This window comes from Mustelus asterias, chromosome 4 (assembly GCF_964213995.1).
Source record: "Mustelus asterias chromosome 4, sMusAst1.hap1.1, whole genome shotgun sequence".
Lineage (NCBI taxonomy): Eukaryota > Metazoa > Chordata > Chondrichthyes > Carcharhiniformes > Triakidae > Mustelus > Mustelus asterias.
In genome coordinates, this window is record NC_135804.1 from 49484806 (window position 1) to 49628984 (window position 144179).

Consider the following 144179-nt stretch of genomic DNA (forward strand, 5'->3'; position numbering starts at 1 on the left):
ACTGTTGAACATGCAACTTATTCCACAAGTGAGGAACACTGAAGCATTCAATCTTAACTGAGTTTCATAGGTCTTATGTTTTTGGCAAAATTCCTTGATCATCTGAACTATTTGCTGTTTAATTTTGACATCCAGGTGCCTTATACATTTCAATTTAATTGTAAGTTTGTGTCTAAATTATAGAAGTTGGTGTGTTACAAGGTAGAAATATATTGAAGGCGTCAATGTATTGACTGAAACATTTTTCTAACTCACTGCCACCATGAGTGGTGACATTGCTCAGTGAATCAGAAGGTACACTGTTTTATAAAGGATGTTGCTCCATATGTGACTCAACATTAGGGCAACTGATTTAAGGTGACTGAATAAATTCATTTGTATCTTTATTTAAAAGTTTTTTTGTGCTTTGGGATTGAATTCCATGATCCTCCATTATTTTCAGTAGCTTGTGAATGAGGTGCAGTATTCATTATGTATTTACTATTTTATACCTTAACTGTTTTTAAGCAGAGCATACACAGCAAAGTGTATCAGTTGGGGGTAGGTACTAGATGTTCAGCAGTATTGGGTACAGGAGAGTGGGATTAGGCAGAACTGTTGAGAGGTGGAGGGAAGGAAGGTGTGATCTAGTGTTTTGGTCATGCATTCAATTGTTTTTGGGGTTTGGCAGAAGTGGAGTGAAGATCCTGCCCTCTGGCACTAATATAGAGGGGAATCTGCAGATGGACAGAACAGTGGAGTGGAGTCTGGAGTTTGCCTGATCGGACTCCTTCAATCCCTACAGAGGGGCAGATATGGAACTGACAGTTAAGGGTGAATGGGTGATATCAACAGGCATTGGCATATTTTCTAAAGTTAAAATTCAATTGGCTTTACTTGAAATTTAATTTGAAATAGTTAAAATCAAAGATACCAAAAACAAATTTTAATTCACCTGTTAAAGCTAAAATACAAGAAAAATTGAATCTGACAAACTAAGCATGATTATAATGTGCATTAGTGTTTGCCTAAGTTTTTGATACAATGTTGTAAAACAGTACACAAATAAATAACATGCCCCTCAGAGATGTTATCTTCATTGATTCTTTCAATCCTGACTCTATACTGTTAAGGGGAACACAAGATCTTTATAGGCCTGTGGTTGTTACACTGTCTTTACTGATTTATTACATCATGCAGAACATTGTTGTGAACAGGGGTCTCAGAAATGAGATATTTTCTATAAAGCACCAAATGACAACTTGATAACCATTCTGGCCTATTGTCGTCTTCATTTAATGGAGTATACTGCACAAAAGTAAGCCATTCAGTCCAACTAGTCTATGCTGGTGTTTAATGATCCCTCTGAATTTTCTTTGTGTGCAATTTGTTTATTTCAATGTGCCATGCCTTTGAATATTTTTTGCAGAATCCTGCACGTGCATTATCTGAATGGGGACAGCTTGTGAGAGGTCTTCTTTGTACCTTCACATCTGCTGCATGATGCCCACATGCACAACAAGGGGCGGCACGGTAGCACAGTGGTTAGCACTGCTGCTTCACAGCTCCAGGGTCCTGGGTTCGATTCCCGGCTCGGGTCACTGTGTGTGTGGAGTTTGCACATTCTCCTCGTGTCTGCGTGGGTTTCCTACGGGTGCTCCGGTTTCCTCCCACAGTCCAAAGATGTGCGGGTTAGGTTGATTGGCCAGGTTAAAAATTGCCCCTTAGAGTCCTGAGATGCGTAGGTTAGAGGGATTAGCGGGTAAATATGTGGGTGTAGGGCCTGGGTGGGATTGTGGTCGGTGCAGACTCGATGGGCCGAATGGCCTTCTTCTGCACTGTAGGGTTTCTATGAAATTTCTTCTATGAAATTTCTTCTAATTCAGGGGAACCATTTGGTGGTTATACACTGCGTGTTTCCTCCCATTCTGCCTATTTGCTTTTGACTTTCTATCTTGTTTTTATATACTCATATCAATTTTAAAGATCTCTTTTATAAAGAAAATGGCTTCACATTATACATTTCAACAGTGATTGTGCTTAATTGGCTACAAAGTGCTTTTGAGATGTCGTTTGATTATGAAAGATGCCATATGAATGCGCATCATTTTTCATGTTTAAATTTTCCCAATAGCTGTAATCGCATTCTATTATCATGCTTGCAAATCTTTTTTTGCATTTTCTTTAGTACTTTGATGTCCTTTTTTTTCTGATGAGTAGACCAGAACTGCTCCAGTACACAAGTGTGTCCTAACCAGGGTCCCATACATAACTTTGTGGAACTCTAAGTAAATCCCAGTGCCTTATTAGCATTTTAATTGCATTTCTGACCTATGATATTTTTAGCGATTTTTGTTTCACTTGTGTTCCTAGATACAGTGGGTGTTTAAGAAAACTGGTGTCAAGAGGGACTTGTATGAGATGGTGATATCAAGGAAGTTTGCATAATTTGGACATGTGATGTGAACAGGAGGGGCAGTATTTGGCAATATAGGTATTGCGAGACCAAACACCTGGGAACTGTCCGCACGGAAGACCCATGATGGCATGGATGGATAATATCAGAACATGTACTGGCCTCTCGATGGGACAAGTATGATGAATCCCAAGAAAAAGAAAAATACTTGAGTTTAAATTGGTCATCAGAGACTGAAAACCCTAGTTCCCAGGAAGTCTTGGGGATTTTGCCCTTGCACTAGCTGTAGAATGACTGAACATGCACAGTTTGTTTTTCATTCTTGGAGCTTCTGTGCGTATGCCAGCTGAAGAATGACTGCACATGTGTACTACGTTGATTTTCACATCTTCAGGCTGGGAAACAGCATTGCACATGTGTGCAGTTCATTTATTTTAATGGTTCAGATTGGAAACCGGGTCTGTGCTGAAAGAAAAAGAGGAAAAGAGAAACAGTGTTAAACTAGAGGTCAGATGACCTGAAGAAGAACACCATTTGAGAAATGTTCCAAGGAGCAGGACACAGGAGGGGGAATCAGAGAGAAGGTCCCAAAATGGAAGTGGGACAGAAAGAGATCCCAGAAGGAAGTCCAAGGGACAAGACAGGAATCTGAAACGGGTCCTGTTAAGTACAGTTAAAAGTAAGAAGCAGAGCAATTGGCGCCAAGTTAAAGAGAGATGGTTGTGGAGAGCAGACTTGAGAATCTGGGCTTGTTTGGGGTCATAGTAATCTGGGATCATAACACAAGCAGTGAGGGCAGCAAAGAATAGAAATCAGTGGAGGAAGATTGTTCATAGTGTGGCCAACTCTCAATGAGGAGAATGAAAGACAAGGCAAGTATCCCTAGATATCTTTGTTCTTCAATCCCATCAGTTTCTTTAGGTAATATTTCTAATTTTTTCCTAACAAGATGTATCACCTCACATTTAGTTACAGAATGGTGAACTTCATTTGCCATTTAGCTGCACATTCAGCAAGTTTCCTTGCCTTTTTGTATCGCTACAGCTTCAAAGGCTGCAATTGTGAATAATGTTGTGGGTGGCAGTCTCAGCTCCCTGGCACACATCATTGTTGCGCACGTTGAACTGCAAGATACCTGAAAGAAAATGGATGAAGCGGTCTGTCAAGAGGGCTGTCTCCTTGATGGAGGTTCACTTTCAGTCCTTGGAAATCCTGCTACATGGTATGTCAGACATCCTGGTCAATTTAAGGATATAGGCCGAGAAGGAGTGTCCATGTGCTCGATTTCCCAAGGGAAACTGAGGATAAATTCCCAGCTGAATTTAAGAACTCGCTGCCATGCTTTCATAATATCGATTTGAAAGTTGGGCATTTCAGGTTCGAAGAGGCATACTGTATCTGGTCTTCAAGATCTGGGGTCGGTTATATATCCCAATCTGGTCTTGCGTTGGTGTGCAAGAGATTGAGAGTTTTTCTCTGAGGGCCATGAGCCTCTGAAACTCTCTTCCTCAAAAGGCAGTGGAAGCAGAGTCTTTGAATATTTTTAAGGCTGAGTTAGATTCTTGATTAACAAGGGGGTAAAAAGTTATTGGGGCTAGGCAGGAATGTGGGGTTAAAGTTACAATCAGATCAGTCATGATCTTACTGAATGTCAGAGCAGTCTTGAGGGGCTCAGTGGCCTATTCTTGCTCCTGGTTCTTTTGTTCACATGTAATAAGATGGATGACCTGCTAGCAAAAGGAGAATTAAATGAGCATTTTATGATAGTCATTACAGCAACATGTTTGCACAATATCCATTCTGGGCCTCAAATACTCGAGGGTATTTGACATTTCGGAATGAGTGAAAGGAAGGAAAAGGAGGTGGGGTAGCTCTGTTAATGAAGGATGAGGTCAGTTCAGTAGTGAGAAATAACCTTGGATTGAAGATCAAAATATGGAAACAGTTTGGTTGGAGATAAGAAATAACAAAATAAATAAGTTAGTGGTCAGAGTAGTGTTTAGGTCCACTGATAGCTACATTGTAGTCATGATGTGGAGATGCTGGCGTTGGACTGGGGTAAACACAGTAAGAGTTTTAACAACACCAGGTTAAAGTCCAACAGGTTTATTTGGTAGCAGATGCCATTAACTTTCGGAGCCCTGCTCCTTCGTCAGGTGGAGTGGATATCTGCTCCCAAACAAGGCACACAGACACAGAATCAATTTACAGAATACTGATTAGAATGCGAATCTTTACAGCTAATCAAGTCTTAAAGATACAGACAATGTGAGTGGAGGGAGCATTAGGCACAGGTTAAAGAAATGTGTATCGTCTCCAGAGGCGTTCTCCAAGGCGGCCTTCACGACAGACGACAGCGCAGAGTCGCTGAGCAGAAACTGATAGCCAAGTTCCGCACACATGAGGACGGCCTAAACCGGGATCTTGGGTTCATGTCACACTGTTGGTAACCCCCACAGCTTGCCTCCTGGACTTGCAGAATCTCACTGGCTGTCCTGTCTGGAGACAATACACATTTCTTTAACCTGTGCCTAATGCTCCCTCCACTCACATTGTCTGTATCTTTAAGACTTGATTAGCTGTAAAGATTCGCATTCTAATCAGTATTCTGTAAATTGATTTTGTGTCTCTGTGTGCCTTGTTTGGGAGCAGGTATCCACTCCATCTGACGAAGGAGCAGGGCTCCGAAAGCTAATGGCATTTGCTACCAAATAAACCTGTTGGACTTTAACCTGGTGTTGTTAAAACTCTTACTGTAGCTACATTGTAGGACAGAGTATAAATCAAGAAATTGTGGAGGCTTGTAAGAATGGTACTGCAATAACTGGGGGAGATTTTAATCTTATAGATTAGATGAATCAAATTGACAAAGGTAATGTGGAGGATGAGTTCATTGTGTATTTGGGACAGTTTCTTCGAACAACGTGTTCTGTAATCAACTGGGGAACAGGTTTTTTAGATCTGGCAATTGTATTGAGTCAGGGTTAATAAATGACCTTATAGTGAAGGATCCTCTTGGTAAGAGTGATCACAATATGATAGAATTTCACATTCAATTTGAGGGTGAGAAGTTTGGGTCTGAAGCTAATGTCTTACCCTTGTAATTGCATTTATATAAGTTTATGAAGACAGAGTTGTGGTTAAAAGGCAAAGTAGTAGAGAAACTGGCAGAGATTTGAAGAGAAATTGCGTAGTTCTCAACAAAAATATATGCCAATGAGAAAAACCCTACGAGAAGGATGAACCAACCATGGCTAAAAAAGTTAAGGATGGTATCAAGTTGAAAGCAAGGATGTACAGTGCTGCAATAAATAGGTGTAAGCCAGAAGATTGGTGAAATTTTAGAAATCAGCAAAGATGATTGGAAAAACAATACGAGTAAAATTGGAGTAAGAGAAATCTAGCAAGAAATATAAAATCAGATCATAAAAGCTTTACAAATATATAAAAAGGAAGAGTAGTGACAGTGAGCATTCCCTTCAAAGGTGAAATTGGGAATCAGTGGGAAACCAGGAAGTGGCAGCAACACTGAACAACGATTTTGTATCTGTGGTCAGAGTAAAAGACACAAAATAGTACAAAAGGAGGGATGAACTTAAAAAACATGATCACTGGAGTAAAAGTAACAGAAAAACTGGGACTAAAGGCTGACATGTTGACTAGACCACATGGCTTCCATCCTAGGGTCTTAACGGAAGTGGCTGCAAAGATAATGGCTACATTGGTTGTGATCTTCCAACATTTAGTGAGGTGCCACATAAAAGGTTACTGCTCAAGATAAGAGCTCATGGTATTGGGGTGATATATTAACATAGATAGAGGGTTGGCTGACTATCAGGAAACCGAGTCAGGATAAATGGGTCATTTTAGGGTCAGCAAACTGCAACTGGTATGGTGCCACAGGGATCAGTGCTGGGGTCTCAACTAGTTACAACCTATATTAATGACTTAAATGAAGGGACTGACTACTGTAGCCAAATTTTCTGATACAAAGATAGGTAGGAAAGCAAGTTGTGAGGAAAATACAAAGAGTCTGCAAAGGATATAGATATGTTAAGCGAGCGGGCAAACATTTGACAGATTGAGTTTAAATGTGGGATTGCCCACTTTGGCAGGAAGAATAGAAAAGCAGAGTTTAATTAAATAGAGAATGCAGCAGGACAAAGGGATTTGGGTGTTCTTGTACATAAAGTTAGCATGCAGATACAGCAAGCAATTCAGAAGGCAAATGGAATGTTGACCTATATTGTAAGGGGTTTGAGTATAAAAGTAGGGAAGGGAAGTCTTGCTACAACCATAGAGGACGTTGATGAGATTGCACCTGGAGTACTGTGTACAATTTTGGTCTGGGTACTCGAGGGGCATTAGATTTGCATTGGAAGCAGTTCAGAGAAGGTTCACTTGTTTGATTCCTGGGATGAAGAAGTTTGCTTATGAGGAAAGGTTGTGCAGGTTAAGACTATACTCATGGGAGTTTAGAAAAATGAGAGGTGATCTTATTGAAACATTTCAGATTCTGAATGGGCTTAACAGGATACAGACTCAGGCTATCTCGTGATGGAATCTAGAACTAGATCTATCTGAATCCAGCCACTAATATTTGCAGTTTTGTGTTTTTGCATTTTATCTTTTGCATTGCTCTTGACCTTAAACCTATATTGAATATTAAGTTATTTTGTATTGAATCTTACTTTTTGGGGTGGCACAGTGGTTAGCACTGCTGTCTCACAGTGCCAAGGACCCAGGTTCAATTCTCAGCTTGAGTCACTGTGCAAATTCTCCCCGTGTCTGCATGAGTTTCTTCTGGGTGTTCCAGTTTGCTCCTACAGACTGAAGGACGTGCTGGTTAGGTGCATTGGCCATGCTAAATTCTCCTCAGTGTGCCCGAACAGGTGGTGGAGTGTGGCGACTAGGGGATTTTCACAGTAACGTCATTGCAGTGTAAGTAAGCCTACTTGTGACTAATAAATAAATTTTAACTTTTAACTTTGCAGACATTGATCTAAACTAGGTGTGATTGTGCTTTGATTAATTAATCATTTATAATTGTGAGTGACATGTTTTCCTAAGACTTCTATATTGGCCAACTGGAGCTTGGTCTACACCTCAGTTTTCTCTTTCTAAGCTAGACTAAAATAAAAATGTTTTATTTATTTTTTACGAGAAGTCCTTTTTCTTATTGCATTTGATGACCCTTCGACTTCAAGCCAGGATGATGAACAGCCTAAAACGTGGAGTAGTCAACTCTGGTGTGGAATCAGCGATGAAGTTTGACTGATGTACATACTAACCGACTGATGGCTATGTAAACATAGGATATGTAAACAACTTGAAGGTGGCAATATCTACGAAAGTCTGCAGTGCTTGTGAGGAGAATTTTTTGAGACCTGTTTTGAGAATGTCTGAACAAGGCCTCAAAAGACTGGAATGGAGTTAGCAATTTGACTTAAAGGAACATTGTTTCAGGATCCGTTGCTGCAGCCAGAGTGGAATAGTCAACCGCTGGAGACTGGTGGGGGTGGAGGGGGAAGAATCAGAAACGGTGTGAATGACCGCAGTGCCCTGTCCTGTAAGATTATTCAGAGACTAGGTGATGTATGAACCAAATGGGGATTTTACCTAATAAGGTTCCTGTTGTAGAACAGACTAATTTGGGATCATCCATTTTGGGGAGCTTTCATGAACAGACCAATTTAGGATTAATGTTTGTAACATAGTACAAATCTGTAATATAGTATGTATAGTCAGTACATAGAGTTGCCTTTCTTCCTTTTATATATAGTGTTTTTTCCTTTCAATAAAGTTATTTATCTTTTACTACTTTTACATTATCAATTATAATTGTTATATCATTTATTATTTTAATCGCCATTATTCAGTATTCAATAAAATTGTTTTAACACATTGGCATTGTTACTCATTCCTGTTACGCCCAGAGTATGGCTCCAAACCTAATGGAGACTGCACATGGGACTCTCCTTACAATAACTTGGTGGCACAGTTTAAAAATAAGGGAGTCTTCTATTTAAGATTGGGATGAGGAATTTCTTCTTTGAGGGTTTATAGTCTTAGGAATTATTTTCCAGAGAGCAGTGGAGAGGCCATTGAATATATTTGAGATTGAATTGGATGTTGACAAATGGGTCAAGGGTTATAAAGTTCAGGTTGGAAAGTGGAGTTAGGCCACAATCAGATCTGTCAACATGGAACTCCTTATAAAATCCCTACAATGCAGAAGGAAGCCATTTGGCCTATGAATCTGTACTGACTCTGTCAGAGTATATTACCCAGGCCCTCTTCCCCACCCTATCCCCACACATTCACCACGGTTAATCCATCTAACCTACACATCTTGGGACACTAAGGGACAATTTTTACCATGGTCAATCCACCTAACCTGCACATCTTTGAACTGTGGGAGGAAACTGGAGCTCCTGGAGGAAACCCACGTGGAAGAAGGTACAAACTTCACACATGTAGTACCAAAGGCTGGATTCGAACCTGATGCTGTAAGGCAGCAGTGCTAGCCACTGTGCCACCATGCCGTCTTCTATGAATGGGCAGGGGAAAAAAATAAGGGTTTTGATCAGTCATGGTCTTATTGAACGGTGTAGCAGGTGTTGATGGGCCAAATAGCTCAGTCTAACTCCTATTTCTAATGATTTTGTGCTTCTACTGTCTTTGCTGTGTCTGGAGGGCCTTCTGCACCAAGGCTCCAGTGTTGCTTGAATCATCCTCTCTGCCACGTTGTACCTCCTCTTTCTCAGGTAGAACTCACGCTTGGAATGACTTCCAGCACTGCTGAGTCTAAAGGGTGTAAGCAGGCTTAGGTTTTTGTTTTAATAGGATTTAGTTTGCCTGCTTAACTTACCATTTTCCGAGGCTGTATTTTGCAACCAGCTGACAAGGCCAAGCTGCCATTTTCTACCAACTCGTTGCCAAGCTATGCAATATTTTACTACACTAACCACGAATATTTCAAAGTTTCAACTGACCAGCAGCAGATTGTTGGAAAAATAACTAATTAATCAAATAGTTAATAATAGTTGGATTATATCAATTTCTGTATTTTTCTAATATTCCTATGTTAAAATTGAAGTCTGAGACTTAAAGATGCAGGAACAGCATGTTGTGAGAAAGGAACCTACTCTATCCAGTAGAGATCCCTATCAAAACAAACTGTCCTTGACTAGTCTAATACTGGACCCAATGAATAAGGCATTTGCGCAGTATTAAGATTAGGTCTTGAAAATTATTGTCTTATGTTTAAGGAAATGTTCGCAGACAGACCAATTGAATGAAATTGACACTATTGACTAGTTGCTGTTTATGAGAACTTGGGTTGCGGTGGGCTGATGTCAGAATTTCGGAGAAAATTGGTTCTCAAGAGCCATCTTGTTTCTGTACAGCAAGTAAAGAGACTATTATATTTTCTTGGGCAGAATTCCTGTCAACATGAAGACGGATAGCATGGCACTGGGCCCAAGGAGAGACACAGTAAGAGTTTTAACAACACCAGGTTAAAGACGTGTTAAAGAGTTTTAACAACACCAGCTTTAACCTGGTGTTGTTAAAACTCTTACTGTGTTTATCCCAGTCCAACGCCGGCATCTCCCAAGGAGACGCAAATCTTTGTCTCGTCACTGGACACAGGTGAGGTCCCAGAGGATTGGAGGATAGCCAATGTGGTCCCGTTATTTCAGAAGGGTAGGAAGGATAACCCGGGTAATTATAGGCCGGTGAGCTTGACGTCCGTGGTGGGGAAGTTGTTGGAGAAGATTCTTAGAGATAGGATGTATGCGCATTTAGAAAGGAATAAACTCATTAACGATAGTCAGCATGGTTTTGTGAGAGGGAGGTCATGCCTCACTAACCTGGTGGTGTTTTTTGAAGAAGTGACCAAAATGGTTGACGAAGGAAGGGCCGTGGATGTTGTCTATATGGACTTTAGTAAAGCGTTTGACAAAGTCCCTCATGGTAGGCTAGTGAAAAAGGTTGGATCTCATGGGATAAAGGGGGAGGTGGCTAGATGGGTGGAGAACTGGCTTGGGCATAGAAGACAGAGGGTGGTAGTGGAAGGGTCTTTTTCCGGCTGGAGGCCTGTGACTAGTGGTGTACCGCAGGGCTCTGTATTGGGACCTCTGCTGTTTGTGATTTATATAAATGATCTGGAAGAAGGAGTAACTGGGGTGATCAGTAAGTTTGCGGACGACACAAAACTGGCAGGACTTGCAGATAGTGAGGAACATTGTCAGAGGCTACAGAAGGATATAGATAGGCTGGAAATTTGGGCAAGGAAATGGCAGATGGAGTTCAATCCTGATAAATGCGAAGTGATGCATTTTGGTGGGAAGAATGTAGGGAGGAGCTACACGATAAATGGAAGAACCATAAAGGGTGTAGAGACGCAGAGGGACCTGGGTGTGCAAGTCCACAGATCTTTGAAGGTGACGTCACAGGTGGAGAAGGTGGTGAAGAAGGCATATGGCATGCTTGCCTTTATAGGATGGGGCATAGAGTATAAGAGTTGGGGTCTGATGTTGCAGATGTATAGAACGTTGGTTCGGCCGCATTTGGAATACTGCGTCCAGTTCTGGTCGCCACACTACCAGAAGGACGTGGAGGCTTTGGAGAGAGTACAGAGGAGGTTTACCAGGATGTTGCCTGGTATGGAGGGGCTTGGTTATGAGGAGAGATTGGGGAAACTGGGGTTGTTCTCCTTGGAAAGACGGAGGATGAGGGGAGACTTAATAGAGGTGTATAAAATTATGAAAGGCATAGATAGGGTGAACGGTGGGAAGCTTTTCCCCGGGTCGGTGGTGACGTTCACGAGGGGTCATAGGTTCAAGGTGAAGGGGGGGAGGTTTAACACAGATATCAGAAGGACATATTTTACACAGAGGGTCATGGGGGCCTGGAATGTGTTGCCGGGCAAGGTGGTGGAGGCGGACACACTGGGAACGTTTAAGACTTATCTAGACAGCTATATGAACGGAGTGGGAATGGAGGGATACAAAAGGGTGGTCTAGTTTGGACCAGGGAGCGGCGCGGGCTAATTGTTCCTTGTTTCTCGTTTCAAGGCTTCATTCTATGATCATCTTGCTGGTGCCAGTACAGAGCGAGACTGCGGATAGTTGGGAACCTGTCTCGGGGGCAGGGAATTCATATGGTGTTCGTGGAAGTGGAAATGACTAGGGTTGGGAAGCATTTTCCGATCAGGGCCAGTGTGATCTCCTGGACTCGTTTCGATCGCCTCAGGGGGTCGGAGAGGAATTTCCCAGATTTTTTTTCCCCATATTGGCCCTGGGGTTTTCACTCTGGGTTTTCGCCTCTCCCTGGAGATAACATGGTCTGGAATGGGGGGGTGGGGGTGAGTTAATAGGTTGTGATGAACAAAGCATTGTAGCTGTGAGGGACTGCTCGGTGGATAGGATATTGGTATGTAGATAGGCTGGAAAATTGGGTGGGGATCCTGGATTCAGGATTCAATCCTGGACCGGGGAGCGGCGCGGGCTTGGAGGGCCGAAGGGCCTGTTCCTGTGCTGTATTGTTCTTTGTTCTTTGTTGAGAGAGACAGAATTCCTGTCAGCATGAATCCCGGATAGTGCAGTTTCCTTCCACGATGGGCAGAGTTCCTGTCGATGAGAAGGATTGAGATCATATAATCCCCACAGTGCAGAAGGAGGCCATTCGGCCCATCGAGCCCACACCTACAACTATCCTACCCAGACCCCATCTCCATAACCCCATATATTTACCCTGCTAATCTCCCTGACACTAAGGGGCAATTTAGCATAGCCAATCAACCTAACCCGCACATATTTGGACTGAGAGGGGAAACCGGAGCACCCAGAGGAAACCTACACAGACACGGGGAGAACATGCAGACTTTGCACAGGCAGTCACCTGAGGCCGGAATCGAACCTGGTTCTCTGGCGCTGTGAGGCAGCAGTGCTAACCACTCGCCACTTGAAGTTCTGAAGTCTGCAGGTGTATTATTTATCAGTGTATTTTTTTGTTTTTTTCTTTTGGTTAATTACTAAGTGCATTGTTTTATTTTCCCTTCATTCAATAAACTTTGCTATTATTTGCTAATTCAGTATCTGAGTCTTTGGTGGTTATATCTCTCTCAAACTAAAACAGTTTAAAGGGTTAATTCCAGTAATTAGGCCATGAACAGCTCAATTAAATAACATCTAAATTTATCACATACCCTTTTTAAACTGACAAAGTGCAGGCTGATTTTAAGCAGTGCTGGCCAGCTGGAACTTGTGCTAGCTTCTCTCAGTTTTGTGCCTTTGTTCAGGTGTGCAATTACTCAATAGTTTATTTCATGCTTGTTGCACATTGCAGAAATGTAATTGCTCAGGCAGCACAACATTTGCATATTGCCTCATGGGTTGCAGTTAATCACGTACCAGGATCTTTGCATATATTTTGGGAGGCTATATAATTTTGCCCCCAATATATTTTAACTATATTCGTGCTCATCAAACAACTTCAGGTACCTTAAACACAACCATTCAACCTTATATACACTGATTCATCTTAAAATATTGATTGCAATGAGTAGATTTAACTCAAAAGTGCCAAATTTTAAGCAACAATTTCAAGTCACATGCACAAATCGCAATCAGTTTCTTCTTTATCCAATTCTTTATTTTTCATTTCAGTCCAACTTCATAACAGTAAACCTCTTCAAATCTGCAACTAAATATAGTTGCAATGCCATTTTTTTATTTCTTCAACCAAGGCTTTGATACATTTTATTTATGCAATTAATGAAAATGGACATCGTTGGCAAGGCGAGAATTTATTGCCCATCCATCATTGTCCTTGAGAAGGAAGTGGCAAACTGCTTTCTTGAATAGATCTTCAAATGGCGTGTATTTCAGTGGACAGTCAAAATCCACCTTTCTGTGGATCTGGAATTACATGTAGGGCAGATTTGATGAGGACAGCATAATTCCTTTCTTACAGGACATTAGTGTACATATGGATTTTTAAAATAATCAAATAGTTTCATGGTCATCGTTACTGATGATAGCTTTTTAATTCCAGAATTGTTAAAATTACCTGAATTTAAATTCCCCTTCTGCCATGATGGGATTTTAACACAAATCTTCGGATTATTAACCAAGGCATCCGATTACTAATCCTGTAACATAACTATGCTACTGTGGTCCCGTACGATGCAAAATCACTTTGCAATAGATAGATAGAGAAATAAACAATATCACCCTATTTCCACTCTGAGCAGACACACACCCTTTATCAATCCTCTCTCATCAAATTGTTAAGGAGAGCTGAAGAACTTTATAGGCTTCTAATCACACACTCTGTCCTTGTTGACTCATTATAGCATGATACGTGTTATTGTGAACAAGACCCACACAAATGAGATACTTCCACAACAAAATAGTTGCCAACTTGTTTACTATACTGACTTATTGTCCTATTTCCTATCTCAACGCTGTCTATCTGTTTCCTAATGGGACAACCACGAGTAGTCAACATACATAAATCGCACATCCTGCACTTTTAGTAGAAGCTCACCAATATAGGCGCTGAATTGTACCCTCAGTGAACTACTTCCACAATATTTCTCACTATAATCCACAAACCATTTAAGTGCTATGAACTAGAGATAGTTTTAAGTAAGTTGTATGTGTATTTGTGGGTGTTAGGAATAAGCTATAGCTTTAAGTTTAATTTATCTTTCTGTATTTATGTGTTAACAAAGGGGGACCTGGGTGGGGCGGGGGGAAGGGGTGTTGTGAACCTGCATTTTTAATGATGTTTTGAAACTCTTAAAGTAGAAAGAAACTTTACTGTTGTTTACCAAAAGGGAGTCAAAGAGAGAGAACGCCATAGAGATACTGACTTATTGTCCTATTTCCTATCTCAACGCAGAAAGAAACACCATTCCACAGAAATAGGTAAAGCAGGCAGGATGGGAACTGCAGAGAGCAAACTTTCCAGAAGGACAGAAGAAAGGGTGTCCCAGGAATACCTTCTGGTCAAAGCAAAAGAATAAGAATCTGGAAAAGATCCTATTTAGTGGAGTTAAGAGTGGGGAGCAGAGGAAAAGGCTCCAAGTTAAAAGACCAAGCTGCAGAAAGCAGATATGGAAAAAAGTGGGCTTGCGAGCAGACAAACGATTCGAGGAAATAACAAAAGATTTGTGACTCCTTATTATAGGCCTGTGAAGAATTGGTATTCTGTTGGTATGGCTGAGTGTCTGAGAGTGTGCATTGAAGGTGAAACTTGATCCAGGGGAAGAGGAACGTTGGAAGGGGAAATTAAAACCCTGGAGGTGGATCCTTGTTGAAGACATCAGAGAGGAAGTGCTTTGGTAAAGATTCCAAAGCGAGTACTTTGAGAGTGAAGCTTGGAAATCCAACTTAAAAGACAGAGCTTCTGAGAGTCCAATTGGCTCACAGTGTGACAAATGTTTTGGGGAGGAGTTGAGAGATCCATAGCTTCTGCTTTGGGTGACATCTTTCACTTGGTTTCAAAATGTGATGTGTCCGACTGCAGGTCAGTTTACATGGACTGTACTTACAGTGAACATTAGAGTATAAGATAGATTGTGTAACTTGTGTTATCTCTACAAAGCTGTATATATCTGGAAAGGTATAGTTGGGATGAGGGATTATTTAATCGTTAATTGTTTCTTCCATCTATCTATCTATTCATGAAGGCTGCTTTTATTTAATTTAATAAATGTTTATTCTTTTGTTCAAAGTTCATCAGCAGACTCCTGTGACTTTGTTCAGTAGCTGCCTTCCACATTTCTAAACAAAAAGCAAGGTTCCACCCTGGGATCTGACTCTTCCAGTAGTAACATTAGCTGGATAAAAGCCTTTTAGCTTTGACAAAGGGTCATCTGGACTCAACGTCAGCTCTTTGCTCTCCTTACAGATGCTGCCAGACCTGCTGAGATTTTCCAGCATTTTCTCTTTTGGTAACATTAGCTGGGATCATGACACAAAATGGTAAAAACCATAATTATTTGGAACTAAGCCAAATCCTAATCCTATATACACAACTCTGGTACTATCAGTATGTGTTATTGATAGTCCTACTTAGTCCACATGTTTCATCCTTACACGTTTTTAAAAAAAATGAATCTACCTGCAAAAGCTTTTATTCATCATCCTTTAGCTTCTCTTAAATTTGAAAAACTGCCAAGAAAACAAGTGCTGCAAGCTGGGAAGAAAAATGAGCAACTGGCCTTATTAAATGTGACAGCTGAATCTTGGGTAATGGTGTACATTGACTGCACTTGCTGAAACTGTAGGATCTGTCTTCAGCTAATTATATCCTGCTGCTAGTGGTGGCACTGCAGTTCTTTCACTGCAGAGACAAGGATATAATTACAACAGAAAGTTTGTTTTTATAAATATAGACAGAAGAATTTATAATGGGGAAAAAGTTAACAGGAAATGTGTGCATATCTAAAAATGTATATATTTTACCAGATATTGGTAATGAGGGGCCGTTCAAGATTAATTGTTCTCTTATGTACCTGGTGGTTTATCACTGGCAGCTTCCTAGCCTTTTTCCTCACTTTTGATTCCAATCTTGATTTTTCATTTGTTACTATTTTACTTCAACCAATTCACAAAGTGTCTACTTGTCACACTTTTGATGACTTGGGGGCAGCACGGTGGCACAGTGGTTAGCACTGCTGCCTCACAGTGCTAGGGACCCGGGTTCGATTCCCAGCTGAGGTCACCCTCTGTGTGGAGTTTGCATATTCTCCCCGTGTCTGCGTGGGTTTCCTCTGGGTGCTCCAGTTTCCTCCCACAGTCTGAAAGATGTGCGGGTTAGGTGCATTGGCCATGCTAAATTGTCCCTTAGTGTCAGGGTAGGGTAAATGCATGAGGTTGTGGGCATAAGGCCTGAGTGGGATTGTGGTCGGTGCAGACTCGATGGGCCAAATGGCCTCATTCTGCACTGTAGGATTCTATGATTCTGTGTGTACAGAGTCTTGATCTAACTGTCTGGCGGCTTCTGGGACTGTGAGCATACTCCACCTACATGTGAAAGAATGAGGACAATTTTCAAAAATTCAATTAAGTGTGAATTAAAACAGAAGAATTCACACCAGAAATTGTTTGGCTGCCCTCACTTTAGAGGCTGTGCATAAGGGGAAACGGTTTAGAAGAATTGTCCCCCACCCCAATTATTTTTTTAAAAACAATAAAGGAACTTTCTGACATTAAGCTGGAAATTATTGGAAAGGTGAAGTTGGATTTAAATAACAGAAACTTCCCAAGGTGCGATGGAAATCCCGCCTCTGCATTGAAAAGCGGTGTCAATGCTGTGACCAGGAACTAGCTTTCAGTCAGTAAACTGCTTTTAAAAATAGGGATTTGGGGTTCAACTGTTCCAGGTTTGGGGTCTGGGAGAAGGATTAGAGGTGGAGGAGTGGAAGAAATGGGAAGCTGAATTTCACTAGGAGTCCCGCCGGTGGGACAGAATACCATCCACCATCATCTCAAGATTGTTTCTTGTGTCATACGCCAGTCAGAAATGGAGGATTAAACATTGTAGCAGGAGCCCCTTGGACTCGGGTGCCAGAAGTGGTAACCTCTTGAGAATATCATGTTGAAGATCTATGCCCCATGTAATGCCACAGTGGAGGATAAGAAAACATGGCGTGTCATATATCAGCTATTTCTTCATTAAGTCTATTTTAGTTTTGTTACTAACTTGTTCTTGTCTTGGAAGATTCCTACTGTTCAAACCTCATTATTGTTCAATTCAATTATATTAATTTGGGAGATGGAATGTGCCTCAGATTTATGTGTAACATTGAACTGCATTTACAAACAAATCATCTATCCTTCTCCGAGTGCTTGGAATTTTTTGCAGTGGCCCCTAAACCAAACGATTGTAGAGTCATAAAGTCATTATGGCACAGAAGAAGGCCATTGGGCCCATTGAGTCCATGCTGGTTCTCCACAGAGGAATCCAGTGCCAATCCACTGCTCTAGTCTTATAGCCCGGCAAGTATCCATCTTTCTGAAACCATTTATCATTCCCACTTCAATGACCTTCAGAGTGAGTTCCTATCTCCCCTCACTAGATGGCAGCCCGAGAATACTGCTTCTATTTCCTCAAGATAACTTTAAAACTTCTCATGTATGTTTCTGGTAACAATTAGAGTTCCAACATTGTTATCTTGGATCAAGAACAAGAGATTATGAGAAAAAATGTCGGGATAAACAAAACCAAAACACCTTGAGGATGGTTTCCACACAATTGGCAAAGCAGAAACAAATAGAAATGGCTCAGACTCAATGTAACACTGGTCAAAAGTTTAGATCAATAATGCATAACAGGAACAATATAATTTTCCGATTAATAACGGAGCCTATTTCTGAAAACACTTAATTGATGGTACAATTATACTTGTTATTTAATAGTTGACAAATATATTCTGGGTCAAAATTGCAATAATCTATACATTATTCTGCATTAGAAGCAGTGTATACTGTTGCTGATTTGGACCAGAAAGGGCAGGAGGATGTGATACATGTTGCACATTTGAGTGTAGATAGCATTCATGCCTCACTTCCTGGTAGTTATTCACTCCTTTCTCCAAAACATGTGTGTTTTTGTGGCTTTCTTCATCTGAATTTGTGAATTCACTTCAACAGTGTTTATTAAAGTTTATTTTTTATTAGTGTCACAAGCAGGCTCGCATTAACACAATGACGTTAGTGTGAAAATCCCCTAGTCGCCACACTCTGGCACCTGTTCGGGTACACTGAGGGAGAATTTAGTATGGCCAATACACCTAACCAGCACGTCATTCGGACTCTGGGAGGAAACCGGAACACCTGGAGGAAACCCACACAGACACGGGAAGAACGTGCAGACTCCGCACAGACTGTGACCCAAGCCAGGAATTGAACCCAGGTTCCTGACACTGTGAGGCAGCTGTGCTAACCATTGTGCCACCATGCCACCCCAGCTCAGCTTTTTGAATCCTATGAATATCTCGAGCATTATTGCATTAATACTTGTTGGGGCACTACCTGTGTAAAGTGTTTAATGATAATATTTGTAGAGGGAGGGATCCAAAGTATTTATAATCATTCTACATTAGATACAATTCAATTAAAGCTAATGGACCATGTGAAAGGCACCTCAAAACATTCTGAAGTTTGATTGTTTTCTCACACCAGGTAAGAGATTTGGGTGGCTCACGGGAAGTGATTTGGGTGGACCAAATTTACAATGTCACAGAAATGGCCCACTTTGGTGCTGTGAAGCAACAGCATGTCCAATATGACACTCACCAATTTCTACAGATGCACCATAGAAAGCGTCCTTTCCGGATGTATCACAGCTTGATATAGCTCCTGCTCTGACCAAGACCGCAAGAAACTACAAAGGGTTGTGAAAGTAGCCTTGTCCATCACGCAAACCAGCCTCCCATCCATTGCTTACGCTTCCTGCTGCCTCGAAAAAGCAGCCAACATTATCAAGGACCCCATGCACCCCAAACATATTCTCTTCCACCTTCTTCTGTTGGGAAAAAGATGCAAAAGTCTGAGGACACGTACCAACTGACTCAAGAACAGCTTCTTCCCTGCTGTCATCAGATTTTGAATGGTCCTATCACATATTAAGCTGATCTTTCTCCTCATCCTATCGATAATTGTAAAACTATATTCTGCACCTTCTTGTTCTCTCCTATGAATGTGTATCTTAAGTATTATTGCATTAATACTTGTTGGGGCACTACCTGTATAAACAGTGTTTAATGATATTTGTAGAGCGGAGGCAGCATGGTGGCACCGTGGTTAGCACTGCTGCCTCACAGCACTAGAGACCCGGGTTCAATTTCTTGCTTGGGTCACTGTCTGTGTGGAGTTTGCACGTTCTCCCTGTGTCTGCATGGGTTTCCTCCAGGTGCTCCGGCTTCCTCCCACAGTCCAAAAGACATGCTGGTTAGCTGCATTGCCCATGCTAAATTCTCCCTCAGTGTTCCTGAACAAGTGCTGGAGTGCGGCGACTAGGGGTTTTCACAGTAACTTCATTGCAGTGTTAATGTAAGCCTACTTATGACTAATAAATAAACTTTACTTTTTACTCTATGAATGGTATGTTTTGTCTGTATAGCTCGCAAGAAACAATACTTTTTATGTACCCCAATATATGTGTCAATAATAAATCAATTGAATTCAATCAATCAAATGAGCTGGCCGTGGAGATTTCACCAGGAACCTCTGTATAAGAGAGGTTCCACGGGGGGCAGCCTGAAGATCTATCAAGACAGAAGGTCAGGCAAGGATAGTTAACGATTTCCTGCCAGTCTATCCAGCCTCTCCTTATAACTCAAACCATCAAGTCCCAGTAGCATCCTAGTAAATATTTTCTGCACTCTTTCTAGTTTAATAATATCCTTTCTATAATAGGGTGACCAAAACTGTACACAGTATCTGTGACCTTGGTGTTACAATACCTTGGCAATACCTCACCCATTTCCTCTGGCTCCACGCACAGATTCCCTCCTCTGTCCTTGAGTAGGCCAACCCTCTCCTTGGCTACCCGTTTGCTCTTTATATATGTATAAAAAGCCTTGGGATTTTCCTCAATCCTGCTGGCCAATGACTTTTTGTGACCTCTTTTAGCCCTCCTTATTCCTTACTTAAGTTTCCTTCTACTTTCTTTGTATTCCACACTTGTTTTGTGTGTTCCCAGCCACCTAGCCTTGACAAATGCTTCCTTTTTCTCTTTGACTAGACTCACAATATCTCTCATTATCCAAGGTTCCCAAAACTTACCATACTTATCATTCATTCTTACAGGGATGTGCTGGTCCTGAATCCCTATCAACTTACACTTGAAAGCCTCCCACATGCCAGATGTTGATTTGCCCTCAAACATCTGCCCCCAATCTACATTCTTCAGTTCCTGCCTAATATTGTTGTAATTAGCCTTCCCCCAATTTAGCACCTTCACCTGAGGACTATACTTATCTTTATCCATCAGTACCTTAAAGCTTACTGAATTGTAGTCACTGTTCCCGAACTGCTCCCCTACTGAAACATCGACCACCTGGCCGGGCTCATGCCCCAGTGCCAGATCCAGTATGGCCCCTTCCCGAGTTGGACTATCTACATACTGTTCCAATAAATCCTCCTGGATGTTCCTTACAAACTCTGCCCCATCCACGCCCCTAGAACTAAGTGAGTCCCAGTCAATATAGGGGAAGTTAAAATCTCCCATCACAACAACCCTGTTACTGTTACACCTTCCAAAATCTGCCTACATATCTGTTCCTCTATCTCCTGCTGGCTGTTGGGCGATCTATAGTAAACTCCCAACATTGTGACTACACCCTTCCTATTCCTGAGCTCTACCCATATTGCCTCACTGTATGAGCCCTCCGAAGTGTCCTCCCGCAGTACAGCTGTGATATTTTCCTTAACCAGTAGTGTAACTCCCCCACCCCTTTTACATCCTCCTCTATCCTGCCTGAAACATCTGTATCCTGGAATGTTAAGCTGCCAATCCTGTCCTTCCCTTAACCAAGTATCTGTAATAGCAACAACATCACAGTTCCAAGTACTAATCCAAGCTCTAAGTTCATCTGTCTTACCTGTTACCCTTCTCGCATTGAAACAAATGCATTTCAGTCCACCAGACCCTCTTTGATTAGCAACCACACCCTGCCTGCTCTTCCTTTGAATCTTACTCTACTCTCTGTTTCCCCTTCAGTTAATTCACCTTTGCTTTGGTTTCCACCCCCCTGCCAAACTAGTTTAAATCCTCCCGTGTGACACTAGCAAACCTCCCTGGATTATTGATCGAGTCAAATGCTATAGAATACACCAATAAAAATCATCCTGGGTTCCTGACTCTCAATTTAGGCACTGTTGGCTTTGCCAAATGTAGGCACATTGCTGTTGGCTGATTTGATAGTTTTACCCAATAGATTATCTGAATTATGATATTTTATAGATTATTGTCACAGTCTAAACCACAGTTTACAGCTTACTCCAGGCATTTAGTTTACTGCTGGTCCTAACTATAGTTAACTTAGCTTAATTGACAGAAAGCAATGGTCACTGGGCTGAAAATTGGCACATTCCTGTCATAACTCTAGTGGGAGAGCAATGGATTGGCAGCAAATTAGGCCACATTCAAATCTTGGTTTGGTATGGGCAGAAGCAGTGTTTCTGTCCGCCACAAACTAGGTCATCAGTATAGAGACAATGGGGATTCCAAAGCTGCAAATCCTTGTTTCCCTGGCCTCAACTCAACTCCACTATGTTTCCTGAAGTCGATTAAGTCATTTGGGCATTCTGTAGATTAAGCAAGAGAGAAGGTAGATGGAGGGGCCAGTGAAACCTTTCCTATATCATCTACAGTTTAATGCTGGGCCTGCATTGACCACCAAGACAGATACAAACACTCCATTTGGCAAATCCCTGGAAATCTCAGGGCTGTGTCACTGGAGCAGAGCCGTGGTACAAAGGTCTCGGATGCTCCATTGTCAGCTCTCACTTCCAACAATTTGCAGGACAAAGTATTTTCAAGCTGAAGCATGAAGGAAATTGTCTCAAAAATGGGGTATTGCTGTGAGATGCCTCTATCCGGCACATTCCGTGTTCAACATTTCCATTATTGAAGTGAATCAAGGTCAGATACAATGTGAAAAAGTGCTCTGTGCTGTCTCCCTCAAGCATACAGAAACTCATATATGGATTTTCAGAAGGCATTTATTTGACCAAGTACCTCATAAAGTACATGAAATGAAAATGACCAGGGTGCATATGAAATTGGCTAAGGGACAGAATGCAAAAAGTAATAATGAACATTTGTTTTTTTGACTGGAGGCATGAGTACAGTGATGTTCCCCAAGGAATCCCAACAGTATTGGGAGCACTGTTCTTTTTGATATATATTAATAACACAAACCTGGGTAAACAGGGCATAATTTCAAAGTTTGCAGATGAGAAGAAAACTTGGAAAGCTCTCTAGCTTTTCCTTTCAATGCCTCGTCTTTTCCATTCAGCTAGTTCTTCAGCTTAACAATATCCATGTTCATTTTCTCTTTCAATTGGGTGTGCTGCAAAAGTGCTGGAGAACTATTTTTCTGACTGTCAGATTGAAGCTGCAAATTTTCTATGTTTTGTTGCTTCTTTACACAATAATTTTTTATCTTTCCCTTTTCCCGTTGCAGTCTTTCACTTTGCAGTTTGACCTCTGCAGACTTCCTCATCTGTTTTTCCACACTTTTATCCTTTTCATGCATAATATTAACAAACTTGTTTCCATTTTTTCATTTATCATTGGAAAGCTAATGTTTTTTCCAAGTTTTCTTCCAAATGTCAACTGTTTTCTTCAGCTCTGTAGTCCCATTCTTGTACCTCTTTGCTTTGTCCTGGAATATTGCACATTGCCGAGTCTTCTCTGCCAACAGGTTTGTCAGTTCATTCAGAGTGATGTTCGTAATCTCTTCGTAATCTTGCAGGGACCAAACTTTGACTTGAGGGATCCTTGAATGTGTGAAGGTCCTTCAACAGGTTTTCTTTTTCTTTGCAAAGTTTCGCTGCTTCTAGAATTTTTGTGTATTTAGCTGAGTCTTCTTGACCTTTTTCTGCTGTTCTTCCATTCTGCTGTTCAAGACCATCTTCATTTCTTCATGCTGCTGAAGGGTTATGTATCCATTTTGCATTTGATCTTGAAGGATAATTAGGTTGTTCTTTCAACAGGTTGTTTTCTTGTTGACCTCTTGCCAAAACATATGATGCTTCAGTGCATTGCTTTGTTGCTACTGATAGTTTCAATGCAGCCTTTTCTGAAGTAATATTCATCATCTTTTTTAACTCCTCATGTTTTTCCAGGGCTATGTATTGATTCTTCAAGGAGTCTCAGGGCAGTGACTTCTTTTCGTACTTTTTCTGCCTGCTGTTGAGTTGAGTTCTTTCAACTTAGCTTTGATACGAACATTTTCCTGTGAAAAGCTTAATTTTCTTTTTGAAGGTTTTGATACTTTTGTGATACATCAGGTAACTTTCCTAAATTCACAGTCATCTGTTTGCTTTGCACTGTCACCTGCTATTGCAGTTTGGGTATTTGTCCACATTTTCAAAATATTCTTTGTTTAAGCTTTTCAACTGCTTCTCAGCCTCTTCTTTCCTCTGCACTAAATTTTTCAGCTCATGCACTTTGTTGCGCTGACATGATCCAAGACCATCTTATATTTTGCTTGGGTATTATCTCCCTCACCCAAGGGTCTTCTTGCTCTTTTGGTATTTTGATATGACTGTTCTATATCTTTTTGTTAAGGTCTGCGTAAGTTGGAGTTTAAAATACTTGTCAGAGGATTTTCATCCCTCACCAAATGTGGTTGATGATTCATCTGTACCTTATCTTATGATTACCTTGTCGGCAACTTCACCAGATAAGTACAAGAATGCATTAACTTGCATTTTCTCAGATTTCCGATTTAATCCTGATGTATTCCTGTAATCTAAAAAATTCCTTTTCCATGATGCGCGATTTGTGTCTGGCTTGGAACTTGCATGAGCTTAAATTGGTCTGATAGTTTTTATTTACTTTCCACGGCTGTTCTTCCTTTTTTTCAAGATGGCACTGTAGTAACTTTTTTTTGTCTTCTTCCCCTGCTTGCTGGGTTTCAGTGGGCTCCAGTTGCAATCTGAGTCGTATTTAAAACTTATCAGTTTTGGCCAGTGATTTGCTTCTTTGAGCTTGGGAAATCAATTTGAAGGTGTTTTTTGTTCTGCCTTCTGTTTTAATTTATGTTTTCATTCATTTGAGCTCAGCCAACACATGGTTTGGCACCAACTCTGGACCTGGCTGCACATGTTGAACAATCAGCATGCTCTGCCAGATTAGTGCCCTGATTACTTTTCAACATTTTAGTGCATTTTGCACACCCTTTTGTGATTTGGCTAGGTCCCTTGACTCAGCATTCATTCAGGTCTGCGATGGACCTCCACATGCTCTAGTGGAGTCCATTTTCAGTTGCAGAGTGGATATTTCTTCTCTCCTTCCACTTCTCTGCCTGCAATGGGGCTTTTTTAAACAATCTATAACCATGTCTTCAATTTAGGTGCACTTCTCTCAGGTCAGACTATTGTTTATCTTTTTTCATGGATTTTTGGGGTCCTTAACAAGCTGCCAGCATGTTGTAAGGTTGTTTGATGCCTCTTCTATTTATTATTAACACAGTTATATTCATATCTCCAAGGTATCACCCTAACAAAGTGCTCCCTTCTTGCCAACCTCTCTCAGATCTCTTTACACACAGTCTATCCATATCATGTGACTCATAATGTGGACGGTACTGTTCCCCAGTCCCACATTAACCCTCACTAACCCCAACATCCTTATACCACAGCAGAGTCAGCCCTGCATTGTTGAAGGTGCTGTCTTTCCAATGAGACATTAAAATGAGGCCACAAGCCCCCCTCAGATGAGAGATGTGAAAGATTCAATGACATTTTTCGAAGAAGAGCAGGGAAGAGATCTCTGGTGTTCCGGCCAATATTTGTCCTTGAGTGAACAGATTATCTGGTCATTATCATATTGCTGTGCTGTACAAAAATTAGCTGTTGGTTTTCCTAAATTACAACAGTGACTGCGATTCAAAACTATTCAGCTATCAAGCACTTTGTGATGTCCTCAGGTTGTGAAAAATGCATTAAAATGCAAGTTTCCTTCCTTTAAAAACAGAAGATTGGGAGGAGACAAGAGATTTTCAATTAAGGGTTTTGATAGAATAAGTAAGGACAAAGTGTTTCAGTCGAATGGTGTATCATTCTATGATTTCAAGCTGATTGTTTAGTGCCATTCTTTATATTTTTCTGGAAAATAACACCCTCCCAGTTCTTTTTTTCATGAAACTTAAACATTCATCGACACGTCAGCCAAGTGACCATGCAGTATGTGTGAGCCTCATGGACTGTGATTGTCACTAACATTGAAAAGGAAAGATTTCAAACAATTGTGAACAGAAATGATGATGAATCATCCCCCTTATGAACGAATACAATTGTCACCTTTGTCCTGTAAATGAAAAAGTTTAAAGTTTATTTATTAGTGTCACAAGTAGGATTACAATTAACTGCAATGAAGTTACTGTGAAAATCCCCTAGTCACCACACTCCAGCGCCTATTCGGGTACACTGAGGGAGAATTTAGCATGGCCAACGCACCTAACCAGCACATCTTTCAGAGTGTGGGAGGAAACTAGAGCACCCGGAGGAAACCCACATGGACACGGGGAGAACATGCAGGCTCCACACAGACAGTAACCCAAGCTTGGAATTGAACTCAGGTCCCCGGTGTTGTGAGGCAGTAGTGCTAACCATTGTACCACCCTGCTGCTCCCAAAGATTTCAAACAATAATGAACAGAAATGATGAATCCTCTCCCTTAAAATGTTTTTACAAACGAATACAATTGTCACCTTTGCCTTATAAATGAAAAATGGGCTCCCCATCATCTCCCCACATTGTGTCCTGGTTTATGATTTACTGATCAGCAGGGCTGGGCCGGTCATGTTGCACTGGGGTTTGGTGGTTGGGATGGGCGGGGGAGAGTTTATGGTTGCACCGGAAGGGACGGGATTGCCGGTGGCGCCGCCGGCAGTTTGGCGGGGAGGGCTGCGTGCGCACTCTCTGGTATTGGGCTGCCACCGCCATGGCGTCGCCGCCGAGTCCGGTTTCCAAGATGGACATTGAGAACGCGACGCAGCACCTGCGGGACATGCTGAAGCTGGACCGGGTCAGCGGTAAGGAGAGAGTCGGGGCCGCTTGGATTCAAGGCAGCGGACAGACACGCAGCGTGAGGCCCGGGGAGGGGTGGGTTTGTTGGCTGGGTGATCGATCCCGGGGTCGGGGTGGGGGTGGGGGGGGGGAAGAGACTCACTTTGTAACGGGGGGAGACCAGGCCTCGGCCACCAGACCCGCACCCCGCAATAGGCTGACCCTTGCCCGGGAATGAGTTACTCTGAAAGAGGAGAGTTCCCTCGGGGACAGCGGGCTTTCTCTCTCTGGAATCGGGGACCGGCTCCTTGTCCGTTTGTTGGCGGCGGGATGGCGGCGCCAACTGACCGACTCCAGTAAGGAAGTGTCTCTGCTGATGCCGGGTGTTGAGTGAATGTTTACCCAGCCGGACAATTCACTTTCAGTTTTGTTTCATCGCTCAGCAACGTTCATAACGGTGCATATGGCCAGAAATGTCCTAACTGTATAATGTAGATTTTTTTTTGGTATTAAGCTAAAACATGCATGCACTAGCAATCGACATGTTGGCAATCTTACAAGTTATTGGCTCAGTTTGTTACTCTGCTTGAATCCGATCGTAAACTGTATTTGTACCTGCAGTCTGAATCAGCACTATAAATTCTCACACCTGAATTCCCCTTCTCACCCTGTTATGTGGGCAAAAAATGTTGATTAGTATATACCAGCACACAATGTGATTGGAGGTTAACAGTGATCAAAATGCAGAATTATGTTGATACACCATTGTATATATTTTTCTTCTGCTCTGTATCATGGCTGTTCAGCAAGTTTAATTTTGAGCCTTGCTGAAAATGACTGTAACCACTAATGGTTTGCTTAATGTTTGCAAGCTTTCAATCTTATTTTATTGTTTCATTTACATGCTGTACTAATTACTCATATCAAAATGAACTTGCCATTATAAGTCAGCAGTAAATTTATATTGCCAGGCATGAAGTGCATGTCTTTTTTGGTAGGTCACAGTTTTTTGAAGTGAAGGAAACCTCAAGATTCCAAGCATGCTGAGCACTTGGTATGCTACCTATATAGGTAAGCATGTGGTTGTGGCCGAAACCTTTGCTTTCTGGAGGGTGAAGGATAAACTTGGAGTTCACAATTTGTTTTTTAAAAAATAGATCTTTCATACAAGCCAGTGTAATGCTGACTGGAGTGTCAAATATATGAGGATCTGTAACCCTCAAAAGCTGTGTCAGATTCTGCATTTGAGATTTGTCAAGAGGCTGCAGAGTTGATGCAATATCACTTCTCACTCTCCTGTTCTTTTTCTTGTTCATGGAATGTGGGTGTCACTGACTACGTCAGCATTTATTGCCCATCTCTAATTGTCCTTGAGAAGTAGGAAGCTTCCTGCATGAAGCAGTTGTATGTGTTTTTAAATTAGTTGCATGCGGTAGTATAGTTCCAGAATAAGTTTTAGTAAAATTGAGGCATGAGTTCCTAATCTGGTTAGTACCTGTCCCCTTAGTGGTAAGAGAGTAAGATGTGATAGGCTGTTGTTGTGACATGCACTGATGCAAAATAATAACATGGTTACTAGTGAGTGAAAATATTCTGCTTCAGTGGCTCATTCTGTTTAACCGTAAAATGGTGTCTCTGGTGTAGGAGACGCTGAATGTCAGATCCTGTGTCACTGTTTTATTTTTAAAAACTTTGTATCTCTGGTCCGACTGCTTCATCTTGGAGACATTCCCACTCCAGGGCTTGAGCACAAAAAAATTCAAAGCTGACACTCCAGTGCTGTTCTTTCTGAGGTACTTTCTTTCAGATGAAGCAGTAAAATGAGGCTTCCGTACGTGGTGTAGTGTCATAGATCCCAGAGTATGATTTGAAGAAGAGCCAGGGAGCTTCCCTGGTCAATATTTATCCCACAGTCAACATCACAGAAACAGATTACTTGGTCATGATCATATTTCTGTTGTGGGATTTGGCTGAGCATAGACTTGTTGCTGTATTTTCTACATTACAACAGTGTCCCCTTTCAAACGTACTTCATTGGCTGTAAAGAACTTTGAGATGTCTGGTTGTTGTGAAAAGCACCATATAAATGCAAATCTTACTTTTTGCTCTGTGGCTGAATCTTAACATTACTGATTTTGGGGCCTGTGGCTAGTCCTCTTGACAACCTTTGCTGCCAGCATTCATGACTAAAATCCTTTCAGGGCGGGATGATAACACTGTTTTTCCACCCAATATGCCAGAAGTCACTATTGCATTTGACTGTTTTACCAACTGTGAATTGCATATTTAGTTAATATATTTCTATACAGTTTGGAATTTATATTGTCTTCTGTATCACTAACTCATGAACTATTTGCTGGAGAGGTACATATAGCTATTGCAATATGTAATATTGAGTGAATTTTTGAAACTGTAATTGCATCCATATTCCGTTATATGCTGTAATTATAAACCATCTTGATTCAAATCAAAATTGCACTTTTTAAGCATTGCTGCTTTCTGTGCTTTGTGGTTTGCTAATCAAAAACTTGAGGTGCACTGAAAGTTCTGATCATTTAATGTAATTCTTTCCGATAGAGTCAACGATTGACAACCAAAAGAAATCCGCGTCTTACAATGGCGAACTGAATGGATTGCTGGTTCCAGATCCCATTGCAGCTGGAGATGGGCCCATTCTCAGAGAGTCAAACAGTGCAAATCTGGACAAGCTGAACCTACAGGAAAATCAGGAGATGTATGAACTGTTACTTTTTTATTTAGTGTCAAATGTGCAGTTTTCTTTTGGAAAAAGTATCTTAATGAATGTACTTTATTCCCTACTACTTCTGCCCCTCTCCAGAAAATAAAGCATAAATCCCCAACACGGGATGCACAAAAACCCTATTATTTGACTTTTGCTGGTGACTTTGCAGCTGTACAAGAGCATTTTGTGAGAATTTGGATTCTCTTTTTTTTTTGCTATTTATTACCCAGGAATGATACTGTTCTTGCTGAGATCTAAAAAGTTTATTTTTTATTAGTCACAAGTAAGACTTACATTAACGTTGCAATGAAATTACTGTGAAATTTCACTAGTCGCCACATTCCAGCATCTGTTTGGGTCAGTGCACCTAACCAGCACGTCTTTCAGACTGTGGAAGGAAACCGTAGCACCCGGAGGAAACCCACGCAAACACGGGGAGAATGTGCAAACTCCACACACACTGACCCAAACCGGGAATCGAACCCGAGTCCCTGGCGCTTGTGAGGCTGCAGTGCTAACCACTGTGCCACCCCAGATCTGATTTGTGGTCATTCTTGTGAAATGAGAAATTAAAATTTTGCCATTCTGTGAAGAATGTTTTTAATGTATCATTCAAGGCACTGCACCACAGGGCAGTATGCTAGTTCTGTTTTAAGGATAAAGGCCTGCACTGATAATTGTCTTTCTCCAGATACCTCTCGGGTGATGACAGTCCAAATTGTGTTATATCTGCCAAAGAAGTGGAAATTGTGGCAAGCAATGATTCGAGTATCAGTAATAAGGCCAGGGGTAGCAACAAGGTAAGATAGTAAACAGCACTAAATATTGAAGATGCTAAACACAGCCTTTGACTGTTATCAAATTTAATGCTGCAATATGCTTAAAATTTCTAATGAAATGTTGTACATTTGCACATCGGTGGTACATGGCATATAAAATGACCTTTTGGTGCCAAAAATCATGTTTAAGCTTAGATTCTACGTATGTCAACCCCTCTTTTCTGCTAAGGAATGCAATACCTGCATTAAGAATTGGCCTTAATTTTTCACCTCAGAAAGGCACCCATCTTATAAATTGGTGCATGGGATCAAGGAGGCGATATAAGCTGTGTTGCCAAGATGATGCTCAGGAGTTTAAGATGTGCCTACACAGACCATAAGACCTCAAGACCATATGACATAGGAGCAGAATTAGGCCACACATTGCAAATGACAAACAGTAAAGGGTGCTCCTGCTGAAAGAATGAAATATGAAGTTGCTTTCAAGCTAAAAGTTGCGAGGTTTGTTAACTCATCAGATGACTGTGCTACAGTGAGAGAATTAGGTATCAATGAAACACTGGTGTGCGAATGGAGGAAGAAAAAATAAGCCCTAAAAAGATGCTCAAGACCAAATGTGCCATGAGAACAGGGACCAGCCACTGGCCTGACCTTGAGAAGCATTTATTGGAATGGCTCCTGTAAAATTATCCAAATGGTTACATTGTCACTAGAAATGCAATTTGTATATATGGATTTAAAGTGGGCTAAATCAAACCCTGAGTCTAGCAAGGATTTCTTGAGCTGCCAACGGCATCGTTGCTTTGTGGGATGAAAACGTTTGGTGTTGCAGCAGCTGGCCAACATTGCTTACAACTGAAAGGCCTCAATGCCAAAATGACCAGTTTCCAGTGATTCACCATGAGACAGTGGCAAAAATAGGACTACCAATTATGTCACATCAGCAACATGGCTGAAACATCCATGAATTTGATATGCCCAGTTACTGAACTGTGGAGCAGAAAGATTTGGAAATATCTATGGTGGAAACTAGAAGACAAGGTGGCGTGGTGGCACAGTGGTTAGCACTGCTGCCTCACAGTGCCAGACCTCGGTTTGATTCTGGCCTTGGGTGACTATGTGGAGTTTGCAAGTTCTCCCTATGTCTGTGTGTGTTTCCTCCAGGTACTCCAGTTTCCCCCAACAGTTCAAAGAAATTCAGGTTAAGTGAATTGGCCATGCTAAATTTCTCCTTCGTGTCCAAAGATGTGTAGATTAGGCAGATTAGCCATGGTAAATGGTTACGGGGGTAGGGCAGGGTGGTGGACCTGGGTGGGATGCTCTTTTAGAGAGTTTTGCAGACTTCGTGGGCCGAATTACCGCCTTCTGTGTTGTAGGGATTCTATTCTGTGGGATAAGATTTTCAAGGACTTCCTTGGACATGCTCGTAATGGAGGAGGTACTTTGTGCACTGTGGTGAATAGAGGGACAGTCTTGGGATTGGTGCTGAAGCTGTATTACAGATTCTAAGGCCACATCAAGGTTTTCAAGGCTGTTGTGGACAAAACCAATTGTCCCCACACAACTACTGATCTTCCATACCCTCTGCTGTCACTCTGACGTTGCACCAAATTTCAAGCATTAAAATGGGGTTACAGTGAGGGGGAAGTTTGGGAAGCATTGGAATAGATGGATGGTTGACGGGGCAAAAATCTTCAAAGACTGGAAATATTTGTATTCCCCTGCTTGTGTTTTATGGTTTTTTCATCAAATCATGAAATGCTATTAATGTCAACTGTCATCAGCTCATTTAAAAAATGTACAATATCCAATTTGATGGATGAAGCGGAAGATAATTTGTTTTGGAATGATGATTCTGAAACTGAAAATGATCCAGAGTGGGACCCTCAGAATAATGCCATAGTCAAAGTGACTCGGAATGAAATTGATGAACCCCTTGTGCTGGATGCCAAAGATAATTAATCTGATGGTTTTTAAAACACTTCATTGTGATTAAAGGTATCCTTGTAGAATAAATACATCCAGTAAAATGTGTCACATTGATTTAATTTGAATTACCAGTGCTATATTTTTTATTTCACATTTAAAAATAGTGATTATCTACACCATCACTGGTGGTTCACCTTTTCGACTTGGCGCATGCATATTAATGAAACCCTGGTTTTGGAAGGATTTTTTTGATGCTTTATGTTGACTTATACACTGTGATTTATGGTAATCTGTGAGGGCATTATAATAGATAAAATGTTCTTCTTACAAATTGATGCTTGTAAATCAATACTGGTTTCAAACAATTTTAGCAGGCTTGTCTAATGTATCTTCAATGTAAAATCAATATTGTTTCATAGGATGCTTGCATGAACTCAGCGCTGTCTTGGTATAATGCAGCCTTTTTAGTACTCCTCATAGCCTGAAAGCTAAATAGTAACTGTGTTGATAAAACCAAATTGAAGTCAAACATTAAAATGCTCAACGTTTGATCTCAACTTGATTATGTCAATTGAAGCATTTGCAAAGATTAAAGAGTAGTGTTTTTCTTGTACTGAGTGCCAGTGTTGATTCTAGATCAACTGTGACCAGCTGTTGAATGTGGATTGTCCTGTTTATACTACAGCTCATTCTGGAGAGTCTACTGTTGGAAAATGTTTCATTTATTTATTTCAGTGAACTTGGAAGAGATCTTGATTGACTCTGAAGGGAGTTTGTTGTGGGAATAGATTGGTATCTCTTATTTATTCAAAACTCTTAATTTTTATTTGATGCAGGATGCTGTTTAATCAATTTCTTCATATTTGATCTGAATTTTAGGAAAAATGCTTGGGAAATAAAGTATGTACAAAAAGAACAGAAAGGCCGGCATGGTGGCATAATGGTTACCACTGCTGCCTTACAGCACCAGGGACCTGGTTCAGTTCCAGCCTCGGGTTACTGTCTGTATGGAGATTGCACGTTCTCACCGTGTCTGCGTGGGTTTCCTCCCGGTGCTCCGGTTTCCTCCCACACTCTAAAGATGTGCGGGTTAGGTTGATTGGCCATGCTAAGTTGATCCTTAGTGTCAGGGGGTGAATATGTGGACTTAAGGGGATAGGACCTGGGTGGGATTATTGTTGGTGCAGGCACAGTGGGCTTGAATGTCCTCCTTCTGCACTGTAGGGATTCTATGAATTCGGTCAAATGGTTCATACTGCAGTACCTCAAATTAGAACCTCATTTGCTATGATGAGATCAACTCATTCAGATCTGCAGTTTTTCACCTGAGTTTGTGCTGGAATGCGCAGTGCCTGTTAGATTAATGACCAAGATGATCCATCAGTATGAGATTTTGATGCGAGAAAGCAAGTCTAGAATTATTGGAAAGATGAGATTGAGCGCGATGAAGTTTGATAGGTTTTAATCATAACAGACAAACTAACCAATGTATTATATATTTCAGGTTAAAATACAACCTGTGGCAAAGTATGAATGGGAGCAGAAATACTACTATGGTAACCTCATAGCAGTGTCCAATCAGTATCTGGCATATGTCATCAGAGGTGAGAATGAATAATGTCTAGCAGATAGATGTGGCTTTTCCAAAAGAATCTTGCACAATTTCATGAACTGATCGGCTAGACTCACTAATTTAGTGGGAACATTTAGGATTTCAAAATGCAAATTTCCTTTGTTGGAACAAAAAGAATCCAACTAATACCCCATGAAGCTATAAATTAATTTGGCAGTAGTTTTTGATAATTAGTTACCGAATATTTGAGAGTAAGTAACGTTGAGACATTTTGAAAAATCCCAAGGAATCTACCAGTTTGTACACTGGAACCCGTGTATACCTTTAGTTACAGATGCATTTAAAGCAATTTGCTTTGTGTATTGACCAACTTTATGAAGTTCAATGACTTGTGCAGAGTGTTTATATCAGACTACAACTGTTAAAAACTTTGTTAATTCAGTGATGTTATATGGCTGAACAGCTTTGATTTATATGTTTACATGGAAACTAAATGTTTTTATTTTCCTTGGCACAGGGGCCAATGGCATCGGCATGGTACGTGTATTGAGTGTTGGAATGGCTGAACGGACTTTATTGAAAGGATTTACCGGGGGAGTTGCTGATTTGAGTTTTGCACACCTCAACTCAAATCAACTAGCCTGTGTTGATGAGGCAGGCAACCTGTTCGTCTGGCAACTTAATGAAGAAAATGGGAAAATACAGTATCCTTGTTCAGACAATGCATGTCCTGATTGAAATATTAATCTGCCATGTGTTGTTAAGTTAGTAAAGTATTAATGTTGCAAGCAGGTTTGTGGAGAGAGGTGTCAGCTGGGAAGTTTAGTTGCATACCGAATATGGGAGAAGTTATGAACTTTTGTCTAATTTGGGTGAAGTGAATTGGTAATTACTATTTGAGCATATAAGCCTGAGTATTAATTGTCATTAAAAGAGATGTGGTTTAATCAAGGACAGTCAGCATGCATTTGCTACGGGAAGGTTGTGTCTGACTAACTGAATTAAAGATTGCCCTCTAATTGATTTGAGGTAACAAGGTGGGCTTTACACATCTAAATTGCTAAGCCCACCTTTGATGTGGACTTTAGCAAGGTGTTTGAAAAGGTCTATCAAAAGTTCAGTTGAGAGACTAATGAGATCAAGTCAGAATAAGTTTTAAGTTCTCCGGTAAACTATAGCAATAAGCTCAAGCAATGATTTATAGCCTACCTGGGCTATATAGTTTGGGATGAGGAGCGCATAATGAATTCTATTCTTGCAACTTTGGTCTTCAAACTAGTCACTTCCCCCCCCTCCCTTCCTTCCTCACAGTGCTAGCAAGAAAAGTGGTAACTAGAAGGCATAGGTGATTTTAAAAATCTAGGTGACTCCAGGGAGCATATATTACAGTGACTTGTGATCTGGAGTGCACTGATGAAGTATTGGTGGAAGCAGATTCAATAATAACATTCGAAAGAGAATTGGATATTTATTTGGGAAGGAATAATTTGCAGGAATACCCACATTCTCCACTTTGGTCAGGTTGGCACAGTGCTTAGCATTGCTGTTTCACAGCGCCAGAAACTTGGGTTCACTTCTGGCCACTGTCTGTGGAGCTTGCACCTTCTTCCTGTGTCTGTGGGTTTCCTCGGGGTGCTCCCGTTTCATCCCATAGTCCAAAGATGTGCGGTTCAGGTTGATTGGCCATGCTAAGTTGCCCCTTAGTGTCAGGGAGATTAGGGTAAATACGTGCGGTTATGGGATAGGGCCTGGGTGGGATTAGCTTGATGGGCTGAATGGCCTCATTCTGCACTGTGGGGATTCTAGGAGAGTGTGATTAATTGGACAGCTCTACCAATGTGCAGGCCCAATAGAAAGAATGCCCTCTAATATCCTCTGTGTTGTATGCTTTTGCATTTGTGGATCACCTTTTGTGAAAACATGCTCCTGTTTAGACTGTAAGAGGTAATCGGCCAAAAAATTAACATCTCGCTAAACACTATTGTTAAAAAAAGCAGTTCCTATACTTAATGTTCAGGGAAAAAATCGTAGTGCACATCAAGAGACCTGAGGGAACACCTTTAAATACAAACAGGAGGGTCATCTGGTGCCCTTTTATTCCAGAGGAGAATGATGAAAATGATGAAGGAAATCAAACACTTGCTGTTTTACACGAAGATAGGGTAAGATGAATGGAAATCGGTAATATTAGGATTTTTACGATGGCTATTTTAAAAAAAAAGAAACTAGCTAATCTCTCTGCTGTTGCTCATGGGCAGTTTTGAATCTGGAGCACAAACCCTTGTTCTAATCAAAATGAGATTCGTTTATTAGCTACTTCCCCAGTCCTGGCTTTAGGATAACTTTAATAACTTGGATTATCTATTACCTGTATACTAAGGAAGCAAAGTTTTCCTGAAGTTTGAATAAAGATCTAAGGCTTTGGATGGTCATGATTTTCATTGTTTAACATCTCGCCAAGTGGTGCATTTATCCAATGAGCCATTGGGAGAACAAAATTAATCTAATTAGAGTTGATGAATGGGTGAATTTTCATTTCTTTGAGCTTTTGAATGTTTTATACTTGTCACTTTGTGCAGGCTGAAGTTTGGGATCTGGATATACTAAGAAACAGTAATAGTGTCTGGCCCATTGAAGCAACAGCTATGAAAGAAGGCTTCATCATTGTGAAAGGGCACACCGCAGTAAGTATAGTCTTTAATGAAAAAAAATAAATTCATTTAACTTGTCTGTTGCATGTTGAAAGTTTTGTCAAAATGATTTAGCATTTCTGTTAACTTTCTGACTACTAATCGTCTTTGTGACAGGCTTAGCAATGGCAAATCTTACAAAAGCAAGAAAAAGTTGGGACACATGAGTGGAGTACTTTTCATTATTTTTGTATTACTATTTTATTAAAGTTTAGATGCTTCGCTCCTGTGATGATTTTTCTAGACGTTTTGAGTAACGTAACTAGCATTTGTATAGCATCTTTAATGTTGTAATAAGTTTTAAGGCACTTACCAGCAGGAGTGTTATAAACTGTTAGAAGATATGAGGGCAGTGATTACAATCAAGGTTTACTTGAGGCAAGTGAGGTAGAGATGAGAGGTTGGTAAGGGAATATAGTAATGGTTTCATACAGGAGAAGGCCACTGGTCCATTCTAATTCTTTCTTTGGTGTATTTCCAATAACCCTGAATCCAATTTGTTGATCAGAACTTGTCTAGTTCCTCTTTATTGTCAGCTGTGGCTCAGTTGATCACATTCTCGCCTGAAAGTTGTGGGATCAATCCACTCCAAGCAAAATCTAATTAGATTCTCCAGTGCAGTACTGAGGGAGTGCTCCATTGATGGAGGTGTTGTCTATCAGGTGAGATGTCAAACCAACGCCCCATCTTCTCCCTTGGGTAGACGAGCAACAGCCCATGGCACTGCAAGGGGAGAGCAAGGGAATTTTCCGCCGTATTCTGACCAATATTCCTATTTTGTTTTGAAATGTGGTCGGTATTGCGTTGCTATTTGTGCGAGCTTGTGTTGTGTAAACTGGCTGCCATGTTTTCTACATGGTAACAGTGTCTACATTTCAAAAGCACTTCAATGGCTCAGTGCTTTTATTTCTTATCTGCTAGTCCCTCAAGTTCTGGGATCAAACATTCACCCTGTTTCTGTACCCTCTCCAGATGATTGAACAAAATTTTAGAAATGGGGAGAATAAAACAGCACACAGGAATCAAGATATGGTCTTATCAGGGCCAAATATATTACGGCGAGGGCTGTGTACTTCTAGCCTCTTATATTTTAGCCATCTAGATATAAAGGGTAGCATTTTGTTAAATTTTTTGCTTTTTCTGTACCTTTTAATGATCTTCGTGCCTGAACCTTTAAGTCTCCTTTGGACCTCTATTGATTTTGGGTTTCACATGTTTTGATCTATCCCTTTTAAATTCAAAGTAGATTACCTCACATTTGTCTACGCTGAAACTAATTTGTCACAGTTTTGTCCATTCACTTTATCCATCACTATCTCTTTGTAATTTTATGCTTCCGCCCACACTGTTGGCGATGTCTTTGTGTCATCAATGTTGTCTGTGATGTTCATAGTTTAAAACCTGTTAAAGCTTTTGGGTTCTACATGCAAATGGTTATAACCAGCATTTGAAGCAACATTTCTAAATAGTCTTTCTTTCTAGCGAATCAGTGAAGGTGCATTATCCCCAGATGGAACTGTTCTTGCAACTGCGAGTCATGATGGATATGTAAAATTCTGGCAGATCTACATAGAGGGGCAAGATCAACCAAGGTACTGATGTGTAATTTTCGCTAAATCTCGTTGATTGTTTGATTTAACAAATTCAGCAAATTTAAATTTGTTTTAAAAATGCAAACAAAGTTGTAAAGAAGTAAAGGCCAGAAATCACAAAAAGAAAAGTCCATCATTTAAACAGATGGATGCTGCAAATATTTAATTGCCTTAAAACCTTTGAGGTTTAATAGTGGTAAATAGCATTCTTTGACTTGTTTTTATGCTTCTTGGAGTGTGAATTGCCAGTCTAATTTTAGCACAAATGTCAGCATGGTTATAAAATGGAAAACACATTCACTTGAACCTATTGTATGAAATGATGCCTTAGCTACTGAGGAACATGACGGGCAGAGCAATATTCAGAGCAATCTGATATTAAAAATCAGTTTATATTCATTTTTGAGGAATGCTCAATTAATTTTATTTATTATGTCTTTTATCCTACTAATATTTTTAGTAATCTTGCTTTGGATCTGAGCACAGCATGGGTGCATTAAAGGAAAAATGTTTTCAACTGCATGAGTATTTATACAAAATAAATTGCATAGCTCAACCAACCCATAGTGTTTCTACAATTTGTAGTTCAATTTCGTGCATGGTAACATTCACATATTTTTACCTGAAGTTTTTCTTTCTGTAGGACTTGAAGGGACAAGTGACTAAACTGTTCAAATCAACAGTGACATTGTGGTGTGGTCCTGTGTCTTTAGAGCAGGTGGTAGTGTTAGTTTGAGTTTGGATCATAGATTACATTTTATTAAGCTTTTTCCAGTGATCATACTGCCTTATTATTGCGCATAGTTGAGTTGATCTCTTGATCTCTAATTTACCCAACTTTCCCAGTTGGAAGTGAAGTATTGGCATCAACTTTGTTCCTTGACAGTGAGATTGGTGTTTGCCTTTTGCAACATTTGGAGAGGGTACTGAATTCGGGTGATGGCAAAGCTTGCTGCGTTTTCAAATCATCTTGTATAAATATTGAATCAAATTTATGTAACCTGATTTTAACTTTGATCTTTTAATATTAGATTGGATTATTTTGGACTAGCTAAATTTTTGTTTTCTACTTTGTAACCTATGTGGGCTGCACCCTCCTTGCCCTTGCACGTTTGTTTTCTTATGCAGTTAGTATGGGAATTTGCTAGCTATTACAGGGATGTGGGCTTTGTTTCGGTTTTATGTCTACCATAAATATTTTTTTGAAATTCCTTAAATGGAAGCACTTGTTTTCCTCTTTCCAGTTGTTTTCACTGAAACCTTCTTTGCAGAGGACTGCCACTGAGGTTTCAGTGGACAACATTTTACAAGCATGAATTTCCAGAGGTGAAGGTGCATCTGCTTTCTTTAGTGAGCTCATTAGCCAGATGCCATAGTGAATTTTCATTCCTGAATGCTGATCAAGGGTTGGGATTCATTGTGTCTGTTGACTTGGGTTTTATACATACAAATGAGATACATAATTTAAATGGAAACCTGAGAATCTGTTCATCACTCTCCGCCTTCAGAATTATCCAGTTATTAAATTCATATGATTCGTGTTATGTCACATGTTTTTGAAGTGCATCTGTTTCATTTGTTTCCTATTCATTTGCTGTTTGGATCTTTTGTCAGGTGTCTTCATGAGTGGAAGCCTCATGATGGAAGACCATTATCATGCCTACTTTTTTGTGACAATCACAAAAAGCAGGATCCAGAGTAAGTTTGTATTGCAATTTTGTTACTATAAAAGTGTGCATTCCATTTGACAGACGAACAGCATTTTCTATACCACGTGCAACTGTATAGAAATGTGCTGAACGAATCTACAATTTCTTATTGAAATTTAGTCCGTAAAATAGGTAGCGCCAGGAACAATCAATATTTTAAACCCATTTGTTCTTGATGCGAAAAATGCTGAATTTTAAAGCAGTTGTTTTTGTTTTTATTGCTTATGCTCTCACCAGTCATTGAAATGGTGGAGCCGGCGTTAAAACCTGCCCTGACCTTCCCTTTTTTCTTTTTTTGCAGACTAGTAATGAAGCTTTATTTTTATGACTTAATAATGACTGTCTAAGTGACTATGGAAGAACTTAGAAACAGTACTGCAAAACTATTTTGGGATTTGTATTTTTATCTCTTCCCATTTCCCCTTTCTAGATCTCTGGAACTTGTGCCACTTTGGAACTATCCACTAGGAAGTGTCCCAAAGCAGGTTGGAGTGATTTTTCTCCTCTTTGCCCGCTCCCTTGCAATCCTCTACTGGAGACGTGCGTGGCTTTTGCTCAGCTCCCATCTATGACAACGTGGCTGAGATTGGGAGCTGCTTTGTGGGAAATCCAGGGTTTGAACCCACATCCTTTCATTGTGCTGGAGCTCCATTGAGCTGCCTCACTTGGCAATTTATTAAACTAATATTGAGCCAGGCTTTTTTTTAAAGGAGAAAATTATTGATTTCACCAAAAAAACTATGGAAATGGACCATTGGATAAAGTTCTACATTATAGCATTCACTTTATTAAATATTTGCAAGATTATTTACAAATATTGTATCATGGAGGAAAAATGGGCAAAATTTAAGCATTTTCGCGTGTCAAAAGACTAATTTTCTTTAGAAGCAAGTGCAAATTTGCCTTTAAAAGCTTTTGAGTATTTGCTTGAGATCAGACTGAAAGGACTTGTACTACTGCCCAACTAGCTTCATGTCTAAGTTGCTTGGATTTTTACCCATTGCATCAGTCTTCAGCAGCAAAATATTGCTATGCAATATAAACAAAATAACTGGCTGAGACCACTATCATTACAAGATGTGTTACTGACTGGACTAAATTAAGTGGGATTTAGCATAGGTTGCTGTTTTAAATCATGCTGCATATTAAATTCTGCCTTTTTGTGAAATTTGCTCCATTGAGTGCATTGTTGTATGGGAAGATTTTTAGTGCAACAAGCGTTACTGTTTTCATAATGGTATACCATTAAATAGGCTTTGAGGTCTGCAGTGCTTTGTATGATAAAGGTTGTTTACTCCCTAAAACTTCAAATGCTGTCCCAACTGCAGCGGTGCTCATGTAGTTTGGTGCCAAATCTGCTAATGGAAAGCCAATTCCCACTTCCGGTCACCATGATTCCAGAACTGCTGCAGAGTAATTCAAAATGTGCAGAATGGCAGTCAGGCCAGAGAACACCAAAATGCTGTGATGCAATAGTGAAATACCTGTACAGCACCTTTGAGAAAAGCCCGAAAAACCATGAGGGAAGTGTTTTCTGAAATGTTGCCTTGAGAATTTATTTGTTAATTTTGTGACCCTGCTTTCTTTGTGCAAACCAAACCTGTTATAATAGAGACAAAGTCTAGCTGAACTAAACCTAAGGAGAAAACCTATGTGAAATCAGCAGTTCAAGGTACATTGGGTTACATAAGAACATAAGAAATAGGAGCAGGAGTAGGCCATCTAGCCCCTCGAGCCTGCCCCGCCATTCAATAAGATCATGGCTGATCTGAAGTGGATCAGTTCCAATTACCCGCCTGATCCCTATAACCCCTAATTCCCTTACCGATCAGGAATCCATCTATCCGTGATTTAAACATATTCAACGAGGTAGCCTCCACCACTTCAGTGGGCAGAGAATTCCAGAGATTCACCACCCTCTGAGAGAAGTTCCTCCTCAACTCTGTCCTAAATTGACCCCCCTTTATTTTGAGGCTGTGCCCTCTAGTTCTATTTTCCTTTCGAAGTGGAAAGAATCTCTCCACCTCTACCCTATCCAGCCCCTTCATTATCTTATAGGTCTCTATAAGATCCCCCCTCAGCCTTCTAAATTCCAACGAGTACAAACCCAATCTGCTCAGTCTCTCCTCATAATCAACACCCCTCATCTCTGGTATCAACCTGGTGAACCTTCTCTGCACTCCCTCCGAGGCCAATATATCCTTCCGCAAATAAGTGGACCAATAATGCGGGGGCTGGATAGGGTGGAGGCGGAGAGATTCTTTCCACTTAGTAAGGAAGTTAAAACTAGAGGACACAGCCTCAAAATAAAGGGGGGTCGGTTTAAGACAGAGTTGAGGAGGAACTTCTTCTCCCAGAGGGTGGTGAATCTCTGGAATTCTCTGCCCACTGAGGTGGTGGAGGCTACCTCGCTGAATATGTTTAAAGCGCGGATGGATGGATTCCTGAGCGGTAAGGGAATTAAGGGTTATGGGGATCAGGCGGGTAAGTGGTACTGATCCACGTCAGATCAGCCATGATCTTATTGAATGGCGGGGCAGGCTCGAGGGGCTAGATGGCCTACTCCTGCTCCTATTTCTTATGTTCTTATGTTCTTAATACTGCACACAGTATTCCAGCTGCGGCCTCACCAATGCCCTGTACAGATGCAGCAAGACATCTCTGCTTTTATATTCTATCCCCCTTGCGATATAGGCCAACATCCCAATTGCCTTCTTGATCACCTGTTGCACCTGCAGACTGGGTTTTTGCGTCTCATGCACAAGGACCCCCAGGTCCCTCTGCACAGCAGCATGTTGTAATTTTTTTCCATTTAGATAATCCAATTTGCTATTATTTCTTCCAAAGTGAATAACCTCGCATTTGTTAACGTTATACTCCATCTGCCAGATCCTCACCCACTCACTCAGCCTGTCCAAATCTCTCTGCAGACCTTCTACGCCCTCCACACGATTCACTTTTCCACTTATCTTTGTGTTGTCTGCAAACTTTGTTACCCTACACTCAGTCCCCTCCTCCAGATCATCTATATCATAAATCTGGGAACCTCACCCGGGGTATACTTGGTAGTGTTCAACGAAGCAGGATTAATTAGTAATCCTACAGTAAAGGAACCTTTAGCTAGTAATGATCACAATATAATTGAATTTTTAGTTTGAGGAAAAAAGCAGGTCTAAGAGTCGTGTTTTAAACTTAAGTGAAGGTTTAAATAAAAGGGTACGGGGATTTTCCGAACAGGTGGAGTGTGGTGACTAGGGGATTTTCACAGCAAGTTCACTGCAGTGTAAATGTAAGCCTGCTTGTGACAGAAATAAATTAACTTTAAAACAGAACAAAGTGAACTGGGAAAATAGGTTATGGGGTAAATCAGTAGAATTGCAGTGGGAGAAGGAAGCATTTCACAACATTCAGCAAAAACCTTTTATGAATCTTTTCAATAACAGTGGATGAGTGGTGGGTTGGGACAGGTGAAAGCACAAATAGAAATAAGGTATTTTGATGATAGAAAGATATGAAATTTGTTGCTCAGCTCAGGGACAAGCAGAATATGGAATGTTTTCAACCTGGGCGAGCAGCTGAGGAGGAGAATGTGATAAAGGGTCAGAGTGTGGTATTCCTGGCAAGGACCAAATCTGACAGCTTCAGTCTTACCAATATTTTGATAGAGTAAGAGTTCTCACTCTCACTTTGTCACCAAATTATTTATCTAGCTATTTGGCAGAAGGTATGCTCGGTAAAAACATTTTGCAGCCAAAACCTGAAAATGCTACAGGATAATGGCAGTAGGTATAAAACAGTAAGAAGTCTCACAACACCAGGTTAAAGTCCAACAGGGTTGCATACATTATTTGACTTCTGGTGTTTTTACTTTGCTACTAAGGTAAGCAAGTTGTGCAATGTGAAGCATTAGCTTTCAAATAAAATGGAATGAGAAGAAAAAAAAACACTGGATTAAAACAATTTTTTAAAGGTGTCACATCACTAATACCTTGTTTCAACAAGTATTTCATTCACCATAAAGCACATTGGACTGTCTTGATATCTCGAAAGAGATCGTGACCGGTGATATATAACTGCAAGTTCATTTTTTTAAGTATTGACACATGCTGACTCTAGTTTTATCTTGCTAACTTTTTACCGTTTCTCTGTTCTGTAGTGTACCTTTCTGGCGTTTCTTGATCACTGGCGCGGATCAGAACAGGGAGCTGAAGATGTGGTGTACTGTGTCATGGACCTGTTTACAGATCATCAGGTGCAAAATCCCGTTTCTGAGCTTAAACTCTGTCCTGTTTTTAAGCTGCATTTATGCTAACTTCACCCCGTTGCTAAATTTGACAGATCAAGGTGTCAATATCTGGAGTGTCAATTTCATTTTAAGAAATGATTTTGTGATATTCCCCCCCGCCCCTCCTCGAATTTCTTTCACCATAATGAGTTTAACCCACTGGAGCTACCATTCACATCCACGGTGGGTGGCAGTGGTTAGCACTGCTGCCTCACAGTGCCAGGGACCCAGGTTCGATTCCAGCCCTGGTCACTGTCTGTGTGGAGTTTGCACATTCTCCCCATGTCTGTGTGGGTTTCCTCCGGGTGCTCCGGTTTCCTCCTACAGTCCAAAGATGTGCAGGTTAGGTTGATTGGCCATGCTAAAATTGACCCTAGTGTCAGGGGGATTAGCAAGGTAAATGTGTGGGGTTACAGGAATAGGGCCTGGGTGGGATTGTGGTCGGTACAGTCTCGATGGGCCGAACGGCTTCCTTCTGTACTGTAGGGATTCTATGATTCACAGTTTACAATGTTGCCTCACAGCTATAGAACTTGAATGCTGTACTTGGTACCCAGTGTTATTCAAATCTGGCAGATAGACTCTCAGGATTGTTTTCTTATTGCATCTTTTGTTCCTTCAGCTATAGGCTATCATTTCTAAGTTTAAGTCTTGTGCATGCTAATATCAAATAGTTCACTCTGGGTTTTCGCCTCTCCCTGGAGATCACATGGTCTGGAATGGGGGGGTGGGGGTGAGTTAATAGGTTGTAATGAACAAAGCATCGTAGCTGTGGGGGACAGCTCGGTGGATAGGATATTGGTATGTAGATAGGCTGGAAAATTGGGCGGGGATCCTGGATTCAGGATTCAATCCTGGACCGGGGAGCGGCGCGGGCTTGGAGGGCCGAAGGGCCTGTTCCTGTGCTGTATTGTTCTTTGTTCTTTAGCCATGGACAAATTGCAGGTTGAGGGGTGCAGGCAGCTGTTTCTCTGTTTATATTTCAGTTGTTTATATTACAGTGGATAATTCAAATGTCCTCCTTCTATGTGCAGCTCCAAACAGATTGTTGGAGAAACTTGCTTTGGCATTGGGTGCTAATTTGTGTATTCCTTTGTTTCAGGTTTGTCTTTTTCTGTTGCCTATTACAGGTTTCGGTGTTGTGAAATTTACCATATCTTTCTTGTATAAAATTTAGGCTTAAAGTACATTTCCTTCATTATTTTTCTCCCTTTCTCGAGTTGTGTGCAGTACCAGTATTTTCTTTGGTTATTTGGGGTCACATGCTCCAGTTTGATGATGGATTGGGATCATGTTTATCGCACCATAGTTATATCATTTTTAAAAAATATATTTCAGGTTTATGCCTGACTCTTTTAACACCAATGTACGCCCAAGTCTGAAAGCCAGCTTGGATCTATCTGCAGAATACCTAATCCTCAGCGATGTACAGAGAAAAGTAAGTTTCTTTAAATCTTTTGCATTTTATCTCTACAAACGTTCTCTTTCTGAGTGGTATGAATTTTAGTTAGTGATTCATACATAAGGTGAAGGGATCGGTCAAGTGACTAGACCTTCATTTATTCATGGTTAAATTCCATTGGGCAATGTTTAATTTCGTTCATGGGATGAGTGTCACTAGCAAGGCCAGCATTTATTGCCCATCCCTAATTGTTCTTCAAAAGGTGGTGGTGAGCCATCTTCTTGAACTGCTGCAGTAGGTACAACCACAATGTTGTTAGGAAGAGACTCCCAAGATTTGACCTAGTGATGGTGATATAAATCCAAGTCATGATATTGTGATTTGGAAGGGAATTTGTGGGTGGTGGTATTCCGATGAATTTACTGCCTTTTTGCTCCTTGGTGGTGGAGGTTGAGAGTCTGGAAGGTGATGTTGAAGGATGCGAGTTGCAATGCATCTTGTAGATGGTACTGTACCATTGGTATGGAGTGCCAGTGGTGGAGGAAGTGAATGTTTCAAAGTGTTCCCATGCTTCCACAACAATAAAAGCTGGTAGCATTCATGGAAATGTATATATACTGAGTAAAGGCCTTAACAAGTGATAGTAAAATGGCAATATATAGTGAGCAAACACACTTATAACTCGATGGCAAGCTATTTGGGCATGGTGTGTGATTTTCAAGCAAAATACTGCTTTGAGAAGTCATTCCTTTGCAACTGTTTTTAACAGGTTGGGTATTAAATTGCATTAATGGAATCTGAGATTTTAATCTCAATGTTGAGCAGTATGTCATTTTCAGTATTGTATTAATGAATTTAAAAGTTGGATTTGAGAAATTTGAGGCCATTTCTTCCTGAGGGTTGAGAATTTGTGCTTGTTTGCTTCAGCTACCAGTCCATCATTTGCCATGCATTTAGTTTTGACCAACTTATCTTTCCTTTCCCTCCTCAAACCCTGCTTCACTGCTTTGTGACATCCACCATTTGTTTACCGCTGCCCTGCTTGCCATACCAACTCTTCGCTCAGTGTTCACTAATGTAGTCCTCGACAGAATCTCTTCCCCTGGCTTTTATACCTGCTGTGAACAGAACTCCCACTCACCTGATGAAGGAGCAGCACTCCGAAAGCTAGTGGCTTCTGCTACCAAATAAACCTATTGGACTTTAACCTGGTGTTGTGAGACTTCTTACTGTTTTATACCTACTGCCATTATCCTGTAGCATTTTCAGGTTTTGGCTGCAAAATGTTTTTACCGAGCATACCTTCTGCCAAATAGCTAGATAAATAATTTGGTGACAAAGTGAGAGTGAGAACTCTTACTCTATCAAAATATTGGTAAGACTGAAGCTGTCAGATTTGGTCCTTGCCAGGAATACCACACTCTGACCCTTTATCACATTCTCCTCCTCAGCTGCTCGCCCAGGTTGAAAACATTCCATATTCTGCTTGTCCCTGAGCTGAGCAACAAATTTCATATCTTTCTATCATCAAAATACCTTATTTCTATTTGTGCTTTCACCTGTCCCAACCCACCACTCATCCACTGTTATTGAAAAGATTCATAAAAGGTTTTTGCTGAATGTTGTGAAATGCTTCCTTCTCCCACTGCAATTCTACTGATTTACCCCATAACCTATTTTCCCAGTTCACTTTGTTCTGTTTTAAAGTTAATTTATTTCTGTCACAAGCAGGCTTACATTTACACTGCAGTGAACCTGCTGTGAAAATCCCCTAGTCACCACACTCCACCTGTTCGGAAAATCCCCGTACCCTTTTATTTAAACCTTCACTTAAGTTTAAAACACGACTCTTAGACCTGCTTTTTTCCTCAAACTAAAAATTCAATTATATTGTGATCATTACTAGCTAAAGGTTCCTTTACTGTGGGATTACTAATTAATCCTGCTTCGTTGTACACTACCAAGTATACCCCGGGTGAGGTTCCCAGATTTATGATTCCGGATGGGGTACCCCAAATTGTTATGCTCCCAGGTCAGGAGGGATGAACTGGCTCTGCTTCTTTACTCAACCCCCTTGGTTGGTCACAATAAGGTTAATTTAAAAGTGGCTAATTTCCCTTGTGGATACCTACTCGCAGTCCAAATGTATTTGTTCTAAAAGGAGCCAATTTAACCAGGCTTTCTTGAGTTAAAGAAAGGGTGAATTTATTAATTACTAAAATGCAAGCAGAAAATAATAAGACGCAACATACACAGAGATTAGAAAGGAGAAGCGAGTCCAAAGCTGAAAAATACCCAGAGCAGTCTTTGGCTTGTCCATGAGGAGTAGATGGTGAATCTTTCCGACTGTTAAATTGGGTAATTCCAGTAGTGCTGACTTCGGCAGCTGGGTAGATTCTTGGTTCTGCAGGTTAGCTGGAAGGAGTCCTGCTTCCTTTTTGACTGTGCCTTTGCTGTCTTGACTTGCTTCCTGCAAATAGAAACTTTTTACCTGCAAGCAGCAGGGATGTCTAATCGATATTCTTTAGCTGTGATCCTCGCAGCACACACTAACACAGTGGAGCTGGAATAGCAGACTAGCACACAGAGACCAGAGTTATAGTTGGTTTTTAATCCCTTTTCTTGTGTATTCCTGGAAGGGGCAAAGCACAAACATGCAAGTGGAGAGGATCTCCAAAAATGTTAAAACTCTTACTGTGTTCACCCCAGTCCAACGCCGGCATCTCCACATCGCAATATAAACACACAGGAGATGGTTCCTGCTGAGATGGTAATCAGCTTCCATTATCTCCACAGGAGATTTCAGTTCAATTTATATTGCACCTCTTCCTTTGAAATATCTGTCTGAAAAAGGGTGTGAAATTCTGCTCTCTCTTTCTGGACTGAGTATAATCCACATAGGAATTCCAGCAAGTGGTTACTTTGCAGTCTCAGACAAATATTGCTTACATGTCCTTTTTTAAAAAACACGTCTTATTTAAAAGTTCAGTATGTCTGTGCATAATTCGGAGCAATGCTCTGTTGGCATGACACAAGTCTGCTCTCTGGTTGGCTTTAGAATGAACATACTGTTCCAAGAAATTGACCTGAATTTCCAGCTGATCTCATTCGTCCAATCTACATGTAGATTAAAATCACCCATGATAATTGCAGTGTTTTTCATAGAAACTCCTATTATTTCTTAATGTTCTGTCCAAAAGCAGAGAATCCCTGCAGTGCAGAAGGAGTAAGAAGTGTCACAACACCAGGTTAAAATTCAACAGGTTTATTTAGTAGCAAAAGCCGCTAGCTTTCAGAGCGCTGCTCCTTCGTCAGGTGAGTGGGAGTTCTGTTCACAAACAGGGCATACAGAGACACAAACTCAATTTACAAAATAATGGTTGGGATGTGAGTCTTTACAGGTAATCAAGTTTTAAAAGAAAAGAAGAGATTACCTGTAAAGAGTCGCATTCCAACCATTATTTTGTAAATTGAGTTTGTGACTTTATATGCCCTGTTTGTGAACAGAACTCCCACTCACCTGACGAAGGAGCAGCGCTCTGAAAGCTAGCGGCTTTTGCTACTAAATAAACCTGTTGGACTTTAACCTGGTGTTGTGAGACTTCTTACTGTGTTTACCCCAGTCCAATGCCGTCACCTCCACATCGGGCAGAAGGAGGCCATTCAGCCCATTGAGTCTGCACCGACTCTCCCACAGAGCATCTTACCCAGGCCCTATCCCCGGAATCCCATTTGTTTACTCCACTAATCCCCCTAACCTGCACATCTTGGGACACTAAGGGTCAATTTAGCATGGCCAATCCATCTAACCTGCATATCTTTGGACTGTGGGAGGAAGCCAGAGCACCCGGAGAAAATTCACGCCGGCATAAGAATGTGCAAACTTTACACAGCCACCCAAGGCTGGAATTGAACCCAGGTCTCTGGCACTGTGAGGTAGCTGTGCTAACCACTCTGCCACCGTGCCACAGGGAACAAATTTACTGTTAAGAAATCAATAAAACTATTCCCACAATTGACTTTTTCCCTATGCTTTTTCTTATCTCTACGCAAATTGATTCCATATTTTGATATTTAGAGCTAAGCTAATATCTCACTTTGGACTAATTTCATCCTTAATTAACAGAGCAATCTCACCACCCTCCGAGTTTCCTGTCCTCCTGTTGTGTCAGGTATGCTTGAATGTTCAGGTCCCAGCATTGATCACCTTCCAGCCACGTCGCTAACAGATAATGGGTCATGTTTATTTCTGTTTGAGCTGACAATTCATGTGTTTTGTGATGAATGCCATAGGCATTCCAATATAGTCTCCAGTTCTGTCTTTTTACTGTTTTTTCAAAAGCTGTTCATGCAATCTTAACTTTATATACTCTGTCATACTCTTGATTGTCATTACATTTATTGCTGCCTTGCCCTCTCTTCCTTTAATTTACCATCTCTTCCCTCATGTGATCCCTGACCCCACTATTTAGTTTAAAGCCCCTTTTACTACCCTAGTTATATTACTTGCTGGAACACTGGTCTCGGCTCAGTTCAGGTGAAGACCATCTCAATGGTACAGCCCCCACCTTCCCCAGTATTGGTGCCAGTGCCCAATGAATCAAAATCAATTTCTCCCACAGCAACATTTGAGTCATAAATTCAACTGCCTCATCTTATTTGCCCAACATCAATTTGCTTGTTGGTTTGAGGAATAATCTAAAGATTATGACATTTGGGGTTATGCTTTTTAATTTAGCCCCTAACTGCTCAGACTCTCTAAGCAGTGCCACTTTCCTGGTCCTCCCTTTGTTATAGGTACCAATGTGGACCAAGACCATTGGATTCTGTCCATCCTACTGCCAGCTCTGAGCAAATGTCCCAAACCCTGGCACTGGGCAGGCAACAGCCTCTAGACCCCCCACTCTCAGCTGTTCTATGCCCCTGACTATACTGTCCCCTACTACCACTATATATTCCTATAACTCCCCCTCACTTGAATGGCCTCCTGTATCAAGGTGAAATGGTCAGTTTGCTTATCCATTCACCTTGCAGTCCCTGCTCTTATCTATTCAAGCTGCAAGAACCTAATTGCAAGGGTTCAGGCTCCCCCACTTCTACCTTCTTGGTCTCCAAACCTGTCTCACTTGAAGCCACACCCTCCTGTTCCTGACCATAGGCTAAAGTAATCTAATTTGGTCTCACCGGTGTGACTGCCTTCAAGAACAAAATGTCCAGGTAACTTTTCCCCTCCCTGATGCATTGCAGTGTCTGTAGCTCTACCTCCAGTTCAGTTACTTTGAGCTGAAGTCCCTCAAGTTGCAGACACTAGATGTGGTTCCTGTTGTTCATACTGCCATCCATGAGCTCCCACATTCTGCAATTGCAACACACAACCTGCCCTGCATTTTTACTGTGGTTTAATTATTTTCTTAATTAAATTTCTAACCTAAAGCATCCTGCCTTTATGTACTTTTATTCTTTCAATTAATGTTCTACTTGCCCCAATTGAATTATGCTAATTTAGATACAATAAATAGGAAATACCCACCTACCCACTTCTGTGATGTCTCACCTCACTTTTTCTTGGCTGTGAAGCTACAGACTATACAATAGCTAGACCTCTCAGCTCCTCTGAATTCTCGCTCTCTCTTGCTGGTTTATAATCCCTACTCAATTCCTCTGAATTTTCATTCTACTTGGTTTATAGGCGCCACTCAGCTCCTATGAATTCTTGCTCTCTAGCTGGTTAATAGCCCCACTCAACCCTTAAATAAATATATAAATTGCTCAAGTCAGAATGGACCTCTGTTCTTAAAAGCAATTTATCTGTTGCAGGTGTTGTATGTGATGGAGCTACATCAGAACCAGGATGAAGGCAAGGCGCATTTTGTCTCCATATCTGAGTTTTTGCTTACCCACCCAGTGCTCAGCTTTGGCATCCAGGATGTCAGCAGATGTCGCCCAAGACACACAGAGGTTCTACCGGTTGAGGAAGAGAGTGACAGTTTAAATGCAGGTCAGAAACTAATTAAGAGTACACTTGAGGATACTCTGCGGGTACTGGTCATCTTTAAGAATAATTGCATATGTTGCAGTTTAATATTATAACATACAATAAAGGAAACTAGTGACCAGATACATACTGGGGTTTGGATACATTTCAGCGTGGAGTTTGAGATTTGTTGAGAGTTTGTCCTTTTTATTGCATCCCATTTTCAGCCGGCCAGCCTGATCCTCAGATGCTATCATGCTGCTCTTCAGTCAATTGTTGTGCATTTACCAATGTTTCTGTTGCCCTCTCCTGGGGAATATTTGTCACCTAGGAGTTGGTTGTGTTTCGGGATTTCATCACGGGAAGCAAAACAGAGTAAAGCTGCAACAAAACACTAACAATCCTTAGTTGTGAAGTCACTAAAATTTATGGTATGAGAAATTAACCTAGTTATACACATCAGAAATGTTATGAATCTTTATATTAAAATCTCATTCATTCCGAACATGTATATATATTCTCTGAAAAAGTTGATCTGTTCCTGCTGCTGTTAAACTGAATCACTGATTTAAAAAAAAATCAAATCTGAAATGTTACTAATTGTATTGGAATGTATTTTATCCCTGATAAATTACAGATCTCTTCACAAAACTGATCCAGCTTCTTTAACAGCAGTTAAGTTGCGTCTTAAGCCATTTCTATTTGCACTAATGGCCTCTTCCTGTACTGTAGGGTTTCTATGATCTTTCTATCTGCTTCTGTTTCTTGACAATTGCCGAAGCACAAATGGAAATGCATGGCTTCTATAAACCTGAGAATTCTTTAAAACCAGGTTTTAAAACTCAAGAAATTTTAGCAGGGGAATGGGACTGACTAGATTACTCTACAGAGAACTGGGAGACTCATGAAGCAGAGTGGCTCCTTCTGTGTCATAATGCCTCTATGACTCAGAATTCACAACTCTCAGTCCTCGTATGAGGGAAAATGAATTAAACGACTTGTTCTCGGGATTTGCTTCATTCAGATGATGCTCTGCCACTTGATCATGGAGGATGGAATACATTCAAAAAGTAAACAGGACCATATCCTTGATAAACAATAATGCAAAAGAAATACTGGAAATCTGAAATAAAAACAAAAAATGATGGGAATACTCAACCGGTCAGGCAGCATATGAGGAGAGAACTGGATTCAGTTCTGATGAAAAGTCACCTTGAACTGCAGTGTTAACTCTGTTTCTCCACCAATGATGCCTGACCTGCTGAGTATTTCTAGCATTTTTGTTTCTATTATCCTTGATAAGTAACACTCACTGACTCATTTATGTAGAATTAGAATATCAAAAGGAATGGGGAGCAAATAGGAGAGTGACATAGGACTAGTTGGTTCATGTAATGGTAAACTGATGGACTAAATGGATTGTCTTTGTGCTGTAATAGTTCCAATATTTTTGCGTCTATGCAATATTGCAAAGGTGTTCTTCCTGTGTGCATAATGTCTGACTCTTTATTTCTTTCGTGGCAGAAGGAACTCCTGGCCCTGTTGGATCTTCAGTGGTCCAGATCAAATTATACTGCGTACACACCAAGTAAGTGGCAAAGTTAATGTTTCTCTCAGTTTATTTGTAAATCTTTGAGCTGCAAATGGGTACTAAGTTGGAGCTATTTTGTTCTCTAGTATTTTAGGCAGATATTTAAGTCTACGAATAGATTATGGAGGATACTAATTAATCATACAGCTTGAAAAGGCTAAAAATGTGCCCTTTAAAGTAATGTGTAAAACGTGTTAAACTTGAAAGGGTTTGGATGTGGGTTTTGTTTGTTTCACTGTTTCATCTGCTGGAGCTGCGGCCTTGGATAGTTTTCTATTTGGAGTTTTACATGCGAGGGACACTCTTATTAGCTTTTTTCCAACGGACTTTGTGCGAAGTATATGAATACTCGTATAAAACTGGCCCTCCTTAGTTTTGGACTTGACTCAGTTCTGTATTGTTTCTGGTTTGGGATATAGCTGTCAGCAGGAATATAACAAAAACAACTCGCTTGAAATGCTGCAAAATGAATGTTTAGATCCCTAATGTCAGATAATTAGAAGTAATTTTTGAAAATGTTACTGTTGAAATGAAAAAAAACCATTAATTGCAGACATGACACTGTGTGGACAGATCATGCTCAGAAATAAGTAGTTTTATCTTCCTCCCTCACTTTTTAAGGAAGTATAAATTCAATATTTTTACCATATTAGGGACTTAACTTGAACAGCTATAGTGTTCTTTCTTGATTATTTTGCAGGTTTTTTCCCGTAGGTTTTTGTATTCTCCAACTTTGTTCTAACCGCATTGACTTGCATTGCCACGTGGCCCTCGAGCACTTCACTTGGCCATCCTCAATATTAATTAAAATACAATGGTAGACTAAAAGCACTTCTTAGAGTGATGAATATGTGAAATGATCTGCCTGGGGAGATCAGTGAGAGAAAAATTAAAAAGTTATTCAAAATGCAGTTAGATACTGAAAGATCAAGTATGGGACGGTTGTGCTTCATTGAGCGAAAAGCCTTTCTTGCCTGGGCTCTCACGAAAGACAGCTGTCAACAGGCTTCTTGTCGTTAAGGAGGGAAGGTGCTTTGCAAACTACCACTCACTCAATGCCTGTACTGTTGCACGTCATAGCAGAGATTGCTGCATTGTGATCAGACATGTGAACTCTGGCATACATTTCTGATCTAGCCAAGGACACTCCAATCTACCTAGCTACCCTAGTGCCAAGCTATCGAAGTCAGTTAATTCAGCATTGGTTGGGGTTGAGCTTGACGCTTGATCAGTATCTAAGTTAACTGAACTTTTGGTAGAACTTTCATATATGATCGAGGGAAACTGGCTTGATATTGAGGCTGATGGTGTAGGCTGGGAAGGATATTGCTCCTTATTGTCTAAACATATTTGAGTAATCCTCAGAAAAAGAACCCTGGGATATTGATTTTATTTAAAACATTTTATTGCCTTCTACTTTTGGCCCCTCTTTTACTTGAGACCGTAAGCACTGTTTGATAGTAAATTATTTGGCTATATGGTCACTGGTGAATCAGACTCCACAGTATTCACTTCCTGCAGAGATTTCTGGGTGGCTATCTAGCACTTCCCGTCCACTGCTATTGCAATGCATTTCAACTAACCTCAAAGCACAGCAATTAAACCTGGGACTTCCCTGGCTTGGTTTAAGTTACTCACTCAAAGTTAGACTGGCATGTTTCCATTTTGTAATTTCAGCTCTTCAGATGAGCATGAGCCCAAATTCCATTCTGCTCTGCTCCTGTGTGTCTTAACTCCCTTTTCCTTAAACTGCATATGTAACCAATTGTTAACTGTTGACATTGTTCCTGTTTCAATCACTGATTGTGGTAGCCCATTCCTTTTTTGAAGAAAAGTTTCTCCAGCTCTCTGAATGAAACCCCCTTGTATTTAATTTTCTATCTGTGCCATTGCACTCGAGGCCTCAATCACTAGAAACAGCCTGTTTCTTTATACTGTGGTCACATCCCTTAATAATTTCAAGCACCTCGATCAAAGTGAAACTTTAATCTTCTGATTAAAAATAACCAATTTTTCAAGTAAATATATGAATCATCATGGAGTGGGTTTTCCTATGTTTGAAGGACAATGAACTGTACTGGAATATAGTCACATCCATACAAACACACAAACAAGAAGTAGGCCATTCCGCCCTCGAGTTTGCTCTGCCATTTAATAATATAATTAGTAACCTCAAATCTGCATCCGGTAATCTATCACCCACACACTTACCAAGAATCTTGGCCTTTAGATGCCTTAATGCCTTAATAGATGCCCTAATGCCTTAAGAATATTCAAAGACTCTGCTTCTACCACCTTTCCAGGAAGAGTTCCAAAGACTCTCAACACTAAGTAAAACGCCTCATCTCTGTTGTAAATGGGTGATCCCTTATTTTTAAACATTGACCCTCTAGATTCTCTCACAAAAGGGAACATCCTTTCTGCTCTACCCTATTAAGACCCCTCAGAATTTTGTTGGTAATGTTGCCATAATCTCAGATGACCAAAGGCTGACTGGTGGTGATTTTAACTTGAGGATCACCAAACCTCTGGCAAGGGGTAAGGTTGAGAAGGCGGACCTTTATGAATAACCTCAGCTGATACGGGAATTGAACCCGTATTATTGATATCACACTGCATCACAAACCAGCTGTCCAGCCAACTGAGCTAACCAACTTCCAGGATCTTGTACATTTAAATCAGGTCACCTCTTACTCTTCTAAACTCCAGTGGCTAAAAGCATAGCCTGCCCAACCTTTCCTCATAGACAGCCCACCTATTCATGATATAAGTATGGTAAACCTTCTTTGAACTACTTCCAACGCATTTACACTCTTCCTTAAATAAGGTAACCAACGCTGTACACAACACTCCAGATGTGGCCTCACTGGTGCCCTGTACAACTGATGCATAACCACCTTACTTTTGTATTCAATTCCCTTTGCAAAAATGGTTACATTGTATTAGCTTTCCTAATTACTTGCTGTATCTGCATGCTCGCTTTTTATGATTCATGCACTAAGACAACCAGATAGATCCCTCTGCACCTCGAAGCTTTGCAATCTCTCACCATTTAGGTTTTATTTATTTTTCCTGCCAAAAATTAGACTCCACTTGCCAAATCTTTGCTCACTCACTTAACCTATATCTATATATTTTTATAGCCTCGTGTCCTCTTGACAACTTTCCTACCTATCTTTGTGTTATCAGCAAATTTGGCAACCACCCCTTCAATCCTTCATCCAAGTCATTTATATAAATTGTAAACATTTGAGATTCCAGCACTGATCCCTGTGGCACACCACTTGTTACATCTTGCCAACCTGAAAAAGACCTATTGTGCTTACTCAAATATGTTACCCCCATAACATGAGTTTTGATTTTACGCAATATCCTTTGATGTGGCACTTTATCAAATGCTTTCTGAAAATCTAAGTACAGTAATCTACCAGTTCCCCTTTAGCCACAGCACATGTTACCTCCTCAAAGAACTCTGTTAAGTTGGTTAAACATGATTTCCCTTTCACAAAACTTAGTTGACTCTGCCTGATTACCGTGACCGTATCAAAGTGCCCTGCTGTAACTTCTTTAATATTAGCATCTAACATTTTTTCCTATGAGACATTAAGCTAACTGACCTGCTTTCTGCCTCCCTTCCTTTTTGCACAGTCCTTTCATAGTGCAGCGATGAGCATCTTATTGGCTAGGTGCTACTTCAGAGTTGTCTTTTACCCACTTGACTAGAATAACTTGAATGTATTTTCTGAGATCACGTTCTATCGCAATGTTCAAACACCAGTTTGTCGATTTTCCACATTGCTTTCCTTTTAAATTCATAATTATTGATTGAGTCTGTAATTATAAATAATGGCTGATACTGCTTTCAGTTTCAACCTAAAGCAAATAGATCAGTCAGAGTCAACTCTTCGTGAGAATGAATTATATTTAATTAGTGATCACACTCCACTGTAATTCAACAGATCATGCATTCTCTTGAATGCTAGTTACTTACTAAAGCAAGAGTCCTTGCAATCAAATTTTAAGGTTCTACTTGCCATTAACATTTTTAAAATTTGAGATGTAATTTCTGGCTTAAACATCACTGTTGAACATACTACTCGCGTTTTATTTCTGTTACAAATTGCATTGAATGAAATAATCCCGCTGTGAGTAATGAGCTCAAGCGATTGGAGATGAGGTCTCATTTCCTTCTAACTGAAGGTGTATCTTCATTCTGTTTTACAAACATATAAATAGCAAGGTGTGCAGCAGATTCCTCATTCTAGTCATTTGGAAAATTTCATAACTAGATTTCAAAAACATGTATTTTGTCCTCCCTAATTTTGAATTGCTGGTACGGTTAAACTGAAACCTTTATTCTTCAAAACCAGTGTGAATGTCAACAATATTGCTTGTAATTGCCTTTGACAGATTCACTTGACATGATGGGGCAGGCTTGGATAGGCAGTCTTAAGGCATTCTGAAGAAATACAGTTACTTCCCTCCATCATCTCTGGACCATGCTGCCTCTCACATTGGATAAAACAGGATTATTATGCACCCTGACGATTAGCGTTGTTTTGACACTTGAAGCTGTTTAGAAATTTGCATTGCATTAAACTGGTGCATTTTTAATTTTTTGCAATAGTCTTAACAACTTGAATATTCATTATTTGGGCTACTTTGTGGTTTTTCCTTTCTCTGTACACTCGAGGTGTTAATCAGAATATTTCTCATTGCTACAGAGGAGTTGTTCATTTCGCTTTGATGAATTTTCACTCTGCTGTTGTATGGACTATGAAGTGTAGCTTCAAGCATTGGATTTTTTTTGCCAAAATTGCCAGCATCCTTAGGAGATATTAGATGTAGGTTGCGGGTTATAGATTGCTTCTGTTGGCTTCAGAGTATGTTCTGAACATTTTGCTTGTTTCAGAACACTTCAGGATGTGCAGATTTACTTCCAACCACATCAGAATACAGAAGAACCCGTGTTAATTTCGTCTGCTGCCTCCCATGAAGATTTCAGTAAGTTGTCACTTAACATTACATTAGGGTGCTATACAAAAACCTATTTTCTCCACTGTTTTTAGTTTATGCCATTATTTTGTCCTTTTACTTTTTTGCATATAATATGAAAGAATTTTCTTTTTATAACATGAAATCTCATTAATCTTTCAAATAAATCTGTTACTTGTTACTGCAAAATCAAGTAGATGTTAAAGTAACTAAGTTCAAGTCAAGACAGTTTCAGATATTAAAGTGGACTGTAAATATAATCTAACTGGTCACTATTGACTAAAGTGACTGTTACTTAGAATCTTAGAATCCCTACAGTACAGAAAACAGTTACATTAAAACAGTTGAATTAAAGTCTACAGAATTTATCGTATTCTCAATATCAGACCTGCTTATTTTTCGAATGCTTTTTTTTAGTTGTTGCAAAATCGCATGTCTGTTTAATGTAAAAAGTGATGCTCCTTATAACCTCTTTGATCAAATTTATGGTCACCAGTCCTATTATCTGTCAATTTTGTTTGATAAAGCTTCTGTGCTGCGCCAAGTGATTACGTACTATGTTAAAAGTGCCAAATATGTGAAAGTTGTTTTAATTATGCAATCAATTAAATTGATATTATGTGAGCAATAAGTTAAATTCTAAAGAATTTGTAAGATATTATACATGTTCCTCTTCTGATACAACATTATTTATATTTTGTAGACTTTCCAGCTCCATTTGTACATTGAACTAAAATTGTCAATTTTCATATTAACGATGTGTGCTAAAATATCAATTTGTTTTTGTTATCCTACAGTTCTCTGCTGCACAGTCTGATATATTTTATAGTGTTTTAAAAAAGTGGTCATAATGCTCAGATTTGGCATATGGGTGATATATTTTGCTTGGAGAAACTTGTATGTATAAAGTTTCACTGTCACCGTCCATGGCAAAATATGATTCTTTGGTCGAGACTCCAGCATTGAGTCAAATTCAAAACCAAATGGAATGATTAAAACTTGATGTTTGTTTTTCCTTTTGAAGCATTTGCAGATCATCTAACAGATGTGAGCATTGAGGGACCAACATCTGATAAGGGCTCTGGCAGAGGTTCGCAACATGATCTGCGGCGTATAGTGGATCTCCCAGTTCCTACAGACTTTCTTTCTGTCTCCAATGATGTGAAACCAAAGTTAATGACTCCAGATGCTTTCATGACTCCTAGTACTTCACTTCAACAGGTAACTGTCATTAATGTTTTTGTCTGCAAATGGATCCAAAAATGTTTATTTTCTGGTGAATTTTGGCTTACCTATGTTACTCTTTCCTACCTTCCCCACCTTGTCACTGTCTAGCATGGCCAGATGCAGGGTAAAGATCCTAAATCAGTATTTTAGAATCCCACTTCAGAAGAGAGCTCATTGCACCTTGAATCCAAACTCTAGAGGAGTATGTGCACTATTGTCCTAATATGAATTTATCAATTCTTGCTACAGTCATTGTAAATAGTTTTCCTGAATGAGACTCAAGAATTTGGAAATTATCAACAATTCTGTGCTTAACTGAGAATGTGGGTTGGGGTGGTTAAAAAAATCATGTTAGATCTTTACAGACTTCTCACTGGCTCCCAGAGTGGAAGGATGAAATGCTAGCCCAGTATCCCAATTGCTGAGTAAGCTATGCTGAAAGTCATTTAGTTAGAACCCATTTGTGCTGAAACATTTTACATTTAAAATTCATCTTTTGATGTGTGATTACCAGTCGGGCCTTCCAGTGTGCTTATAATTGCAACCTGTTGATTTTTGTCCTCCTGTAGCATGCTAAGTAGCTTCTGTTCTGGTGTGTTGAATGTCAAGTAATTACCAAAGCAACTGAGAAGTAGACCAGTCAATTACAAAAGGTTTTAATTTACTGCAGTTACTGGGTTTTAGCTGACTGTACTGTGTGTGTTGTGCTGATATAACTTGAGTGCTTTATTCTGGACAGATCTCTGTGTCACCAGGGAGCAGTGTAAGCACTTTGACGGCAGTGACTGGTTTGAGTAACAGCTCTGCTAATGAGACTGTAACCTCAAGGTAGGCAATTATATTACTTAAAAGTTTAAGTGTCCATTTCAAAGATCAATTGAGTATCTATAATTCTGCTTAATTTCAACAATGTTAATTCTTGATCAGAGGAAGATTGAACTCGCCTCTGTCAGTGTCATTTGTCTCCCTCCTATGCTCGCGTCTGCTCCATCACACAATAAGATACGGCCGATCTTCCACCTCGCATCTACTTTTCAGCCTGGTTGCCATATTCCTCGATTCCCGAGAGTTCAGAAATCCATTTCAGCCTTGAATATATTCATAGACTGAGCACCCATAACCTTCTGAGGTAGAGAATTTTGAATATTCGCAACCTTTTGTGTAAAGAAATTTCATTTCACCTTGGTTTTAAATGATTGATTCCATATCCTGAGACTATGCCCCTGAGTTCTAAACTTTCCAAGCAGTGGAAACGACCTCTCAGCACCTGCCCTGTCAAATCCCCTCAGAATCTTATATATTTTTATGGGAACACCTCTCATTCTTCTAAACTCCAAAGGATGGGTTCAATCTACTCTCTCATTTTGGGACTGCCCACTAATCCCTAGAATCAATCTAATGGAACGTTTGCAGCACCACCTCCAAGGTTCTTGGATAAGGAGACTAAAATTTAGCACAGTACTCTAGCTATGTTCTCACCAAAGCCCTGTTCAATTGTCACGAAGGTTAGCAAAGGAGGTCAAGGATAATGTTAAATTGGAAAGCAAAGTGGGAAGGGATAGTGGTAGACCAGAGGACTGGGAAGTTGTTGGGATCCATCAGCAAAAGACTAAAAAGCTCAAAAGGGACAAAATGAATTTTCAGAGAAAACATTCAGCATAAAAACGAGAAGTAAGAGCTTCTATGGATATATAAATAGCAAGCGGATGGCTAAGGTAAATGTGGGACCCACGAAACGAGGCTAGTGAATTGATAACAGCAAACAAAGAAATAGCGGAGATGCTAAAAAAAATTTTGCATCAGTCTTCACCATGCTAGACGTTGAAAATATCCGTAAGATATCAGATGGGCTGATTTCAAATAGCATGTTCGAACTTGCAAAAATTTCAATCACGAGATTGAATATTAGAGAAACTCAAGCGGCTAAAGGCAGACAAGTCACCAGGACCCGATGAACTGCATGTTAGGGTTGTAATGGAAGTGGCTGCAGAAATAGTGGACACAATGGTTGAAATTCTTTGTAATTCGCTAAATTCCGGGAGGTACCAGAACATTGGAAAACAGCAATGTAATTTCCTTGTTCAAAAGGGAGAAATGCAGAAGGCAGCGAACTATAGGCCAGTTAGTTTAAAATCTATTATTGTCAAGATGCTAGAATCAATAATCGAAGAGGAAATAGCTAATCATTTAGGAAAGCTGAATATAATCAAACCTAACCAACATGGTTTTATGAAAGGTAAATCATGTTTGACAAATTTGTCTGAATTCTTTGAGGATGTAACAGGGAGAGCAGATAGAGGGGAACTTGTGGATATCGTGTATTTAGATTTCCAAAAAGCATTTGACAAGGTGCCGCCTAAGAGGTGTGCATAAAGTAAAAGCCCATGGAATTGGAGGAAGTGTGTTAGCATGGATTGAAAACTGGCAGTCACATAGGAAACAGTTGAAATAAATGGGTGCCTTTCAGAGTGAAAAGATGTAACTAGTGGAGTATTGCAGAGGTCAGTTCTTGGCCTGCAATTGTTCACTATTTACATTAATGACCTGAAGGAAGGAACAGAATGTAAGGTTTCCAAATTTGCTGATGACACAAAGATAGTTGTGATGAAGGTACTGTGATTCTGCAATGGGATATAGATAGATTGGGTGACTGGGCGAAATCTGGCAAATGGAGTTTAATGCGGGGAAGTGTGAGGTCATGAACTTTGGTAGGAGGAATCAAAAGACGGATTATTATCTAAATGGAGAGAGACTGCAGGTGAATGAAGTACAGAAGAATTAGGTGTTCTGATGCATGAATCACAGAAAGCTAGCAGACTGGTCCAACAAGTAGTTAAGCAAACAACATTTTAGCCTTCATTGCAAAGGAGTTGGAGTTTAAAAAGGAGAGGCTGCATTGCAATTGTATAGGGTGTTGCTGAGGCCTCGCCTGGAATACTGCGTACAGTTTTGGTCCCCATTAAAAAGGATAACGTAACATTGGAGGCAGTCCAAAGGAGATTCATCAGGTTGATTCCTGGGATGAGAGGGTTGTCCTATCAAGAGAGACTAAATAGTTTGAGTCTGTATTCCTTGGAATTTAGAAAAGTGAGGGGGTAACGTTATTCAAACATACGAGATCCTAAGGGAGTTTGACAGGGGTAGATGGTGAGATGCTTCCACAAGTGAGAGTGTCTCGAACAAGGGGACATAGCTACAAGATAAAGGGTCAGTCATTTAAAACAGGTGCGTAGAAATTTCTTTTCGCAGAGGGTGGTGAATCTTTGGAATTTTATACCCCAAAGGGTGGTGGAGGCTGGATGATTAGAAGTATTTAAAATGGAACTGGATAAATATTTGATAGAGCAAGGAATAGAGGGCAATGGGGAAATGGCACAGAAAAGGAGTTAAGGCCAGCATAGATCTCCCATGGTTGTATTGAATTGCGGGGCAGGCTTGAAGGGCCTGGTGGCCTACACCTTCTATTTCTTTTGTTCTTGTGTATCTTCTCTTTCACTTTAACCCCTTACAGCAAAGGCCAACGTGCCATTTGCCGCCTTGGTTGCTGGCTGTACTTGCATGCAAACTTCCTAAGTTTCTTGCATGCAGGCATCCCAAATCCCTGAACACTTTTGTTTACCTTTTAACAATATTGTGGTTTTCTTTTCTCCCTATCAAAGTGAATGACCTCTCATTTCTGCAATACTCCATCTGCCACATCTTGCCTGCTTGTGAGTCTAAAAAGAGCCTCTTGTGTCCTCCTCATCGCTTACTTTTCCATCTAGTTTTGTATTGTCAACAAGCTTGGGTAGTTACTCTCTATCTCTTCATCTAAGTCACTAATATAGATTGTTAAAGCAGAAGACCTAGCACTGAATCTAGCAGGACCCCATTATTTGCAGCCTGACAATTTGAAAATGCTCATTTATCCCTAGCCTCTGATTTCTGTCCATTCATCAATCTCCTCTACATGTTAATGTATTAACCCCAACCTTTTATCCCTTATCTTTTATGTGGCAGATTTTTGAATGCCTTTTGGAAACCCAAATACACTGCAGTATACCCATTGCTTCTCCTTTATCCTGTTAGTTGCATCCTCAAAAACTTTTAAATTTGTCTGACTTAATTTCCCTTTCATAAAACCATGATTTTCTAAGTGCCTTGTTAACACCTTAATAATAGCTGGTGGGGAAGAACATACTTAAAGATAATGATGGAGAGGATCCAGAATGTTAGCTGATGAATATGGCTTTGAAAGTGCAGCCATGTCAGGCTTTGGGCAATTCGCCCGGGACCGCAAGCTAGACTTGGCTTCCAGCTTTCAAATTTTGGTGGGAGGGATTTGCAAGGTAAATTGGTTTAAGATGGTAGCTCACCACTTTCTCAAGGGAAATTAGGGATTGGCAATTAATGATGGCCTTGCCAGTGGCACTCCTGTCCCAAGAATAATTTAAAAATTGCTTTTATACATCCTAGAAAATTGCATAGTTTGCTAAACTTATCTTTTTGCTTTGTAGTGCTCCACGTTTATTTGTCAACGTCTAAATTACTGAATGTGTCTATTACAATTCAAAACGTTGAAGATCTCTGTTAGAAGCGGCACTGTGGTTAACACTGCTGCTTCATGAGGCCAGGGACCTGGATTTGATTCCGGCTTTGGGTGACTGTCTGTGTGGAGTTTGTACGTTCTCCCTGTGTCTGTGTGGGTTTCCTCCGGGTGCTCTGGTTTCCTCCCACAGTCCAAAGATGTGCGGGTTAGGTGGATTAGCCAGGGTTAAATGTGTGGGGTTAAGAGGATAGGGTGGAGGGGAGGACCTGGGTGGAATACTCTTTTGGAGAGATGTTGCAGAGTCAGTGGGCTGAATGACCTCTTCTGCACTGTAGGGATTCTATGGTTCTATTGATTGCTTCCTCAACCTTTTCTAAGAACACCAGTATGTTCAAACTTTCCTGATAAATATGCCCCCACAGTTCTGGTACCAACCTTGAATCTTATTTGCACCTTCCCCAGCACCTCCATGTACCTTTGAAATATAAAGACTGTGTACAGTAAAGTGTAACTAAAATTCAATACAAAATTGAGATAAATCTCTGCTTTTCAACTCAATTGCTCTAGAAGTAAACCTCAGTGCTTAGATTCCCTTTTTAAAAAAATGGCTTAATTAATCTATATCACTATTTTTAATGCTTTGTGTATCTGTACCCTTCAATTCCTTTACCTCTTGTACCCCATTTAGAGTTGTATTATCCAAGCAATATATGGTGGTCTCTTTGTACCACAATGTAATACTTCACACTTACCTTCATTAAAATGAATTTGCACATATTCTGCAAGCTTATTAATGTCATTTTGTACTTGTTTGACTTCCTCAATATTTGCTGCACCTCAATTTGGTGTCTGCAGACTTTGACATTACACTTCCATTTTCTAGGTCTAAATTGTGAACCGTGATATCAGCACTGACCTTTGTGGGATCCCACTTCTCTATTGCCTTACTCCTTTCCTTTTTTGATCTTGTGGATATCGTATGTCTACATTTTCTGTGGTCTGGATTTTGCAGTTGTACTGATGGTGATACTATCAGCATTTATCATTGTTACTCTGAAGCTGGCAGCAAAATTTGGTCCCACGTGCGGAAATCGAGGAATTATTGTCGGTGATTCCTTGCTCCCCAAAAGGTTGTGCTGTTGAATTCATCGAAGATGGAAATCTTTGAAATCACTGACATGATCTTCCACTATTGAGATGATTAATTCCTCTGTAAAAACTCTTCTAATTTTATTCATTGTTCAATGAAGTATAATTGAATTTTTAACACTAAGCATGCTCAGTCATAATTACTGCTGAACAACCTCTCCGGCCCTGGAAACTAATTTATTTATGAAAGGTCAAATTTTATCATTTTGATAGTTCTACAGATTTTCATTTTTAAAAAATGTTTGATTGTTCAGCTTCTACCTTTAAAATCATGTGTATGTTCCAACTGTTCTTTCACTTGATGTTGGTACTTGTCATTTCCTGGTTTTCTGTCTGAGAATTCTACAATGTGATTGGGTCCTTACTAATATCACCATTGCTAGATGCAAGAGATCCCCATTCCCTATTGCTGACATGCCATGAGATTAATGTAGAGAGGGGTGAAATCTATGCCACAGAGATTGCTCAACCTTTGTGGGCAGCTTTCTTCAAAGCCAGCATTGAGCACAATCACTTTGCTGTTGACTGTTAAATCTGGGCCTTTGAATTACTTTAGGGGAGGGAAATAAATATTTCCTGCTTTTGTCTTTCTTGATTTATATTTAAGGAAGAAATTAATTATGCTTAGCTGTTTACTGGAGGTTTTAATTCTCGGAAATTCTCTATTAGAACAGGATCTTATGAAAAGGTGGAAGGCATTCGTCCATTTTGAATTCCACAACTTATTATCTCTTCAGCTAATGCTGATAATTTGAGAGCCATAGACTAATTATTTACATTAGCACAGAACTCTGATGGAAAACCTTAGCAGTTCACACAGAAAATATTATTGTACATGAAATTTAATTTGCTATTAAACATAATTTTTTTGTCGTCTTCCGATTAAAATCTTAAATGCACAACTTATGACACGGAAGACCAAGAAACTGGCTAAGGTTTTTCGAAAAGATATTGAGTGATTAGAGTTCTTTCCACCTTTAATGGATACATTTTGCTGACTTTTTTATGTCCTTAGATGACAACTTAATCAAGTTTGATTTGTACACATCCTGCTTATAGTTGTCATTTGTTGATGGCACAAAACTTGAGAAAATCAGGCTGAAAGTATGGTGGCTGCTTCACACACGAATGCCATGATTGAGATCACAAGGGAACTTTTTGTAATTATGCATGTTTTCAAAATAGGAATTTGTGACTCAAATGATTTTGAACATGCTAACAAATTTCTGGAATTTGCTTTGGCAGTTACATTGTCACTCACCTGAATCTCTGTGCGTTTAATTTTTTTAGACCTGCTGAAGACCTGTGCCTAAGCCCAAAGATGACATTGGAGAATGTCACTCTCAGTAGTAGCACGAGCAGCACTGTCCAAGCCAGTCCAAGAAACAACTCTGTACAGCTAATCCCAGGGCTGTCTGACCAGCTACCCATAAAACCTCTTCAGGTATGTTCATTGCAAAATGCGTCTTTAAAAGAAATGTGTTCATCGTATATTGATCTTTGTAGAAACAATTAACCATATAAATAAAGTGGCTACAAGAGCAGGTCTGAGGCTAGGAATCCTGCGATGAGTATCTAACCTCTTGATTCCCTAAAGCCTGTCCACCATCTACAAAGCACAAGTCGGGAATGTGATGGAATACTCTTTAATTGCCTGAATGAATGCAGCTCCAACAACACTCAAGCAGCTCCGCACCCCACAGGTTAAAGCAACCCGTTTGATTGTGTTAAGATCTTGGACCAGAACCCCAAAGTACATGATGAAGTCACACTAGACCCTAACAATTTTTCTATTTTGACAGAAATGTGAGGATAGAATGCTTTGCTCCAGGAGTAATTTCATTGACAAATTAGGGCTTTTGTATCAAAACAAGCTTTATTCATAACAGTTGAAGTATAACTCTTAACAAAATGAAGCAGTTTAACTCGCAACAGTTGAACAATCTTTAAACATAGCAATAAACAACTCTAATTTCTAACATCACTATTTCAGTTCCAAATAAGCAATATTCTTCCTATTGACTCAAATGCCACTTTAAATATAGTTAGCAAACCCAGGCATGCTTGCTATAAATTTGTGTAGAAAGTCTTGAAGCTGTCAGCGAGACTTTGCAGGGAGAACAGCTTGCAGTTAAACGGCTCCAGCCAGTAACTGAAACAGAACTCTCCAGTAACCATATTATCACGTGTACCAATAAAACTCCAGCTGCAATTCCTTTAAGCAAAAAAAACCCAGAGGAAATCTCCATTTATAAGCAACAGGCCATTAGCTTTCGCCTAAATAAACACAATATGGCTAAAATGAGTAATTATCCTCTTCTCCAGCCTCTAAGCTGTATTCCTCCCGAACATAGCGACACTGTAAAAACAAAAAGAAACTGAATCTTAAAGACAGTGCCCTTAAACATAAAATATATCAAAAGCACAGTGTCATCACAATTGGTACCCTTTCCAGAAAAAAGCATTCAGTCCCTCCACCACCGACAAACAGGGGCAGCAGTGTGCACTATTAACAAGATGCATTGCAGGAACCCACCAAGGCTCCTTAGGCAGCACATTCCAAACCCCCAACTACTAATATCTAGAAGGCCAAGATAGCAGATAGCTGGGAACAGCACTAAATGGAGGTTCTTCTGTAAGTCACTCACCATTCTGACTTGGGAATATTTCACTGTTTCTAGGTTAAAATCCTGGAACTCCCTCCCTAGCAGCTTTGTTTGTGTACCTACATCTCTGGGACTGCAGCAGTTCAAGAGGCAACTCATACCACCTTCTGAAGGGCAGTAAATGCTGGCCCAGCCAGCAAACTCCACATCCCCTGAATGAGTTTAAATGTGCTGTTAGATATTGGAGAAAATGTGAAGCACAGCTTGGTTGATAACTTGGCAAACTGAAATTCTGATAGTCGTACAAAAGTTAAAAAGGGAAGAAAGTATCTACCTGGAGCACTTTGTAGCATAAAAATATAAAGTATCAACTTGCTAGCTTTACTTTTTAATGCATGTTCGAAATAATGATTGTCAAAGTGAGTTTCTGAGTGACAGCAGTTAGCTTGATGCCTGCACATTATGCTAATAGAAACAAAGGGATAACATTGTACTTAAAGCACTGAATGTAGAAGAATAGAAGAAGGTGTAGATCATTTGGCCTTTTGAGCTGCTCTATCTTTCCGTAGATTGTGGCTGAGCTGCTACCTCCATGCCATTTTCCCGCAACATTCTCATATCCCTTGATACCGTTAATATCTAGAAATCTATCAATCTCTGTCTTAATGATTGAGCCTCCACAGTATTTTGGAGTAGAGAATTCCAAAGATCCGCTACTGAGTGAAGAAATTCCTCCTCATCCCATTTCTAAATGACCCATCTCTTATTTTGAGAATAAAGGCCCTATCTTCTCAAACTTTCCTCTGAGGACAATCCTGCCATTTCAAGGTTAGTCTGGTGAACGTATGACAAGTATTGCTTCCTTGGGTAAAGAGACTAAAACGGTACACAATACTCCATTTGTGGTCTCATTAAGGCTCTATACAGTTGCACCAAGAATTCGTTATTCCTGTACTCAAATCGTCCTGCACTGAAGGCCAATATACCATTTTCCTTCCTAATTGCTTGCTGCGTGTTAATTTTCAGTTAACTGTTGAGGAATGTTTGTTTGTTCACAACTGTTAGAATATTATAGTTTTTGTTAGAATTTAACAAAATAGTAGATATTTGTCCGTACACTCCATAGCATCACGCCTCTCTGCCCCTTCCTCAGCCCATTAGCAACTGAAAGCCTCATTGATGCCTCTGTACTTGACTATGATCTTGACAGTGATCTACTAGCTGGCCTGTCCAGAAACTCCAGATCATCTAAAATTCTGCTGTCCATATTCTCTGCCCCACTCCTGTGCTTGCTGACCTACCTTAGCCCCTTGTTCCACATGTTCAGTTTAAAATTCTCATCCTCGTTTTGAAATCATTTTTGCAGCCTTACCATCCTATTTCTGTAATCACCAAGTCCTGAGGGAATTCTGCTTTTCTCTAACTCTGGCTCAACTGCTCACTTTGCCCCATTTCTGGCAGCTCTCCCATTAGCTATCTAACCCCTCAACACAGGAATTTCCTACTCTTAATTTTTCCCTCACCTTTCAAACTGTTCTTCAAACCTACCTCTTTGACACAACTTTCACTCACCCCTCAAAATCTTCTCTTGCTTTGCTATCAATGTCTTGTGAGCTGCACTGATGTATTTAAATAGAGTCTTTAACATAAAATGTAAGTTATTGATGTTATGTTCTGCTCCTTGATGATCTCAATATTTATCACTGGTTTTCCCAAATGTTGGCAAGGTTTGTCTGGAACAACTTGTCTATTTCAACCTGTATAGGACAGAAGGCTTTGCATTTGTATAAGCTATAGTTGTAATGATGACAAAACTGTCGATCTTTGCCATCATTACTACATAAAACTGGCAGCAACTTCCTGGTGCCCCCATTTGCAGAGTTAAATGGGGAAATCTAGAAGTTGCTGTCAGTAATGCCATGCTCCTCCATAGGGAATGCCCCCTTGCAGCCTCCACAGATGGTTTGGTACGAACATTGCAACTTTTCACACACCATTCTTGATGTAAGAATAATTGAAAAAATTAAGCCTTATTGAATGAGGTGTAATTGCTTTTGTATCGGTGTACTAAGTCATAATTACAAATGAACTAAAATTCAGAAGTCTGAAGTGTTGTTCCCTCTATTGCACAATCATTACAAAGTTTTATATAATATGTTTTTAAGTTTAATACTTCAACTTCTGCATTATATGTCCCAGTTGTTATTTTACTCTCAAAGTGATGAAAAATTAAAGGATAATTGGTGCTTATTACTTCCTGCTTTGTTGTTGGTGAGAATTCTTCAATTTGCTTGCTCAGACTGCTTGATGACTTCACTATTTCTGGATCCCAGAGATCCACAAGGATATGCGGATTGATTATTGAGTATGCCATGCGATTATCTGATACCTCATTTTAATACATTATCTTAAGGATGACACTTCTGACAATGTAGCACTTCCTTGCTCACTGCATGGAGGTGGTGGCATTGGTATTGTCACTGGACTAGTAATCCAATGGCCCAAGGTTATGCTCTGGGGACCTGGGTTCGAATCCCACCATGACAGATGGTGAAATTTGAATTTAGTGCAAATCTGCAAATAAAAGTTTAATGACGACCATGAAATTCATTGTCGTAAAAACCCATCTGGTTCACTAATGTCCTTTAGGGAAAGAAATCTGCCATCCTTACTTCGTGGCCCACATGTGACTCCAGATCCACAGCAATGTGGTTGACTCGTAAATGCCCTTTGAAATGCCACTCAATTCAAACGCACTTAGGATTGGGTAATAAGTGCTCAGCCAGCCAGCAATGCTGACATCCCATAATGGAGCTTAAACTAGCAGCTTGGTCGCATGGATGATTTCATAGTGGATGTTAGTTTGATTAATTAGAAGTAGGATAGCACTGAATTAAGGTTTGATTTTTAGTTGGTATTTATTTGGAATATGTATTTTTTTCCCCCGTTAGGTTACTAGTGCTAACTCATCGCTTTCTTTGGAGCTTCAGTCTGTGGACCCCCTCTGTGTGCCTCAAAGTTCTCCAACACGGGAACGTTCCCCTGATGTGATCTCCTCGGCCTCCACAGCATTGTCACAGGACATTCCTGAAATTGCCTCAGAGACCCTTCAGCGTGCATTTTCAGGCTCTTTGTTATCCACGGAAGTCCTGGAACCTAACCAGCATATGGATAGCATGGCCTCTGCTGCCTCAGCGCTGCATCTGTTATCTCCAAGAAGTAGACCTAACTCAGAACATAGCCATCACTCTTTAGATATGCCTCAGGTGGAGGTGGAGCGGTTGAGTACTCCATCACTCTTAGAAACTGTCTTGTCTCAGGAGAATACAGTAGTGGACAATGTCGCCAGCCAACCTTGGCCAGCAGCACCTGATATTACCCGAGAAACTCGGAACAGCATCAATGAGAGGTACAATCAAACATTTTGTATTATTGGTACAATGGCCAATTAATGTGTTAGCTATTTTAAAAAAGAAATCCAGTCTATTTTGCATAAACGTTTTTGAATCTGCTCTTTCCTTTTTTCTGCTATCTTGCTCGTTATTTTGTTTGTGCTGTATAACATTGCTTTTCCAGTCTCATCCAAGGAATCAGTGCTCTGGTCTCTGCCAGCCCAGCTCTGCAAAAGCTACTCGACCCTGCATAACAATTACTTAAGATGTCAGATTGGGGCAGGTGTTGGCTTCTGTTTTCTCCTTGTTTGTATTTCTTGCAACTTTGCCTGGATTAGGAGAGAGTCACTCGAGATATATTGCACAAGTAATCATCTTCCTTCTCATGCCCCCCACCCTCATTACTGCAGAAGAAAAATTATTAAGTTATGTTTATCATTATAAAAGTTCTGAAAGGAAATGAAGATATAACTGTGCTTATTGTGGTGGTGGCTCCATAAGATGTTTTCTCACCTAAGAGACTTTGCTTTTTGGTGTGCCGTTTTCTTCAAATGAAATGGTCTGGGCCACTGAACATTCTAAACTGTTACTAAACTGCATGTTGGTCATCATCTTTGGCAATCCCTCAGGGTCGAGGATGACTTGTTTCCACTCCAGGGAGGTGTGTTCTGTGGTGACTGGATAGTCCAATCCTGGAGCTGCAGACTCTGCCACAGGTTTGGCAGGTGGTGTTTGATGAGGTGGGTGGATGGGATGCTCTGGATTCTGCATTCTCTTTCCACTGTTTACGCTTGTCCTCCCAGTGCTCCACTCAGTGATGTTTGAGGTAATTGGCACCTTCACAGATGCTTCTTCTCCAGTTTATGCATTCTAAAGGCATATGTGATTCCCACATAGGTTGCATTTATTTAGGGAGGCTTTCAGAATGTCCTTGTAGTGTTTCCTCTGACCACCTAGTGATCGTTTACCATTGCAGAACTCGAAGTAGAGTACTTGCTTCAGGAGTCTTGTGGCGGGCATGCGAACAATGTGGCCCGTCCTTCGCAACTGGTCGAGTGTGACCAGTGCCTCGCTACTGGGAAAATTGGCCTGGAAGGGGACGCTCACGGTGGAACGTCCATCTTGCCAGTGGATTTGCAGGATTTTGCGGAGTGAATGTTGGTGATATCTTTACACGCATTTGAAGTGTGTGCTGTACATTGTCCATGTTTCTGATGCATTTGGAGGGCGGAAACTATGGCTGCTCTGTAGACCATGAGCTTGGTGCTGGATTTGAGGCCTTGGTCTTCAAACACTGTTCCTTAGGTGTCCGAAGACTGCAATAGTACATTGGAGTCGATGCTGGATTTCATTGTCAATGTCTGCCCCTGCCGCTAGGAGGCTCCTGAGGTATGGGAAATAATCCGCATTGTCCAGGGGCTCACTGTGGATCTCGACGCTTTGTTTCCTGATGTTTAGTCTGAGGCCCATTCTCTCATATGCTTCAGTGAATGCGTTGATGATGGTTGGAAGCTTGGCCTCTGTGTGCACACGCACGGGCGTCGTCTGCGTACTGCAGCTCAATGAAAGAAGTTGGGGTGGCCTGGGATTCTGGCTTGGAGGTGTCAGAGGTTGAACAGTTTCCTGCTTGTCCGGTAGGTTAGCTGCACTCCAGCAGGGAGCTTCAAGGTGATGGGGTGGAGTGTTGCTGCGAGGAAGATGGAGAAGTGTTGGTACGATAATGCAGCCCTGATTTTGCACACTTTTTGGGTTTGTGGTGGTTCTGTTGGTGAGGATCATGGCTTACATGTCATTGTGGAGCAGGCGGAGAATGATGAATTTCTGCAGCAGCTGAATTTGAGGAGGATGTTCCACAATCCCCCACAGTTGACAGAGTCGAAGGCCTTTGTGAGATCGAAGAAGGCCATGTACAGAGGTTGATGGTGCTCCTTGCACTTTTGGATTTGCTGCACGCTAAAGATCATGTCCATTGTGCCTCTTGATGGGCGGAAGCCACCTTGAGACCCCAGGAGGAGCTCTTCCACCACTGGGAGAAAGCGGTTGAGGAGGATTCTCGTAATGACCTTTCCCTTGGCGAAGAGTAGGAAAGTCCCTCTAATTTCTGCAGACCTGTTTTCTTTCTTGAAGATGCTCACAATTAAGGCATCTCTGAGATCTTGTGGCATGCTCTCTTCCTTCCAGACAAGGGTGATGAGGTGGTGGATTCTTGTCAAGACCGCCTGTCCATTGCATTTTAATATTTCAACGGGGATTTCATCTGCACCAGAGACCTTGTTTTTCAGGTGATGGATGGCTTTTTCGACCTCCTGTCGAGTGATATTTCTCTGAACTACTTCTAATGCAGTTATGTCCTTTCTTAAGCAAAGAGACCAAAACTGTAGAGAGTGCTCCAAATGTGGCCTATCCAATGCTCGGTATCATCTTAGCTGTGATCTTACCGAATGGCAGAGCAGGCTTGAGGGGCTGAATGGCCTATTCCAGCTTTTCATTTTTGTGCCTTATTTGGAGGGGCACCATTACCGCAGACTCAGTTTTTTTTTTACCAGTACTTCATCTTGAACCTTTCTTCCGTACCCCTTCCACTTTCATCTTTAACAGTAAATGCTTACGGTTTCCTTCACCTTTTAAGGTAAAGACCATTTATTCAACAGCTGCTCTGAACCAAACCAGCTCCCAGTTTTGTTCCACTCAAGTCCTGCATGCATATGTATTCTTCAATGTACCACCTCAGCTTGACCTCAGTCTCTAAGTACTTTTCTTCCCCAAGGTGCTTAAAATATGTTGTGATCAAATCTGTGCTCATTTTGCTGTCAGTCTCGGTCTCCTTGACCTATCTGCAGCCTTTGAAACAGTTGATCATTCTTCCTCCAACAGTTTAGATTCTCCATGGTTCCACTCTCTGACATGTTGCAAGCTTCTGAAGACCCTCACCTCTACCTTGTCTCCACCACACTTGTCCCATCCACTTGTGTGTGCTATCAGAGTTCTTGTATGACGCTCTTTGGAAGAGCTTAACTTCTGCTAACTTAGAAATACAAATACCTTAGTCTTCAGCCCTCTGTCACGAAGCTCTTCCTTCTGTGCGCACCCAGTTTCTCCCCCTTAGCCATTTTCTCTAGCTGAATCAGAGTATTCAGAGCCTGGGTAGTCTGTTTGACTGAAAATTAAGCTTCCAAATTCATAGCCTTTCCACCACCACGACTGCCTACTTTCACCTCCATCACTTACTTCCACTCTTAACTCAGTCTATTTGCCACTGATACCTTTGTCATCTCCAGATTTGGTCCTTAATTGCTGTCTTGATTGATCTCTCTCTCCCTCCATCAATTTCAGCTCATTGTAAGCTCTGCTGTGTAGGTCCTCTTGTCAACCAAGTCATGCTCACCCATCCCAGCTGCACTTACTGATCTGCATTGTGTTCCAGTCCTTCAGTACCTCACATTTTAAAATTCTTGTCCTTGAGTTTAAAACCCACTTTAGCCTAGCTCTGTAACTTATTCCTGTTAATTGTATGTTTGTTGTTTTTAATTGTAGGCAGGTAACGGGCATTAACACCACTTATGACCCTATGAATAGACAATGACTTAAACTGTGATTGTTGGGATAAGAGATCATAGAAATCATCATAGAAACCCTACAGTACAGAAAGAGGCCATTCGGCCCATTGAGTCTGCACCGACCACAATCCCACTCAGGCCCTACCCCCATATCCCTACATATTTACCCACTAATCCCTCTAACCTACGCATCTCAGGATACTAAGGGCAATTTTTAGCATGGCCAATCAACCTAACCCGCACATCTTTGGACTGTGGGAGGAAACCGGAGCACCCGGAGGAAACCCACGCAGACATGAGGAGAATGTGCAAACTCCACACAGACAGTGACCCAAGCCAGGAATCGAACCCAGGTCCCTGGAGCTGTGAAGCAGCAGTGCTAACCACTGTGCTACCGTGCCGCCCCTCATATATGAGGGGCGTGCCGCTTCTCATATAGATGCTTGTAATCCATAATGGTGTAACTAAATGCTAATAAAAGGCTGTAAACGTAGGTTCCAGGTATATCCTTCACTAGTTGGCTTTCTGGACTATAATACCTTCAACTGAACAACTCCCCTCCGTTGTATTATCCATTCCTCTGACAATGACCCCTTTCCAATGGTCTCTTCTCCCTAGTAAGAAGTCTCACAACACCAGGTTACAGTCCAACAGGTTTGTTTGGTAGCACGAGCTTTCGGAGCACTGCTCCTTCATCAGGTGAGACTCTCACGTGTTGTGCGACTTCTTACTGTGCCTATCCCAGTCCAACGCCAGCATCTCCACATCTTCATCTCCCTATTATTAGGGAACATTCCAGGTACTGCTCTAAATTTCCATAAATTGCACCTTCTCCTTCTGTTGCAATCTGTCAAGACTTTGTTTCTGCCACAGTGAATTCAATGGTTTGGCTTTTTGTATGTTTCAGCCTATTATATTTCACAAGTAGTAAGTGAAATAGCATCTTTTGTATTTTCATTCCTATGATTGCAGCAAAAGTACGGTCTAGATTTGAATCGGTTCATAATAGGAATGCACAAAATCTGTACCATAGAACAAAACCAATCTTTCACAAAAAAAACTATGCTCTTGCCTTTTCAGCCAAGTAAATAAACCTATTAGATCTTGTGATTAAAGAATACATTCTGATTTTTAAGCAAATGAAACAGCCCATTTTTACATGCTATTTGGATTGTCATCAGGATTAAATTCTATAATTTATTTGAATAAATCTGAACGAATGCCTCAGTATGATAGTCTGCTTTTAATTGCTGGAATATTTGCCTTTCCAAAAGTTTCAGTTTGTTGTTGCTTTGTTTTTAAGCTCGAGAGAGGATATGCAGGAGAAACATAAGAACTCCTTTCACAGACATCCATACCAGTTACATCAGCACGATAGCCAGGATGCCAGTGCTGAACAGAGGTAATGCTGAGTTGCATTGCGAATCAGTGCAAATATTACATGGCCTACTAGCCTAGTGAGTAAAATCCATATTTATAATCTATGAATAACTACTGGTTTAAGTATTGGTCCTGCCAGTTAGTTAAAGTTGTCAACATTAATATGTGGCATTGGGGAAGTGGAAGGGGCAGTGAACAAAGGAGTGATGACTATTGCTTGACCAGGAAAGTGAATAGATAAAAGTGTATGGGTGTGGAGTGAAATGTTTGCTCTAATGACTTGATTAAGGAAAGAAATTTCACTAACACTTTGGTACCTAATGGAAATGATGGGTTCCATTTTACTCAAGCTATCTCATTATAGCCTGCCATTAGCAAAAATGGAGTAGCTATTAAAGTAGAGTGGCTGTACCTCTGTTTAAAAAGATTATGATGTTGAGGGAAGGAGGTATTAATAAAATATGATGCATGTCCTTGAAATTTATATTGCTTTTCTTTGTTAATGCAGTGATCATGATGATGAAGTAGCAAGCCTTGCTTCCACGTCATGTAGCTTTGGTTCAAAGTCTGCTTCTCATAGACTTCCGGTTAAAGACTGGAAATCAAAAACATCTCCTCGATCCTCTCCCAAATTGACAAGAAAGAGCAAAGAGGCAGAAGGGTAAGAATTTTTCTATTTACCTAATTATGTCCATGTGCAGCAAGACCTGAACAACATTCGGACTTGGGCTGATAAGTGACGAGTAACATTCATGTCACAAGTGCCAGGCAATGACCATCTCCCCATGACATTCAATGGCATTACTATTGTTGAATTCCCACAATCAACAAGGGGGGGATTTCATTGACCAGAAACCAGTCCTATAAATACTGTGGCTACAAGAGCTGGTCAGAGGTTGGGAATTCTGAGATAAGTAACTCAACTCCTGATTGCCCAAAGCCTGTCCATTACAAGGCACAAGTTAGGAGTGTGATGGAATACTCTCCACTTGTCTGGATGAGTGCAGCTCCAACAACACTTGAAGCTCAACACGTCCAGGATAAAGCAATCCTCTTGATTGGCACCCACCCCATCCACCTCCACCAATGATGCGCAGTGGCAGCAGTGTGCACCACATAGAGGTGCAGTGTAGCAAACTCACCCGGGCTCCTTCAACAGCACCTTGTAAACCATGACCGCTACCTCCTGGAAGGCCATGGGCAGCAGGTGCATGGGAGTACTAGCAACTGCAAGCTCTCCTCCAAGCTACATACTTCCAGACTTGGAATTATATTGCTGTTCCTTCATTGTCGCTGGGTCAAAATCCTGGAACTCGCTCCCTCACAGCACAGTGGGTGTTTGTATACCACATGGGCTGCAGTGATTGAAGAAGGTGGGTCACTACCACCTTCTTGAGGGCAATTAGGAGTGGGGAACGAATGCTGGCCTAGCCAACAATTCCCACACCCCGTGAAAGGATATGGAGGCGATTCTTCAAAAAAAAAATTCTAAGCGTTGAATTCACGTGAAAACTGGAGTAAATCACACTGGTTTTTCAGTGTCAGTCTCAAAATAATCTCCGACACTCTGTGCACTGCAGGGTACTTAAGCGTGAATCACACTGAAATTCAGGGGGTGAGGCCTATTCCCGCTGGAGAGGCCGGCAACATAGCGCTGAACCCCACCGCCAAAAAAGCAGACATTGCCCCCAACAGGTCCTGTCCCATTGGGGCATTGCCAAAGGGCAGGGCCTATGCCTGATGGGCAGTGTCAAGGTGCCCCCTGGGCATTGGCACTTTGCCCCTTGGGCAGTGCTAGGGGACCCAGGCTGGCATTGTCAAGGTGCCAATGCCTAGGGGCAAATCCCTCCACGCCCGACTCTTGGTGGGGTGAGGGGGGGTAGCACGCATCAATTGCCCCCCCCCCCCCCCCCTTCACTCCAGCGGGGTTGGGCCAACAGCTCCCCGAAAGTAAGGAGCTACTGTAAACCCTGCCGGAGTGAAATACTCCTGGAGGGGAGGGGGGTGTGCCCTGATTATCTGATTATTTTACAATTTGGATTCTGAAACCATATTATTGAAGAAGATTTAGGGGTGCTTCAAACACTACTCCTTGGAAAATCAATTGCAATTTAAATTCTGATGGGAGAAAGATTGTGTGGAGCATAAACACTGAGGTATATGAATGGCCTGTCTGTAGGCTGTGAAATTCTGTGTATTTCTGTAATGTTTTTCAGTTATTCTGCAGTATGAAAGTAACGTGACTTTAAATGTTATCGAGTCTGAGAATGATTAAATATCTCTACAAGTTCAAATGTGAATGGACTGTCCAGCAAAAAGTAACCATTCTGTCATTGTGTTAAAATGTCAAGAAGACCAGAAGTGTTACTTAGATGAAAATATACTTTTTGAACAGTTTACAAAATGGATTGGAACGTATTGGCAAGATTTTCTCTTTTACATTAAAGCCAAGGGTCGATGATTTGGATTTAGTCCGATATTTTAAGAATGTAGTAAGGTTTCTGGTTTTCATAACTTATTCTTTTACTCTCTTTCTCTATTAAGGAATATGTATTTTTGTTATACGAATGAACCAATAGATTTCAAAAACTGCTCTATAATCTACTTGGCCAAAATGTGAAATGCATTCACATCTAAAGAAAATATACCCAATGACTTGCTCCAATACTGAAAACCCAGAAGTAACAATGTACAGTTTATCAAGGAACGTTAAGTAGGCTTTCAAATAGACCACAGGAGATTCCAGCCATTGTGAGACAGATACATGTTGACAATGCACAAGGAAATGGGCACTACAACAATGTATATATAATTTCAACTGAAAAATTAAGGCACATTTTTATCACTTAAGACATCATCAGCATGTCTGTCAGTGACTGGAATCTCTAGTGGTTTATCTGCAAACCTACTATGCTTATTTGATTTGCAGTTTGTAAGAGAGTATTATAGATTTTGGGTATTGGAGATGAGGGAGTAAGTCATTGGGTATGATGTGTTACACGTGACTTTATTTTTGGCCAACCAGATTGTTGGGTAGTTGGTAATCCATTGGTTATACTCTCTGTACGGTACTCAATTCAAATTATCTGATCAAGTATATTAAACACTAACTTTCTAATTTGCTATTCTTTTTCTATAATTCAACTAATGGAAAAAAAACTTTGAATTTAAAATTTAAATTTGAAAATTAAAACACAAAATGCTGGAAAACTCAATGGGCCTGGCGTCATCCATGGAGAGAGAAACGGAGCTAATGTTTTGAGTCTGTCTGACTCAAGTTATGAAGAAGAGTCGTATGGGCTTGTAACATTAATTCTGTTTCTCTCTCTATAGATGCTGCCAGACCTGCTGTGTTTTGCCAGAAATTTATGTTTTTCTTACAAATTTCCAACATCAGTAGTATTTTGCTTTTATTACACTGGAAAATACATCATCATAAATGAAGTGTTGGATCTTTGGTTCCTGCCGCAAACTTCATTCCCTAACCACCGACTTCATCTCCCTGGCTCCTGTCTAACCAGACTATTCACAATTCCACAGTCCTATTTGCCCTGGAGTTGAGCTTCTGACCCCATTGCCTACTTTGACCTCCTCATAATAACCTATCTGTCTCTGCATCAATTTGCCTACAACTGAATCTCATCTATGGGCGTGTTACCTCCAGACTCAACTCTTCCAATGTTGTGGTGGGTAGCCTCCCAACCTCATCCAAATCACTCCTTATATCCTAACTCACCCATTATCTCGGTACTTCCTGTGGCTCCTAATCTGACATCGTAGTTAGCACTGCTGCCTCACGGCGCCAGGGACCCGGGTTCAATTCTGGCCTCGGGTCACAGTCTGTGTGGAGTTTGCACATTCTCCACGTGTCTGCATGGGTTTCCTCCGGGTGCTCCGGTTTCTTCCCACGGTCCAAAAATGCGGGTTAGGTTGATTGACCATGTTAGCGGGGATTAGCACGGTAAATATGTGGAGTGATGGGAATAGGGCCTGGGTGGGATTGTGGTCAGCGCAGACTTGATGGATCAAATGGCCTTTTTCTGTACTGTAGCGATTCTATGAAAATGTTCACCCTCGTAGTTAATTTCCTCCATTCCCTTGCTCCTCCCTATCTCTAACCTTCTCCAAATCTACAAGCCACTGAAATCGCTTTGCGCCTCCAATTCTGACCTCTTGTATATGCCTGATTTCTTTGACTTCACCAAAAAGTGCCTGTACCTGGGTCTGAACTTTGATATTCCCCCTCTGTGCCCCCCTCACCTTGTTTAAATTTGCTCCCTAAAACCTACCTCTTTAACCAGGCTTTTGATCACCTGCCTTTCTATGGCTTGGTATCTAGATTTGCCTGATAATATTTCTGTAACGCACTTTGGTACATTAAAGGCATTAGATAAATACAAGTTGTTCAGGTTTTAGTGTGAAATGAAGTATGGTAACTTATTTGTGTGCAAAGATACCTCCACTGCTCTCGTCCTTTGGTCTCTGCACCAAGCATCCTTTTATCCTCTGTGATTTCCAGCTCTATCCCATACTATTGTGCTCTTTTGCCTCTGACTTCACTCCCCTCTGATCCTCCCTAAATCTCTCCCTCCTTTTGAATCCCCAACTCATGTTCATAACTATCACCTTGACCATGCCATCCCACATGATCTCTTTTGGTAAACCTTTTCCACTAAAATCTCCCTTTAGATCCCAATCTCTCTGTGCCTGTCTCTGGGGGGAAAAAAACTATTCCACAATTTACTTACAGCTGCATTTTCAAAATCCCCAGCCACTTGCCTTTGGCCCCCTGTTGCCACAACATTTCTGCAGCTGTTGATTTACTCAAACCTCACCTCCACTTCTTAAATGCTAGTCCCCAATAACACCATTATTCTCTCCTAATCTAGCTGTTCACTTCTCACTCCCCTTTAAATCCAAGGGATATGGATTTGAAAAGACAAGTCAGACAACTGGCTGAACCATTCAGAGCCAGACATGTCTGGACCACACAAAGCAGTATCATCCTGCAATACAAAGATACACCTTTTCTCTATGGCAAGCCATCTTAAAATCTGCAGGAAGCTCACAAACTTGTTTTGTCGCTAAGATCGAGACTGTTTGATTGGCTATCTCTGTTGCTTTAATCCTCTGTGCCAAACTTCCTCCATACTTTCCACCCCCACTCTAGCCCTGAAATCTTTCTTCTGTTTCTCTCCTATGTTCCCTGATGTCCTCCCTGAGACCTACCTCTTTCACCCTCAACCCCATTTCCACTAAATTGCTGACAATCCATCTATCCCTTATGGTTTCCAAGTTATCTTTTTTTTTATTCATTCGTGGGACATGGGCGTTGCTGGCTGGCCAGCATTTATTTATCTATTATTGTTAATGATCCTTTCTATTCAGGTGCTGCCCCTCTCTCCTTTAAATTTGCCTTTATTACCCTTTTCCTCAAAAATACAACTTTTGACCCCAGCATTTGACATCCTTTCTGTCCTGGGCTCAGACCTTGGCGTAGTCCAGGAGATACCAATGCTTGTCGCAGTGAGCTTATTTCAGTGCACTTGGTGAGGAGGAGGAGACTGTTGTCATTTGAATTCCCCACTCCTCCTCTCCCAATGGTTCCTTTCCAGATACTAGTTACATCTAACTCTGGCAATGAAGTCTCCCAATGGAATTAGTTTGCCTTGATTTGGGATGGCTGCCAATACAGAATCCAGATCTACATAAAGAGTTCTTTGGTTTTGTCAGTAGAATAGAGTGGGATGGTATCCAATCTCAACACATGATCCCAAGGAGTTCAGAGAGAACGCTTTATGGACTCACTGAAAGTCTCATTGAAAAGAGGACAAATTGACATTGGCACAAGGGAGGAACTTGCTGTGAATTGTGCCATGTGGTGGTGCCTCACCCAAGAAGATCTTGTCAGCTCAGTCAGACACTGACTACATAAATTCTGCTGTGGAAAAGTGATGAAAGCAGAAGGAGGGAGAACAGAATTCATGATTCAAGAACTCCCTTCCTCAGGACAGCTCTTGATATCTCCAAAGACTTGTAGCTCCAGGATTGGCCTGCTGAATCACATGAGGGCACACAAATCATGCCTGATAAGAGTCATCCTTGTTACGAGGGACTGACAATGATAATTTGGCTTCTTTTCCCACTCCTGCACCTTAGTCTCTGGTGTCCCCCAAGGATCTATCTTTGTCCCCCTTGTATTTCTCATCTACATGCTACCCCTTGATGACATCTGAAAGTACAACGTTAGTTTTCATATGTGCACTAAGCAGCTTTATTCACCACTATCTTTCTGAGCTCTTCCATTGTCAAATTATCAGACTGGGTGAGCAAAGATTTTCTCTATAAATTGGGAAGACTGGAGTCATTGTCTGCGGGCCCTGCTCCAAACTCCATGCCTTAGTTACCACTCTGTTCCTCTCTCTGGCAACAGTGAGGCTAACTCATAATGTTCTCAACTTTGGTGTCATTTTTGACTCTGAGTTGAACTCCTGACCACATATCTGCAACACCACGAAGACTACCCATTTCCACCTCCATAACTTCACCAATCATTACCCCTACTTTAGCTCATCTGCTGAACCTCTCACTTATTCTTTGTTACCTCTAGACCTGACTATTCCCAACACATTCCCTTTCTGGCCTCCCACATTCTACCCTCCATAAACTTGAGGTCATCAAAAATTCTGCTGCTCTTACCTGGCGCACACCAAATCCTAGTTATTTATCAATCCTGTGTTCGCAGACGTACATTGGCTCACTGTTAAGCAATGCCTTGATAAAATTCTCATCCATGTTTTGAAATCCTCCATGACCTTGCTGCTTCCTATCTTTGTAATCTTATCTAACCCCACAACCCTCCCAGAAATCTACACTGATGTAATTATAGCCCTTTAAATATCCCCAGTTCTGATTGCTCCACTATTGGTGGTCGTGCTTTTAATTGCATAGGCCCTCAGCTCTGAAATTACTTTTTTAAACTTCTCCAGCTCTCTTTCTTCCATTATGTTGTTCTTTAAAACCTCTTTAACTAAGTTTTTGGCCATCTGCCCTAATTTCACACAATATGACTTAGTATCTAATTTTCACTTGTGCCGCTGCTTTGATGTATTGGGCTGTTTTATTGCATTAAATGAGCTATGAATATAGTTGTTCTACTAAGTCTCCTATTGGCAAACTAAATACCTCAGCTGGGGTACAGGTAAGGTACTAGTTGGCCTTGATGCTTCTCTTTCCTGATTACTATCCACTGAATCCTGTTGTAAAATATATGCATGTGGATGTTGGTAGAGAATATGGTCAGGCTGACTGCTTGTCATTAACTGTTGAGGATTGCACATGAATTTTCATGGTCCAACCTAAATTAGCTGCCATTTTATGTTGGCAGGTTTTGCCGCAACTAAGGAGTTCATGTCCAAAATGACACTCAACATTTTGGTTCATTGTACTGGAGGTTTTGTAGGAAACATGATTTTAAAATATAAAAACTACCTAATTTATTGAAACTGCATTTTTGTTAAAAAGTGTGTTTCCCTTGGTGAAGGTTAGCTGAGTCATGCACCAGATTGTTCCTTTGTATAGTGAGCTAACCTCAGCTGGGGTACAGGTAAGGTACTAGTTGGCCTTGATGCTTCTCTTTCCTGATTACTATCCACTGAATCCTGTTGTAAAATATATGCATGTGGATGTTGGTAGAGAATATGGTCAGGCTGACTGCTTGTCATTAACTGTTGAGGATTGCACATGAATTTTCATGGTCCAACCTAAATTAGCTGCCATTTTATGTTGGCAGGTTTTGCCGCAACTAAGGATTTACACTAATGAGTTCTGTTTTTCCAAGGAAGTTTTAATGTCAAGTAATTTTCTTTTTTTTCTTTCAGGGACACCACACAATCCCCTCGGTCAGAGCAGCAGGTTGGTACATGCAAAATGTTTCCGCAATGTACAGTCTTCACGTACCAGTTGTGTTTTTTTTGCACTTAAAAATGAATTATCCAATAACTTGAATTAAGCAATGCAAGTGATAATTTAGTGCTGAAAAATTGAATTCAGTAATTTGTGTTAAGCAACTTTGAATTAAGAAGAGTAATCTGCATTTGGTAAAACTCGGAATTAAATCTATTTGTCAAGCATCATGGGGAGAAGCCTGAAGATGCAGAAGTTCTTGTGACTTAATTCATATTTACATAGTTTGGTCACTAATTAGAATGGAGAGCTGCCACCTGACACCTCAACAATCTGTAGTAAAAATCGGAAATGCTAATAAACCTTGCTAGAATTTACATTTATCTTTTAGTTTCTTCATTCATGCAGAGTTGTTTTAGAAATTTTATTATGTGGTTCCAGTTTGAGTGGACTTCTGTAGTTAACTCAATGAGGTAAATTGAAGTTTAAAGATCTTTGGAAGAGATGCCTGTGGATGTGATCATTGATACTGCTGCTGTCTATTCTGCATAGTTTTCACCCCATTTATAAATTAAACTGTTAGAATCGCCTTCCTATATTAAGGACTTAGTTACAGGGGGACTCCTAAGTGTGCAACCTGCACCAGAGGGAAGAATCAAAGCGCTTTATGATAGGATTTAATGAAGCAGAAATAGATGGTTACATTCGTTGAGTTTGTGCTCGATGGGTAGGCCTTTTACTTCCTATTTTACATATTGGCCAGTGAGGTTGCATGTAGTCAGAGGTCGACTGCCTATTAATCAAGATGTCACCATTCTGTTGCTCTTTTATTGATGAATTTGACAAAATTATAAAAATTTGTGGAGAGGGGTGAAGTGTCCAAGCCTTTTGGTGAAAAATAGACCAAAATTTTGTCACCATGGAACAATATGAAATACCTTCATGAATATGAAGTACCTTACTTCATTCCATTTTCACAATGTCTATTTCTTGTTAATTGTAAGTTATTCTTGATCTGTTTGTTTTGTGCAATGTCTAATCCATGAGGAGCAGGCACCTGACAAAGTTTTCCTTTGCTTACACAAGGGTTTTGGGACTATCTGGAATGCCCATCCTGTTTTCCTGGTTGAGACCAGCTGATTAATTTACTGGTCTGCGGGGCTACTCCAGAGTCACTGAGAAGCTTAATCTTTGTCCTTTGCATACTATCACCAAACTCTGGCCAAACTATCTTCACCCTTCATACAAGATAATTACACTTGTATTAGAAGAGCACCGAGGGACCTCCTTTGATATTGTGTAATTTAGTCGCTGTGTCCAAGTTAATCTTTATTTGGAAAAAAAATAAACCTCCACTTAATATTTATTTTGTTTTGTCAACAGCAATTCAACACCGATCAGGAAGAGTTGCTGTCTCTTCTACGAAGCCAACAGAGGGAGCTCTGTGAATTGAGACAGAGCCAGTTAGAGCTTATGCAGAGGCTCACTGATCATATGGATGCAGTGCAGGGCTCCATTATGGGTCATGTGGAAAGGATTATGGTCACACAGCAAGAACAAGAACGTATCCTTTTGTCCTGCACAGTGGTAAAGGACATTGGTGTTTAGCTTTATGGAGCAAGTCATATTTATTCTGTTAGAAACAATGAATTTTAAAAAGTAAGCACATTTGATAATATCCCAGGTATAACACAATGAATATTGAATAATGAATGAATCCAAGGAATGTGCGGGTTAAGTTGATTGACCATGCTAAATTGACCCTAGTGTCAGGGGATTAGCAGGATAAATATGTGGGGTTATGGGAATACGGCCTGGGTGGGATTGTGGTTGGTGCAGACTTGATGGGCCGAATGGCCGCCTCCTGCACTGCAGGGATTCTATGATTCTATATCATAACACTGCAAAAAATTAACCATCTTCTCCGATTCAATGATTCTATCCACTGAAATTAGCATATTGGCTATAGTAATAGATTAGATCCTCACAACAAGATTTATTAGATTATAAACTCTCAAGAACTGGTTTAAAGGTTAACACGTCATACAGTTTGCAGTTCCAATAACTATATAAACTGTTAAAGGATAGCTGTCAAGATTATAATCTCCAAACTCCCTTGATTGGGTTACATCAGTCATGCTTCAGAGAAACATTCTCCAGTAGTAGCTTTATAAGCTCAATCTTTTGCCAGGAACACTCAGATCCAGATCTCATTAAAGCCCTGATTTAAACAAAGACAAAAGAGCTGAATCCAGAGGTTAGTGGAGAGTGCTTACTTTTGACATTGAGGAGGGTTTAACTGCAGCTCCAGGCACCCCTAGTGAAATCAGAGGGAAAACTTTTCACTGACTAGAGCCCTATCCAGCACTAGAGAGAGTGGTTGTGATTGTTTCGGGTCAATCATCTTAGCTCCAGGACTTTGCTGCGCTGGTTCCTTAGGACAGTGTTTTATGCCTACCCACCTTTATCTGCTTCTTCAATGACCTTCCAGCCATTAAAAGGACAAAAGTGGAATGTTTGCTGAAGGTTGGACAACATTTTGTTCCATTCACAATTCCCTTACCTGGTCTGGCCTACATGTGACTCCAGGCTCACAGTAATGTGGTTGATTCTTAACTGCTCTCTGAAATGTTTGAGCAAGTCACTCCGTTGTATCAAACTGTTAGCAAGTCTATAAGGAATGAAGCCGGACCTACACCACATGGACTACAGAATTCAAGAAGGCAGCTTACTACCACCATGTCGAGGGCAATAAATGCTCTCTTAGCTAGCAATGCAAACATCCCATGAATTTTTTTTTTAAAAGCCCTATTGAAATAAGTGTTAGCAACAAATGGTGAATGAAGTGTAGTATGCACCAGTAGGGAGCAGAGGAAGAATGCGGAGACACAAAATTAAATGGTGTGATTTTAAAAGGGCTGCAGGAGCAGTGAGTCCTGGGATGTGTGTACACAAATCTTTGAAGCAGGTTGGGCAGATTGAGATGGTTGTTTATGAACAGAGGAATTGAATACAAAAGCAAATATGTTCAATTCTGGTCATAACATTTTAGGAAGGATGTCAAGCTCTTGGTGCAGAAGAGATTTACTTGAATGGTACCAGGGATGAAGGAGTGCTGTTAAGAGGAGAGGCAGGAGAAGCTGGGGTTGGTATCAGTGCAGAGATAATTAAGAGGAGAGTTGATTGAGGTGTTCAAAATCATGGAGTTTTTATAGAAAAAATAAAGAACTGTTTTCAATGGCAGGGGATCAGTAACCAAATAACATAGATTTATGGTGATTACCAAAGGAACTAGAGGTGACTCTTTTGTTAATCTGTTCACACATTTAAGTTTACTTGTCAATTTCTTTGCTGATTTATGTAAAATAAAGTGTGATGGCCCCGAATGGAAATCAGAGTGGAATTGCACAGCTCCTCGGGAGACTCCTATCAAAAACTTTTTCTGATATTCCAATGGGGCATACCCTGATCATAATGTGGATTGTTTTAATATCTGTTTTTCAACAGCACAGCTGGGTGCAACTTTTGATTCCTTCTCTCAACATTAGCCTCTTCATGAACCATATGACCAGAGCAATGTTTGCTGGTTTTGATCTTCTGAGTTAATTATTTCTCACATGTTTTGAAATCTGTATTTTTTAGTTCCCTTTTTCCAAGTACTTTACCTTCATTAGCCTTCCTCCTTTTCTCAGTTTTCAGCTTTTAAAACCTAACCTGTCACTGAGATGTAGGTTTTGGCTTGAATACTTTTTCTTGATACCTGCTCTTCTGAAGCTTTGTTGGGGTCCTTTTCTATGGGTGTTAGTCCTTCATGTACAACACATTTGTTTTCCTTTTTTCCTTCATTTCATTTTAAATCAAACTTGCTGAATGTAAGTCACTCACTTCCTTGGTTTAGCTCAATTGGCTGAACAGCTGATTTGCGATGCAGAACAACACCAACAGCGTGGGTTCAATTTCTGTATCAGCTGAGGTTATTTGTGAAGGCCTGCCTTCTCAACCTTGCTCCTTGCCTGAGGTTATGGTGATCCTCAGGTTAAATCACCACATCTGAGGGAGAGAGCAACCTAAGGTCATCCGGAACCATGGCAACTTTACCTACCTTTACCTTTCTAAAAAGGCACTGGAAGAAGAGTCTTTGAAGATTTTTAAGGCAGAGCTAGATAGATTTTCCTATTTTCTATGTTTCTATATTGTATGTTTTCAAGAAGCAGTTAGATATAGCACTTGAGGTGAAGGAGGTTGAAGGGATGACAAGTTAGCATAGTGGTTAGCACTGTAGCCTCTCAGCACCAGGGACCCGGGTTCAATTCCGGCCTTGGGTGACTGTGTGGAGTCTGCGTGATTTTCTTCCTCCTGCGTGGGAGGAAACCGGGTGCTCCGCTTTCCTCCCACAGTCCAAAGATGTGTAGGTTAGGTGGATTGGCCATACTAAATTGCCCCTTAGTGGGATAAAAAGGGTAAATACGTGGGGTTACGGGGATAGGGCCTGGGTGGGATTGTGGTCGGTGCAGACTCGATGGGCCGAATGGCCACCACCTGCACTGTAGGGATCTATGATGTGGAGGAAAGTGGGATCAGGCTATTGAGTTGGATGATTAGCCATGATAATGAATGGCAGAGCAGGGCCGAATAGCCTCCTTCTGCTCCTATTTTCTCTGTTTCGATGTTATCTGTCTGGCTGTTGAACTCATGCTTTGATACTAAAATGATCCATCACTGATTCTCTTCAATAATCTATGTAAATGGTTTGCCTTAACCTTAATTTTCTAGAGAGACGAACAGATAGGATCTTGGCAGAGCGACATGAAAGAAGTGGGCAGCTTCAGGAGCAGCTGTCTCAGCAGCTGTCCCAGAATTTGGCAAATTCTATTAGTACTCGGATAGAGAAGACTGTTCGGGATGAGATGAAGAAAACTTTACCACAATGTGAGTAAAGACTGAGAACAACTTTGCTGAATATTAAAGCATATAAAGTTCACCAGCAAAGAATTTTGATGTAATTTCAATGCATTCCAACTACGCAATTTATTGGTGTGATGGGTTAAGTGTCCAGCAAAAAAAAAACTCCAGTTCAAAAAATTCTTGAGTTGTTCTCCTAGTTTAAACCAGGAATAATTGTGCTGAGTCGGCAATTGGTGAAATATGTTAGTGGGAATCTGTTTCTACCAAAACCGAGCACACACCTATTCAGAGTACTTGTAAATATGGAGAAAGTATAATTGCGTAACCTTCTGGTTAGTTATTCATAAACAAAACACAACAGTCAAGACCAAACTGGCATGAAAATGGAGTTTCTTTATTACTTCCATTTATTTGCCTCAGATAAATGACTTTGTAAGCAGTTCTTCTATTGATTGTTGAGTAAATCTCCATCTTGCTGAAATACACTCAGAGTTCCCATTGGTTGATATAGTGCACCGTATAACCATTTCTGCAGTTGATAGGGAAATTATTGGTAGTTCTAAACACTTCATCTGATGCCTATTTAGAATTTGGTTGACTGTGTGGAGTTTGCATGTTTCCTCTGGGTGCTTCGGTTTCCGCTGATAGGTTGATTGGCCATGCTAAGTTGTCCCTTACTGTCCCAAGATGTATTGATTAGGGGAATTAGCAGGGTAAGTATGTGGGGTTACAAGGATAGGGTCTAGGTAAAACTCGATGAGCCAAATGGCCTCCTTTTGCACTGAAGGAATTCCATGATTCTATAGTAAAGCCATCATGGTGCTCACTGTAGATGTAACCTACATATAGAAACTAGAAGCAGGAGTGGGCCATTCGGTTCTTTGAGCCTGCTTCGCCGTTCATTTTGATCATGGCTGACCCTCGAATTCAATAGCCTGGTCCCCCCCACTTCGCCCCCATATTCCTTGATCCTTTTAGCCCCAAGAGCTACATCTAACTTCTTGAAATCAGACAACGGTTTAGCCTCAACTACTTTCTTTGGTAGTGAATTCCACACGTTCACCACCCTCTGGGTGAAGAAATTTCTCCTCACCTCAGTTCTGAAAGGTTTACCCCTCATCCTCAAACTATGACCCTAGTTCTGGACTCCCACACCATTGGGAACATTTTTTCTGAATCCACTCTGTCTAACCCTATTAGATTTTTATAAGTTTCTATGAGATCCTCTTTCACTCTTCTAAACTCCAGTGAATATAATCCTAACTAACCCTCCTCCTATGACAGACCTGCCATCCCAGGAATCAGCCTGGTAAACCTTCACTGTACTCTCTCTATAACAAGGACATCTTTCCTCATAAGAATGCCAAAATTGCACACAATATTCCAGATGCAACCTCACCAATGCCTAGTACAATTGCAGCTAAACATCCCAATCCTTAAATCCTCTCGCTATGAAGGCCAACATATCATTTACCACCTTTACTGCCTGCTGTACCTGCGCGCTTTCAGCGATTTTGTGCACGAGGACTCCAAGGTCTTGTAGTTCATACAAACTATTTTTTCATTTCTGGTATAGAAATGCCTTGATGTAGATGTAGTCTTATTGAGTAATAAAAGTCTGTTGGAACTTCAGTCTTCTCCATTGATTTTATCTGGAGGTAACAATGTCCATATTTTGGCAAGTAACTTAATTTGGCTTTCGGCTGCGTCACTAAATAAGCTGTTCAGCTTGTTACATGCCTCAATCTGAGTCTAAGATTACTGCAAGGAATTGGGATCAACGGTTTAAAGTCTTTAACCATTTCATTTCCTTTGTTTCATTTTCTGGTCATATTGTGCTGTACGCAGAGGGTGTAATGTTAACTCTAATGGGTCAATTCCTGGAATCTGCTCTGTTTGTGTCACTGACAGTGGGCACTATTTTACTGCAAAAATGACTGGTTTGCAGAAATGTGCTGACATCCTTGATCAAATGTTCAACAGGTTGAAACAAATTCAGTCAGAATGTTTGTGTTTACAGGTGAATTTCTAGCGTTATGGCACCAGTGTCAGTTTTTGAAATCTTGAATGAAATTGACATTGGCGGTAGCTTTTTGACACCTTTTGTGGAAAAATGTTTGGCATGCATTATTCATTTCGTAATTTACAGAATTGGGTGGCAACATAGACACTTTCTGAAACTGCTTTTGCTGTGCCCAGTCGTATGAGTAAGCAATTTCAGTAATTAATTTCTTGTGGGCTGCTCTTCTAGTTTAAGCAGGAATTTATCATGCTCAGTCAGCATTAAGACTTTGCCATTTAGTCTTTTAGGGGAGATTTGCAGCATCACTAGCCACAATGATGCAAAAACGCACCAATGGTTTTATGTTCCTGGCTGCAACCCAATGCATGACAAGGGTAGGGGGAAAGAAGGAAGAGGTCTGGATGGGTTGGCAGTGTGATAAAGACATTGCATGAGAGCTCAACCAGGAGAAACTCAGCCAGTGCCACTTGTTTGGCTCTTTGCCTAGGAAGGTTTCTTGGCAACACAGCTATCAACATTTGCCTCCTTGCATCTATGAGAGCTCCCTCTGTATTTTGCAATTTGTAATTGCAAAACATGGTTCTGATTTCAAGGTTGGATAACAACAATAAGCTTTGAATAAATACACATCCTTTGTTTACAAGCCAATTCAAACTTAAGTGGGGGTTTTATCTATTGGAAGGATGGAACCATGGCCATAACACTCATGTCCTGATTAATCAGGAAATAGTGTTGATGGAAATGTATGTTTCTGTCTAGAAGAGGTTTTATAATGCACACTGAGGAATCATTAACACAAGATTCTTCAAACTTTTTTTTAAAGGTATTTCCAAAAGTTTGGAGCCAGTGTCAGGTCAGCTGAATAGCCACATTACAACCAAGCTTGCAGCAATTGAAGGAATATTAAAAGAGAATATAACAAAAATGGTAAAATCAAAGGTAAGATTTTTGAAAATGTAAACTTCAGAACTTCCTCAATTACTACAGCATTTTCGACGTGAATTAAAAAAATAAATTAATTGTTTTTAGTATTCAGTTAGTTTCCATATTTCACCTAATCATGTTTCCTGTGTTAGCCCTGGTTACCCTCTTTGGGATTTCTGCTCCTGTTGCCAGTTGCCTCCTCCATAAAGGCTGTTTAGGTCATCGATTTCTCCATGGCTGTTGTCAATGCCACCCTGAACTGGGGATCTGTTCTCATAATGCAGGCACCGGTTGTATTTATTTTCCCTTCTGGAAACCACTTGCTGTACACCTTCACTATGGCAAGTCCTCCCAACTGGAGCAGCTGGCCTGCCTCAGAGTGGTGAAACCTCTTCAGTGAAAACAGGCAAGTTCAGTGCTCACAGGCATAGGATTTGAATGGTCATCCATCAGATGGTAAAGCCCAATGTCCTGTACATGAACTGCTAGATTTCCCCAGCTAAGTTCATTTGTACGTGATGTTTGAATTTGTATTTACTATTTGCAGCGTTTTTGGTTTTACGTTGCTCTGTTCTAGTTGTAGAGTCATTTCGGATAAATTTATCTCTTTTTCAAAATTTATCTTATAAAACTGAGCAATTGGTTTGAGTTTTGAAACTCCAATCTATGGAGCCTGAATTTTATTGTGGATTGAGAGGCTTCAAAGAAAAGAATAAGATGCTCTATAAATGCAAGTCTCTTTAATGTGATTGTTCTACTATTTATTATCTATACTTTTGGATTTTTTCTAAGCATTTTTTTAAGCATCAATGGCTTAAAGTTCTAAGTATTCTTTTTGAAGGTAATATTTATCATCAATACAAAAAAATGCTACAAGTAATGGGCTAAGAGACTATGATTGCTGTAACATTCAGTTTTGATTCCTTATGGAGTTCATGTTGCAACTAATGCTTTTTCTTTAAAGTTCCATATGTTTTGAACCATTTTCTGATTTGATATACCTTTCTTTTTGGTATTGTGATTGCAGAACACTGTCGAGAGTATTGGAAGAGCTGCAGCAGATGCTTTGCAAGGTCCGATACAATCAAGTTATAGAGAGTCTTTCCAGAGTATAGTTGTACCGGTATTTGAAAAAGCTTGCCAGTCCATGTTCCAGCAAATAAATGACAGCTTCAAACAGGGAACACAAGAATGTAGGTGTTTGTTTTGATTCAATACATTCTGAGTGCACTACAGCTATTCCTATATTTTTTTTTATCTTGTTTTTTTTAATGTGATAATGAAGTTAGGTTTTCTGCATTTCAGTGAATAAATATACTGGGTGAAGTATTTTTGAGCCAGGAGGCGCCCAGGTTCAATCTGTGGTTTTGGCTGGATTAACTGATACTTTAAGAAGTCTCACAACACCAGGTTAAAGTCCAACAGGTTTATTTGGTAGCAAAAGCCACTAGCTTTCAGAGTGCTGCCCCTTCATCAGGTGAGTGGGAGTTTTATTCACAAACAGGGCATTCCAATCATTATTTTGTAAATTGAGTTTGGGTCTTTATATGCCCTGTTTGTGAACAGAACTCCCACTCACCTGACGAAGGAGCAGCGCTCCGAAAGCTTGTGGCTTTTGCTACCAAATAAACCTGTTGGACTTTAACCTGTTGCTGTGATTCTTCTTACTGTGTTTACCCCAGTCCAACGCCGGCATCTCCACATCTTAACTGATACTTGTCAGGGGGAGGTGTGTGGAGCCTGCAGTTAGCTTAACCTCAGAGCTAGGAGCAACAGGGGATAAGGGGCAAGGCCAGTCAGAGTTCCTGATCCTGTCTGCTATTCTATGAACCATATGTTGGTTGTGATGCACTCCCCTATTCTGAACAGCCACTACTCTACGCAAGTCCATTAGCATTGTCCTAATCACTGCCTGGACTTGTCCATGAAAATTGGTAATTGTGTTCAACTATCGTGAGGGAACAAAATCAAGAAAGAATGAAAGAAACATATAAACTTTTTGCACAACCTTAGTGTGAAATGCAAAAGTTGCAAATTTCAGCCTTACTAAATTGATCAATGGTGATTACATTTTCCTAAAAGCCCACAAATGGTTGTGTTTGGTGACTTCTCCATTTTTGACATTTTCTTTTGCCTGGAGTGCATTGGTTGAGGTTTTAGTGCATGCTCTAATAAAGAACTGACATATAGTTTTGTCCTTGCAACTGTTATATTGAGTGCATTATGCAAATCAGTAGTAAACATTATAACGGAGGTTGTGTGTAACAGTACTGAAGTTATATATTCCATGTTCTCAATTTTAACTTGCAGCAGAATTCATATGCATTGGCTCTTCTGTTCAGTGCTTGTATGACTATTATTGAAATGTGTACGTTTCTGATTATTATCCAACTCTGTTACATAATTTTACGTCTTTCATCTTTCCTTATAAATAAATCTTTTGCATTTCACCCACACAGATATCCAGCAACTTGAGATCCACCTACAGTCCAAGAAGACACAAGAGCAAGAAATCCGAGACCCTCTGATTAGTCAGCTGCAGCAAATGATTGACCGCTTCCAGAATGCCACTGATCACCTTGCTGCCACCATCGCAAATGGCATGCGTTCAGAGGTGCAACATCAGCTTCACATCATTGTCAGCAAGTGAGTAGCAAAGCACCATCTGTCATGTAGCATCCAGGATATGGGGGTACATATGATGCTAACCGCCCATGCCCATGCCTTTGGGCTGGGGTGGGGGGTTCAGGCAGCACTGTCCCCCCTCTCAAATGGCACATGTCAATGCACTTGCAAGTTAGTGCTCAGAGGGTGCTCCACTCCGGGACAAAATTATATGGGGTTATTGAAGTGAGAACCAGATTCCGTGTGGCCATTTGTTTTGACAGCCTGGGTGCATTCTGGGGATTGTTCTCCCTTGGCCACGCTCCTAACATCCTGTGCGGACGTCGGTACACGAAAGGACTGCAAAATGTCAGGACGGTGGAGCAGAAGCTGGAGGAAACGGTGGTTGCAGCAAATGAAGGGCTTGGGACATCTGGAATGTTAGATAGAGTTAAGGGGAGGTGCATTGTGCTATCTTCAAAGCAGTCCCTAACTGCTGCTCAGCGAAGAAATCGCCAAACCCCAAGTGTCAGTTGTGAAAGACTGTAGCAGGACATGAACAGTGTAGTTTTGAGCACCTTCAAGAAGATACACTAACTTCACCAACATATTATGAAGGGAGAGAAAGCAGAATTAGGAAGAGAACTTTGAGAAGTATGGCTTCTTTCACTAAAGCTGCTAAGCTCTGAGCCTTCAACTGTCTCAGCCCTCATCATCATGGATCATAGAATCCCCACAGTGCAGAAGGAGGCCATTTGAACCATCAAACCTGATATGACAACAATTCCACCCAGGCCGTGTCCCCGTAACCCCACGTATTTGTCCCATTAATTCCCCTGACACTAAAGGGTAATTTAGCATGGCCAATCAATCTACCCGCACATCTTTGAAGTGTGGGAGGAAACCGGAGCACCCGGGGGAAACCCACGCAAACACAGGGAGAATGTGCAAACTCCACACAGACACCCGAGGCCAGAATTGAACCCAGGTTGATGGCGCTGTGAGGCGGCAGTGCTAGCCACCGTGAAGCCCCTGGAATTCCTTTCTGTCGATCTCTAACTGGCTATCCTACTTTGAAGCCTATCTCTTTGAAGCTTTTGGTCATCTAGCCTAATACTTCCTGATGTGCTTGGTGTATATTTTGTTTAGTTATGCTCTTCTGAAGCACTTTGGGACATTTATCATATTAAAGATGTTAAATGTCCAATAATTTCAGTGGAAATTCAAATTAGGCAGCTTCTATAATGGGTGGCCAATCAGCAGTGCCAGTTCTATGTTCTGGGGGCAAGTCGCAAATCTACAGCCTAAATGGGGATGTTTTACACATTTCAATTCTTACCGAGATAACGGGAGTAATTCCCCCCAAAAATCCTTAAAATGCATTATTGCAAAGAGAATAAGATTTTAATTCTATTCGGGCTTTTTTGGTGTGCTGCACTTGTATGCTGCTATGTCATTCTGCACAATCACTGGGTTCACACTTGTCTTTTTCCTTGGAGTTGTGGAACGGTGTGCTTCTATGTGGGGCTGAAAATTGGACACCTCTGGGGCATGACATGTGACCTGCAAACTGGATCGATAGATAATTTAGAAAGTGGAAGGGTGCAAATTATTCATCTAACAGCAGCTGTGCTCGCTGTTTTTCTCCTTTGTGGAGCAAGTGACGTATTTCTTGATAAAATACCTTTTCATCCAGATACTGTTGAGTAGAAATGTACTGCTTTCAATTGCTTACGATTTGGAAGCTACACCCAAGAAAAGGTGTGGAAATAGAACATAGAACAGTACAGCACAGAACAGGCCCTTCGGCCCACGATGTTGTGCCGAGCTTTATCTGAAACCAAGATCAAGCTATCCCACTCCCTATCATCCTGATGTGCTCCATGTGCCTATCCAATAACCGCTTAAATGTTCCTAAAGTGTCTGACTCCACTATCGCTGCAGGCAGTCCATTCCACACCCCAACCACTCTCTGCGTAAAGAACCTACCTCTGATATCCTTCTTGTATCTCCCACCATGAACCCTATAGTTATGCCCCCTTGTAATAGCTCCATCCACCCGAGGAAATAGTCTTTGAACGTTCACTCTATCCCCTTCTTCATTTTATAAACCTCTATTAAGTCTCCCCTCAGCCTCCTCCGCTCCAGAGAGAACAGCCCTAGCTCCCTCAACCTTTCCTCATAAGACCTACCCTCCAAACCAGGCAGCATCCTGGTAAATCTCCTCTGCACTCTTTCCAGCGCTTCCACATCCTTCTTATAGTGAGGTGACCAGAACTGCACACAATATTCCAAATGTGGTCTCACCAAGGTCCTGTACAGTTGCCGCATAACCCCACGGCTCTGAAACTCCAACCCCCTGTTAATAAAAGCTAACACACTATAGGCCTTCTTCACAGCTCTATCCACTTGAGTGGCAACCTTTAGAGATCTGTGGATATGGACCCCAAGATCTCTCTGTTCCTCCACAGTCTTCAGAACCCTACCTTTGACCCTGTAATCCACATTTAAATTAGTCCTACCAAAATGAATCACCTCACATTTATCAGGGTTAAACTCCATTTGTCATTTTTCGGCCCAGCTTTGCATCCTATCTATGTCTCTTTGCAGCCTACAACAGCCCTCCACCTCATCCACTACTCCACCAATCTTGGTGTCATCAGCAAATTTACTGATCCACCCTTCAGCCCCCTCTTCTAAGTCATTAATAAAAATCACAAAGAGCAGAGGACCAAGCACTGATCCCTGTGGCACTCCGCTAATATACCAGCTTTTCGCTCATTGAGGCAGATGTCTCTTTTTAACTTGCAGAATTTGAAAGGCATGCACTTAGAATGGAACAAAACACAAAGTGCAGGCAATAATTCAAAGCCTCGCAAAGAATTTTACTGGGAATGTTGTTTCTTTCACCCTCTTTATAAGAAATAGATGTATATTTATGAAGCACCTTTCTTTCATCACCTCAAAGTTCCAAGCCGCTTTAAGTATTGTTGTACTGTAGGAAACACGGCTGTCAATTTGCACACAGCAAACTCCCACAAACATAAAGGTGATCATTACCTGACAATCTGTTGTAGGTGTTGATTAAAGGATTAATATTGTCCAGGACATTGGGGTTAACTGCCCTCCTCTTCTTCGAAATGGGGTCTTTTACATCCACATAAGAGGTACATCCAACCTATAAAGGGCAGAGAGGGATTCATTTTAAGGTCCCCATCTGAAAGATGACAGCACAGCACTACCTCAGTACTGCATTGAATTGTCAGCCTAAATATTTGTGCTTAAGCCCCTGGAGTGAGATTTGAATCCACAATCATCAGACTCAGAAGTGTGAGTGTTGCCTACAGCTGACACCATTTCATAGATGCTGATTTTCATGTGAATTTTAAGCATTTCCTGTTTTATGAGTTAGATTTTTCAGTCTTTGAATTTCTTGCTATTCTTAATATTTCTGGGATTTTAAAAACAATGCTGTGGGTAGTTTAGGTTTTAATATGTAAAATAAGTATGAAATTACATCTTTTTGATCCATTGCCCCTATTCTAACCTACCAGGCAGATTTCACTCTATTGTGGACTGATTTATTTAATCTGAGGGAACTGAGTTGCTACAGATGATGTTTGGCAGAAGATAATCCTGTTTGATACCCCCCCCACTACCCTTGAGGATTTTAAATTGAGGGAAAAAAATCCATATCACTCCACAATCCCAGACAGCTTCAAACCTGACCAGTTGCATTTCATATACTTTTTAAGAACACAAGGAGATTTGAAGATGTATTCCTTAAAGAGATTCTACGCTCAGTGAAAGTGATCTACAACCATTTTGCGAGCATATTGGATCTGCAGTGGGTATTATAGTACAAAACCTACATGGTTCTGGGATGATCAAAGAATTGCAATATTTTTACAAAGTATTAATTGAACAAAATGCCTATCCCGCCTGAAGGTTCTGAACCTAAACAGCCGGTGCCACATTTCCTTGGATTACAGTTAATTCCCAGTTGACTAATTTAGATGCCCTCAGGTGGCTAACTTGCTTTCTCTGTGCCTGTAATGCAGCCTGTTTCTTTGCTGAGTTAGCTGCTGCGGCTTTCTGCTGGAAGAGGTTTCTGAATAAAAGCCCCATGGGATATAGCTGAGGTGGAACTACTGCAAGGCTTACCACAGTCAGTGCATCGTGAGAGGATTTAAAAATGTTCTATTTGTAATGTGCCAAGTCTTTTACATTTTTTCAGTACATCATTTTAAGATCAATTGAAAAGCATCAGATAAAAACTTAAGGAGTCTAAATAGGATATCTTAACTGCAAATTGGAAGTTGATCTGATTGACCACTAATGAAATACATCGAGTTAATACTGAATGCAAAATGAGTACACTGTAGGGACAGTGTGCTTGTGTAGGCATAGCATTTTATGATTGAAGAGTTGTTTATAAATGTGGAGTTTAATGGATAATTTTTAAGTTGAATTCACATGTGAAATCCAATAGCTTACAGGAATCGATTCTGACTCAAGTGCAGAGAATCGTGAAAGGAGAAGTTGGGCTAGCAATGAAGGAGCAACAGGCTGTTGTCACCTCCAGTATTATGCAAGCCATGCGTTCAGCTGCTGGGACGCCCATTCCAACAACTCACATGGATTTCCAATCCCAGCAGGCTCACATCTTGCAGCTGTTGCAACAGGGACAACTTAACCAAGCCTTTCAACAGGTATGTATCAGAAGTGAAATAAAGGCTAATGTGAGATTTCAGCAGAGCGGTTAAGATAGCTGTAGCTTTATTTCAATAAGTACTTTTATTCCTTGCACATAAATCATAAAATCCAAATATGTTACTGGTTTAACCTCTGCATAGCTTCGCTAGCACCACTCTAGACTTTCGTGCCATGTGAAAATACCTTGGTCAGGTACCCTTAGCTATTTCATTTAATCTCATTTGACTCGCTTCTGATCAGCAGTCGTCTTTACCGTGTGTGAAAGCATTTCTCCAATCCGTTTTGTTAGTTCAATTACACCAAATAATTTTTGTAAGGTTTTTTTGTTGCAGAAATTCTATAAAAGGTTTGGTTTTGCTTGTTTGTTGAAAGTTTTGATGGTCAAATACCATAATTCTGATTGAGATGAATTTTCCTCTCTTTGGTGATGGGCTAAAAGAAATTTGAGGTTCCGATGTCAGTAGCATTTCTTTGGAGTAATCTTTGGTCCTGAAGGATTGATATCAGTTACCATACATCCTTCCCAGTCACTCGTGTTCATGATGCTTTATGTCTTTTCATCACGCCAGTCTCCTGAAGTAATGAAATATCCAGAAATGCAAAGCCTGCATGCAACCCTTCAGTAAAAGACTGCATCCAGACTAATTCACTGGTGGCCTAGAAATAATGAATGAATGAACAGCTAACCTACTTTGGGTCCTGGTTAAGCAAGGTTTCCATCCGTTTTTTAAAAATCTCATGAAGATCTCACCCATCCTTAGCCCTACAACCCTCTGAAGTATCTGTATTCCCCCAATTCTAGCCTCTTGTACATCCCTGATTTTAATCATTGCATCACTGGCAGCTGTGTCTTTAGCTGCCAGGGTTCAAAAGCCCCTCCCTAAACCTCTCTGCCTTTCTACCTTTCTTCTGAAGTCATTCCATAAGACCCATCTTATTGACACAGCTTTTGGCCATTTACCCACATATGGCTGTGTCAAATTTTGTTAATGCTCCTTTGGGACTTTTTACTATGTTAAGTGTACTATATAAACACAACTAGTTGTTGACTGTTGGGTCTGGCATACTTACTTGTTACACTGATACAATGAAGGCCCATATTTTGATTTCCTCAATCCATAATTTACAAAGTATTACAGCACAGGAGCAGGCCGTTCGTCCCAGTAGGTTCATGGTGGTGTTTATGGAGCTGCCTCTTAACCTGGTCTAATCATTAATATATCTTTCTATTCCTTTCTCCTTTATGTACTTATCCACCTTCCCTGTAAGTACATTTATGCTATTTATCTCAACTACTCCTTGTGGTAGTGAATTCACTTACTAACCATTCTCTGGGTAAAGACATTTCGCCCGAGTTTACCTTTGGGTTTATTAGTGACTATCTTACCTTTATAACCCCTAGTTCCTGTCTTGACTGTCATGTGGTAACATCTTGGAAACTTATTTGCTCTTGAAAACATTACAGAATTGTGATGTTCTGGGTAGTTTTTCTCCGACCTTTAGTGCTAAACAGCTGATTTGGAATTAGCTGATGCAAATGCATGTAATTGTAAGTTGCCCAAAAATAATAAAGTTAAGATGATAAATTGTAGTTGAATTGCTTTCTTGCAGAACTGTTGCAAAGAATTGTATTGCTGTGCAGCAGCCTGCTGGCGGAAGGTTCATTAAGGCTGAATTATTGTGCCTGTGTATTGAGTGCAGATTACAAAAAGAATTGTTTAGCAGTAACTGGCTCTCCTGCTAAGTTAGTAAACAGGATGTTACTTCCTCTTAGGACCTAAATTTAAATACCAAGCCTTTTTGAAGTAGTGTATTGCTATCACCAACATGTGCTGCATTTTACTGATCAAGACATTAAAGTTGCATGTAGTTAAGATTCCATGGGGTGGAAAATCAGCTGACTGTTTAAAATCTGTTTGTCTTCAGTAAAACTATTTTTATTAAATTAGTAGCACAACATTGGGATGCAGATGACTAGGAAAGTCCAAAATTGAGAACTGCTGGGGTGGGATTTGGTCTGTAGCCTTTAAGGTAACTGTTCCATGTATCAAAATTATCACAATTTCACTCAAAGTGCAGTGTTCTGCAGAAGTGTGTCCCACATTATGTAAGTAATCAGGACAGGAACACTGACAGATATGAAATATATAATATCCCAATTCAGGGAAAGGATTAATTGCTTTATGGACTGTGTTGCAAGTTGCAGCCACAGAACATATTTCGATACACATTTCAATGCCTAGTGAATTGAATTTTCCTTTCAAATTTAAAATACTAAATCATTTTTTCTGATGTATTCTTAACTACATTTACTGACAATATCCACTGGAATTTGTAGAGTAAACTTAAGAGAACTTGAGAGAAAAAAAGGGGGCACAGATTCTTTTCCCCAAAACATTCTAATTGTTGTTTTTGAATGATTTCATTCATTCCAGGGCAGCACGCTGGCACAGTGGTTAGCATTGCTGTCTCACAGTGCCAAGGACCCAGGTTCGAATCCTGGCTTTGGTCACTGTCTGTGTGGAATTTGCACATTCTCCTCATGTCTGCGTGGGTTTCCTCCCACAATCCAAAGATGTGCCGGTTAGGTGGATTGGCTATGCTAAATTGCCCCTTGGTGTCAGGGAGACTAGCTAGGGTAAATGCATGGGTTATGGGGATAGGGCCTGGGTGGGATTGTGGTCGGTGCAGACTCGATGGGCCGAATGGCCTCCTTCTGCACTGTACGATTCTATGATTTGCAGTGATATTGCTCCTGCTGTAGCATGAGCCAAATTGGAGTTTATTGACATTTAATCTATTGTGTTAATCCATTTACTTTGCACCTTTTGAAATATGATGTGCTTTTAAACATGTATGGAAAACTCAGTACTTTTTTTCATGGTCCCTTACACAAGGTGTCTCCTCCCTTTTTGGTGCTGGCTGCGATCCAGTTGCAAAGGTGTAAAAGACCACTCCATGTTTGAGTGAATTGAAACAGAATGAATTGACAAGTCTTTTGACTGTAGCACATCATAGCTGAGCGTGATTCTAAAAACTGCTTACAATGAAGTGAAGTTTGCACGTCATTCAGTTTGTAGAGTAAAATTGTTGATTTTTCTTGTGGTACACTGGTTATTGAATAACTGCCATTAGCTAAAAGTAACAAAGTATTGGTTTCAGCAACAAACACTTGTTAATGTAGTTTACAATAAATTTAGCTATTAGCTACCTTCATTAATTATTTTCTGTCTACCAGGCTTTGACTGCAGCAGACCTCAATCTAGTACTTTATGTGTGTGAAACTGTGGATTCTCAGCTGGTCTTTGGCCAGCCTCCTTGTCCTCTGACCCAGCCGGTTTTGCTTTCACTTATTCAACAGCTCTCCACCGATCTCAATTCACGTACAGAACTAAAACTCAGGTAAGGTGCAAGAAAAAGACAATTAGAAATAAAAAAGTACCCAAGCTGGGAATTTGAAAGACTCAAAAGTAACTGAGTGTTCGCAGCCTGTCAGTCGACTGATGTTTCCAATGTGGGGTTATATTACTGGACCTTATCTAATGATGCACAGATGAGTTCACATACCACCATCACCACAGCTGTGGAATTTAAATTCACTTTGTCAAACCTGGAATAAAAAGACTAGTAAGCGAGCATTGGTAGTAGTGATCATGAAACTACCAGATGGTCATGAAAAACCCATCTGGTTAACTAATGTCCTTTAGGAAAGGAAATCTGCTGTCTTTACCTGGCTTGGCATATGTGACTCTAGACCTACAGCAATGTGGTTGACTTTTAGCTGCCCTCTGAAATAGGGACGGCGATGGCCCAGTGGTGTTATCACTAGACTATTAATTTAGGAGCTCAGCTAATGTTCTAGGGACCTGGGTTCGAACCCTGCCACAGCAAATGGTGGAATTTGAATTCAATGAAAAATATCTGGAATTAAGAATCTACTGACGACTGTGAAACCATTGTCGATTGTCGGAAAAACTCATCTGGTTCACTAATGCCCTTTAGGGAAGGAAATCTGCCCTCCTTACCTGGTCTGGCCTGCATGTTACTCCAGAGCTACAACAATGTGGTTGACTCCCAACTGTCCTTGGAAAAAGCCTAGCAAGCCACTAAGTTCCAGGGTGACCAGGAATAGTCAATAAATGGTGGCCAGTCAGTGACAACCATATTCCACAAATGAATAAAAAAAGACATAGCAAGCTACTCAATTGTATTCAAGAAAGTACTTCCTTCTCGAGAATGGGTAATAAATACTGGGCTTACTGGCATCTCGCGTACATAGAATTATAGAACGGTTACAGCACAAGAGGAGGCCACATGGTTTGTCGTGTCTGTGCTAGCTCCCTGAAGGAGCAGTTCACCTAGATCCATAGAATCATAGAAACCCTACAGTGCAGAAGGAGGCCATTCGGCCCATCGAGTCTGCACCGACCACAATCCCACCCAGGCCCTATCCCCACATATTTACCCGCTAATCCCTCTAACCTACGCATCCCAGGACTCTAAGGGGCAATTTTTATAACCTGGCCAATCAACCTAACCTGCACATCTTTGGACTGTGGGAGGAAACCGGAGCACCCGGAGAAAACCCATGCAGACACGAGGAGAATGTGCAAACTCCACACAGACAGTGACCTGAGCCGGGAATCGAACCCGGGACCCTGGAACTGTGAAGCAGCAGTGCTAACCACTGTGCTACCGTGCCGCCCTACCCTGTTTTCTCCCCATAACCCTGAACGTTCTTCCTTTTCAGATAATGTAATTTCTTCTTGACTGCCTCCACACTCTCGGGCAGTACATTCCAAAATCCTAACCAGTCGTTGTGTAAAAAGATTCTTCCTCATGTTGCTATTGATTTTTTTGTCAATTACTTTAAATCTATGCCCCCTGGTTCTTGATCCTTTCACCAATGGATTCCTCTATCAAACCTCCTCTTAACCATCTTGAAAGAGAACAGCCCCGGCTTCTCCAATCTATCTACGTATCTGAAACTCCTTATCTCTGGAACTGTTTTTGTGAATCTTTTTGCACTTTCCCTAATGCCTTCACGTCCTTCCTAAAATGTGATGCCCAGAACTGAGCACAATGCTCCATTTGAGATTGAACTGCCATTTAATACAGGTTTAACATAACTTCCTGGCTATTGCACGCTATGCCCCTATTGAGAAAGCCTAGGATGCCAGTGATTGATCAACTGCTTTCTTAACCTATCCAGCCACCTTCAATGATTTATCCACGTATGCAATAGGTCCCTTTGCTCCTGCACCCCATTTAGAATTCTGTATTTGTATTATTGTCTCTCCATGTTCTTCCTACCAAAATGATTAATTTTTTTGCATTATATTTCATCTGCTACTTGTCTGCCCATTGCACCGACCTATGTCCTTTTGAAGTTCTACATCTACACTATTCTCCTTCCAGTTCACAATACTTTTATTGTCTGCAAATTTTGAACTTGTGCCCTGTACTCCAAGGTCTAGGTTGTTAATGTATATAAGAGGAAGAGCAGAGACCCTCATACTGACCTCTCGGAAACTCCATTACAAACCTTCCTCCAGTCCACAAAGCAACTGTTAATCACTACTACGTGATTCCTGTTGCTAATCTTAATTTCATATCCATGTTGGTACTGTCCCTTTCATTCCATGAGCTATAACTTTGCTCACAAGTCTGTTGTGTGGCACTTTATTAAATACCTTTTGGAAGTCCACCGACACCACAATAGCAGCATTATCCTCATCCACCCTCTTTGTTACCTTATCAAGAGAAAGTTACTTAATACCATTTGTCCTTAAAAAATCCATTCTGGCTGTCCTTAATTAATCTACATTTGCCCAAGTGACTGTTAATTTTGTCCCAAATTATCATTTGCAGAAAATTCCCCGCCATTGAGATTAAACTGACTGGCCTGTAACTGCTGGGTTTACCTTTGCACTCTTTTCTGAAAAAGGGTATAACATTTACAATTATCCTCGATACCACCCTTGAGTCTAAGGATATTTGTCAAGTATTTGGGGCGGCACAGTGGTTAGCACGGCTGCTTCACAGCGCCAGGGACCTGGGTTCAATTCCGGCCTCGGGTCACTGTCTGTGTGGAGTTTGCACATTCTCACTGTGTCTGCGTGGGTTTCCTCCGGGTACTCCGGTTTCCTCCCACAGTCCAAAGATGTGCGGGTTAGGTGGATTGGCCATGCTAAATTGTCCCTTAGTGTGAGGGAGATTAACAGGGTAAATATGTGGGGTTACAGGAATAGGGCCTGGGTGGGATTGTAGTCGATGCAGACTCGATGGGCCGCCTCCTGCACTGTAGGGATTCTATGAAATGCCTCTGCAGTTTCCACCCTCGCTTTTCTGAGTATTCTTGGATGCATTTTATTTCGTACTTACATCCTGCAAATGGAACAAAAAAGTGGGATCCTTCGTCAGAGCTGTGTGCTTCAATAAAAGGCACCACCTATTGTGGTAACCCACTTCAAGACACAATCCGTACACAATCTATGCTGGCACTCAAGTGAAGTGCATTGCCAAGGCTACCATCTGTTGAATAAGATATTAAAGTAAGGCAAGAACCCACATTGCTCAGATGCTATTTGAAGATGAGCAAAGAGCTCTCCTGTTGTCTTACCCAATGTCTTCATTCACTCAGTAGTACTCAATACAGATTATCTGGTTATCCACTCATTCACTGTTTATAGGACTTTACTGTGTGCTGGATACTTGTTTTTCTACATGTCCCCACTTGGCTGTGAAGCACTTTGGGACTTCCTAAAGATATGAAAAGCAATATATGAATACAAACTCTGTCATTTTCTCAGTTGCAGATTGTTGTTGAGTTTTGCCAGCATTTTCTGTTTATAAAGAATATTATGAAAAGGTATAGTCATGTTTCTGTGTTAACCATACAGTAACCAACCTCCAACTTCATTTCAGTTACTTGGAGGATGCAGTCATGAATCTCGATCACACAGACCCAGTTGCTAGGGATCACATGGGCTCTGTATTGAATCAAGTCAGACAGAAACTGTACCAGTTCAACCAGGCAGAACCTCACAGTAATGTGAGTAAAAGAGCTCGGAGACTTATGATGATGCTTCAAGGAGTGGTGACTCCACTGAGTTAAACTGTACACTATGGCTGATGTCATTTCCACGATCTGTAAGGATTGTGTTATTATATCTTACTAATTAATCTTTTTTAAAATCAAACTCTAGGGCTTGTGTGTCCCTCATCTGTGGTAAGAAAACTATGTTTGGAGCCACAGGTTAGAGCAGTAACCTGATGTTATGAGCTGCTTCATACATGTTCTTTTTCAACTTTCCCTAATCTGGTTAGCCCATTTTGTATGAGTATCGACTTGTATGTTCCTCAGGTTAAAAGTAACCCATGTACATATTTAAAATAAATTTCTTCCCCTCTCATGGTTACACTTGTGAAGCAGCTGAGGCTAAATAACTCAATGCAACAAATTGAGATCTGCATGCTGACATAAATACATCAAAGTTAAATAACTCAGTCGAAGAATATGCTCAAGTTCCCCCTTATCCTTGTTGGATTCCTGCAGGCATTAAACAGCCTCTCATTTGGAAATTCTAACCTCCAAAGCTATAGAGCTGAATATAACTGTCAGAAACTAAGTGAACATCCAAAAATATTTTTTCAGAATTCAAATTAGCGTTGGACTGTTACTTTGTGAAATTCCACAGAGCAGTTAGTTCTATCATGTTAGTTTGGGGGGAAAAAAAAGAAAAATCAAAGCCGTCAAGTTTGTTTATTGCATAACGTTTTTCACCATTTCCGATTTTGTTGTAATTTTACATTTTGCTTACTTTTTACCTTTAATATGGAAAGTCCCTGTTTTGGATAATGTTTCGAAAATGTTCAATAAAGACTTTGGAAATTATCTGGATTGGTTTATCCTTAAATCATTAGCATCGATTTACACTTATTTTAACATTGTTTCCAGATTTGTTTTTACTGATCCATTTGTCAGGCAAACTACTCTCTTGTATATGACACTTTTGTAACTATTTTTGTTGTGTTTTTATGATGGTTCAAAAGTTTGGGAAAACTGTTCTGTAGTCACAATTTTAGAACTGTAATGTTAAAAATAAATGCATTATTTCCAATAAAACTTGTGGATATGTTAGAAATTGTACAAGGGTGGTTTGAAAATTGGCATAATAGTTATTTAAGCAGTCAGTTTAATTATATTGCTTAATTGATTTAGCCATTTGCACAGTGTTGTATTACCTTTAAACCTTCATATGTCCTGAATAGTCCACTTTCAGTTCCCAACAGTATAAATAACCTCGCTAATGCAATCTACAATTTCTAACCTGACCTCCTCAGATCAATGGATAATGCACATGAAATTGCAGCTGTTGAACAAGAATTTTTTTTCTGCCTTCAGTTGCTGCAATCTGAAGATATCTTGCTAAATTGTTAATACCCTCTGGCACTAACATTTTCACACCTCTGGCGGTTAACCTGTTGTAAGGTTCATTGGTGTGATTGTTGACAATTAATGTGCTGGAGTTAATTTCCCCCTTGTGTTTTGTAGCTAAATTGTGGAATTGTTATTGGTTGCTGAGATTAGGAAATTCGGTGAATTCTGTATTCAGGATATAAAATAAAGTCACAATGTCCCAGATGACCAAAAGCTGCTCTGCCCTTTTGAGGACGAGAGGTGACTGGTGGTGATTTGAGGATCACCATGCCTCAGGCCAGAGGCAAGGCTGAGAATGCAAACCTTCATGAATGACCCCAGCTGGTACAGGAATTGAACCTGTCCTGTTGGCATCACCACCAGTCAGTTCTCCCCTTCAAAGGAGAGAGCAGCCTATGGTCATCTGGGACTATTCAGGATATAGGATTTTCTGTCACAATTTAATATGTCAATACCCTATCTTTGTGAATTTTCCCTACAAGTTTCAGGATATAAAAAGATCCAATACAACATCAAAGTAGCAAAGGATTTTTGGGGGGAATAAGTTGTTTCTTAGTTTAAAATTGAACTTCAAACAAGAATTATTCAATAATATAAACATAAATTGACACTCAGTCCAACACCAGCATCACAGAGGGTGGGTACAAATAGTACCATGAATTCCAGTGTTAGTTTTATATCTAAACAACACAAAAGTGAAGGCTTTCTTTAATTTTTATATAATAGAGACAAGAGGTTTATCTGTGTAAGAAGACACTTCCAAAGTTTGAGTAGAAAGCCTGTGAAACAATGGATAGGTAATTCAAAGCTTAGGATTTAAAAGCCTGCAGATTGTGGAAGGAAGGAAAAATATGGCACGAATCTTTATTAAACAACAATACAACGTAATTGAGTTCTTTCTGGGAAGATAATGCAGAGATGATCAAAGAGTCCTAGAGCTGTCTCAAGAGATTTGTTACAGTATTTCATTTCCCTTATTTACATATGTTGCTGATGTGATCAAAAGAAATGGTAGCGTGGATGTCATTTGGGAACAAATGCCAGATGGTGTTCTGCAGCAGATCAGCCAGTACAAAGAATGCTGGCATATAGATACTTGCTCCAAATGCACTTCACCCCTAGATTAATTTTTGTGTCTGACTGGTGATTCTGTGTGAACTCGATGCTCATTTGGGGTTCATCTGATTTTTTTTCTGCTGCAATGCTATAGAAATTGATTTTGTACTTTTAAATACGTTACAGCTCTGGCTATTTGAGTAAATGTGCAGAGAAAATGAGAGCAGAGTAGGTAATTTAATGCTGCTGTGACAGTGGTATCAAACATCTGGCACGCTGTTAAGTTACCTACCAATTTAGGTTTAATAGTTAATCTCACCATATTTTCTCAGTTGGACCTCTTCAGATGACTATTCGTGCCTGTGCTTCAAAGACCTGTTGCGTCTTCACTAATGAATCATAGCAATATTTCAGTCTGTTTTGCAAACAGTGAATTCAATCAGAAGGGACATCCAACTTTCATTCCACACCATAGCGTGCACCAAAGTTGAAAATGGTTTGAGCATTAAGAAACATTTTGCAATACAAAAGTGCAGCAGTGTGCAGAGATTTCTGTTTATATCTGTGAAAATGGTATGAAACCCAAAGCCATTGTATTTCCAGGGTATTTACCATGACAGTTTTATATTGTAAGAAGTCTCACAACATCAGGTTAAAGTCCAACAGGTTTATTTGGAATCACGAGCTTTTGGAGTGCTGCTTCTTCATCAGGTGGGTGGCGGTTAGTTCACAAAGAGACAAAGACACAATAGCATTTATTGAGTTTTGATGAATGTGATACGAGACAGTTTTAAGTATGTTGCAGAAGTAAAGCAACATGTGTGTTAAGGTGCTATGGTGGATAAAATGAAATAGATTTGAATAGAACGAATAGCAGAAGTAAATGTGTTGATCTTGCAAAAAGATGAAGGAATATTTCGCTGAATCAGTAACAAGGTGGCATGCATTTTAGGGAAATGATGAGAAGCCATGTCAATCATTACCTATTTGAGGGAATTACCTGTGAACTATTTTAGTGTATAAAGCAATGAAATCGGATAGGTAATTCCAGTGTGAAGACAGCACAGGCACAATGAATGACCTCCTGTGCTACAATTTTATGATAAATGGATGATTGTGGGTGGCTTTTGTTAAATTCCATAGCAATAAAATCCAGTTGAATGGTTCAGATGACGTGATAAACCACTTGAGCTTTTGTTCTATTAGTTTATGTTCATCTGAAGGTATGTATTGGATTACTATCCAGTAATATTCATAAATAGTGGGTATATAATGTCTAATGGCTTGTAGCAGTCAGTTTATCTGAGGTGGCTGCTTTCATTAAAGTAATAGTCTTTAATCTTCCCATGATAAATTAAGTGCATTCTGATTATAACAATGCAACTCATTTGTTTAAAGCAAGCATTATTGGAATTATTCTTTCCCAAAGATTACACAACACTTGCTCGGTTATCTATTGTTGCACATCAGTTAGAATCAGAGACTGGTTCAGTACAGAAGGTGACCTTTTGCCCTTTCTGGCCTGTGCTAGCTCCTTGAAAGAGTTACCCAATTAGTCTCGTTCCACATAGCCCTGTGATTTCAGATCACAACTTGCTTTCCTGAAGTAGCCTCTGGTTCTTTTGCCAATCACTCTGAGTCTATGTCTTCTGATTACCATTCTTTGTGGCACCAGAAAATTTCTCTCTTTATTTCTCTATCAAAACCATTCATGATTTTCAACATCTCTATTAGATCTCAATGTACATTTCTCCAAGGAGAACAATCCCAGCATTTCCAACCTCACCGTGTAACTGAAGTCCCTTATCCGTGGTACCACACTAGTACGTTTCTTCTGCACCACCTCTATGGTCTTGACATCCATCCTAATGTGTGGTGTCCAGAATTGAAAACACTCCAGCTGAGGCTTAACCAGTGTTTTATAAAGGTTTTACATAACTTCCTTGCTTTTGTACCACTTAATAAAACTGAGGATCCCAGATGCTTTTTAAAGTTTTTTCAATTTTTCCTATCACCTTCAAAGATTTGTGCATAAATCCACTGCTGTTTCTGTTCCTGTACCATTCCATTCACATTGCCACTCTCCATTCTTCCTGCCAACTAGTGTATCACCTAACACTTATTAAATTTCATTTTTTTATTCTTTCATGGCATGTGGGTGTTGCTGGCAAGGCCAAATGTTTATTGCCCGTCCTCAATTGGCCTTGAGAAGGTAATGGTGTACCTATTGAACCCCGCTACAGTCCACGTGGTATAGGTACATTCTCAGTGCTCTTTGGAAGCGTTCCAGGAATTTCTTCCATCTACTATGTGTTTGCCCATTTTAATCAGCTTGTCTTCCTGAGGTCTGTTAATATCCACCTCATTGTTCACATTTGAATTTTGTCTTGTGCAAACTGAAATTATGCCCCGCGTAGTCAAGTTTTGATTATATCAGAAAACAGCCATCCTAACACCACCTACTGGGAACACTACTGTATACATCTCTCCAGTCTGAAAACACAGACTCTCATCTTTGTGTCTTTAAACCAGTTTAATAGCCTCAGTGATTCTAAGCCACATTGCTACTAATCCCATGGGTTTTAATTATTCTAATAAATCTTATGTGGGACTTTCTGAAACATTTTAAAAGCCTGTATACATAACATCAACTGCACCGCCCGCACCTACCCTCTCCATTATTAATTTGAACAAATATTTCAAATGTCAATAGAAAAAAACACTGCTCACCAAATCCTTGTTGGTGTGGAATTAACGGAGAATATTGAGAATGGTGCATTCAACGGAATCTACCTTCTTGGGTAGATTTGCCGGTGGAGCAGAATACCAGCCTGAAGACATAGAACATAGAACATAGAAAGCCACAGCACAAACAGGCCCTTCGGCCCACAAGTTGCGCCGATCACATCCCCACCTCTAGGCCTATCTATAGCCCTCAATCCCATTAAATCCCATGTACTCATCCAGAAGTCTCTTAAAAGACCCCAACGAGTTTGCCTCCACCACCACCGACGTCAGCCGATTCCACTCACCCACCACCCTCTGAGTGAAAAACTTACCCCTGACATCCCCCCTGTACCTACCCCCCAGCACCTTAAACCTGTGTCCTCTCGTAGCAACCATTTCAGCCCTTGGAAATAGCCTCTGAGAGTCCACCCTATCCAGACCCCTCAACATCTTGTAAACCTCTATCAGGTCACCTCTCATCCTTCGTCTCTCCAGGGAGAAGAGACCAAGCTCCCTCAACCTATCCTCATAAGGCATGCCCCCCAATCCAGGCAACATCCTTGTAAATCTCCTCTGCACCCTTTCAATGGCTTCAACATCTTTCCTGTAATGAGGTGACCAGAACTGCGCGCAGTACTCCAAGTGGGGTCTAACCAGGGTCCTATAAAGCTGCAGCATTATCTCCCGACTCCTAAACTCAATCCCTCGATTAATGAAGGCTAGTACGCCATACGCCTTCTTGACCGCATCCTCCACCTGCGAGGCCGATTTAAGAGTCCTATGGACCCGGACCCCAAGGTCCTTCTGATCCTCTACACTGCTAAGAATGGTACCCTTCATTTTATACTGCTGCTCCATCCCATTGGATCTGCCAAAATGGATCACTACACACTTATCCGGGTTGAAGTCCATCTGCCACTTCTCCGCCCAGTCTTGCATTCTATCTATGTCTCGCTGCAACTTCTGACATCCCTCCAAACTATCCACAACACCACCTACCTTGGTGTCGTCAGCAAACTTACCAACCCATCCCTCCACTTCCTCATCCAGGTCATTTATGAAAATGACAAACAGCAAGGGTCCCAGAACAGATCCCTGGGGCACTCCACTGGTCACTGACCTCCACTTTTTTCTTTTAATTACTGACGAACCTGTGTAATTCCACCTAATTTTCTCCTCATGCTAAGTTTCCAAATTTGCTTTCTTTTTGCTGATTTCACCCCCGCCCCAGTGAAAATTCATGCCCCAAATGCAGCGCTGTACCCCGCCGCCTGAAAAGCGTTTTTCACAATGAGTATTTGACCATGCTCATGATAGAAAGCTAGATAAATAGAGAGTAGGATGTGCATGTTTGCAAGTGAATTATAATTTCTGTCCCCAGATACATGAGACTGACTGAAGTCTGCAGAAGCACCGAAGGCAAAGTGAAAGAATAGTATACATCCATATTAATTGCTATCCTTATCCATGTGTCCGCTGTGGCTCAGTTAGTAACATGCTCGCCTCACAGTCAGAAGGTTTGTGGGTTCAGGGTTCACTCTAAGACTTCAGCAATAAAATCAGGGATGGTATTCCAATGCAGTACACAGGAATGTCTTTCAAAAGCGATGTTAAAACTGAGTCCGGCTCTACCCTCAAGTGGATAAAATAACCCGTGGCTCTATTCCGACGAAGAACGGAGTTATCTTGGGACTCCTGGCAATTCTGAATCAGCCTTGCAAAAAGACAGTTAACCCGGTTATTAGTTTGCTGGACACGAGATGGTTACTGCGTTTCCATCGTTACACAGCGACTACACTTTAAAACCATGTCACTGGTTGTCAAGCACTTTGGAGCTTCCAGTGGTAGTGAGTGTTTCTTGGCTGCAGCGGCGTGAGCGTGCACTTAACTACTTTTCTGATGCTGAAGGTTCTGCAAACTGATTGTGTGAGCAAGCCAAGAGGAAATAGCGCAAAAAAAACCTGCTCCAGAGCCTCAGGACTTTACTGTGTCCCACCCCCGCTACCAGACTAAAGAACTGCCAATTGTTCAAAGAACCGCACGGCGCCCACAAGGATGGATATTTTAAATTAATATATCACGTTTAGGGAATGCGGACCAAAAATGAAGTGTTTAAATAAATATCTAACCAACCAGTTTGCAGCCGTGTGGCTTTTGATGGCGAATTCTCGAGGTTAGGGGTTGTGTGGGAGAGAGCAGTGGGCACTGTAACAGCTTAGCTCCCCACTCTACCTCCCCTTGGAAGTGGTTTGAATGGTGCTTCCGGCTGATTTCGGCACCCTCTAACTCTAAGCCAGATCGGCTCCTGCCCAAGGTCAGCCACCGGGTGAAAATAAGCAGTTTCTTTCATAAAAAACTGGAATGATTATTGACATTGAAGAATTATAAGGGGCAGCATCGCCCCTGTGGAGCTAACTAGGAGAAGCAGACAGCTTCCAGCGCTACTTTGTGTGTGTGTACAATGATAAAGTCCCAGGGAAACATCAGCTTGACTACAAGATCCGCAAACACAGTCCTGAGCTACACCGTGACCCAGGCGAGTGGCACTAAATCCCTCAACAGGGCGGATTTCACAATGTTAGCCTGAAATAATTCGGAAATGAGATTTTAATCCGCCAGCCACAGCAATATTACGTGAAAGGTCCCTTCCCTGGAGAGCCTGCTGTTGGGAGGCGTGGTTCTGAGCTGATCCCTCTTCCAATCACAGCTCCTGGCAGTTTTTTTTTATTTAACGTGGCATTTACCTCCCAGCAAGTTCGCTCCTAAAGGATAAATCTGCGGCTGCAGCAATGGGTTCCCGCCTCGGATCGGTGTATTTGTTGCTGTCCATAGTTCTTCAGCTGGGTAAGTCAGGGAGATGTTAACTTTAAAGGTGTTAATTTCGTGAAATAAGTTACCAAATCCTCACTGGGACCTTTAAACTGGGACCGATGGAAAAAAAAGTGTTAAAAATTGAAATGAACCGATTTTGCGTTGAATATTGTTAACGGAGAGAAGGATAAGATTGTGTTTTAGGTGCTGAACCTTTGCTACATTCAATAGGTGCGGGTCTGAGAAACTATCAGGGGCTCAGCAGCCTTGGATGGTATCAGGGTCCAATACCTAACTGAACATTCCGGGTGGTTTGCTGTTGAGGTTTACTTTGCAGATGTGTCCCCTCTTTATACAAATTCCTCAATGTCTTGGCGAAGCTCTTTGAGGCGTCTTTAAAGGTTTAAACCCTCGTGGCATCAAAACCCCTCGGAGTGAAAGACTAACTTCACTATTTTTAAAATGCCCTGAGTCCTGAAACGCGTTTGTCACCAAAAATAAAACAATTTATTCTCTTTACCGGCCAGAGAGAGTGAAACGTTTACTCGTTATTCTTAAATAGAGGGTGTTTTAAAATTTGAAACTTTAAGCCAATGTTTCAAGTTAGCTGATCTCTTCCAGCCGTCTATAGTATAAACATAAAGACACTCAACCTGAGAGAGTGAGCTGAAAGCGCCAGATCAAAGGCTGGTCCATTTGTTGTGTGGATCCCGCATTTGCAAATAAAGTCTTGCCAAATAATTGGTTGGATCCGCAAATGAACAAGGGACTGGCACCGCCGCGAAGTCTGCTGTACCACAGTATTGATCAAATGGTTAGTACATAGTGTTGGTGTCAACTCAGTCACCTTTGTTTAAGGGATCTCTCCATGGTGCTGAACTCTCATTCACTGACACAGCCTGACCATGCACTCGGGAGTGTTCTTGCACTGGCATCATTCACAAGATAGCTCCACTCACTTAGGATTCAGTACGTAAGTACTTTGCATCTCAATAGGTTAGTGTGCTCAGTCCCATTGCCCCGCGTGGTTTCAGCATCACATTTTGTTCGGCAGCTCCGAAGCTTTCAATTCCCAGATATTTCCCTGGTGCTGAGTTTGATAAGAATACCGACAGCAAGGAGTCTTTGACCACAATAAAGCCGCAATGTTGGGCTGCAAGTGCCTCCTTTAATCATTGGTCTGAATACCACAGGTGAGAACATACAATATTAAAACTGGCAATTGGAGATAGCAATAACTGAACTCACCACCCTGACAGTGAGTGGTCCTCCTACCCAACCACCACGGACACCTGCTTGGATTCTTAATGTAATATCAATTATCATTCTCATTGAAATAACAATTTGGCAGAAGCATATACAATTCTAGTTAAAGTTCCTAGTCACCTAAATGTTATTAAAATAATCTTGCACAGCAAATACCCTGCTTCAACCTTTGTTACCTGTTTTAATGTTGATAACATTTCTCCGTCAATATTTACATTGTAAATTGGCGTATCAATATTTCCCATTCAATTTTGCTTTGTCAACCATCACGGTGCATTGAAAGTTCCAGTCACTAGGTGGCTGTATGGAGCAACATTCTCAAGTCTCCAAATTTCTTGTCCTTTTTTTAGCTGTAAGTTTATTTATCAGTGTCACAAGTAGGCTTACATTAACACTGCAGTGAAGTTACTGTGAAAACCCCCCAGCGCCTGTTTGGGTACACAGAGGGAGAATTTAGCATGGCCAATGCACCTAACCAGTATGTCTTTCCAACGGTGGGAGGCAACTGGAGCACCTGGAGGAAACCCATGCAGACACGGGGAGAACATGCAGACTCCACACAGATAGTGACCCAAGCCGGGAATCAAACTGGGTCCCTGGCACTGTGAGGCAGCAGTGCTAACTACTGTGCCACCATGCTTGTGTATTAAACAAATTTATAATCATTAATTAATTGCGGCCAATATCTGTAAAGTTTACTTGTCAATTATGTTCTTTTTCCTGTCGCTGTGCCAATTGTGTTTTATTCCTGCCGCCAACCCATCTCTGGATATGCCCTGTGTATATATCAGCACCACAGATTACTGAATGATTATCTTGATGGTAAAGGTTTGAATGAAGTCTGACAGCATTTAGCAGAATTTAAAATGATTGGAGAACTGTAAGTCGCAGTTGAAAGTTGCAGAGATGCCTCCTGTGAATTGTACGTTGTGCTTGAGAGTCTTTGAAGGTCTTTTAGGGACTGTAAGGGTGGAAAGAAGTTGGCATTGGAGTCTCATTGTGGTGAATGGGCTAAAATAGAAGCTGCCGTCTGATTTCCCTCATTACTACAGTAGGAGGGGTTGGGAGAAATAAGATGACTACAAAAAGAGTTCCATGAAAGATTGTTTTAGAGGACATTGAAGGATGGAATATCTGGCAGTTTAATCTTCCAGTAGGAAAAAGACTCTTATTTCAACGTGCTTCAATGATTGGTTTGTTTGAAAAGCTGCTCTAATTTAATAGCATTTTCAATCCATCATAATGCATATAAAAGAATATTGACTCTCCCAAATTCATTGCAAAGACTTGCTTTGTCCTTTTTCCATCCTTACAACCTAGTATGAATATAAGAAAATACTTCCAACAGTGCACTAAAGCTGAGAATCAATAAAATGCCAGCCTCCTCAGCACTGTTTTCAGGAATGGTATTAGGGTTACAATAGAATTCCAGGCTATTGGATTTGGTGGCTGTATGGAAATAGATTAGTTCTCAGGTATTGGATTTCCTATTCTTCTCCAAACTGTCTATTGATCATACTTCACCTCTGTTTCACAACTCTATCATATTACCAGCTGTAAAATTGGTTCTGTCACTCTCTCATATGAATCTCCTCTTAGTTTGTGTTGTTTTGTAGTTCAAGTCAATCTATAGCTTCCTCACATTAGGCAGAAATTGCAGTGTGTCTACTTATTGCACCCCAGGCATACTCTCTTCTACATTCTTCCGTCAGGAAAAAGATACAAAAGTCTAAGATTGCGTACCAACAGTTCTTCGCTGCTGCCATCAGACTTCTGAATGGACCTACTTTATATTAAGTTGATCTTTCTATGACTGTAACACTATATTCTGCACCCTCTCCTTTGCTTCTCCCCTGTGTACTCTATGAACGGTATGCTTTGTATAGCGCGCAAGAAGCAATACTTCTTACAGTATCCCAATATGTGACAATAATAAATCAAATCACTTTAAATATAAGGGTATCTCAGAGCTGAGCTCCTGCCTCAGGTTGCTTATCCAACATCTAGCATTAGTTGTATGATGACTTACTCCAGTTAGGTATTGGGAAGACAGGTCATTGTTTTTAGTCCCAAACCTATAACTTTGTACCTGCAACACTGACATTATTTGCCTCTGCAGCTACCTTCCCAGGCTGAATGGGACTATTTGCAACCTCAGCATTTGCCATACATCTCCTGGCCTTAAACTCTTGGTGTCCTCCCCACATTCTGTCGCTGCCTTTAAGACTCTCCTGAAAATCCACCTCTTTGACTGGGGATTTTGGTTACTCCACCTCATAGCTCCTCCCTCGGTTCAGCCTCTGTTTCTTCTTGTATCTCTGTGGAGCACATTAGGATATTTCCGAAATTAAAGGCATTATGTGAATGAACTCGTTGTTTGTTGCTGATATCTCTCACTGTAACTTGTTGTCATACGTAATGTGCAAAACATCCATCCCCAATATGCCCTTCCCCAGCTCCCATAGATACTCAAGGTCCAGAGCAGTTATCCAAGTGGATATCCTGGACCCAGTGGGCAGTTTTTATGGTTCCCAATGCTATTGGAACATGCCAAACCATTTCTTAGAGATGATATTAATGCATATAAGTAGTTAAAAAGGAACAAATGTTTAAACACGATTAAATGTCAGTCTTGATTCAGTGATCACACTTTCACCTCTCAGCTAGATGATAGGTTCAAGTCCTACATCAGATAGTAGTGCAATACTGAAAGGGTGCTGCAGTATTGGAAGTACAATCTTTTGGGTGAGATGCCCAGCTTTCGTTTTCCTCGATCATTTCAGGTAGATTTGAAAGATCCCATGGCAGTATTTGAAGAAGACCAAAGGTGTTCTCCTCCATTCCCTGGCCAAAATTAATTCCCCCCCAAAATAACTAAAGCAACAGAGCTAGTGATTTATCTCATTGCTGGATGTGGACCTTGCTATGTGCAAATTGGTGCTGTGTTTTCTTACATTTCAAAAGCACTTACAATTCAAAAGCACTTACTTGAGTGCGGACTACTTTTGGATGTTGCAGGAGATGCTAGACAATCGCAATTTCTTCATCTTTTTCCTTGTACAAAAAGCATTTCTGATTTGAAACATAAACCTAAACTGCTGTGGCCCTCTATATCACTGACAAACTCATGAAAAGCAGAAGAAAATTAGACAGGCTCCTGCCTGAAATAACACTGAATAAATGATGAGATTTCCTAATGCAAAGTATTATGAGCATGAAAAGCCTAGGAAGCTCCTGGCTAATGCAGAGGCATTTGGCAGTCAACTATCATCTTGGTCTGACTGCCAAAGCTGCCTCTCTGCCACCAGACCCCTCAGTCTTCAGCTAAATTCAGATTTGCGGTGGTAACTTAAACTCATCGGGAACAACCAAAGGATAGCAGTAAAAACACACACAACATCACATCGGTAACCAGTGCTTGCTACTGAATGTCATTGTTGGAGCAACGTGAAATCTCATGGTGTAATTAGTTTTCATAATTGTCATAATTTCTGGGTGTACCAGGAAGAAGAGAACACTCTGCAAGGATTTCCAGCAAAGATTAAATGGGAGTGGGACTAGCCAGTGAAGTAGAAGAAAAAAAAGTTATTTAAACCATGAAAGAAAATGAAATTGCTTCTGTTTTTCATGAGGTGTCAGCCTTGACTCACTGATTGCATTTATTAGTTATAATCACCGAGTGCACGGTTTAGAGGTAATTTTTAGCTTTGGGAAGATTAAATTTGTACAGGTAAGGTAATTAAAGTGCTGGATTTTAGAAATTGCTAGAATGCCTCAAATAATTGCAGTTGAAAGGGATCCTTTGTATTTACAAGGCCAGAATTAAGAGGGTGAAAGCTATAAAAGCAAATGGCCTTGATTCAGCTGGAGAACTGCAGACAGCAAGTCCAAAGAGAATCACTCTAACTCCATTAGAAATTTAAATTGTTCAGGTGCACCTCAGAGTCAAAAGGTTCGATTTTGAAGTTAAAAGTTAATTAATCTAAAAATCTATCGAACATCTCAACCTGCTCTATTGCCACACGGATGGGTAATTTAGGGTGGAGCCTTGGTTGGAATTCTGGGAAGTTGCTTGTGGGATTTTCCCAGAAGGCCTTTGGGACTGGAGCTAAAATCACCCAGGGTTGATGGGTATTCATCAAGACTTGGTGTTCATCAGGTAGAGGAAGAAAGAGTCTGCTTGGAGCTGGAAAACAGTTGGAGACAAGAAACAAAAGGGTTAACTAGAAATCAGGGGTATTTCTGGAGTGGTGGTACCAAGCAAAAATGCAATGAAGCTTAAATTTGAGTGAGTAATCCACATTTGTGAGGTTTTGAAGAGAAATTGGAGGATCGCTTAGCCAAAAGCGAATGGAAGGATTCCCATTACATTTTCTTACTTTGGAGAATAGCTGGAACACTGAGGAGAAATCAAAGTGAATTTCTGAGGGCTGAGGCATACTTTTGAGTTGGCCCCAGGAAAAGTGAATGAATCTTCAAGAACCTGATAAGTAACCAAAGACTTTCTGGAGAGGGGAGAGAGTCAACATGGATGATTGTATTTTATTGTGCTTTTTGATGTGAAGTATATGTATTCATCTAAGATGAATGAGGTGTTTATTTAGTAGTGTTTTCTTTACCTGCTTCTTCTATGGTAAAATTCATTTGTTTTTAAAAATGTGAAATCCTGTGGCATAATTTCATTTCATAATTTCAGGGTCTTTGAATTTCCATTTATATGTTAACGGTCTCTAACAGGATCATAACATGGTGCAGGACTAATCAAACTCGATTCAAAACCATCGAGTGAACATTTGAATTCTTGAGATCTTTATTTTGTCAACTTTGATGTTTATTTGAAGGCTAAAAGGAAAAGAAAAGAGTGTACCAGTCAAGAAGAAAACAGTCTATGCTAGGATTTCCAGCAAAGATTTAATGGAAGTGGGACTAGCCAGTGAAGTAGAAGAAAAAAAGGTTTTTTAATCCACAAAAGAAAGTGAAATTTCTCCTGTTTTTCCTGAGGTGTCGTTCGGCCTTGACTCATGGATAGTATTTTCACCACACTGCAAAACCTCAGCACATAATCTAAACTGACGTTTCGGTGCAGTCCTGCCGCGAGTGCTGCGCTGTTTGGAGATATTGGCTTTCGATTAAGATGTAAATCTGAGACTCCGTTTATCTTCTCATGTGGATGTAAAATATTCCACGGCTCCACATGAAGTGGAAATTCTCCTGGTGTCAAGAGCCACCATTGAGACAGATTATTTAGGGTTGTTTGTGGGATCTTGCTATGTACAAATTGGCTTATGTGTTTCCTCCTCAACAGTCCAATTGCAATCCCGCACCTAGTGGTGCACTAAGGCAGACTTTCATCCATTTCCATCGCTAGTTATTCCTGTACAGGTTGCTAGTTTGTCACCAGGGGCCTATAACTTGAGGGGTGCCAATCCACATCGAGCGTGTCTGACCAGGAGTCTCTCCTGCTCTTACCACCAGCTACTGGCATGATTGGAAGGATTTACAGGTTGGCAGACTTCACCCATCTGGCCACGTTATGAGTGCACTTGGTCATTATGCCCTGTGGTGGGACTCAAACCGGGAGCTTCTGGCTCAGAGGCAGGGGCACTACCACAGCACCATTCCACACCCACCCGCCAATTCAACAGTACAACATTTCAAATGTTCCTCAAAAGATTTTTTAACTGCTCACCAAGAAAATTGAGTTAATTAGTCTGAAGTGACTCACTGAGGCATTCAGTGGCTGACCAAAAACAATTTCACAAATTTAGTCCTGATTCTCCAATGAACATGCTCAGTATGTGTAGCTTACTATTGGGAATTTGAGAGTTTAACCTCACTTACAGGACATCTGGATCACTTCAGAAACATCTTCATTGCTGGAAAGGATGGGATAAGAAACGGCCAGGCCCAAATAAATATTTTACAAGCTCCACAATGTCTATGAATTGTTAACCTGTTATTCAAATAAGAAATAAGGTGTGAATCAGGGATTTTCAGTTAGTTTGTTACTGGCAATGAGCTGAAGGCTCTAGGGCATTTTATGAGATTCTATTGGTGCTCACCTGAAAAGCACTGATTGGCATCCCAAGCCATAAGCAGGAATTGCTTAGAAAATACAAGGTATATCTACCCCAATTGTTGATTCATACTTGTTCTCAGTGTTCTGATCAACTTTAGCCTAACACAGTCCTCTAGGATTCCAGGGAGGAAGATTGATTCAATACCCTTTTTTAGGGCGGCACGGTAGCACAGTGGTTAGCACTGCTGCTTCACAGCTCCAGGGTCCCGGGTTCGATTCCCGGCTCGGGTCACTGTCTGTGTGGATAGGGCCTGGGTGGGATTGTGGTCGGTGCAGACTCGATGGGCCGAATGGCCTCCTTCTGCACTGTAGGGTTTCTATGAATTCTATGAAGGACCATAAAATCCCAATTCAAGTTAAGATTGTGGCATATAAGGTGTGTTCAGTTCTCTTTCATGGCACAGAATTGACACTAGCTCTCACCAGCCTATATACACCATATGGGACCAGACTGTGAGATGGATTAGTGGGAAAATTGGATGGAGGATTGCAGCCCATGCAGACCTAGCACTGAATTCCACAGGCTATTGTTAGAATGTAACCAATGATAACATTGGATCTATTGTAGTGTGACCAATGATGACATGCTCTAAGGGTCAGCTGACCCAGTAAACTATGTAACCAATGACAAAATAATGTGGTGATCAGTTGACCAGCTGATTCAGTATAAATAAGAAGCTGCTGGGATTTGTGGGAGCTTGGAATGGCCCAGGGTAAGGCCTCAAGTGTTGGAGTAATGAAGTTTCTTTATTAAACCTTTTTCTTTGATTTATAAAGTGAAGTAAATCTTGTTTTATTTTATTGCCTACAACTGGAGTTCCTTCTGGTGGATCAACAGCTGTCAGCCTCACAGCAAGAACAAACCATTTTTCATAGAATTCCTACAGTGCAGAAGGAGGTCATTCAGTCCTTTGAGTTTGCACCTTCTCTCCGACAGAGCATCTCACCCAGGCCCTATCCCTGTAATCCCACGTATTTACCCCACTAATCGCCCTAACCTACACGTCTTGAGACACTAAGGGACAATTTAGCATGGCCAATTCACCTAACCTGCACATCTTTGCCAAAGTTCCTCACATGGGCACCTGAGTGAATGATTGCTGAAGCAGCCCTGTGTAAGTCTGTCACCAGGGTGTAAGTAAATCCCTGTCACAGAGCTGATGATATTTCTAAAAGAAAGGCTGTTTAAAAATAAACCGAGAAACTGTTTCTCCTTTGGAACTTCTTAAATTATTCAAGTCTGAGCTTCAAACTAAAGGCCATGATGAGCCCCAGTAATCCTGCCCATGGAGGCCAAGCAGCTCCATTGATAATCCTGCTGATATTGGGCCATTCTGCTCTCAAAGTGGAAACCTGGAGAAAATACAGGCTGTTACATTATAGCCCTATTTTTAAGTCACACTCTCCCAGGGCGAAATTGCAGAGTTACCTTCCTAGTTCAGGTTTGTCCTCCCTCTCAAATTTTCTGGTTGAATTTTCAGACTATTTCACCTCGCATGAATCATTCCTAAGTCAGTAAAACTCACCCCTTTAGTATCTGCAGCTTCAGCTGACTGCTCATTTATGGTAACATTGATTTCACTTTACATGTGGCCTGTCAGACTGCATGACATGTTCTCAGGTAGTCCCTGAAACCAAGGGAAAAGCTCGGACAATTCCTATCTTCGTGGTGATCTTGACAAATGCTTAATTTCTGTGTTTCTAATGGGAAATTGTTGCCTCTTTGATTGAATGTATTTGAGAATCCTGAACCTTGCTGCATTAGGGGAATTTCACAGTAACTTCATTGCAGTGTTAATGTAACCTTACCTATGACTAATCAATAAACTTTAACTTTAAACTTTAAAAAACTTTAGATTTTATCAAATGCAAACAACACTTTAACATGTTCTCTTCAAATTTCGCTTTGTCTCTCCATAAGCTACTGTTTGAGCAAGGATATGGTTCTATGGGGACGCGCTCCAGTCCTGTGAAGTTAGACAGTGAATGGTGTCACACCATTTGACCGTAAGGGGTAATACAGTTGACCCTGATCTTATCCTTGCTAAACAACTACACAATTGCACCTTCCGGTAGCAACCACTGGATAGTGGTAAGGACCAGGATCCACATCAGGTTTCCTTGTCATTCTTGGCCCAGACCACACTGGAGATCAGAGCATTGCCCCCAGCTGACAGTAGCTACCTCAGCGGAGACCAGTAATCAAACATGACACCCTCTTGATTGGTTTTTACCCATTTCCATATGACCTGAAAAATATCAACAATTGAGAGAAAATGGGTAGAAAAACAGTAACATGTCCCTGGAGGAAATATGTATGTACAATAATAAGTAGTAACTCATGGTCCAATGGTTATGTGCTTTTGAAATAGCAAAATAAATCACTTCATTGTAAATACTATACAACCACCTGATTCAGTGAATGAATGCCAACCTAGATCCCTTTCAACATCTGTGCCATCTGCATGACACCATTCACTGTCTAACCTCACAGTACTGCAGCACGCCCCTATAGAACCGCAAAAGTTCTTAAGCAGCAAAGCTTTGTGAAATTGCATAAAATAGGCTGGTCGTACTTATTGCAAGTACTGTTATAGTGACTTCTTGCCCTGTAGAAATATCTACCTGTGCCACAACTGCATTCTTTGAAGATGTGTTGCTATTTCAAACACCCTAACTTATTTTTTTGGGATTGGAGTTCATCATTCCTGAAACTTGAACGAGGAGTGTGTGCTATAAATGAATGTAAGTCAGTTTAAAGTTTATTTATTAGTGTCACAAGTAGGCTTTTATTGAAGTTACTGTGAAAATTCTCTAGTCGCCACACTTTGGCACCTGTTCAGGTACATTGAGGGAGAACTTTAGCATGGCTAATCCACCTAACCAGCATATCTTTCAGACTGTGGGAGAAAACTGGAGCTCCTGGAGGAAACCCATGCAGACACAGGGAGAATGTGCAAACTCCACACACACAGTGACCCAAGCCATGAATTGAACCCGGGTCCCTGGCGCTGTGAGGCAGCAGTCCTAACCACTGTGCCACCGGGCCATCCCAGTTGTCCAGGTTCACTGTAAAACTGCTTGCAGCAGTCACATTTAAGACAGCAACGTTTTCGTTGTCAGCTCAAAACTGAACTAAATTAATATTCTGATTTAGTAAGAGTTACAATCTGCAGGAACACGGCCAACGTTCAAGAAATCTTCCTTTTGTACACATAACGGATTATCAAGTGTAGAATTGAGTTTGTGGTGAAAAGCACTTTCTTAATTGCCTATGTTCACTAGGGACTCATTTGAGTAATTAGGGAATTGAAGTAAACAGCAGCAGTTGCACGCAATGTTTAGCCCTACTGCTCCTTCCCTCAATAACACCGCACGCAACTGGGAAATCGCAACCAAGCAACCTTTCATTATATTATTTTGGTTTTTTTCCAGTGCTTTAAAACATGTAGCGTCTTCTTTCATGAAAAACCTCTGCACAAACAGGTAGTAGTTGTAAATGTGAATGTGACACAGTAGATTCGGAGAGATTGACAATGGCTGAGATTTCTGAGTCTACAGTGCTCAGTGACACTGCTGCACAGCGCCTCAGAACCATGGCGGGCACCAGGTTTGCTTCAGGGTCACACCCCACCTGCCCTGTGCCAGGAGTGAGAGAGGAGAAACTGGTGGCATTGGCCCTGGATTGCTCACATGCACCTCCTAGTGGGCAATGCGAGAGCAGCACCTCAAGAGAGCTGAGAATCTCAGCCCAGCCTCCAAAGCTGGATGGGGAATCACGTTTGTTCTGATGAGTTTAAAATGACTTAAAAAGGAGAAAATGAAATAACTTCCCAGAGAACTTAATGGGTGATGGCCCCCCCCCCCGCGGAAGAGAGTTCAGGAATATAGGTCAGGCGATTCTTCAGTCTTGACCCTCTTTCTGTGATCACTTAGCTGATCTCAGCTGGACAGCAGTGCTGTTGGGATTGGGGGTAGTGGTGGGGGTGGGGGTGGGGGGTGGGGGGGTGGGGGGAAGGTGGATAATCACACAAGTTTGCTATTCAATGGCCATGTTGGAAAGTGCACATGTGTGGAAGTATAGTCCCCACAGTTAGGTAATCTGCTGAGGAATAGTTAATTAGATAAAGTGCCACCGGATTGCCAAACACCATGGAAGCATACTTTTTACGCAGGCTGGTGTTAAAAATATGACTCAGATAACCTTGGTGAGCCAATGTAGGTTTTCTTCGTCTATATGGATTTCAGTAAGGTATTTGACAAAGTCCCACATGGCAGGTTGGTTAAGAAGTTTAAGGCTCATGGGATACAAGGAGAAGTGGCTAGATGGGTGGAGAACTGGCTTGGCCATAGGAGACAGAGGGTAGTGGTCGAAGGGTCTTTTTCTGGCTGGAGGTCTGTGACCAGTGGTGTTCCGCAGGGCTCTGTACTGGGACCTCTGCTATTTGTGATATATATAAATGATTTGGAAGAAGGTGTAACTGGTGTAATCAGCAAGTTTGCGGATGACACGAAGATGGCTGGACTTGCGGATAGCGAAGAGCATTGTCGGGCAATACAGCAGGATATAGATAGGCTGGAAAATTGGGCGGAGAGGTGGCAGATGGAGTTTAATCCGGATAAATGCGAAGTGATGCATTTTGGAAGAAATAATGTAGGGAGGAGTTATACAATAAATGGCAGAGTCATCAGGAGTATAGAAACACAGAGGGACCTAGGTGTGCAAGTCCACAAATCCTTGAAGGTGGCAACACAGGTGGAGAAGGTGGTGAAGAAGGCATATGGTATGCTTGCCTTTATAGGACGGGGTATAGAGTATAAAAGCTGGAGTCTGATGATGCAGCTGGTTAGGCCACATTTGGAGTACTGCGTCCAGTTCTGGTCGCTGCACTACCAGAAGGACGTGGAGGCGTTAGAGAGAGTGCAGAGAAGGTTTACCAGGATGTTGCCTGGTATGGAGGGTCTTAGCTATGAGGAGAGATTGGGTAAACTGGGGTTGTTCTCCTTGGAAAGACGGAGAATGAGGGGAGATCTAATAGAGGTGTACAAGATTATGAAGGGGATAGATAGGGTGAACAGTGGGAAGCTTTTTTCCAGGTCGGAGGTGACGATCACGAGGGGTCACGGGCTCAAGGTGAGAGGGGCGAAGTATAACTCAGATATCAGAGGGATGTTTTTTACACAGAGGGTGGTGGGGGCCTGGAATGCGCTGCCAAGTAGGGTGGTGGAGGCAGGCACGCTGACATCGTTTAAGACTTACCTGGATAGTCACAGGAGCAGCCTGGGAATGGAGGGATACAAACGATTGGTCTAGTTGGACCAAGGAGCGGCACAGGCTTGGAGGGCCGAAGGGCCTGTTTCCTGTGCTGTACTGTTTTTTGTTCTTTGTTCTTCAGAATTGGTCACTTTGTTGGTTGTCTTTGGGGTTGAGGTGCTTTGTGAGGCTGAGTGGAAAGTTGATGATACATTATTGCCCCTGAAACATTGTGACCAACTCACACATTGCTTGGAAGCATCATCATATGGTCATCAGCATCGATACTACAGATTGCCTCGGAAATGGCATGGTGGCACAGTGGTTAGCACTGCTGCCTCACAGCACCAGGGACCAGGTTCAATTCCTGGCTTGGGTTACTGTCTGTGTGGAATAGAAATAGAATAGAAATCATAGAGTGCAGAAAAAGGCCATTTGGCCCATCAAGTCTGCACCGACCACAATCCCACCCAGGCCCCACCCCCATTTCCACCCGCTAATCCCTCTAACCTATGCATCGCAGGATACTAAGGGGCAATTTTAGCATGGCCGATCAACCTAACCCGCACATCTTTGGACTGTGGGAGGAAACCGGAGCACCCGGAGGGAACCCACGCAGACACGAGGAGAATGTGCAAACTCCACACAGGCAGTGACCCAAGCCGGGAATCGAACCCAGGTCTCTGGAGCTGAGAAGCAGCAGTGCTAACCACTGTGCTACCGTGCCGCCCATGGAGTTTGTACATTCTCCCTGTGTCCATGTGGGTTTCTTCCGGGTGCTCCGGTTTCCTCCCACAGTTCGAAAGATGTGCTGGTTAGGTGCGTTGGCCATGCTAAATTCTCCTTCAGTGTATCGGAGTGTGCCGACTCGGAGATTTTCACAGTAACTTCATTGCAGTGTGAATGTAAGCCTACTTGTGATGCTAATAAATAAACTTTAAAAAAAGCTAAATTTACAAAAATGACGCTTAGCTTTCCAGGACTAATTTAAATCCTTTTCCCCTCAGAAAAAGGATAATTGCCATCTACTATTGAAGATATTTAAACCTTCTGATGCAAAGGCCATGAGTGTATCCTTCAGCCTCACTGTTCAGCCACCTAAAAGAAAATAGTCGTCCCATTACAGATTGGCGGGGGGTTCTTTAAAATTAGAATGGAAGTATGGAAATAATTTCCTCAGATTAAGTAAGGAAATATGGGGAAATGTATTGAATGTAGAATTCTGAGAACAATTTACTTAGGTGCCGACTTGATGGGTCTGACAGAACCCTCACTGCAATGCAGTTACTGTGAAATTCCCCTAGTCACCACACTCTGGCGTCTGTTCTGGGTCAATGCACTTAACCAAATAAGCAGGGATTAATTAATGACCTCATAGTTAAGGATTCTTTAGGGAAGAGTGATCATAGTATGATAGAATTCAAGATTCAGTTTGAGGGTGAGAAATTGGAGTCCCACACTCACATTCTGGAGTTAAACAAAGGAAATTATATAGTCATGAGGACAGATTTGGCTTGAGTGGACTGGGCAGAAAGGCTGAAAGGTAGGACAGCTGATGAGCAATGGCAGCTGTTTAAGGAGATATTCAATTCTTCCCAACTAAAATATATTCCAGAGAGGAGGAAAGATTGTAAGAGGGGAAAAAAAACATCCATGGCTAAGCAAGAAAGTTAAAGACAACATAAAGACAAAACAAGGCATACCATATTGCAAAGGCCAGTGGCAGGCTGGAAAATTGGGAAACCTTTAAAGATCAACAAAGGGTTATTAAAAAGAGTAATAAAAAGACCAAAGATAAATTATGAAAGAAAACTGGTACAAAATATAAAACCCGATAGCAAAAGCTTTTATAAGTATATAAAAGGGAAGTTATCCACTAAAGTGAATGTTGGTCTGTTGGAGGATGAGACCGGGGAATTAATGGTGGGGAACGCAGAAATGGCAGAGACACTAAATCAGTGTTTTGCCTCCGTTTTCACAGTGGAGGACACTAGTACCATCCCAATAGTAACAGGTAATGAAGAGGAAATAGAAAGGGAGGAACTTACAACAATCATCATCGATAGGGAAATGGTACTCAACAAACTATTGGGATTGAAGGTAGACAAGTTCCCAGGGTTTGATGGCCTGCATCCTGGGGTGTTAAAGGAAGTGGCAGCGGAGATAGTGGATTTATTGGTTATAATATTCTAAAATTCCAGTGTATTGGAAAAATGTTAATGTAACTCCCTTATTCAAAAAGGGAGAGAGGCTGAAAGTAGGAAACTATAGACCAGTTAGTTTAACATCTATTGTTGGGAAATTGTTAGAATCCATTATTAAGACCATAAGATAAAGGAGCAGAATTAGGTTATTAGGCCATTCAGCCCATCGAGTCTGCTTCGTCATTCAGTCATGGCTGATATGATTCTCATCCCCATTCTCCTGCCTTCTCCCTGTTATCTTTGATCCCCTTATTCATCAAGAACCTATCTATCTCTGTCTTAAAGACACTCAATGACCTGGTCTCCACAGCCCCCTGTGACAATGAGTTCCACAGATTCACCACCCTCTGGCTGAAGAAATTCCTCCTCATCTCAGTTTTAAAGGAGCGACCCTTCACTCTGAGGTTGTGCCCTCGAGTTCTAGTCTCTCCCACTAATGGAAACATCCTCTCCACATCCACTCTATCTAGGCCTCTCAGTATTCTGTAAGTTTCAATTAGATCCCCCCTCATCCTTCTAAACTCCATCGAGTGTAGACCCAGACTCCTCAATCAAGGAAGTAACAATAGGACATTTGGAAAGTTCAAAATGCAATCCATCAGAGTCAGCATGGTCTTATAGAGGATAAATCATGTTTGACTAATTTGCTAGAGTTTTTCGAAGGTATAACAAGACAAGTGGATAATGGGGATTCCGTATATATAGTACAGGACTTCAGGGAGGTGTTTGATAAGGTGCCACACAGGTTAATACACAAGGTAAGGGTAATTTTTAGCTTGGATAAAAGACTGGCTAACTGACAGAGACAGAGAGTCAGAATAAATGGATCTTTTTAGAGTTGGCAAGATGTAACTAGTGGGGTGCCACAGGGTTCTGTCCTCAGGCCCCAACTTTTACAGTCTATAGTAATCATAGAATCCTACAGTGCAGAAGGAGGGCATTTGACCCATCGAATCTGCACCGACCATAGTCCCACCCAGGCCCCATCCCCATAAATTTACCCTAGCTAGTTCCCCTGTCACAAAGGGGCAATTTAGAATGGCCAATCCACCTAACCCGCACATCTTTGGACTGTGGGAGGAAACCGGAGGACCCGAAGGAAACCTACGCAGACACGGGGAAAACTCCACACAGACAGTGACCCAAGCCGGGAATCTAAGTCAAGTCCCTGGTGCTGTGAGGCAGCAGTGCTAATAACTGTGCCCCCCTGCCGCCCAGTGACTTCGGGATAGAAGGTACAAAGCCAAATTTGCAAATGACATTAAAATTGGTGTAATAGTCAGTTGCAATGAGGAAATACGAATTTTCAAATGGACATAAATTAGTTAGGTGATTGGGACAAAATGTGGCAGATGGAGTTTAACGTGGATAAGTGTGAGGTTATCCATTTTGGCCGGAAAAATGGAAAGGCAACTTATTATTTAAATGGAGAGAGAATTTGAAGTGCTTTGGTGCAGAGGGATCTGGGTGTCCTCGTGCATGAGTTGTAGAAAACTGGTGTGCAGGTGCAGCAGGTAATAAAGAACAAAGAACAAAGAAAATTACAGCACAGGAACAGGCTCTTCGACCCTCCAAGCCTGCAGCGACCATGCTACCCGACTGAACTAAAGCCCCCATCCTTCTGGGGACCATATCCCTCCATTCCCATCCTATTCATGTGTTTGTCCAGCGCCTCTTAAAAGTCACTATCATATCTGTTTCCACAACCTTCCCCAGCAGCGAGTTCCAGGCACCCACCACCCTCTGTGTAAAAAAACCTGCCTCATACATCTCTTTTAAACCTTGCCCCTCGCACTTTAAACCAATGTCCACTAGTAATTGACTCTTCCACCCTGGGAAAAAGCTTCTGACTATCCACTCTGTCCATGCCCCTCATAAGCTTGTAGACTTCTAACAGGTCGCCCTTCAACCTCCGTTGTTCCAGTGAGAACAAGCCAAGTGTCTCCAACCTCTCCTCATAACTAATGTCCTCCATACCAAGCAACATCCTGGTAAATCTTTTCTGTACCCTCTCCAAAGCTTCCACATCCTTCTGGTACTGTGAGGACCAGAATTGAACACTATATTCCAAGTGCGGCCTAACTAAGGTCTATAAAGCTGCAACATGACTTGCCAATTTTTAAATTCAATGCCCCGGCAAATGAAGGCAAGCATGCCGTGTGCCTTCTTGACTACCTTCTCCACCTGCGTTGCATTTTTAGTGACGTGTGTACCTGTACATCCAGATCCCTTTGCCTATCAATACTCTAAGGCTTCCAGCATTACTGTATATTTCCCATCTGTATTAGACCTTCCAAACTGCATTATCTCACGCTTGTCCGGATTAAATTGCATCTGCCATCTCTCTGCCCAAGTCTCCAACCGATCTATATCCTGCTGTATCCTCTGACGGTCCCCGTTGCTATCCATAATTTCACCAACCTTTGTGCCGTTCGCAAACTTACGAATCAAACCAGTTACCTTTTCCTCCAAATCATTTATATATATTTTAAACAGTAAAGAAATAAGTAATAAGGAAGTCAACTGGAATGTTGGCATTTATAGCTAAAGGAATAGAGTATAAATGTAAGGAAGTGTTGCTGCAACTACAAAAGGCATTGGTGAGACCACACCTGTAGTTCTGTGTAGAGTTTTGGTCCTCTTATTTGAGGAAGAATGTAGTGGCAGTTCAGAGGAGATTCACTAGATTGATTCCAGAGATGAGGGGTTTGAGGGATTTGTCTTATGAAGAGAGATTGACCAGTTTAGGCCGATACCCTCTAGAGTTTGGAAGAATGAGAGATTGAATTGAGGTATTAAAGATGATAAAAAGTATTGACAAAGTAGATGTACAGCTGATGCTTCCTCTTGTGGGACAATCTAGAACAAGAGGTACAAAAACAGAAAATGCTGGAAAATCTCAGCAGATCTGACAGCATCTGTAGAGAGAGATTAGAGCCAACGTTTTGAGTCTGGATGACCCCTCGCCAGAAGTCATAGTTTTAGGATAAGGGGTAGCAGATCTAAAACAGAGATGAGAATAAACTACTTCTCTCAAAGGGTGGTGAATCTGTGGAATTCACTACCCCAGAGTATGGTGGATGCTGGGATATTGAGTAAATTTAAGGAGATAGACAGATTTTTGATTAGTAATAAGTTGAAGAGTTATAGCGAACAGGCAGGAAAGTAGAATCGAGGCTGAGATAAGATCAGCCATGATTGTATTGAATGGTGGAGCAGGCTCTAGAGACTGAATTGCCTACTCTTGCTTCTAGTTCTTATGCCTCTTGCAAGTCCGTTGAACAGTTTTCGCTCTTGCTCGGTTGGCTAGGTGGCTCGAGTTTGATGTAGAATGATGCAAACAGTGTGCATTCCACCCCGAGACTGGCTGTGATAGTTCTGCTTCTTCACCTTGCTGCATGCTTGTAGAGTGGTGCCCGTTAACCTACATATAACCAATTGTCTCTCTCTAATGGGGAGAGATACCTATGGTCCTGCGTGGACATGTCATTACCTTACAGTCGTGCACTATTTCAGAATAATAGACAATTGTTAATTGTGAAGCGTTTGCAACAATAATAAAGTAATAGCCAATTGCAGGGTGCAGGCTTGTTGGGCTCAGGACGGTGTTCCTGCATACATTCTGCTTTCTAATGATCTTAAGTGGTTTATGTAAAACACTATCGCCTTCATTCACACAGATCAACAGAACGAAACTGAAACTTGGCAGAGTGTGTATTGCTACCGTTAACTTTGAGCAGTGTGATTAGTTAAATTACATTTAGAATGAGATCAGATAGTGGAGGAAGAGTTTCAGAATATCTGTGTTCTTTTACAAAGTGATCTCTCAAAAAGAAGCATCAATTGAAGCAGCCAGGAGTAAGTTGATGAAAGTGCATACCAGAATTGGTTTAGACAAGAGGACCGCATTGTTTTCTGCTCAGCCTTGTGCTTAGTTCAATTTCAGTAAAACGCATGCACAAGTTACATAAATTATTAAAGATCCAACTTACATCTGTCCTACTTTTGAAAGGAAACCGGTACGTCCATGTTAAAGTGTAATTTTAACCTGCTTCATTATATGTTATTGCAACATGTCTCAATAACAGTCTGATGTATCTTCTCCATAGACAATGGCAGGACAGGTAGATAAGGTGGTTAAGGAGGCATATGGAATACTTGCCTCTATTAGTCGAGGCATGGAATATAAGAGCAGGGAGGTTATGATGGAGCTGTATAAAATACTCATTAGGCCACGGCTGGAGTACTGTGTGCAGTTCTGGTAGCTCATTATAGACGGATGTGACTGCAATGGAGGGGGTGTAAGGGAGATTCACCAGAATGCTGCCTGGACTGGATAGGCTGGGGTTGTTTTCTTTAGAGCAGAGAAGGCTGAAGGAGTGCGGGGAGGACCTGATTGCACAAAATTATGAGGGACATAGATTGGGTAGATAGGAGGAAACTTTTCCCTTTAGTAGAGGGGTTAATAATCAGGGAGCATAGATTTAAGGTAAGGAGCAGATAGACTTTGTGGGGAGTTGAGGAAAAGGGTTTTCACCCAGAGGGTGGTGGGAATCTGGAACTCGCTGCCTGAAAGGGTGGATGAGGCATGAACCCTCACAACATTTAAGAAGCATTTAGATGAACACTTGAAACATCATAGCACACAAGGTGGCACAGTGGTGGCATGGTGCTACAGTCGTTAGCACTGTTGTCTCATGGTGTCAGGGACCCAGGTTCAATTCCAGCCTCGGGTCACTGTCTGTGTGGAGTTTGCACGTTCTCCCCATGTCTGCGTGGGTTTCCTCCGGGTGCTCCGGTTTCCTCCCACAATCCAAAGATGTGCGGGTTAAGTGGATCAGCCATATAAATGTTCGGGGTTCCAGGGATAGGGCGGAAGGGAGGCTTTGGGTGGAAAGCTGTTTTGCAGAGTCGGTGCAGACTCGATGGGCTGAATGGACTCTTTCTGCACTGTAGGAATTCTATGGTTCTAAGGCTAGAACCAAGTATTGGAAAATGGGACTAGAATAGCTAGGTTCTTGATAGTCAATGCAGACATGATGGGCCAAAGGGCCTCTTTCTGTGCTCTAAAACTCTATGGATCTATGACACGAGGAAACCCTTTTCTTCCACTGCTTTACCCCAGCACATCATGCCATGGATTGTTTCTGTAATGAAGTCCCTGTTTCACAATAGCCTGATTTACAACACCCTCCCTGAAGGACCAGCTTCGACCTCCCTGGAGGACCAGCTCCACCCTCCCTGGAGGACCAGCTCCACTCTCCCTGGAGGACCAGCTCCACCCTCCCTGGAGGACCAGCTCCACTCTCCCTGGAGGACCAGGTCCACCTCCCTGGAGTTCAGCTCCATGCAGTGCTGGGTTATCATTTCATTTCATCTGAGTGGGGGTAACCTCTTGGTTGTCAGTTAAGTGTTTGGAGGCTGAGAGTGGGGGTGGGGCTGGAGAGGGTTTGAGGGGAAGGGTGGTGGTGGTGAGTGAGGGGATGGAGGAAACCACTCCACTATTGTCAGTATTCTGCTGGGTGTGGACCCAATAAGTAAACTCCAAGAACTATTGTCTCCACTTGTTGGGACTGTACAGAATGGGCCATGGAGCCTTAGAGCTGGGAGTGCAATAGGCGAGTCAAATCTCCTTTCTGTTTGATGTATATAACACAGAATATTCCACAAGACTTTACTTGTTTCCGGAGTAATATTGTTGACATAAACATAACCAGCAGAGTGAAGAAAGGAACATAAGACTGGAAAAATCTCTGCTCTGGCCTCTCCCTATCTCTCAACCAGACATTTACTCAATTTTCCTACATTTCCTACAGCCTTTCTGGTCAGTCCATTCACATGTTCATTGCTCTTTGCATAAAGTTTCGAAACTGTTTATCTATCTTCCCTTGTCTAATCTTGCAACATGTCCCCCTAGTTATAGAATTTGTGGCATTCTCTAACATATTATAGTTTAGTTTATTTAGTTTAGTTTATTCATCCATGTCACAAGGAGGTTCACACCAACACTGCAGTGAAGTTACTGTGAAATTCCCCTTGTCACCACACTCCGGCGCCGATTCAGGTACACTGGGGGAGAATGTAGCATAGCCAATACACCTATAGTGATTTAATTAATCGGGCGGCATGCTGGCACAGTGGTTAGCACTGCAGCTTCACAGCACCAGGGAATCGGGTTTGATACCGGCCAGATAGGTAACTGCCTATCTGGAATTTGTACGTTCTCCCCGTGTCTGCGAGGGTTTCCTGCAAGCGTTCCCGTTTCCTCCCACAGTCCAAAGTTAGTTTGATTGGCCATGCTACATTGCCCCTTAGTGTCAGGGAGATTAGCAGATTAAATATGTAGGGTTTTGGAGATAGGGCCTGGGTGGGATTGTTGTTGGAGCAGATTCGATAGGCTGAATGGCCTCTTTCTGCACTGTAGGGATTTTATGATTCTAATTTGTCTGTTCTCTTTAAAAATATATATTTCCTGTCCTCTCTTCAACCTCTCCTTATGGGTCAGATGTTTCAGCTTGTACTTTTCTGCATTGCCTCCAATATCTAGATAGCCTTCCTGTAGAATGGTGAGCAGAACTGCACACAGTACTGTGGATGTGGCCATATCTGTGCCTTGTACAGGCTTAAGAACATCTCTAGAGATTTGTGCTTTATCCGCCTAGCTATATATTTCACAAACTAATTAACTTTTCCTACTGCTGGCACCCACTCTACTGTTGGGTTTTATAAGCTATCCTTCTGTTATCCCAGATCTCATTCTTCAGTTGCCTAGATACATTTTGCACTGTCTATTTGTCTCCCCAGTACCTTTAATCTGCCATTTTAAATTCAATTGGCCATTCATCAGCCCACATTCCAGTGTTTGTTCTGACTATATTGAAGTATGACAGAGATCGCGACAATATCCAAAGAGGAACAGTTAAGTTCTCCTCTCCATCCTGGTCAATATTTATCCTTTATTCAATATCATTAAAAACAGATTACCTAGTCATCACTTTATTGTTTTATGTGGGAGTTTGCCATCTACAAACTGGCCAGCATCTCTCCTACATTGCAACAATGATTACACTTTTAAAATATGTAATTGGTTGTAAAGCACTTTGGGAGGAAACCTGAGGTTGTAGAAGTTGTTATACAAATGCAGGTTTTTCTTCTTTTGACTGCTTCTCACGATGGGGTTATTAAAAAACCTTTATTTCTGTTTCTGGCCTCTCAACTGAGTCATATTCCTCAACAGCCCAGTAATCACACTCTAAATGCTATTTGGTAAAAGGTACTTCAAGATTCCCCCCTTCTACGTATTGTAGGTTCCCCATTGTCTTTGGGTAAACAACAGGAATCAAGACAAGCTCAGTCAAGAATTCAGCCATTCTGAAGGCAACTACCTGGTTCTAAATTAGCCTGAGCTGTGATGAACAGATCAGGAGATGTTAATTATGCCTTACCAAACCAGACCAGTGGTACCACCTCTCAGTATTTACTTTGAACCACAAGAATGTGAAGAGTTGTTTGTCAGTTTTGGATGTAAACCAAAATGATGCTGGCTCCATGAGCTGTATTCGATTGCTTTGGGATCGGTTTAACCGGACTCTGTTCACTAATTATAAATGGAAGTCAGTTTTGTGGCGAGATCCAAAATGAAATGACATCAGTTTGCTGCTGCCAATCTCTCAAAAATGTTTATTCTGAGCTGTCATTGATATAGACGGAACTGACTCGGGTTTAGGGGGTAGGAAGAAATAAACAGGAGCAGGTCACTTATCCCCTCAAGCCTGTTTCACCATTCCATGTGATCATGCTCAATCTACGGCCTAACTTTATCTTTGACACACACCTTCATACATTGAGTTAACAAAGGTTAATCTCAGATTTAAAATTAACAATTGAGCTCGCATCAACAGACTTTTTTATTCATTCGTGGGACGTGGGCATCGCTGGCTGGCCAGCATTTATTGCCCATCCCTAGTTGCCCTTGGAGGGCAGTTGAGAATCAACCATGTTGCTGTGGCTCTGGAGTCACACATGGGCCAGACCAGAGAAGAACAGCAGATTTCTTTCCCTAAAGGACATCAGTGAACCAGATGGGTTTTTCCGACAATCGACAATGATGTCACGGTCATCAGTAGATTCTTAATTCCAGATTTTTTTTATTGAATTCAAATTCCACCATCTGCCGTGACGGGATTCGAACCCGGGTCCCCAGAACATCGGCTGAATTTCTGGATTAATGGTCTAGTGTCAATACCATGCAATCATTGCCTCCCCCACGTGGAAGAGTGTTCCAATCTCCCACCACCGCTTCTGTGTAGAAGTGTCTCCTCTTCTAATTTCACTTCTCAAAGGCCGGGCCTTTTAGATGGTACTCCTTTTTTCCCCCAACTCCACAACCAGCAGAAATTATTTTTCTCTATCTATCCAACCGGTTGCCCTTCGTATCTTGAAAACTTTTATTAAATCGCTCCTTAACCTTCCAGATTCCAGGGAATACAATCCTAGTTCATGCAACCTCTCCTCGCAATTTAACCCCTGGAGTTCAGGGATTATTCCGATGAATCTTCCTTGCCCTCCCTCAATACGCTACCGAAGATGAAATGAGCAGCCTGTGCACAGCATTCTCTCAGCTCTGAGCTCAGTGAGATCTTGTCTTACCATTCAGTTACATAGACTCATGTTAGTAAAACTGACCAGTCCCTTACAGTCCCTAATGCCCAAATACTGGTCAATTCAGACCTCCTGTCCCCGCCCTGCCAAATGTTCTGACTGCTTTTCCACGCCTTGGGTTAAAATAATATGTTGACATTGCCTCTACATATGCGATAACATTAAATAAATGCCTGCAATGTTGGCCAGTGGTATAATAGTGATCGTTGCACTCACCTTGTCTGTCCAATCTCACCCATGAAGGATTTTGGAGCCAATGCAAATTTGAATTGGTACAAAAATAATTTTGAAGTAACACTCGGAAAGGCGATTGTTCCAGCAAAGGACATCAGTGGCTCTGAGAGAAACATTTATAGGGTGGAATCATTTTACAACTCCCCAATCCTTGTCACCACTGCTGCCCAGCTGAGGAGGGGCATTCAACTGGCTGGGAGCTGACCTTGTACGAGGTGAATGGGGGAGGAAACAAGAGACAAAGAAAAGTACAACACAGGAACAGGCCCTTCGGCCCTCCAAGCCCATGCTGATCATGATGCCCTTACTAAACTAAACAAAAACCTTCTGCCCTTACTCAGTCTGTATCCCTCTATTCCCTCCCAATTCATGTACCCATCCGGATGCCTCTTAAATCTTGGTAATGTGCTGTTTCCACCATCTCCTCTGGCTGCGCGTTCCAGGCACCCAGCACTCTCTATGTGAAAAACTAAAGACATTTTAAAAAAGAAAGTAAGTTAAAATAATTTTAAAATACTGGTAGCAGATGCAAACATGTCGTGTATGTACTCGAGGTATTGTTTGTATTGAAGGCTCATTCAAACCCTGGTTTTTGTGTAATGATCTTCACTTTCATTTCCAGTTCTTCTCTTCAGTGAAGCTGGTGCCACTGGCATGAAATGTAGCCACATATACAAAGGATTTGCTGAATGTTTGCTGAAGTTGGGAGACAGTCTGGCCAAAAATATCGAAGGGGAAACCGAGGAAGTGAAAGAGCTGGACACGGTTTGCCGGTGAGCTGCTGGTCATTTACTGCAAACAGCCACTTTCTCCTTGTGTTTTTGGGAATAGAGATCTCTTTTCTACATGGGGTTAGGGAGTGAACCGTCTCAGGCTGCTCCCTGGTTCACCAGCCACTTATTTACTTATAAAGCCACCTGTCAAAAAATACTAAGATATCCTCCCAAGAAACACTGGCATTTATATAGCGCCGTTTATAATGACAGGACATTCCAAGTGCTTTACAGTCAATGAGGTACTTTTAAAGTGGAGCTGCTGTTGTAACTTAGAAATCCCACAACCAATTAGTGCCCAGCCAGCTCTCACTAACAGCAATGTGAGAGTAATCGGGTGATGGGTTTTTTGCGATATTGATTGTGGGATAAATATTGGACAGAAAACAGTGGATAACTGCTGTGTTCTTCTTCACAATAATGCCATGGGATATCTTTCACATCCATCCAAGAGGACAGACAGGGCTTTGCTTTAACATCCCAGTTGAAATACAGCACCTCCAACGGTACTGCAGTGTCAGCCTGGATTTTCAATCTTAAATCTCAGGAGTGGGACCCTGAGTCCAACACTTCTGACTCAGAGGCAGGAATGTTACCAACGGGGTCACGGCTGCCACACAGGAGGGGAATGTGGAAATGAGATCAGAAGGTGATGGGGTGGGAAGGTGGGTCTTGCTGCCCGGGTGTAGAACTGGTGTGTGGATCGACCACCTGGTTTGGAAAGTGTGCGATTTCACACTTTCTTTGAACTCGATGGAAATTACAATGGACAATCACTCGGCAACATCCACTCCACATCCTGACAGCAAACGCAACATTTAACTGCAGATTTAGGAAGTTTTGAAGGAAAATAAAGAAGTGCTTATGGAAGAAAGGCCCATTGGACAGGGATATAGCGGCAGTAATTCCCTGCCAAGATTGGCTTCAATTGAACATAGAACATAGAACAGTACAGCACAGAACAGGCCCTTTGGCCCATGATGTTTTATCTGAAACCAAGATCAAGCTACCCCACTCCCTATCATCCTGGTGTGCTCCATGTGCCTACAGTAATACAGTAAACATTGTGTGATCCAACAATCCACCAACCAGAATTCTCCCCTAACCGGAATTTCTGATATTCTCCTAATATGAATCATTACTTTACCAACTAGAAGCAATTTTAAGGTTATCTGGAACCCGCACCTGTATACGGTATTGTTTCCTACTTTCAATTTATGTTTTAAAGTTCTGTTGACGATTAGAAGTAAAAAGAATACTATTCTTTACTTCCTGAGTTCTCGCATTTTAGTTCTTGCTACTGGTATTATGCAGTATTTCATTGGAAAATGGAACTCTCCATTAACCGGCATTTTTGAGTAACTATTCCCCATATATACCGGATAATAAAGATATTATTGTATCACCCAGATATCCAAAACTGAGCTGGGGCCTCTCACACATCACTGAAACCATTATGCAATCTCCAATATAGCAAATGCTTTGGACCATGTCTCCAGATGTGTAAAATCTGTAAAATACTATTTTTTAAAGCTGTTTGTGACTTGGTTTTCCCTTCCTCTCAATGAGCAACACCTGATTTCCACTGGGTACCTCTCTCATGGAACATAGGAACAGAATGAGGCCATTCAGCCCTTTCAGCAACATGCTGTGCTGTTTTGTTAATCATCTAGGCATTTAATCTTTTTAATCCCTGCCCTTTCTCCTTGATACCTTTACTTCTGAAGCAAGTATCTATCTCCCTTTATATTACCTTAAATTGACCCTGTTCTCGTAAAATCATAGAATCCCTACTGTGCAGAAGGAGGCCATTCAGCCCATCGAGTCTGCACAGACTCTCCAACAGAGCATTTTACCCAGGCCCATCCGCTGCCCTCCACAATTACCCCACTAATCCCCCTAACCTACACATCTTGGGACACTAAGGGGCAATTTAACATGGCCGATCCACCTAACCTGCACATTTTCTGTAGAATATATTCTACATTTTCACAAGCCTTTCTGTACAGAGGATTTTCCTGGATTCTCTTTTAACTGACTTATTTCTAGTTGAGATGATGAGCTCTTGTTCCAGATTCTCCTGTTTGAGGGGAAAGATGTTCCCTATTTATTCTGTCAGCCCCCTTCAAATTCTTCAGAGAGCTCACCCTTTAACCTCTCATCTCTAAGCAATAAAACTCAAGCTACTGCAGGTCTGTCAACAAACACTGTGGCAGAATTTTCAACTGGCCCTCGGAATAAACCGGGGCTCCTGTCCCCAAACATGGTGAGAGGGCCACCTCCAAGCTTGCTCCTCAATGGTGGGTGGCCCTCAATGTTGCTGCTCCAATCAGAGGGTGGGCAGCTCCAGAGCCTCAGAGGGAGAGGTGGGTACTGCCAAGGCAGGTAGGAGAGTGGGAGGGCATCTCACCATGGAGATGTGCTTGGATGACTAAATCTAGTTGACAATCTATGTTCCAGCCATTTGCAACTGGAATTGGGTTCTAAGGGGGCCAATATCGTGGCCCCCTTAGAACCGAAGGGAAATCCCGTCTGCTGAAGCAGAGAGATTTTGGGAGTTGTGGGTGTGGCCTTTCCTGACAGTGCCCCAAACCCCCCTCGCCTTTGGGGGATAGAGCCTTCAGCTCTGAACCCCAATCCTACCCCAGAGAGGCTACCCCCATGGAGCTGGCCACTGAATTGTCCCTATCTGGGACCATAAACACCATTTGGTCAAAAGCTGTCTGTGCCTTGTCAACCGGGATGGAATCGCTTTTGCAGAGGCATCACTTATGAACACTTTGAATGAGTGTTGGTCAGTCCAGATAAAAGAGGAGCCATTGTGAGTGTCTATCCTGTCTATCCTGAAAATGGGAGTGGGACACTTAGTGCCCTGTTTTTAGAGGGTCTCTGACTGCTGCCACATTGGGCAAGATACTGAGAAGGGCAGCTGGAGGAGCTGCCACTCTCAGGTCGGAGGTCACCTCAAGTAGGTGGGGGCCCCAATTCCAGTTGCAAATGGCTGGAACATAGGCCACTGGAACTTTGCCAGTTTGTACCGATGTTAAGCGGCTTGGCCACTGGAGGCCTGTATGAATATGGTCCAAAGAGATTTGAAACTTACATATTGGTGGGCCCAGGAGGAGCAGAATTGCCAATTCCCAAGCCAGGCTCTGACTGTCAGCCCCTGCCGATGAGGGGCCTCCGGGCACTGGTTTAGGTGCCCGTGGCTCACCAGCTGTATGTGGTTATGGCTCTCAAAATGGCTGTGCCCCACACTGGAAACAGCAGGTGGGCAGCACACTAAAGCAGCTTTATATAAATATTCAGGAAATCCGATATTTTAATTTGATAAAAATCAAATTTAACCTTTTAAGATGACAGTTTTACATTTGATGGCACATTAACATGATGGAAAACCACTTTAATTGCTTTTGTCCTAATTACTGTAAGATGGTGAATTTGGGAATTATGTAAAATGAAGGAACACGATGTTACACAGGATTTTTATGGGGTTCATTAAAAATCGAGGAGTCATATCAACCTTGTTATATTTGAGATGACATGATAATAAAAATGGCAATTGTGAGGGGCCTCTTTATTAGGAGATGATGGGGTTGTCAGGGAGCAAAATGTGCATTGTATAAATAATCATCGTTCAGACAGTATTGGCGCTGACTTTAAATTTCCGTTTGATTTTAAGGAGTCCATCATTTTCAGAAGGGATGTGGGAATTTGGAGATGGGGGACCAGAGGTCAGGGGTCAGGGTTCTGAGGTCAAGGGGTGGGGTGGGTTATTCACTTATTATCTTAATTTTCTTTTTAGGCTGGAATTAAGATAATAATTGAATAATTTCACCAATTTAAAAGTGGGAATATAAATAATATTATACACTTTCAAATTGATTTAAAATAAAGACAGAAAATGCTGGAAAAACTCAGCAGGTCTGGCAGCAACAGTGGAGTGAAGAAGAGTTAACATTGAGTCTGTATGACTTCTTCAGAGCCCTTAGGTCTTCTACTGTGCATGACCAACACACAATGATTTGTGTGGAAGTACCAGAGTAACAGGCAGATCCTCATCGTATCAAAATGTCGCACTGGAACACGGTGGCGTGCCCTCGCTGGAGGACGGTGGCGCGTCGTCGCTGGGGCACGGTGGCGCGCCCTCGCTGGGGCACGGTGGCGCGCCCTCGCTGGGGCACGGTGGCGCGCCCTCGCTGGGGCACGGTGGCGCGCCCTCGCTGGGGCATGGTGGCGCGCCCTCGCTGGGGCACGGTGGCGCGCCCTCGGTGGGGGACGGTGGCGCGCCCTCGCTGGGGCACGGTGGCGCGCCCTCGCTGGGGCACGGTGGCGCGCCCTCGGTGGGGGACGGTGGCGCGCCCTCGCTGGGGCACGGTGGCGTGCCCTCGCTGGGGCACGGTGGCGCGCCCTCGCTGGGGCACGGTGGCGCGCCCTCGCTGGGGCATGGTGGCGCGCCCTCGCTGGGGCACGGTGGCGCGCCCTCGGTGGGGGACGGTGGCGCGCCCTCGCTGGGGCACGGTGGCGCGCCCTCGCTGGGGCACGGTGGCGCGCCCTCGCTGGGGCACGGTGGCGCGCCCTCGCTGGGGCACGGTGGCGTGCCCTCGCTGGGGCACGGTGGCGTGCCCTCGCTGGGGACCAATGTGTGTTTACCTGCTCCTTGTGACTGGGTATGTGCTGTGTTTGCACAGACACCAAGGATATTTGCGCCGCAGTGACTGGAGATTCCAGCAGTTTCCCAATGCTGCCCAGAGAAATGCAAGACAGATGGTGACTAACGTACAGGACACAGGACCAACAAGTCATGTTCTGGGACATTGCCATAAATTAAGGGACAGTTTATCACCTTTAAGACTAAATATTGGCCCATAGGTTCCTGGCTCATCAGCACCAGATTTAGGGACTACCCAAAGATGCACTGGGGTCTCCCTCTTGGAACATCCCAGTTTAAGTGGTGATTGACCAGAATGCTAACTCTCCTGGACATGCTGCACTGTGAACTAGCCAACAAAGCAATTTAAACGGCTAACTTTGAATGCTTCTCTCAGTTACACTTATATTTACTCTAAGAGTTAGAAGAAATAAAACTCTTTGAACTTTAACATAACTATTTTAAATACCCAGACAGGAAACCCTCCACATTCCCAACATCACGAGAGACTCCCAACCCCTCTTCAACTAATCACCCCCCTGCAATATTCCCCACTCCCGGCCCCCACCCACACATGAATCCCCTCCCCCACCATCTGCATGGGGCTCCCCCAAATCTGTGGGCCTGACTTTCATCCCCAACCTGATTCAACCCTCCAACCCAGCCAGACCTCCCCAACACCACTGCCACCGCTCCCCTCCCCCCCCCGCCCCCGCCACGCCCACCACCACCACCACCCTCGGTCCTCTGATTTCCTGCCTTCTGACTGTTGAATTCTATGCCCTGACCTCCAATCACCTCACCCCTGACCTCTGATTCCTCCACCCCATCTGACCACTCCAATCTAGCTGACCCCCGACTCGAGCATCGCATTTAATGCCCTTACCCCTGACCTCTGACTCCCAGCCTGACCTCTAACCCGCCCGCCACCCGAGTCAGGGATTCAAGTGCAGCGTTCTTGAGAATGTGCATTGATGGTCTTCTCTGAAAATGCTTCAAGATGGAGAGAGGGAGGGTGGGATTTGTAAGTGTCACCTATAATGCACACAATCAACCAAACAAATCTGTGATTGAAAAGCACTTTAAATTGATGCCATTTAATAACTGTAAATAATTATCCTTTACTGACAGAAAAACAGAGATGATGGCATTTCACTCCCAGCAACTGGACCCTTACGTTTCAGTGTGCAAAGATGTTTTAAAGCTTTGAAGCCTGATTTTGTGAATGGTTTTGAGTTATAGAGTGTGGCACTGACCCATGTTGCTGCGAGAGCAGATTGTTCCTCCTGCTGCTTCATGGGCTAAAAATGAGTCTTTAAAATGACCTTTACTGTGACTGAGCTGCTTTTCTGAGACCTGAAAGTGTCGACATTGAACTTGCAGGTTGTCAGCTGCAGACCAGACAATTAATAAGGAGGTGAATTAATCTAAAACACAAAGCAGAAAGCGAAAAGCAGCAGCACAATATGAATCTATAACTTACCCTGCCCACTTACCATTCAAGAATGGATTCGGCAAACCCACGCGTCTCATCAAATGCCTCTCTCACCATTGAGTAAGCTCGCCCCCCCGCCCTCTGTGCTGCCCTCACTAATGGCCTCTCTGTGATAAACCACTGTTAAGCTTATTGCCTGTGTGTGTGTGACATGCCTGGGCAAGCCCCTGCTGGCCCTGCCTGAGAC

At 41.5% G+C, this 144179-nt stretch overlaps 2 protein-coding genes across 3 annotated transcripts in view; both read left to right on the forward strand.

Annotated features, from left to right (window-relative positions):
• Positions 1–26031: 26031 nt before the first annotated feature.
• Positions 26032–106235, forward strand: edc4 (enhancer of mRNA decapping 4). 2 transcript variants are annotated; one of them, XM_078210980.1, is made up of 29 exons: positions 26032–26186; positions 28738–28894; positions 29595–29703; positions 33116–33215; positions 33702–33888; positions 35202–35346; positions 35764–35868; positions 37357–37466; positions 39081–39164; positions 43332–43427; positions 44799–44898; positions 50680–50860; positions 52361–52424; positions 57340–57431; positions 58447–58643; positions 59389–59477; positions 65617–65770; positions 69884–70341; positions 75185–75283; positions 75770–75922; positions 83142–83175; positions 84550–84730; positions 87940–88095; positions 90918–91033; positions 92046–92211; positions 93478–93664; positions 98115–98334; positions 101577–101740; positions 105266–106235. In XM_078210980.1, the coding sequence occupies exons 1-29, from the start codon at positions 26096–26098 to the stop codon at positions 105453–105455; spliced, it is 4185 nt and encodes a 1394-aa protein (XP_078067106.1). In that variant the 5' UTR covers positions 26032–26095; the 3' UTR covers positions 105456–106235. The 2 variants fall into 2 exon arrangements, with proteins under 2 accessions (XP_078067106.1, XP_078067108.1); XM_078210982.1 differs by having other exon boundaries at positions 52364–52424.
• Positions 106236–137607: 31372 nt separating this feature from the next.
• nrn1la (neuritin 1-like a) overlaps positions 137608–144179 on the forward strand; it is a 16892-nt gene continuing 10320 nt past the window's right edge. The window contains exons 1-2 of the mRNA XM_078212006.1: positions 137608–137614; positions 137696–137846. Of these exons, the coding sequence (XP_078068132.1) occupies positions 137608–137614; positions 137696–137846 (158 nt within the window). The remainder of the gene's footprint in view (positions 137615–137695; positions 137847–144179) is intronic.

What these genes read in the sequence shown, in the direction of transcription:
- edc4 (XM_078210980.1), top strand. Translation starts at nt 26,096, where the DNA reads ATGGCGTCGCCGCCGAGTCCGGTTTCCAAGATGGACATTGAGAACGCG. An exon ending in CTGTTTTACACGAAGATAGG is followed by an intron (nt 35,347 to 35,763) that starts GTAAGATGAATG and finishes CACTTTGTGCAG; the next exon opens with GCTGAAGTTTGGGATCTGGA. An exon ending in CTTCACATCATTGTCAGCAA is followed by an intron (nt 93,665 to 98,114) that starts GTGAGTAGCAAA and finishes GAAATCCAATAG; the next exon opens with CTTACAGGAATCGATTCTGA.